We start from the raw sequence: 144,179 nt of genomic DNA on the forward strand, positions 1-144,179 counted from the left end.
CAGCTGCTTTCTCACCTTGGCTTGGGGCCGCTGGGCTGGGGACCGGGTGGCCCTCAGAAAGCACAGCCAGCCACAAGATCTCCCCACCCTAACCCCTGCCCACTGTAGTCTGTGAATTAAGCCCCAGTCTCTGGACCTTTGAAAAGGCACCCTGTGCCTTAGACTGACTGATGCTGACAGGTCTGAGCACCGATGGTTATTTTAAACCCCACCACTCCAAGTCCTTTTACCCCCCAGAGGGAGGCCACCGCCCCCTGGGTGGACTTGATGAGATGAAGGAACAAAGGACTGGGCATGGGCTGTCACCAGGGTCCAGGATGCCTGTCAGGTTCAGAACCGTCCGCCTGAGGCTCGTGAGCTCTGCAAGGGCACCGGCCAGAAGGCTCCATCTTCAGCTGGGGCTGGCTGGGCAGTGTTCCGCCTGGGTGGGCATGGATGACTGGGGCTGTGGGCGAGGCTACTGGGTCCAGGACAGACCGTGTCCAGTGGGAGGGGCTCAGGTTTGCTCCCCAAGGCAACAAGCTTTCTTCCCATGCTGAAGCTGCATATAACTTCTTTCTATAATTCAGCTTCTCGGATAGGCTCATCCTACAGAGTTCACAGTAGGGTGAGAAATGATCATCCTGACATGTCTTTTCTGATTTGAAGACACTCTGCATTCATTCCTTTGCTCTGTTCGCACCACTGCCGCTTGATTCATGGAGGAGTCCTGCACGAGCGCATTGAAGTGTTCTGGAATTCCCATTCTTCCCCAGGCTTTCTGTAGTTTGTTATGGTCCACATTGTTGAATGCCTTGGCATCACACACACACACACACACACACACACACACACACACACACACACTCACGAACATCTTTCAGGTCTTCTCTGCTTTGAGTCCAGATCCCTCTGATCGCAATTCCACGTCCTCTTCTGGATCTGGCCTGAGCCCCTGGCAGCTCCCTGGCAGTGTTCTGCTGCAGCTGTTGCTGGACGGTCTTCAGCAAACATGGACTTGCGTGGGATAGTAATGACCTTGTTCTAGAACTGGAGTGTTCCCTTAGGTCACCTTTCCTTGCACCGGGTGCAAACGTGGATTTCTTCCAGTCGGTGGGCCAATGTGCAGCCTTGAAAATATGCTGGCAAAGAAGCGTGAGTTAATGATATACATTGACTCGCTCAGGACCCTGCAGAAGGACGGACGCCACGCCTGGTAAGGAGAGGGGCAGCGAGAGACAGGAAGGGCCTCACTGGGATGGGTGGACCCCATGGCTGCCGTGTGCACTCAGCACAGCTACAATTGTGAGGATGGCGTAGTGCCAGGCAGGTTTTGTTGTGTGGCCACCTAACCACAACAACTTAGTTGTGTCTGCGTATAAGTAACTATGTTCTATAGTTACTATTTAACTATCTAAACACATGCATGTTTAACTGTGTACAGGCCTGTTAGCTGTTTACGTATCTAATGAACTATATGTGTACATAGTTAGATTTAATATACATGTCTATTTAACCAAAAACACACACATTTAGCTGGATACATGTGTGTATTTGCTGAGGCCTAAGGCAATTTGGGGGGCCCTCCAAGGTTTGAGAATGACTTTGTGTGATGTCTGTCATCAAAGAGGGGGTTCATGGTGGCCTGGGGGCATCGGGCCAGAGCTGAAAGTCCTGCTTAAGCCTGCCACTCCTTGAGGGTCTCAGGGGCATTTCACACATGGTTATAAAGCATCTCTTTGGGTAAAGTGAAGGCTCGCTGACCAGTGTGTCCTTCAATGCGTGTGGAAGTTCAACTTCTACTCTGCACCCTGAGGCCACCTCTTCATCAGCTCCATCTGCTGACAACCCTGGTTCGGGTACAAGCCCACATTTCCCTTGGTCCTCTTCCTTAGCGATGGCCCTGGCTCCACCTTGCTTGGCCCAGCACCCCTCTCTGTCTTCATCAGGAAAAAGGTCACTCTGTCTCTCTTTGGCCAGGAGGTGCTTTCCCATGGCGGTTCTTCACATCCTGGAGAAGACATCCCCAAGCTAGTGGGAAAGACAAAAGCCATCCACTACCCACCGGGGATGGGGATGCCTTTGTCTGTAACTGGGTGAGGCTGCCGGGACAATGCACTCAGAATCATTCCCACCCACTTGCTCTCTCCCCACCCTCACCCTCTGTTGCCAAAGCTTGATTTATAGGCAGAGAATTCTGTGGTCTGAACGAAGCAGAATTCCAGGAGCATTTGCAAGCTGTCGCATTGAAAACACAGCTCAGTAAAACTAGAGTCCAATTTCCCATGGCGACAGAGTTGTTTAGGAGACAGGGACACAGTGTCTGCAACAATGGGCGCGATGGTGAGGATGGCGCAGGGTTGGCTCGGTTGTATTGTCAGGTGGAACAGAATCGATGGTGCCGAATGGCGGTAACAACACAGAGGGCTACTTCTGAAGGCTCCATCCCATTCCCATCAGCAGCACTGAAGCCCACTCTGCTGGCTCCTGCGGAATGCTGGTGTTTCGATCTGATCTTCCAACAGCAATGATGACCAATGCTAAGCCATGCCTATTCTCCTGTCTGCGCCCACTTCTAAATGGAACACACCTGGGCACGCCTGGATGACCTCCATTAGGTACATTGGGTGACGTGGGTACCCAGAGCCATGACCTCACCTTCTTCAAGGGGCTCAGGTTCCAAGTACGGAGCATTTATATGCTAGATTCTCTCCACGGACAACCTCCAACCACAAGGGTTCATGAGCCGGTGTATGTACGGATCCCTGGTCTTCTTTTTCTTCAGGTTCTCACAGGAGTCTCTCAAGTCTTCCAACCATCCTTCTGCGGTCCCACCCCTCTTTTCCTTACTCCAGGCCTTTTCTTGCCCCTTGACTCCCAGCATTCCCAGGCGGTAGGTAGATGAGCCCTGAGTGGCTCTAAGGAGTGGCAGGATTCTGAGGAAGCCACCCCGCCCACAGCGCAGCCAGCTGACCGAGTCAGCATCACCGCCTGTAAGGATTCCTGCTTCCCTTCTCCGCCTGCCCCAGCCCAATGTTTGCTGTTTTGTCTGGAAATGTCGGGTGGAATCACATGAAAGTCAAGCCTTCCGCAAGTCCCAGAGTTATTCCAGGCGGAACGAGTTCCCCTTCTCATTTCTCTCGAGAGCAGGCTGTGTGACTCACCCACGGCACCTGGACAGTTAGAAGGGTCAAGCTGTCCCCAGCATGCCCACACCTCTCTGTGTGGGCCATGGGTGCTCATGTGCATCCTTGTGGGCTAGAAGCAAAGCCACCACACGCAGTGTTTCTGCCCCACGCCCGTGGTCCCCTGCCAGGGGCTGTCTGGGGAGGGTCACCAGAGCGGCTCCTTTCTTAGGGAGCATCGTGTTCCAAGTGTGTGCATGGGGGCTTGCTAGTCTAGGAAGACAAACCAGGAAAGCTTCCAGAGCAGTTTGTGCTGCGTGTGTTTCTTTAGCACTTCTTCTGGGATCTTGTTTGGGGGGTGGGCGGGGTAAGTAGAGGTGCACACGCTGCCTCACAGCCCATTGTAAAGGGCCTGCAGCAGGAGTGGAAAAATAAGAGGTGAAAAACAGAAGCGTGTGCTTTGCTTAGGCGGGAGGGGGGAAATCAAAGCGTGGTCATAAGGCTGAACCAGGAGATAGGGCGGTGGGTGCAAGCTCAGGGCAGGGGCAGACCTTTATGGGGGGGGGGTTGGCAAAGGGCCAGGCCCTCCTACAGCCAAGGGCAGGGACCCACTCACAGAGCTGTGCCTTCGCGAGCCAAAGACACGGGAGACAGGCTTGTCTTAGAGGGCATCGGTGATAACTCGGCACCCCTGTGTGCTATGGCCCAGACTTGGCGTAGTCAGCAGGATCTTCCAAGAGCACGTCCTTTTCTTTGCATCCTCCAAGTTCTCAGCAGTTCACAGAATCCTGGGTTCTGTGGTGCCCCCGATCCCCAGCCCAGGGTTTCGTGGACTGTAACCTTTATGGTAGCGGGCCACCTTTTCTCCTCTGCCAGTGGTTCTCAACCTTCCTAGTGCCGCAACCCTCTCATACAGTTCCTCCTGTTGTAGTGACCCCCCAACCATAACATTATTTCCGTTGCTACTTCATCACTGTCATTTTGCTACTGTTATGAATCGGGCGATCCCTGTGCAAGGGTCTCGACACACAGGTTGAGAACCGCGGTCTATGCAGTGGCTGGTGGGTTCAAACGGCGGCGTTTCTGGTGAGCAGCTGACTGTGTAACCACTGCGCCCTCGGAGCGGCTCCGTGGGCTCACAGAGCTGCAGCAACAAGAGGAATAAACTCCAGATGGGCTGGCAAAGGGGCAGCAATGATGGGCCTGGCGACCACAATGGTGATCGTTCTGATCACGTGTTTCATTCTGTTGTCCACTGAGTCGTTGCGAGTGGGAGTCAATGAACAACAACAACAACAACAAAGACTTGGAGGAGGTGACTACCATGTGGGTCAGGCGCCCTGCCGAGCACCTCATACACAGGAGCTGATCCAGTCATCACGAGGCTCCTGGGAAGGGATCAGCCTGCTCAGAGCCAAGGGGAGGGATCCAGAGGACAGAAAGGCCTGTAACGGGCCCGGAGTCACCCAGCTTGTCCGTGATGGCGCTGGTGCCTGACCCCGGGCGGAAGCCTCCGAGTAACTACTATCAGGGGGCAGAGTAGGCCTCAGTGACAGAGATCACCCCCGAGACAGTCTGGTTCAGACTTCTTATCTGAAAACAAAGATGGGGGCCCCCAGAAGCTGTGACTTGCTCAGGGTCACACAGATGCTTGCTGCCTCGTGGGAATCAAGGATGGACAACCCTTATTTGGAAGCTCTGGCTTTCCGTCCCATCATCTGGTAGGAAGACAAGCACAGACATAGATGGCTGCAGGAGAATGGGCTTCTGGGGGCCCCACCCCCCTAGCTCAGTCATGGTTTGAATGTTTCAGCCTGCAGCTGCTGCTGTCCCCACTCTACCTCCGGCCTCACGGCCTGCGCCTCCATGGTGCCATTCAGGGAGTGCCGTGCCTGTGTCGTGCAAGCCAGGTGCCGTGCCGGCTCCACGAACAGGGCTGTGGCCCCCAGGAAGGCCATGGTGCAGACAAAGTACCCAGACCAGGACCTGCAGCAGCGCCTCCACTCCCTGGCAGGGGCCCATTTGTCACATAGTGTCCCCCTCTTCTCCGTGGGCTCCACAGGAGTTGGAACGGAGACGATGCCAAGGGGTCTTGGATTTGGCATTTTACATTTCCCTTTTTTTTTGCAATCCTCACTTTTTAGTAGTCAGAGATTAATCAAAATACGCATTGGTAAATGCAACGCTTTCAAAGTTTCCCGTTTCCCAGGGATACTTTATTTTGAGCTGTCAAATTTAATAAGCTTGTGGGTCAAGGTCTTCAGGAAAAAATACAAGCCTATAAAATCCAAGGTTATTTTTGCTCAGACCCTCCGTATAGAACTGTCGTGTGAGTGGGGACGCTGAGGAAGTCTGCCTTCTTGTTCAGAATGTGTGTCGACCGTCTTTGGGCGGCACCCTGGCAGAGTGGCATTCGTGGGCAGGCAAGGGGCTTGATTTCATGCTTTGGGGGACAGAGAACTTCGGTTCATGACTATTACCTTCCCGGACACAATTTCTACAACATATTCCTCATCTGAGACAAAACCCCACCGTTGGAGCCTACTGACTGCTCATTCTGGAAACATCTTAAAATTCAGGGCACTATTTACCCAAATATGTTGACCTAAGGGAATTGGAATTTTCTTCTGATGATGCTTTCTTTCTTTACTTTATATGTTTTTTCAAGTCCCCTCCTAGTTTATTTTTTATGAGGGAAGGAAAACCAGGTACTAAGGATCAGCAGGCTCGACACTGCAAGGTAAATCGGAAAAAACGATGTGTCTTTAAAATCCCCTCTCTAGGCAGAGTGATGGGGGATGTTTCTGGCTACCGTAATGGCATAATCGATCAAGAGAACATTGGATTTATGAAGCCTTTCCTTAAGCCTCTCAGAAATGCGCGTGGAGAAGCAGGCACCGCAGGCGAGAGAAACGGGCTTGTCAGATGTGAGAGGGTGCTCCACCCAAAGTATCTGTGGGCTCGGGGGTACTCTGCTTTGCTTTATGTTTCCAGTTTCTTTCTGGAGAACATAGATTTGCTCCCTAATTGTGAGAAGAGACTGTAACCCAGCCATCTGTCGGCGTACGTCCTTTCTGGACCAGGAGAGCTCTGACTAGCTCCTTGTCGCCAGGTCCAGGACTGTGGCTGTGAAGGAGCCTCTTGGACTTGTGCACAACACAGCTGTGTCCTGGCCATTCCTCCTGCTCCTGGATCGTTCTCTGTGGCCCTGTTCTCTAATGCTTCCAGGGACTGTAACCTTCCCACAGTGGGACCATCAGGGTGGGGCTCGCTGCAGAGCAGGAAGCACCACGTTGTGCTTGGGAAGCTCAGCGTGGGGGAGGGAGGATTTTTCTACTCAAGGTCAAAGGTGCAGCTCTCAGAAGGCAGCTAGCTGTTCCTGCTCTGCTTCCAAGGATCCACGTGGGCTCGCAGTGAATTCCCAAGTGGATCTTACTGGAACACGCAGGTCTGAGAATCCTGAATACCGTATATACTCTAGCATAAGTTGAACTGACTATCAGCCGAGGCACCTAATTTTACCACCAAAATTGCATTAGAAATGTGCTGAAAGACTCAGCTTAGACACAAATATATACGGTAACCTGCCAAGATGGCCATCTCTTGTACAGTGTCCTCTAGCAGCTGGGCCTGGACATTAAAATAGGAGGTCCATTTTGAACTAAGGAACAGCCAGAAAGGTTGGGTTCCTCTTCTATGCAAGTAGGTGGGATGTGCTAGGTTTGGAGAGAGACGCTGTCATCTCAGCTCTCGACCATCAATCTGCCTTGTAAGATGGATTTGTTCGTTCTTTTGGCAGTTTGTGGTAGATTCAATATTCTTCACCAACCTCAAAGTTCAAAAACATTGATTCTCTTTCTGCCTTCCCTTTCCATGGTTTCATGAGCCAGCTTTTGCATGCATGTGAAATTACTGAACGAATAAATCAGTTTTAAAGGAAACAGACCCAGAATGACGGCTGGTGAGGCTCTGGCCCACTAACTTTGAACATGTCCCCAGGAAACACCAGTCATGAGAAAAGGACGCGCTGACGGGTAAAGCCGGCAATGAAAATGAGGAAACCCCTCAATGAGGTGGAAGGACAGAAAAGCTTCCACTGTGGACTCAAAGATTAATGGTGGACATGGCGGAGGACCGACAGCACTTCAACTTGTTACGTGAGGTCAGCATGAGCTGAAGCCAGCTCACTGGCAAGCAACAAGAACAAATACTCTCATCTGTCCATCCATCCATCCATCCATCCATCCATCCATCCATCCATCCATCCATCCATCCATCCATCCGTCTCTGTTCAAGAGTATTTCCTTAAAGAGGAAACAGCTTGCACGAGAGGCAACTTGCTACCATTTGGAATAAACGCTAAGCATAAATGACACAGATTAGCCCAGTGCAGTCCCCAGATACGTGCCCACAGAACCAGCTGTCAAGCACGCGGTCAAGCACTCGCGGTCAAGCACTCGCGGTCAAGCACTCGCGGTCAAGCACTCGCGGTCCTGGTGGCTGGGAAAGCAAAGGGTCAGGGAAGAGAAGGAAAGTCCTCCCTCTGGCCTCTCGCTGTCCCAGGCGTCCCCCTGGCGGACGATCGTGGGAATCGTCCTGGTTCTCACAGTTTTCCACCTCCCTCTCCCACCCCAGCTGAGGATGGCATAGTCTGCTGGATCTTTCACACCAGTCGTTTTAAGCTTTCACTAGGGTCTTGGTGAGGTTCAGGAGAGCCCTCTGCTTATGTCTGTAAGCCTAAGGAAGTGGTCTTGATGAGTTTCAACGTGGTGGTGGTGTTGGGGGGTGGGGTGAGGGTGGAGAGATGTACTAACAGCATTGTGGGAAGCCATGAGTTTACACATTATGGGCTTTCCAGGAATGTGTGTATATTCCTCCCCAGGGTTTTAATCTCAGTGAGGATTGAATTTAGAAGGAGTGTGAGTAAAAACGTGCGTGCCTACACTTGATCTTAGCCAAAAGGCTGAGAAGTGCTTGTGTGTGTATGTGACATATGAGAGTATGTGTCTGAGAATGTGTTCTCTTCTCCTATTTGGAAGAACACAAGAGAAGTTGACTTCATACACGGCTAGACGGTTCCTCCAACACCCAAGCTCAGAGTGAAGCTGGGAAGCTCACGTGGGAGCAGGTTCTGCTAGGTAGGAGTGAGGCTCTCCCGCCAGGACGACTTTTGGGGAAAGAGGAGGGTCAGGCTATTTTGAGTGCCTTCCCTCATTGGGAGGCACCACCAAATCGTCTCCAGCACACGGTGGCCCTCTGTACAACAAACAGATCACTGCCCAATCCTGTGCCAGTTCTACAAAGATCCCTGTTTGCGCCTATTTTTCTAGCCACCAAATCCCTCTCTTGTGCTGACCCTCTTCCTGCTCAAGCAGGTTCTTCTCCGGGAGAACTCTCCTTTCTGGCAGCACGTCCAAAGCACCTGAGAGGAAGATGCGCCAGCTCGTTTCCAAGGAGCATTCTGGCTGTGCATCCTCCGGGACAGGTGTGCTTGTTCTTCTGGCAGCTGTTTTTCACACTATGATGTCAATGTGTCCGTTCTCCTTTGGTCTTTCTTCATCATTGTCCAACTTTTGGTATGCATATGAAGTTATCAAAAACACCACGGCTTGGGTCAGGTGCACCTTGGTCCTGGAGATGATAGCTATCATCTATCTATCTATCTAACTATCTATCTATCTATCTATCTATCTATCTATCTATCTATCTATCTATCTATCTCTACTTTGACGATGGGTTTTACAAGCAATCTTCCAGTGTATGTAATCCATCATTTGAGTTCCTGGCTTGCTTCCATGGGGGTTGAGTGTGGGCTCAAGTCAGGTGAAATCCCTGACAGCATCAACATTTCCTCCACTTATCATGATGCTGCTTCCTGGCCTAGCTGTGAGGGTTTTTGTTTTAGGCTGAGGTGTAATCCATACAGAAGGGTGTTGCCTTTGGATCCTCATCAGGAAGCACTTCGTTTCTCTTAGAAAGCAAGGTTGTGTCATTTACTTATCGCGGGGTGCTAGTGATTGTTCCAGTCAATCCTGATGAGCTCTTGGCCAAGCAGAAAGAAGGGAAAGGGGCCCCGGAGGCCCTCTCACTCCCTGAGTGAGGTCCTGTAGCAGAATCGGCTTCAGCTTGCGTGGTGTTGCGGAGAATGAGGAGCGGGGGCATAAAAAGAAGAGTGCGTCAGTAGGACCAAATCCGACCCACAGACTGTGTTCCAGGTTCTAGGGAGTTCACTGGCAAGTGCAAGAAGCCACTGGTTCCTTAATGAAAGGTTAAGGTCACCGGCGCTTCAGGGGAGGGTGGGGCAAACTTAAAACCTGTGTGGTCAAGTAAGAAGGGACCCTGATGGATCATGGAGTGACTGAGTGTGGTGGTTAGGGATGAGGTCAATTGGCTAGGGGTGGAGTCCAACCTATCAGGTCGCAGCCTGATGCTACTTCCTTGATGTCATAAGCCTTTTGCAGAAGAGCAAGATGAACAGAGAGGATCTCTCTCTTTCCCTGCCCCTCTGTGTTCCTGCTTAGTAGAAGTCCGCCTGCCTCAGAGGGTGCTTGCCTGACCCTGTGTGCGGCCAACACCCAGCTTGTTCCCACCAACCTTGGACCCGCAGACTCTGCACCCACTGACCCGTAATCTTCCTGCTTCCAATTCACTGCTCTGCATCATTGGCACGTGGTCACATGAGTCTGAAGAGGGGCTTACAAGCTGGCTTCAGACTTAGGAACTTGAGTTGAGCTGGGCTGGAATGCCTTCTTCATACGTCAATAGTTCCTGAGATAAGGTCTTTTTTCTACCCATGCGAGTGACACCGGATTTGTTTCTCCAGACAACCCAGCCTAACACAGTCAGTAATTTATGGTGCTGGGCAAATTGCTGGAACACCAGCAAAGCAGTCCGTTTGGAATCACTTCAAGGAAGATGAGGTGGCTGCCAGTGCTCAGTTGGAAGAGCAAGTCATCTGGGTGACTCTCGCCCAGTGGATCTAATTTCTTGGTGATATGATCATAAGATTTGTGGTGATGGGAATACAGTGATCTTAATAGTATCTTCCTGCTTCTTTTGGCTTTGTGGCCACGCCAGGAGACCACACTGACTTTATTTATATCCATGTGTTGTTGTTCTCCTGGCCCCTGTGTTGTCTTGCCCAGTGAAACCACACACCACATCATAATTCATACTCAGCATCAAGTCAGGAAGAAGTATTGATCTGAAGAAAGCACTTTTCCCAATTGCTACCAGTTTTGGAAATTGAAATTGACATTATGCCTCCTAATTCCTTGGAAGGAATAAATGGATATCAATAAGAGAAGGCTCATTGGAGCTTGAACCAAGAAACTGCTTTGGAAAGGAAGAACTGAAAACTGGTGGCGGCACCTGTCTGGCTGGGCAAGAGTGTGCCTGCCAGAGGAAGGACCAGCAACAGGGCACGGTGCCTGCTGTGACCCCAAGGGGCTTCCAATGGAAAGGTTGGTGGTCTGAACTCACCCGCTGCTTCAAGGGAGAGCAAGACATGGCAGTTCACTCCCAGAAAGATGACAGCTTTGGGAACCCAAGGGGTAGCGATCCACTGTCCTATCAGCTCTCTCTGACTCAGAATTGACTGGATAGAGATGGAGATATATCTGTATATTGAAAATGCATGTCATGGACCACCAATAGAACCAACAAATCCATCTCGGAAGGACGACAAGTGGAATGGCCCTTCAAGGGAAGCATGGCAAGCCTTCGTCTCGTGCACTCGGGCATGCCGTCAGGAGAGGCAGTCCCTGGAGACGGGCATTGTGCTTGGTGAAGTGGAGGGGCGGGCAAAGAGAGTAAGGCCCTTGACAAGTTGAATGGACACCGTGGCTACAGCGGACTCGGACCTAAGAGCTACTGTGAGCATGGCCCAGGGCCAGGCAGCGGTTTGCTTTGTCGCACACAGGGTTGCTATGGGCGGGAAGCGCCTGGATGGTCTGGAAACTCTGCGGGGCAGTTGGGCTCTGTCCTGTGAGCTTGCCGAGCCAGAATGGACTTGCTCTGGTCCACAGCCGGAGCCTCTGGGCCTGGCACATGTAAACATTGGTGTTCACAGACTTCGAGTGTGGACAAACCTGGACTGAGGAGCCTGGCCGAGGGTTTCTTCCCGGATGGTTACCAGGCTCTGGGATTGATTATGGAATTCCTGTCTTGGGAGGTAAGTACATTTCAATGAACATTTCTTGAGTGCTTCCTTCAGAAGCCAATCAAATGCAGTCTCTTGAGTACTGCGGGAGCCCGGGAAGAGGCAGGCAAACAATTATATATATGTCAGCACTTCTCAACCTGAGTCGTGACTCCTTTGGGCAGGCAGCGGGGGGTGGTGGTGGTGTCGAACGACTCTTTCACAGGGGTCGCTTGATTCATAACAGTAGCAAAATGACAGCAGCAATGAAAATCGTGTTCTGGTTGTGGGGGGCGGTCACCATCACACGAGGAACTGTATGAAAGGGTGGTGGTGAGAGGAAGGTTGGGAACCACTGATCTATGCAAACAGAGCGAGGTGATTCCCAAGAGAGGAGAATGCTTTCCTTGGAGGTGTGGGGGAGCAGTTTCCCCAAACTGGCTTAGCAGGGGCCTTCGTGAGGGGGCCTTGTAAAAACACAGTGTGCAGGCTGCAGCCCAAACCCCCTCAATCCGGGGCTGGGGTGTCTCTGGAATCTGCTTCCCATGCGAACCTGATGACAGCTGGGTGGGCTTGCGGAATGCGAGTTCAGGAAAGTCAGCAAGAGCTTTACAAACAGGTTAACCTTAACCCAGTCAAGGGACTTTGTGGTCACTCTCCCCAGGGGTCGGGGCCACCTGCAGCAGGGTGTGTGCTGGAAGCGGAGGGGGGCGGAGCTCATGCTGAGCATTCCCAAACAGCCCCACACCACAGTGTCATTCCAGAGCAAGGCTTCCCTGCTCTCTGTGTGTCCTGGCGATTCAGGGGCTCGGGCTTTGGAACACCGCCAGGAGGTCTTGGGCAGCATGACGCGATCTGCGTCCTTGACGTGGCATCTTGCTCCAGTTGTGGCACCTTTGTACTCGTGATGGTGAACTGTAATCCGTAGGGCAGGCGGCAGTCTTTGACCTTCAGCAAGCCAGCTGTGTCACCTGTCCATCACAGCCTGCTGATGAGCCATCCTCCAGTCCTGACGCCCACTCTTCTTCCCAGAGCGCAGCCCCTCGGGTTATGTGCTCTGCACAGAGACTGAGTCAGTGTGGGAGAGGATACACACCGCTCCTGAGTCTAACGACAACAGTTTGATGCTGGACTGGAGCACAAGGACTGGAGCAGGGGAGGGGGGAGGGCGGGCAACCTCCCGTTCAGTCTAAGATCCCGGCATAACTTGGTGGAACAACATGGGTTGGAACTTGGTAGACACGGGATCTCTTCCCTCACTGCTGTGCCCTGGGCTCCAGGTGTCCGGGAAGGGCTCAGGCAGAAGAGGTAAACCCTACGGGGTCTTTGAAGCAGCTCAAACCCATGCTGTGCAAGACACAGCTGTACTGTCAAACACAGCCCCAGGGTCACCGGCACCCAGCTGGGACTTAAAACAACACAAACATCTCAAATTCCTGCAGGTAAGAAGTCCCTTCTGAGTCTTACATGGTGACCACCAGGGTGCCAGTTGGGTTGGCACCTTCCGGAGGCACCAGGGCCCACCTGCTCATCAGGTTCACATGGGAACCTGGTCTTTGGTTTGTCATCCCTGCTTTTAGAACTGCTGATCAATGGCCAAAGGGCACTGCACGCCACCATGAGCCCCAGTCCAGGACTCAGCAAACCTAGCTCACGCATCAGTTGTCTGGAGGCACCCCTCTCTGGAGGTAAGTCTCCCCCTTGACAGCTCCCAACATTACTTTCTCTGGGGATTGGTGGGGCAGCCCATGGCTCCTGCTCCTCCGGTGTCATGGCGCTCTGTCCCTGGAGCACCGCTCTGTCCCTGGACCGAGGCAGTTCAATGTGCAGGAATCTCCTGGCCCAAAGGATATCCTCGGCTCCGGGCTCTTCTTCCTTACTGGTAGTGACAGTCCCCACCCCAGCCTCCAAAGCTGCAATGGCTCATTGTAAAGCCGGTGGGGTGGCGAAACCAACCAATCGCCTCTTTAGATTCCCTAAACCTGTCGAACAATCCGATTGCTCTCAACAGACTCCTGTCTTGTCAGCCTCTTCCACACCTTCTCTTCTGCAGACCTATGGGGAGAGGTGGTTGGGAGGCAGTTACACAGACTGTGACAGAAAGAGCCACTTCCAGTAAATGATGGCCCGACACATGGGCTCCTCTTTCGACCATGCCCCCTCAGCCCCGTCTTACAAGGACACTGGGGTTGTATTGAGGGTCACCTCTCCACTCAAGGAGCCTTAATATCGCACCCCCCCCCCCTAAGCCCTTTCCCTAGTAAGGCCATGTTCTCAGCCGTCAGTATGAGGGTGAGGCATCTTTGGGGACATGCCGTGGTCTCTTACATCACCTTAGGAGTGAACAAACGCAGGCACTTCACAGGCCCCTGTCATCGTGTTGCTGAAACAGTAATTCACGAGGGCATGGCTTCAGCAAACGGAAATCCATTCTCTCACGTTAGGAGATTTTCCACCACAAACATTAAGACGGAGGCTCACAGGCCACACATCACCCAGTGCCTTGGAAAAGGCCTTTCTGGTGAGGCTGATGGGAAGAGAATTCAGAGAAAAAAACCAAACCAAACAAACCCAAGCTCACACAAAACAACACCCATCCCTCACCCGGAACATGAACAGAGAGTTGCTGAGCTTAAATAGCTGTGTGTGTGAAAGGGAGACATTCTTCTCTGGAAGCTGTGCTGAATGGCCCGGTGGTTAACCCTGAGGGGGGGGGGGGCGCTGGCTCACAAGGCAGCCTTTGTGGGCACGGTGGGAAGCAGCTCATGGGAAGCAGCTCGCTCCTGGCCGGCTCTCAAGGCGGGGTGGGGTGGAGGGATGCTTGGGAAAGGCAGTCAGCTCAGGAGGGGTGGTGATGGTCTGAGGAGGTGCCAATGGGGCCCCTGGGGTTGCCAGGGTGTCTCCAGAAACATTGTGTTTGTATCCTGGGGGGTGGGGGGGTGGGGAGTGGGGGAGGTGGTATTTGTCCCTGGAAGGCACTTCCAGTGGGTGTCTGCTGCCTGCCCTGCACTCCTGGCTTATGCCCTGAATGACTCTGGGGGCTTGGGTTCCCCCAACCTGAACTGATGCTCACAGCCAGAGACAGGGGCCCCAGACGCAGACTCTGTGAGGCCAAACCTGAACCTTTGTGAGCTCTGTTCTTGGTCTGTCTCTTGTTCTGCTTTATACAGCAGGGACTAAGGTCCCCACCTCACCCCAGAAGTCACCCTGGTGGCACAGTGGTTAAGTGCTCAGCTGCAAACCCACCAACCACCATCCCGGAGAAAGAGGAGGCCATTGGCTGACAGATGAGGACCTCAGAAGCCCTGCTCTGTCCTCCAGGGTCGCTAAGCAGCAGGATGGACCACATGGTGCTGGACTTGGTTATTTAAACTCACCTTTGTCTCTCTTCCCTTGGCCTCCCAGGATGGGCCAACAGTTCAGCGTCCAGCCGCTCACTGGAAGGCTGGAGGTGCAAGCTCACCTACAGGCCCCGCAGGAGAAAGGTCTGACAGTCGATTTCTGAGATGGTTGCAGCCTCATCGAGTGGATGGCCACCGTGTGGGTGTCCATGGCAGAGGTGTCCAGTGCAACTTCTCTGGTCACCATGGACTACCCGAGTGCCTCAGTTTCCCCACCTATAAAACAGGGCAGTTTGGATTCATGCTGTCATCTAGGAGGGCACCTAGCATGGAGCCTATATTTCCATCCAGGTTGGGCCGGTGCCTGTTTACTTCTTGTCCCCCAGCCCCGCCCACAGTGCTGGGCACGTGGTGGAAATCAGAACTCACCAGTGGCTGAGGGCAGCACTGTCCCTGACGAAGCGCTCTGGATAGAAGGTAGCAGGGACGCTGACTCGGCTGCAGGCTGTTCAGGCTCTGAAGGATGAGGAAGAAAGGAGCCCTGGAGGCCTGGCTGTCGGTGATTCCTGGGACACCGCAAGCCCTGGCAGAGGGAGAAAGCCCTGCCCTGCAAAGTGCTCTGTAAGGATGGCGGCCTGAGGACACGGGCAGTTCCGCCCTGTCATGGGGTCACTGTGCCTCTTTGATGGTTAAGTAATGATCGGATGTGGCAGTGATGTCACGCTCCCCCATCAGGTGACCTGACACAAGGAACCAGGTTTCTAGGGAGTGAATCAGTGTCTCGGTGTGCTCTGCCGCTAGGTGCCATCAAGCCAGTTCCAACTCGGAGGGCCCTCCACACAGCAGGACGGCGGCCCTGCCGCTCCTGACTCATCTCCCAAGTGCTCTGGGGCGCCTGCTGTAGCCGTCGCTGTGTCCACCCTTTCATTAAGGGGCTGCCTCTTTTTCGACGCCCTTCTACTTTACCACGAAGTATGTCCTTCCCCGGGGACTGCTCTCCCCGATCGATCTCTCGTCCAAAGTACACGAGAGAAGGCTTGCCGTGCTCGTTCTGAGGAGCACGCGCCGTGTCTGCTGCAGGCCAGGTCGGACTGCTCTCCCGGCTGTCCTGGGACTTGCTGCACTCTCCTCGCCAGCAGGCCATCCTCAGGTGTCAGTCCTTCTGCAGGCTTCCTCATTCCCTGTCCTCCTCCCACCTGTCCCACAGACGTAGGAGGTGATCGAAAGTGACATGGCCTGGATCAGGTGCACCTCGGTCCTCAAGGAACGCCTTTGTAGCTCCTCAACACTGTAAAGACACCTTGTGCTGCTCTCGTGCCAAATGCGACCTGCCCTTTGGTTTCCCAGCTGCTGCCTCCATGAGCACGGGTTGTGGACACAGGTAGGATGAAATCTTGGACAAGGGCGATCTTTCTTGGTTTGTTGTGATGTGACCTGTTGGGCTCATTGTGACGATGTTGGCTTTCTTTATATCGAGCTGCAATCTGTCCTGAGGCTGCTGTCCTGGATCTACATCAGCAAGTGTGTTGAGTCCTCCTCGTTTTCAGCAAGCGAGCTTGTCATCTGCTTCTTGCGGGCTTATAATGAGCCTTCTTCCAGTCTGGTTGTCATGTTCTTCTTCATGCAGTCAAGCATCCCAATTTTTTTTGCTTATTCCAGATGAATAAGTATGGGAAAGGAGACAACCCTGATACACACCTTTTCTGATTTTAAACCAGTCATGGTTCCTTGTTCTGTTTGAATGGCTGCCTCCTGGTGATACACAGGTTCTACATGAACACAGAGAAGCCTTCTGGAATTCCCATTCTTCGCAGTGTTGTTTGTACACAGTTGGTTACAATCCACACAGTTAAATGCTTTTGCGAAGTCAGTGTGATAGCTGCACAATCTGTTGTCAATTTGAGCATTAAGAGTGAAGGGGTGGAGTCCAGCCTGTAAATCAGGATATAGCCAATGAAGCCTCTGTGTGGCCATGGCCTTCTGAGATTTGGGGAACTCCTGAATTTCCTCCTTGAAGGTGGGAGACACATTCTCTCTCTGCTGACTTCCTGTGGGACATCCCTGAGGAGAAGGCACATGGGCTTACCCTGAAGCAGCCCTGGGAGCTGGAGAAACCACGTGGAGACCTCTGCCAGCACTGAGATGCTTACAACACCACTGAATCCACAAGACTTCCCACCAACTGGCCTGTGATCTTCCTGCATTCGGCGTCATTGCATGCATTTCATGAGTCTGAAGAGGACTTTGTAGATTGGTATCATATCAGACATATGGGCTAATATCAGACTTAGGGACTTGATCTGGATTGGGCTGGGATGTTTTCTTCATGTACATTGCTCTTGTATATGAAGCTCTTTCTTATACCCATAAGTGTCGATGAATTTGTTTCTCTAGTCAACCTGGATTAACATAGTCAGTGAAGCACTAGTAGACATTTCTTTCAGCCAAGATCTAGGTGACATCAGCAATGGCATCCTTCATTGCATGGCTTCCTCTGGATCGGGCTTGAATTCCCGGCTGCTCCCGGTCAATATACTACTGTGACATTGTTGGATCATCTTTGGCAAAATTTTCCTTGGATGTGATATGAATGATATTTTTCTTAATCAGAGGAAGAAGCAAGATCAAGGAGTACAGCTCTGAGGCTGGGTGCCAGCTCAATATAAAGAGAACTCAAATCCACCCAATGAGACCAACAGGTCACATCATGACAAACAGAGAAAAGTTGATGTGGACCATATCAAAGATGTCACCCTACCTGGATTCACAGACAGCTGTAGGATGACAAGGGGTCTTTCCTCTGTGTCCCTGTCTCTGTGCCCTACTCTGTTATAGGGACAGCAGTCATATAGTATCAGCACCTCCTCTGCTATAGGGATACCAGTCATATAGGATCAGTACCTCCTCTGTTATAGGGACAGTGGTAATATAGGATCAGGACCTCCTCTGCTTTAGGGATAGTGGTCATATAGGACCAGGACCTCCTGTGCTATAGGGACAGTGGTCATATAGGACCAGGACCTCCTCTGCTACAGGGACAGCGGTCATATAGGACCAGGACCTCCTCTGCTATAGGGACAACAGTCGTATAGGATCAGGACCTCCTCTGCTATAGGGACAGCAGCCATATAGGATCAGTACCTCCTCTGTTATAGGAACAGCGGTTATATAGGATCAGGACCTCCTCTGCTATAGGGACACCAGTCATATAGAATCAGGGCCTCCTCTGCTATAGGGACAGCGGCCATATAGGATCAGGGCCTCCTCTGCTATAGGGACAACTGTCATATAGGATCAGCACCTCCTCTGCTATAGGGACAACTGTTAGCTGGTAACTTCTTCAAAGACCCTATTCCCAAACAAGGTCACACCCACCGAATGTTAGGACTGCAACATGTTTGGGGAAACATCATTCAAACCTGGAGGACCTCAAGGACCTCATGGTGTAGCGAGGGGAGCTGAGTCTTCTCTTTCAGGAAAAGCTGTGGCTCCCGAATGGCATCCCCTCCACCGGTCTGGCCTAGCTCCGGAGCAGAGGCTCTCCTTTGGTTGTGCACTAGCAGGACGATGAGGAGGATGGGGTCACTGTTCTCTTCCTTCTCCCCCAAACCAGAGGGCCCAACCTGAGCCTGCGAGAGGGGCCCCTCACGCTGAGGCCAAGTGCTAGCACATTCCTCTTGTGCACCCTCTTGGTCTGCTCTGCGTGGGGCATTGCGGGTCACAGAGCAGGCAGGCTGTCTCCAGCGGGAGCTGTCAGCCAGCAGGAACAGGACGTGTTAGATATTCTAGCCGTCCTGCCCAAGGCCTGGGACCCTGCCAGACATCTGATTGAGTCCGGTTGCGGAAGGAGTTTACTTAGCACTTCAAACCCTTTCTGATGTTTCTCCGGGGGCTGCTCTTGGGGGGAGAGCCACGAACCAGCTCACTGTGTCCCTTCTGCACCAACAGCACGCAGCTCTTGGTGAACAACGCAAGTCTGTGCCAGCCAGGGGCAGCAGGGACCGCCCCCTAGCCCAGCCCCTCAGCCCTCGCCGAAACCCTGCTTTGTCACCCATGCTATCCCGAGGGTCTAAGGGATAGGACAGGTGCTTGCCAACTGTCCACAGGGAGGAGTGTATTCTAGAAAAACCATAGAGACAAAAGAAATTCCAGCTCCTCATTGATAGACCTCGGTCTCCAGGCAGGTGCCAGCCCCAGACACTGGAGTCTCTGGAAGCCCTCTGGGCCCCATCTGTCCTCTGGGGTGGCTTTTGTTTGCAATACACCATCTCAGGGGCAGGATGCCCAATACTCCAGATGAGCATGGGCTTTCTTTCTCTTTAAACAGTTTTGCTGGCATATAACCGATTACAAGATCTCCATGTAACCCCCTCCCCGGGGGACGGACAACAGAAAAGTGGGTGAAGAGAGACATCAGCAAGTGTAAGACATGACCAAACAATAATAATTTATAAAATTATCAAGGGTTCATGAGGGAGTGGGGACCAGGGAGGGAGGGGGAAAATGAGGGGCTGATACCAAGGGCTCAAGTAGAAAGAAAATGTTTTTAGCATGATGATGGCAACAAATGTATGAATGTGCTTGACACAATGGATGTATGTATGGATTGTGATAGAAGTTGTACGTGTCCCCAATAAAATGATTTTTTAAAATTAGGGGAAAAAAAATTAAAAACCTGAAAGAAACTAAAAAATAAAATTTACAAATCATACAATCTTAATTGTTCAATCGCATTGAGTTATTGAGTCCATTTTAGGATGTTTCCTCCTTTCTTGTACCCATTGTTGTTGTTGCCTCCCTCCTTCCCTCGGTCTCTCCTGCAGGCCCCTAGGAAATGATTAATCCACTTCTTGTCTCTATAGAGTTACTTGTCCTGGTAACATACCCCCTAAAAGACAACCCTCTCCCCCTACAACAGTAAGAAAAGGAAGCAGAAAAACAATATTCAAAAGAAGAAAATATTAAAAACTAGTGCAAATTTAAAATGGGTCAAAAGGGAGCTCAAATAATCAGGTGTTACATTTGGGCCTAACTGCAATGATCTCTGTCCGATAACAAGGCTCTCTCATCCCTGGACTGTGGACAGAGGGGTGACTGGAGTCTTCAGCCCACCAATCCACGTGGGGACCCTGCGAGTGGATCTGGGTCTTCCACTGTCATCCATAGTCTTCTGCAAAACAGGTGTTCAGAATGTAAGTTCTAATACCATTCCCTCCTCCGGAACCGGATTTTGTTATTTGAAATTCTTGGATCACATAGGCTGGTGGGCTTCTTTGTCTGAACTTAGCTGACACCTTACTTAGATGTCCCCTTGTTTTAAGATAAGCCTTTAAGACCCCAGCCACAATTCTTTCTGATAGGCAGGCACCGTCTGATTTCTTCACCACGCCCATATCATCAGTCGCTGCTTTCAGAGGGTGAGTGTCCAGTAGGGCCATGTCCCAAGAACTCACTGTTTTTATATTAGGATCACGATTAAGTTAGAGCTCAAAGTCCATTCCCTACAAGACTGGTCCAGGCCGGGCTCCTCTTGGCTTGCCCTTGGGGTGTGTAACTTTGGGATTCCTTCTCAACAGGGTACAGGACCAGGAGGGTCACTCTACGTGGCTCTGTCCGCTGCACGCGTGGCAGCAGCACAGGAGCCTCTGGTCTTGCCTTGTGCTCTCCTGGTGCTGCCCAGGCCTCCCGGGGAGCTGGCTCAGGCTTTGAATCTCCTCCTCTGCTCCAAGAGCTCTGTGGTCTGACTGACCCGTGTGCCGTGGCTGGGAATACCCCTAGTCTGTCGGTCCCATGGTGGTGGGTGCAGGAAGACCCCTCACATGGTCCCTTCATGGAGAGGGAGAACCTGTAAAAGATGTCATTAGACTTTCACCCCCACTCCTACAGCCTCCTGCAGGGTCCCTGAAGGTTTGTGGAGAACCATGCACCAAGATGGGACCTCGCCACAGAGCTGGGGACAGGCCTCGGCTCTCCTGAGCACAGGGTGAGGGAGCTCCGAGTCTGCACTTTCTCTCTGTATGAGTTTCCTGCAGCTTCAGGGACCTGTCACCACACACACTGGCTTCAAGCAACACGCTTTTATTACCTGAGGGTGAGCGGGTCAGGAATCTGAAGGGGGCTGGGGCCTGCATTCCTGCGGCCGGCTCCACAGCAGGATCTAGTTCCCTGTCTTCTCTCTTTTCCCCATTTTTAACTTATTAAAACAATTTGCCCCTCTAAATTCTCAATTCCTGCCTACCTATTCCAGGTAAAGGAGGGTTAATTCAACCCTGACATCCTTAAATAAAGCAAAACATGCTATAAGTGAGCCCGTCCTTTCCCAGTTTCTCAGCGGCGTTCCTGGCAACTTGAAAGGACAGCAGTACCCTCCGGATGTGCCACAGAAAGTCGTTCGTCTGCAAGGTCACAGGACAAGGAGCAGCCTGGGCGCTCGCTCCTTTGTGTTGATCTGGGCCCCTTAGCAAAGTAAGCCTTTATTCATTTCTTTCTTTTGATGAAATTTCAAATTGTGAATTACATTTGCAATGATCAACTTGTTCTTTTTATATTTTGTCTTACTTGTCGTTGACAACATATACAACTCAGTAGCTTCAGCCGGTATCATGCAGAGCCAACGAGTCCGTTCTTCAAGCTGCTGGTGTGATGTGAGCCTACAAGGAGGGCTCTTGAAAGAGCACAAGGGGCAAAGCAGACAGTCTTTGGTTAAACTCCCCAGCTGTGTAAGTCTGAGAACACTCTGAAGAATACTTGAGGTTGAAGATGATCCCAGAGCAATCATTTCCAGGGTTCACCCAGTCATGGTGGTTTCTGAAATATGGACACCATAAGAGTTTGATTTTTTTCCGCACGCTATCCCCCTTTTGATAAGAATTCTGTAGAGTCTTTGATCAGAATATTCAGTAATTATAGCCAGGCCCCATTCGGTTCCTCTCGTCTACAAGCAAATGAGGTGTTCCCTTGGCTTTGACTGTTGGCTCTTCCAAGATCTGCCTGCGTTCCTTGGCTCGTGGCCCCTTCCTCCATCTTCAGTGCCACATGTGTACCGCCTTCAAATCATTCTTACCTCGGTTCTCTTGTTACACTTTAATCATCTGCCATGTTTTCTGTATAAAGACCTTTGTACATTGGACCCACTGGCATATTCCAGGATGGTGTCCTGGCCGCCTCAAGGTCCTTAACTCAGTCCCCTCCTGGATTTCTCATTGTCATGGAAGGCGCCATTGTCACAGGTCCTGGGCTATAAGGCATGGACACTAGAATGCCCACCAGTCTGTGCAATACCATTCCCTGTGCACTGTGAGCACCCCCCACCCACCTGAAGGTAAGGTAAGACCTGTGCTGCCCCTTCTTGTCTGCGTGCCACCTAACTGTCCCCAGGAGGCAGGTGGGGCCATTGTTATGAGCTGAGCTGATAACCACAAGGTCTGGTGGTGGTGTTACCTGCTGAGCTGATAAGCACAAGGCCTGCAGTTTTAAGCCCCCAGGTGCTGCCAGGGAGAAAGAGGTGGCTTTCTAGTCCTGTGAAGAGTGGCTGAAACCTGCCAAGGGGCTGTCCTAGCCTGGTCTGGAGTGTCCCTATGAGTTGGAATTGACTGCATGGTCATGAGTTTGATTTTTTGGTTTTGAACTGTGTTCGATTCTACGATGATGATGATGACCATTATTACTACCCGATCCCGTGGAGTCCATTCTGACCCACAGCAAGCCCATGCCCCACAGAAACGCCCACTGCCCAGTCGGCAGCCTCCTCTACCCTGCTCCCGCACTGGAGGCTGCTGTGCCAATCCATCACTTTGAAGACCCCCCTCTTTTTCGCTGTCCCTCCGCTTCCCCAAGCATGACGTCCTTCTCCAGGGACTGGGGTCTCCTGTGTTCAAGGGCCGGCCAGTATTCCATTGGATGCACCTGCAGGAAAAGCCCCTATGGATCGCACTGTTCATTTTTCCCATTTTCCCACAAAATGGAAGTTCCACTGTTCTCCGAGATCCCCTTGGGCCTCAGCCCTTCTTTTTTTTACTCATGTATCTTCTTTGCTTCTTTCACCTTCCGGTCTCCTCCTGATTCCTTTTTGGGGTCTTTGGTTGCCTGGGAAACCTTCGGACTGATGGGAGGGAAGGGCAGAGAGAACCCCAGACTCAGGGCAAAGTTTCTTCTTGCCCACTTCCCACATCAGCCCTGTGGATGTCGGCAGTCAGCAGCGAGGGAGTGGCACAGGGGCAGTCTGGAACCAGCTTATTTTAAGCACAGCTGTGTGCTAGAACTTTCCATCATGCTTACAGCTGTTGGTGCTTCCTCTTTTGGATTGGCCTCTTTACTAGTACTCCGAACAGCCCTCTGGGGCTGCAGAGACAAGACAAGCTCAGTGGTCGCTCTGAAAACGAGAGTTTTCAGATTGGGAAGGCAGAAAGAAAATAGCGCTGGCCCTTGGCAGCTAGGGCTTTGCCACCAGACTGTGTGGGCACCGTTCTCCTGGAAAGCTGGCGGCTTCCAAGCTATGAGCTCTTCGGAAACAAAACCAAGAGCTGTCCCTAGTCTCTCTCACTTTAAAAGAAACGATTTTGCTTATTCATAAAAGACAGTTAACAGGAAATAAGACAGTCGGAGGGAAGCAGCCCCCGCCATAGCTGAAGCCCAGTCACTGAGCCCTGGCAATCTTTAGTGGCCTTCAAGGGCAGAGGGGTGCAGTCTGCTCCAGTTCCCACAGCTGTGATCCTCACAGGAACAGACTGGCACTTTCTCCCAGGGAGGGGCTGAGGGCTCAAACCGCTGACCTTCTGAGCAGCAACCGAGTACTTAGCCACTGTGCCACCAGGGCTCCTTCCTTGCCAAGGCTCCTTCTCAACTACAGAGGAGCTGTCTGCACTGGCAGCTGCCAGGCGATGCCAGCCCCTAACACATCATTACGGGTCCGGTAGGTGCGATTGTACAGCGATAATAAGTAAAGATTATAGTAGTCATAGAGAGCATGAGAGAAAGAAGAGAAATATTGAAATAAATGGAGTCAGACACAGTTCATGGTAACATGCTCACACAGTCCTGCTTGTTGGTCCACGTGGAGGGAGAGAGAAACTTTAATGCTGACCAAAGTGTTTATATTCTCTGGGGACATGCAAGTCCCCTAATTGCAGGTGAGGACCTACGTCACAGGAAGGGGTTGTGCTATAGGTAATGCAGTAATGGGACGGGGTGATCTAGGGGTATCCACGCAATAGGAAGAGGAGGGATTGGGGTATACATGTGGCAAGATGAGGGATCCATCCTAGATATAGGATGGCAGCCTAACGTTGGATGTCACAGACCAGTTTGGCCTGTTCCCTGGCTCAACTGATAGAGGCCATTAACAGTAGGGTGTGAACTCCACCCACAGGAACCAAGCTAATGGTCCAAGCCTTAGAATATCATTGACTGCACACCTCCATGAAAGGATCGCTGAAGAAAAATGGGTGCATAAGCAAATATGGTGAAGAAAGCTGATGGTGCCCGGCTATCAAAAGAGATAGTGTCTGGGGTCTTAAAGGCTTGAAGGCGAGCAAGCGGCCATCTAGCTCAGAAGCAAAAAAGCCCACATGGAAGAAGCACACCGGCCAGTGCGATCATGAGGTGCCAAGGGACCAGGTATAAGGCATCATGCAAAAAAAAAAAAAGATATATGTGTGTGTATGTATGTGTACATGTGTGTATACATGTATATGTATATGTATATATGTATATATATACCATATTAAATGAAGGGGGAAGTGCAGAGTGGAGACCCAAGGCCCAAGTGTCGGCCAATGGAGATTCCCTCATGGAGGGGTTTAGGAGAGGAGATGGGTTAATTAGGGTGCGAGGTAGTACTGATGAAGCACACAGCTTTCCCCCAGATCCTGGATGCTTCCTCCCCCCAACTACCATGATCCGAATTCTACCTTGCAGGGCTGGATAGGGCAGAGGCTGTACACTGGTACATATGAGGGCTGGAGGTACAGGGAATCCAGGGTGGATGATACCTTCAGGACCAAGGGTGTGAGGGACGATGCTGGGAGAGTGGAGGGTGAGTGGATTGGAAAGGGGGAACTGATTACAAGGATCCACATGTGACCTCTTCCCTGGGAGAGGGACGGCAGAGAAGGGGGGGGGAGGGGAGACTCCGGATAGGGCAAGATATGACAAAATAATGATGTATAAATTACCAAGGGCACATGAGGGAGGGGTTAAAGGGGAGGGAGGGGGAAAAAAAGAGGACCTGATGCAAGGGGCTTAAGTGGAGAGCAAATGCTTTGAGAATGATTGGGGCAGGGAATGTATGGAGGTGCTTTATACAATTGATGTATGTATATGTATGGATTGTGATAAGAGTTGTATGAGTCCCTAATAAAATGTAAAAAAAGAAAAGAGGAGAAAAAAATGATTAGGGCAAAGACTGTACAGATGTGCTTTATACAATTGATGTATGTACATGTATGAACTGTGATAAGAATTGTTTGAGCCCCAATAAATTGTTAAAAAAAAGAGAGAGAAATTAGGGAGAAGTAATCCATTGTCTCCAGCAGCAGGGAGCAGGCCCACCCCTGTGGTGGGGGGAGACAGCAGTCTGACAGCTTTGCCTTCAGGGATGTTTGTAAACATCTGACCTCTCCCCACAGGCAGAGGCAGCACGAGACAGGTGAGTTCTCAGGCCCAGCCCCAGACCTGAGTCCATTCTGGTGCACACCAAGGGGTGAGAGCCTCCATCCTGGGTACTGAGGATCTGGAGTGGCCACTGTGACATTCACCAGCACGGCTGCAGGCGGGTGTACAGAACCTGGAGGCAGGCCATGATTGGCATGCATATACAACTGCAGATTAAAAAACTGTACATATTGGTTTGGGGCCTTCAGAGCACCTTGGCTTGGGGATGACCTAGGACTATGGGTAGGGATTTGGCCCCTCAGTTCCCATCCAGGCCACACCCAGGCACGTCCCTGAACCAGGGAGTGGTAGCAAAATACTCTGCCGAGGTCCAGTTTTTTCTAGTGCTGGTCAATGGTTAGCAAGAACCCATTGAAGGCTGAAGACTCAGGATGGATGCGGCACTCCCACCGTAAGCCGTGACCTGCCGTAGACCCTGTGAACAGAATTTTAGCTCGGATGCAATCCTCCCATCTTTAAAAGCAGTGTCATGTTCCAGTTCACAGTTATGTCCCTTGGCTCTTTGCACAGAATGGTACCAGTGGGCTTCCTCTTTGCACAGTTGCTGTTGACCGTCCCCTGTAAACGCCACGGTTTTCTTTGTCACAAGCATCCCTAGGCCCTCAGTGGGCCTCCTGTTGGAGAATCGGGGCGGAGAAGCGGACTGGACGCCCACAGCCCAGGGGGCCTGCTCACTTGCTCCCAGTATTTCAACAGAGGCAACATTTTCCCTTTAGAAGCCTCGCGACCACCCCATTCCTTCCATCCTCTTATGTCCTCTCTCAGTTCCGAAGAGCCAGGCTGCCGCTTGGTTAGCAGCAGCCAGTGACCGAGGGGCTGAAGACACCCAAGCACGTCAGCCTTTGCGAGGACACGGACTTTTGCTGGGAAACCTAAACTTCACGCTGCCATTTCTCTGCAACTGAAAATCATAATGTGGGAAAAAAGAAAATCATAAAATGGTCTTAAAAAGCTGCCACACCCAACTCACTGCCATGAAGTCGATTCTGATTCACGGTGACTAAAGGCTAAGGTGGTACTGCCCTGGCGAGCTTCCAAGACTGTAAGTCTGTATGGCTTTGGTTCCAGACCATCACAATGGCGCCAGTATCACAATGCCCCTAGCCCTACATGGTGCTTATTGGCTTCCCTGAGTGTGCAAAAGGGATGATGACACTACGTGTGCCTGATGGGCAGGCTCCCACGGTGAGAATGGCCAGACGGACTCAAACGTGATGTGAGCACCTGCTGTTACAGGAGACTTAATATGAGGGGTGCCTGATGTGACCACAGGGCATGGCACAGTTCCCTGCTGGGGACTCCCATTTCTGACAATCTGCTCAAGCTGGTCTGTGTTCATTCCTTCCATCTCCACCAAATCTTCCTTTTCAGTGGCTGCAGGGAACTCTGTGTGTGTGTGTGTGCGCGTGCGCATGCATGAGCATGTGTGTGTTGGGTTGAGGGAGACTCAAAATACACGGCATCCTCTTTTCTTCATCATTTACCTAAATATGAACCAAATGCCCTCTGATGGTGACAGACTTGACACGTTTAAAGCCCAATAAGGGAGAAAGGTGGAGCTTAGTTCTCCCCTAGAGAGTTACAGCCTCAGAAAACCACAGGGCACTTCTACCCTGTCCTACAGGGTCCCTATGAACCAGCCTTGATGCCAAGGCAGTGAGTTTGGTTTGCTGTCTTTTCAATGGTATAAAAAAGGAGCCCTGGTGGCACTGCTGGGTAAATGTGGAACTGCTCACCATAAGGCTGTAAGTTCAAACCCACCAGCCACTCCACAGGAGAAAAACGAGACTGTCTGCTCTCATAAAGCTTTACAGCTTTGGCTCCCACAGGAGCAGTTCTATTCTGTCCCCTAGTGTAAGAGTTGGAATTGACTCGATGGCAGTGAACTTGGTTTGGTGGTGTGGGTTTAGTATGAACAATAAACTCTGGTGTTGCTGTCAGGTAAAGTGTTGAACTGCCAACATTGGTGGTTCAAATCTGCTAGCTTCCCTATGGAAGGGAGATGAGGCTCCCTGCTCATATATTTTCAAAGCCTTAGAAACGCTAGAGAGGGTTGCTGGGAGTCATAGTTGACAGTGGTGGATTTTGATATTGATAATATCACCGACTGCCAGAACTAAGAGGTCCGTCTTGGAAGAAGTATGGCCAGAATGCTCTAAGGATGCTGAGACACTGTCTCATTCTTGGGATGCTGTGTTTGGTTGGTTTCTCTAGAGAAGCTCGACCAGTGATGTTCATATGTGTATGTGCAGAGAAGGAGGTTTGTATCAAGAAATGGCATTCACAGTTATAGAAGTAAGTAAGTCCAGTTGGGTTTAAGTCTGTAGGTCAGATGTAAGCTAGAGGCTTCTCCTGACTTGTGCAGCTGTAGAAGCAGATGAATAGGAAGGAGGAAGATTGAGTAGGAGGGCCACAGGCTGGTAAGTGCAGAGCCGAATGAATCTGGGGCCAGAAGACAGAATCCAAGGTTGGCAGTTCACTGATGACTCTTGGGATTGGCAGGCGACATAGCAAGAGATTGATGAATGGACATAGGATCAAGATTAAAGTAGAAGGCGAGCGGTAAGAAAAGGCTTGGTTCTGCTCAAAGTCTTTCTTCTACAAAGGGCCACACCCCCAAGTAAGTGTCATGAAGCTGTGGCATCACTGAAAGCTTGGGTTCCAGCCCGACCTTCACCCAGGTACATTTGAGTTGACACAAAATCTAACCATCACATCACAATGATCTACATTTAAACTCCACCCAGGGGGATGGACAACAGAAAAGTGGGTGAAGGGAGACATCGGTCAGTGTAAGACATGAAAAAAATATTAATTTATTAATTGTCAATTGTTCATGAGGGAGGGAGGGAGAAGGAAGGAGGGATAAAAATGAGAAGCTGATATCAAGGACTCAAGTGGAAAGACAATGATGGCAACAAATGTACAAATGTGCATGACACAATGGATAGATGCATGGATTGTGATTAAATGAGTTTAAATGATTTTTAATGAAATCTTACCATCACAGACATGTTATTGGTAGGGCCAGGTCATGGATAACAACACCATGCTCGGTAAAATAGAGGATCATCAAGAGAGGAAGACCTTTGAGATGGACTGACACAGGGCCTGCAACTCTGGACTCCAACACAGTAACATTGTGAGGATGGTGTAGGGCTGAGTAGTGTTTTTGGTTTTGGTTCCTTCTGTTGTGCATATCGTCATATGATTTAGCTATGTCTCCTAGTGAGTTCCTGATTGTCATAAGCAATAACCACAGAGGAGGGACACAGGCTGGTGATACACAGATGAACGAACGCAAGGCCAGCAGAAAGAATCCAAATTGGCAGTTCACTGACAGAAGAGGATAAAACAGATAAGGGGTAACCACAAGCGCCACCAGCGGCTCTGGGGGAGAAAGAGGAGACTACGTACCTCTGTAAAGAGCTGACGTTGCAGAAACCCACAGGGCAGTTCTAGTTTGTCCTATAGGGTTGCTATGAGGCAGACTACTCGATGGCAATGAGGGGTTTTTGTGTTGTTTTTGAACATGAAACTTTAACCCCTACAATGTCTCATCCCCAACCCTCTGCTCCAGTCAAATATGTCTGTTCACTGCCCCCCACCATCTGTGCCTTTCCAGTATTGAAGTCTGCAAGGGTCCTCTTTCTGCTGCTTCTCCAGGATACCCTCAAGTCTGCAGCTCACGGAGAAATCACCTCCCTCTGCCCATCCCCGGGAGAAGGCAAGAGCTCGGAGGTGCACCTGTGTTCCTCTTCTTGATGTCCTTCCGGGGAAGAGGACAGACACTGTGTGAAGAACCTGTGCCCTGCCCTGGCGACCAATTGGCAGGTGGAGGCTTTCGGGACTCATTAGAATCTAAGGACTCACATGAGCTCCCTCATCAGGTCGGTTCACTCGAAACTTGGGGAATTCACAACTGGAGCTCGGTGGAGAAATCAAATAAAGCCCAGAATGACTGTTCTCAAAGAATTTCCTAACAGCAACTTGGATGGGATCTCAAATGTGGTACAGATGTGGCTAAAAATGTGCAGCCATGGAGTGGGGGTAGGGATCGTGGTTTTCAGTAACAGAGGAAGGAATGGCCTTCAAAAGAGACTAAAAAGGGCCCTTGAGCTGGTTTACATTACAGTTGCCACAAGCGACCACATGACTTCTTAACCTGCTTTACAGCCTTTCTTTATCCCACTTCCTCTTTCAAAGTAAGGAATTTGAGTGACAGGAGAAAAATAGTGAGTTCCGTGTTTTTTTTACATCCAACCAGACTCCCTAAAATGAGCGAACGTGTTTATCTCTTATCTTCCAGGAGTCCTGGTGGCAATGTGGGTTACTTAGTGCAGGGCTGCTAATCCACAGGTCAGTTGTTTAGACACCAGGAGAGGCTAGCGGCTCCATAAAGAGCTGCAGTCTCGGAAATGCCAGGGAAGTTTTATTCTGTCCTATAAGGTTACTATGAGTTGGAATAGACTTGAGGGTAGTGGGTTGCTTTTTTTTCTATACTCTTTAACTTCTTCCCAGCTTTGGACCTACTGTGCCTTTGATTGTGCTGTGTTTCTGCCCAACTATATTTAAAAAATATTTTATTATGTTTTCAGTGAAAGTTTATCTTGTAGATGAGGTTTCCATTTGACAATTTCTATACAAATTATTCAGTGGCATTAATTGCATTTTCCATCATGGCTACCATTCTCTTTCATTGTGTCTGCCTGTCCCAGTTCTAGCACTCTAATTTATCTACTTCCTCGTGATCTTTTCATCTTTTATATAGATTAATTACATTGGGTCCTTGAGGGTACCTACAATCTCGTTAAGGTGCCCTGGTGGTGCCATCGGTCAGTGTTAGGCTGCCAATCACAAAGCTGGCATGTCAACCCCACCAACTGCTCCTCAGGAGATAGGTGAGGCTGTTTGCTCTCATAGAGGAGAGAATTTGTGCTCCTGGATAGGAAGACTAAATGTAGTGAAAATGTCAGCGTATTAGTCTGGGTTGACTAGAGAAACAAATTCATAGACACTCATATATGTGTAAAAAAGAGCTTTATATGCAAGAACAGCTGAATATTGAGGAAACATCCCAGCCCAGTCCAGATCAAATCCAGAAGTCCGATATTAGCCCATATGTCCGATCTACAAAATCCTCTTCAGACTCATGAAACACACGCAATGACGCTGAATGCAGAAGATCACAGGCCAGTGCATCCAGTGGTGGTAGAGGCATCTCAGAGCTGGCAGGGGTCTCCACGTGGCTCCTTCAGCTTCAGGGATGCAGCTAGTGGCCTTGAAGTGTTGACCTTGGGAATCACAGACCAGTGTGCAACCATTATGCCATCAAGGCTCCTATAGAAAACAACAACCGCATAATAAGAAAAATACAAATAACCCAATCAAAAATGGCACGAGACATGAATAGACAATTTACTAAAGAAGACATGCGGGTGGCCAACAAACATATGAAGACATGTTCACATTCACTAGCGATAAGAGAAACACAAATTAAAACACAATGAGATATCACCTACACTGACACACTTAGCAAAATTCAAAAGCACAGAAAATAATAAATGCTGAAGAGATTGGAATGCTCATACATTACTGGTGGGATTTTAGAATTGTACAACCACTATGGAATCAGTATGGCAGGCACTTCCTTAAACAAATGCAAATACCAGACAATCCTGCAATCTCTCTACTTGGCATATACCCCAAAGAAATATAGGGCAAAGCACAAATGGACATATACACACTTATGTTTATTGCAGCAATTTCTATAATAACAAAATGATGTAAACAACAAAATACCCTGACTACAGAAGAATGGATAAACAAATCCCATTTTAGTCATACAATGGAATATTATGCATCCTTAAAAAACAGTGATGAGCCTGTCAAGAGAATATTATTCCCAGCATAGTTAGTCAATCTCATAAAGAGAAATATTCTATGTCACCCTAGTTATAAAGGAAAAAGAAAAATACTTTTTACACCACCTAACCCTAGCCTTATCGTAATCTTTAAAGTCTTAACCTTTAGTATAAAAACCATTTTAATTGGTTACTATGATAGTTCAGCTTGGCTAGAGAAACAAATCCAAACACTCATATATGTGTAAGAGGAGCTTTATATCAAAGAGAAATTTCATATTGAGAAAGCAACCCAGCCCAAACCAGATCAAGTCCTTAAGTCCAACCTTAGCACATGTCTTAATACTAGTCTATAAATTCATCTTCAGACTCACGCAGCACATGAAATTATGCTGATGTCAGGCAGATCACAGGCTGGTGGATCCAATGGTGATGGAGGCATCTCAGCACGTGTGAGGGTCTGCACGTGGCTCCTCAACAGGGAGGTGAAGCAGAGAGAGAGCATGTGTGGGGCCCACTTCCTGGGAGTAAGAGAGGAAGTTCCCAGAATCCTCATGAGAAGGCTATGCCTACAAAGAGTCATCATCTGACTGTCTCCCAATTGACAAGCTAGACTCCACCCTTCACCCTTAGTTATCAAGTTGACATGAAATTTGGTAACTATCACTGTTTGTCTGATTTGATGAATGGGCTGTGCAGCTCTCTAGACTGTGTTTCTTTGTATGTATTATATTCCACACACAAAGGGGGGAAAATAAAGATATAAATAATAAATAAAAACAAATAAATACATAAAGTTAGAGAGAGTCACCCATCAGTTGTAACCGCTGGTCTGAGTGGCTATAAAAGGAGGAAAAGGAACAATGTAGCTGAGTCCTGATCTCCGGCAGTGGAGCTGCAAGGGTTTAGTCCCTGCTCCGAGGTGGCAGCCACAAGCTGTGGCTGTGTTGAGAAAAAGCCCCTGCACAGCCCTCCAGGACCCAGGAGGGGACAGAGAGAAAAGATAGAAACAAGAGCAACAGTGTAGCTGATCCCGGATACCTGCCCATAGAACTGCAAGGGAACTGCGGGTGGTGGCAAACTGTGGCTGTGTTGAGACCAAGCCGCCCTACAGGCTCCAAATGGTCCCGGTTCTGGCAGAGACGGTGGCAGGGCCAAGGTCAAACCCCAGCCTGCCTCCACTGAGTTTGGACAAGCTATCCAGAGGGACCAGTTTCTGGAGCACATCATGCTTGTGAGGAGTATTGAAAGTGCCATGAGCTGCCAGAAGCACAGCTTCGAGGCTCCTTAGAAGCAAGGATGCTGAGACTGTGTCTCATGATCTGGTCTCTGCAAAAGGACAGTGTGCTCGGTAAAGTAGAAGTGAACAAGCCATGTGGAGCTATGCTGAGACCTGAGTGAGCCATGTAATGGAGACCTGTGGAGACAGCCCTATGATGCTTCCACTGCCACTGGATCCACAAGAGGTTTCACCCACCAGCCTGTGATCTTCCTGCACTCAGCATCATTACATGTGTGTGTGAGTCTGAAGAGGAATTTATAGACTAGTATTGGACATATGGACTTGATCTGGACTTGGCTGTGATATTTTCTCAATATGTAATTGCTCTTTGATATAAAGCTCTTTCTTTTACAAATAAGAAAAAGAGGAAAAGCCAAACTGAGACGGACCTGGGTTCCCTTGCGACACACACGTTGGTTCCAAACAAAGATGATAGTCGTGGGAACCCTACACCGGGCAGCGATGAGTCAGAATCGACTAGGTGACAGTGGGGGATAGCCAGGCTAAGGAGCCCTGGTGGCGCAAAGGTTAAGCACTAAGCTGCTACCTGAAAGGTTGGCAGTTTGTAATGGGTTTTTTTTTCTTCGTAATCTTCCATAAAGATTGCAGCCAATGTGCAACTGTGTTTTGTTATGTTTCCCCGTGCGTGTTTACTCCACAAATAAAGGGGAAAAGAGTGAGGCAGAGAGAGACAAAGAGCCTAAAAGGTCATAGCCTTGACCGCCCTCCGAGTTCCTTCCCCGTCAGCTCTGAACACTGATCTGAGTGGTGACTCCTGGAGGAGAAGTAACCCTGACATGGACCGTAATGCTTTTGTGGTACATGGGCTCGTTTCCAAAAGTTAAAAATATGTAATATAGACTTGTAAGAGCCCCCCAATAAAATGACCATTTAATAATAATTTTAAAAGTTAAAAATAAAAATTGAAAAAGATCATGGTCAAGAAAACCTAAGGGGCTGGTTCTTCTGTGACACACAGGTCGCCATGTGTTGGAACTAACTCAGTGCTCCAAGGGCAGGCCCATAACGGTGGTCAGCTAAGGCTCCGGCCAGCACCAGCACGAAGAATGGCCACACGTTCTCAAAAGGGACAGGGTTCTAGTATGACGTGCCAAGTTAAACAGTGGTTTGCCAGATGCTATTCAAACTAGGACTAGGGCAGCAGGAGAGGGGCTAGTAGTTGGCATTGGACACCAACAGGCCCCATGGGACTCCGAGGTTATTTATAGGTTCTAACTGCTCAGAAAAGCAGAGTGGGACCCAGAGCTCCCCACTGCCCTTCTCTGCATAGAGGATGCCCTTCTTCAGTGGGCAGGAGCAGTCATGCCAGAACAGGTCTCAACACTTTTATCTTTCTGATTTATTTGAGCCTTGCAGAGGAGAGGGCAGGATAAAATGGGGTAATCTAAAAGTCCCCACAATTTCTTGCCTCATAGGAGAGAGGAGCTTGGCTTTCTCTCTGGGTCAGACTGCCTTTCTTCGGGTGGCAGGCCACCCCAGTGAGGAATTCCCACCCCTCTGAGGAAGACCCTCTTCTGGGAAGGATATCTTCCAGACACAGTGGCTCCCAGGAGCTAAGCTCCTTTGCATAATAATATAAAGGTTGTAATTATCATGGTCAGAGTTGCATTTCTGCAGACTACAGCTTTTTAGAGCAAGTCTTCAGAGTTGTGTTCTTTCCCAAATAAGGGCTACACCACAATGTGCCAATATTCTATTGCTTATTTTTGTGGAGTTGTGCATAGTTTCTCACCAAAGATTCCCCCAAGGATTCATGCAGCCTGACCGGGGCTTATCTCCTCCGGAGAAGAGGCCATTGAGGGAAAGAAAAAGACAGAAAAGATTAGGTGAGGTCAGGAGAAGTCAAATGAGGCTGAGAGAGGGGGGGTGAGGCCAGCTGAGGTAGATCAGGCCAGGTAAGAAGGGGAAGGAATGAGCTGGACTTGGCATCTCAGAGCCTGGGCTAGATTTGGGGTGTTTCATTTGTTGTATTTTAAAGGCATAATTCAGACTGTAAGACATGTGCTTGTTTGGCCACACAATGTAATATTTGGGGGAACCACATGACAAGAATACCCCATCTCTCTACAGGGTCACATAGCCTCTCTCATGACAGCACATTGCATCTGGCTTTGGCTCACAGGTGAGCCACCTGTGCATGCCTTTCCATGTTCTGGCTCCTCACTTTCTCTCGTGGGTTAGTTCTGTTCTAACACATGGGCCTCCGGCTCTTCCTCCAACACCCTGCCTCCATTCTCTATTGCTGATTTAATGGAAATACCACCATCAAGAGAAGTTTCTCTCTCCCAGCATAGGAGGTCAGAAGTCCAACACCAGAGCATCTGCTTTAAGGACAGGAAGCCGCATGGTGTAGTGGGTTACAAATTGTGCTGCTAACTGCAAGGTCAGCAGTTTGAAACCACCAGCTTGCTCCTCAGGAGAAAGATGGTTTCTGCTGTGTATAGTTACAGACTCAGACATCCACAGGGGCAATTCTACGCTCTCTCTCTCTCTCTCTCTCTTTTTTCTTTCTACTCTCTCTTATAGGTGCAATGAGTTGGAATTGACTTGATGGCAGAGAGGGGGTGGGGATTTTAGCTCTTGGGGAAGTCTCTCTCTCTCTCTCTCTCTCTCTCTGGGCTCTTGCTTCCCTGTTGGTCTTCCTGTGCTGTGGCATCTATCTCCCTCATCTCTGCTTTCTCCTCCTTGACTGATCAGCTTGGTTTACATCCTAAGAGTGATCAGTTTAAGGTACAAGTCACCCTGACATGGCCTCCTTAATGTAACAAGTGGGATGACATCCACAAGCAGAAAAACGCAGACAGCCAAACCCATTGGGTCATGTGGGTTCCGACTCGAGCCCTGGGTGATGTGTCCACCCCTCACCCTAGCCGATTCCAAGGATTCTACCTCCTGCGGAGAATGTGCGCTCCCACCCTGGCTGTACTAGAACAAAAAAGCCAAACTCACTGCCATGGAGTCAATGCAGACTCACCGTGACTCTGGGGACAGGGCAGAACTGGCCCTGTGAGTTTCCGAGACTGTAACTCTCTGCAAGAGTAGAAAGCCTAATATTTTGAACTGCTGACCTTGTTTTGACCTAGTTTTAGACTGCTGACCTTGTGAATTAGTCCACTGCATAACCACTATGCCACCAGGGCTCTAAGATAGGAGAACAGAACCTACATTTTAGCTAGCTCCCCAGGAAAGTCTGATAGATCCTTAGGTGACTCTTAGGTATATTTAGGGATCTTATTCAAATACAGATCTGATTCAGTATATCTGGATTGGAAATGTAAATTTTTAGCAGGGGTTCAAACTAGAACCAAAACAGTTAAAGTCCTTGATTTCAATTCACACAGGGCACTGCCCCCTCAGATTTCAAAGGTCATCCATCTTTACAGGGGAGACAGCCACATTTCCTCCTTTGAACCACCAACCTTAAGCAGCCAGGGAAATGCTTGGCCACTCTGCCACCAGGTCGCCCCAGCAGCACAGGGATAAGGAATTACAAGATGTATTTTGGGGGAGCACAACTCAAAACCATTGCACACCCCAAGCCTTTTTATTGTGAGAGCCCTCATACTGTGCTACCTTCTGCTTGAGAGCCTCTGCCCTGTCGTCACTTTAGTGCCTTCCTCCAGCCCTTCCATTTGACCATCAACTCTAGAGTCGGGGGTTCCAGTTCACACAGGCACAGGTCTGCTCCAAACAAAAATGCCTACACATGCCTCTGCAATTGGTGGGTGGCTGCAGACCTGCTCATTTAGTAATACACTCGTCTTAGTCTTATTTAAAACAAACTTACTGCCGTTGAGTTGATACTGATTCACAGAGTCCCTACATGACAAGGTACACTGCCCCCATGGGTTTCTGAGACTAACTATTTTTTTCCTCCAACAGTTTTATTGGCATAGAATTCACATAGCATACACTTCAATAGGTCAACCATATAAGGAAGAATGGCTCAATCCTCACCAGTCAGTTTTAGAACTTTTTTCATTTTTCTATTCATCATTAGTAGCTCATTTCCTCCCAACCTCCCCTGCCAGACCCACAAGAAAACATTAACCAGTTACTATTTCTACATATTTACCTATCCAGCATTTCAGAAGACTTAACTCTTCATGGGATTAGAAAGCCTCATCTTTCTTCCATGGAGCGGCTGATGGTTTCAAACTGCTGACCTTTTACTTAGCAGCCCCTGAGTTTTGTTAAGATCCATTTAAAAAAAAAAGTCCCAATGAAAGCAGAGGCTTCTAAGAGAAGGATGTGCTGGGCCAGTTATATTCCAGACAGAGAAGCCGACATCATGGTCACTGCTTTCTGTGGTCCTGTGATCCAAGGGGCTTGATAGATTTTCTTAAAGGGCACAAAACAATCATGGAGGCTTATTAGGAAGAAGTTTCAAGAAAATTTAAAGCGGCATTGGTTAAAAGAAAGGCCAGGATAATTTGTCAATGAATATTTTCCCACCATGCCAATGCACCAATCGTCCAGGGAAGTGTGGTAGATAGGTTTTGTGTCAACCTGGCTGCACGAGGGTCCTCAGGTGTTTGGCAGTTGAGGACTCCCCCATGAAAGGACTTATCATATATAAACAACTACACGATGGAATCTGTCATGAGCAGCCAAGCCATCGTGTAAAGGTTAGGGTGAAGTGCAACCGCTTCCTCGGCTTATAGACTACTTTGTATAAATACGTAGAGGCTATGGAGAAATCCTCCCTTGGGCTGGGCTGGATCCTGCATCTGGCTCAACCACCTCTGATTCTTGAGATCTGAGCCAATGGCCCATCATATTGTCTACTGATGTTGGGAGTGATCAGTCTACTATCTGACCTACTGACGTTGTCTTCCTCTGTCTCTGCATCCGCCAGCCATGGTCTTACTGCTTTGTCTCTTTGCTTCCTGGTTCATGAGCCAAGTGGGTCAGGAAAAGCCTCCAGTTTAACACTTGACCTATGGAATTGAACCAGACATTTCAAGAACTGCGTGAGACACTTCCTTGCGAATATATATATATATATATATATAACACTTTATATATCTGTCACTTTAATATATGTGCATATATGTCACTTTTATATGCACATATAAATGTCACTTTACTGAGTTTTACTTCTCTAGAAAACCCAGCCTAACAAAGGTAGGGCGGGCTATCCTATGAGAATTTTGCTGAGAAACCTTTCCCTATCGATCCTACAATCCTACTCTTTCCCTTCCAGCCTTCCTTTTGATCCCCAAACTGAACATTGAAAAGGAGCATGATCTGAAGCGCTTGAAGACTGCAAACCAGAGACTGCAGAGTTCTCTGGGGGAAAGGTTAGAGAGACAGAAGTAGTACCTTCAGAAGTGCAGAGACTACAAAGAAGATCTGCTGAAGAACAATAATGACACACTTTGAAATTTTTTTCTGTGACTTTGTAGCGATATATTTTTTACTTATCCTCATATATAAAAACAAAGCTTTAAAGAGATTGTTACTGTGAAATTTAAGGTGGTACTTAGGGTGGGCACGGGGAGTTTATGAGCTCAGGAAGGGACTCTTAGGCTGTGTCCAAGGTACTTGTGTTTGTGTCTTAACCTGGATGGCAGTATGAGGTCTTTGTTTCCTTAGTATTCCATGTTATTCGTGACACTGCACAAATACACATCACAGCCTCTTAGGAATCTACGCTGTTTTTCAGGACGATCTTTTCTGTTTTGTTAAGAGCAAAATGGGACCATGAAGCAACAGCACATCTCTCATTGCTTGGCTGACAGTGCAGGCTGCTCAGTCCCTCGTTAAGTAGAGGAACAGGCTCCATGTCGACCGGATCCTCTTACTGTTCTAACCTTCTGCCAGTCTGTAAATAACAGGCTCAAAAGGCCCTCAGAAGGTCCTGGTCTGTCTCCATCCTTTTCTGCAGAATTAGCCACTGATTGAAACCAGTCCAGGCAAAACGGATCTGATTTGATTTGGAGCCGTCCTCCATCCAGTGCCAGGAAGAGGCGACCCAGTCCTGCCATAGGATCAACTTTAAAAGTCACGAAAACCTTGCTCTGACTTTTCTGGGTCCTCCCTGCTTTGGGCTTTTCAAGTAGGCGGGCACGTCGTACAAGGTTGGCAACTTTTTTGAGAATTAAGCCTCCTTGGAGTTGCTGGTCGGAATGTCTCTGTTCCTGAGAAAAGAGGGACACCCTGCTCTTTCCTGGAGCTCTGAAGGCAGTTAGCACTGGGGTGGGGGTAGGATGTGTGTGTAGGGTGGGGTGTTGGTGAGTGCTCTCCTTGGCCACATAAACCCTGTCATGTTGACAGTGCCAATGTCACAGGGAGCCCTCGCTGGAAGCCAAGCTGCCTCCTGTATGTGAACCTCCCTTAATGCCAGGGAAACTCAAGACCCTATGTCTCCACATGATTATTTTCTGATAAATGTGGACTTGGGTGTTTTAGTTTCTCCAACCCCCAGGACTGAACGGCACTTGACAATCAGCTTAACGAGAGCTAAATCGAATCCTTGTGTGACCTGATCGGGTAGCTGCAGCCTGGTGTATTGGATATCCTATTTTCTGTTGCTTTTATTCTCAATTTCATCTAGCTATTTCCTTAGGGCCCACAGGGCAATGGTAGGCAGCACAGTAATGAAATGTGGTAAATCTGGTTAGAGAGCAATCGGATGAAAAATGCTTTCCTTTGCTCCATCTCAGGAGCCCCTTTCGCATGTGGTGTGCTCACTGCAGCTGAGAAAGTCCAAACACTGGTGCTTAGGAGGAAAAGGGAGGCTGGATTTATGGCTCCAGGAAACAAGGGTCTAGCTCACTTTTACAACATAAAAAAGTTCTTTGCTTAATAGATAGACTATAAAAATCTTGGTCATAATCATTAACTGCCATTTCTACTGGGACCACAGCAAGTGTGTGGAATTTCACAGTGGTCTCCTGAGATGCTGACCACATGGGCTAGTGTGCCCTGATGGCCTACAGCATGGGCTGGGGAAGACTGCCAGGTTGGCAGGAACCTCGAACCACACAGACTCTGGAGGTCAGGCCTTTCCCTGACAACGGAGACTGAGGTTAGACTTGCTTTTCCAGAAGGTCTTTGAACTGTATGCTGGGAAGGGATCTTGGGAGGTGCCCCACTCTAATTCAGAACAAAATATCAGGGAAGCAGAGGAGAGTCAACAAGTTCCCAGGGACCACTTCCAAGTCATACCATTGAGAGAGTCCCTGAGAAATGAGGGATGTTACTACCAGAAAGAGTGAAGGAGAGGAAAGATGGGAGCACAACTAATTTGAAAATAGATCATGAGAGACCATTGACACCAATAGAAATGTTGACTAGCTTTTGGAGGATGAGGTTGTGTACATTTTTCTTAGCAATTTGAAAGAATGCTTTACCTATTGTAGTGACAAGTACTTTGTCAATTATCTGTTACAATTATTTTCTCCCACTGTGGCTTGTCTTCTCTATCTCTTTTTGGGTTTCAGACCTATGCAAGGTATTTTTCTTGTGGATTGCAACCCAGTGCGTAACCACTACACCAACAGGGCTCCTTGCAAGATATTTTTCTTAATGTTGAATTGATGCCTTTTATGCTTAAGAAATACTCCTCATCTTGAAGTCATAAAGCCAATCTCTTCAAATATATTTATACTTTTTCATTTAATATTTACATCATTTATCCATCTGTTATCCAGGTTCTATTTATTGATGTTTATCCTGTCATTTCTATATTAATGTTCCCTAACAAAAGCTGTGGTAGTTACATAATCTCCTGTCAACTTGAGGGTAGTAAGAGTGAAGAGGTGGAGTTTAGCCTGTCAATCAGTTTGATGACCTCATTTGAAGGTACAACAGAGATAAATAGTACACTGGAGGACAGACCCACTCTCTCTGCATTCCCTTTCCTGCTCGGGAGACACACGCAGGAGCTGGAGGAGACACATGAAGATGCTGCCACCACCACTGGATCCACAAGGCTTTCTACCCAGTGACCAGTGATCTTCCTGCATTCTTATCATTGCATGTGCTAGGTGAGTCTCAAGAGGAATTCCTGGGCTAATATCGGACTTATGGGCTAATATCAAACTTATGGACTGGGCTGGGATATTTTATTGATGCATAATTGCTTTTTGATATAAAGTTCTCTTTTACATATATAGGAATGACTCTGGATTTGTTTCTATCGTCAGCCTGTACTAACATATATGCCAAACATCCATATATGCATGATTCTCTTTCTGGGCTCTATTCTGTTCCAATAGCTTGTCCTTCTGCAAAGCTACATGAGTCATGGTCATCATAGCTTCATATAAATCTCCATGTCTGAAAGAGAAAAGTCTTCCTTCTGGTTGTTCTTAAGAGCTCTGTATAAAAAAATTTTCTTAAAAAAGAGCTCTGTATTTGTTATTGACTTTGGCCTTTCCCTATTAATTTTAGGAAAAATGTATCAAGTTCCAAATACAAATCTTTAAGTTGAATAAAAATGCATGGAAGCATTATCAGAAACATGAACTTCAACCAGACAGCTAGATTCTGAATCCTGATTAAAACCAGAACAAGAGATAAGCAGACCCAGGATGCAAAAAGAGAACAGTCAGGCTTTCTTTGCTGAAGAGGAGTCTTGTGTGTACAGATATAAATATTTGTATTTCAAGATGGCACTGTTGGCAAGGTACAGAACTAGGAATGAATTTTTAAAAGGCAATTCATATAAAACTCATTCTCAAAGAGAAAATCCTATAGTGGCTTAAAACACAATATTTCTAAAATTCCAAATATTCCTAGTTTCCACTAAGTGATCATACTGACATATGATGCTTGTATGTTCCATCTAAGTGCAGGTCAGAGGTTTTAATTTCAGGCAGCTTAACTCATGCTCTTCCAAGATATAATGATTTTACTCTAAATTTTTTTAAGTGGTGCAACAGTAAACACATAATCAACCAAGCACCAATCTGCCTTGCCAGATTTCCCCTAGAATGTGACTGTGGACTTTATACAGGAATACAAGCACCATCATAGGAGTGATTCATATTGATGCTCTTGGAACAAAATAAAAATAATTATGCATGTATCATACAAAATTTCATTCAATATCTAATAAGATATTCCTTGGATATTTAAATTCTGAAGTCTCATGAATGAATTGTGGTAGTCGAGATGATCTTTGTGAAATACAACCAAACAGTAAGACATGTATTTTAGGTGGGAATTAGGAAAACTGTTAACTGGTAGGAAACATAATTATGGAATAGACAAAAATCAAGCACACATTTGTTAGAAAACCAAACTAAGATGATATACTGTTTCTACATTGCTATTTTCTTCCTGTTAACATGTGATGCTAGCATGTTCCAGAAAGTTTCTTTTTAATCATAGAGGGAAAGCTTTAAATTGGCTCTAGTGGCAAAGTGGTTACATGTTGGCTGGCTAACTGCAAGGGCAACAGTTCAAAGCCACCAGTCATTGCAAGGGAGAAAGAAGAGCTATTTCTCTCCCATAAACAGTTATAATCTTGGAAACCCTCAGGGGCACGTCTGCCTGGTCCTGTAGTGTTGTTATGAGTCAGAACCACTCAATGGAATGAAGTTAGTTATTTTTTGTTGTTGTTATTAATTTGGTAGTCTCACCTAGGGGTTGTTTTTCCTGGCTTTATTTACGTGCTTCTTGCTTTTATTTCCAATTACAAAAGCTCCTTTGTCTTACCATCCCTTCTAGAGTTCAACGGTCCTTCCCCGCACAGGGTTACTTCTGGTAGTGCTGCCTAATCTTGTTCCTTCTACCACTTGGTCTTCCTGTTGGACTCATAGTGTCCACTTCTTAGGCAGTGTCTATTGTTTCTTCTGAGTCTGCTTTCTACTGGACTATGCGTGGGCATTTGTTACCGTGAGCAGAAGGCAGGGTTCCTGTCTCCATCCTGGCTGCGCTGCTTCTCCTCTCCGGGTCCGCAGCATCGTCCGCGGTGTTCTTCTCTTCAGTCCCAACACCCGTAGGCGCGTCTGCAAGTCCTGTCCCTGAGTGGGTAGTCCCCAGCCATGTGACCTCTGGAGGCTCAGTCCAATCTTGTACCAACTTTCCTTACCTGGATCCTTCTTCAACTAGTCATGGGATTCAAATAATGTACCAACTGGTTTAAGTAGAACCATCACTTCATGAGTTACTATTTAAATGAGAAAAAGAAAAGTGTTACACAAAACTAGATTATAAGGCTTTTAAAATATAATAAAAATATCAACAAAATCTGACCCCAAACCAATACAACTGTTAAGATATTTCCATAATGTTTCTTGGTTGGTATCCTCACTTGCAATATCCTTTGCTTTTATCTGAACTTCTTTGGCTGTGTGGTATATCCTTAACCATCTTTTCATGCAGAAGGATCCCATTCCTTTAGAGGTAGGCCAATTAGACAAGAGTCATTGTGCTTGATATATTAGAAACAGGCAAATTTTCTTCTGTGAACATGATCATGTTCACCTAGGAAAAGCCCTTTCTGCTTCTGTGGAGCTCACAGCAATTGTTCTGACAATGCTTTGGCTCTTTGAGCAGTTTCAGGAATTTCATGACTCACTCATAACATCTCCTGGGAATTGGTGCGTAACACAAAGCTGAAACAAATGACAGCGTGTCACCCTCTGGTCGTATGGCACATTTTATATGTTTTTATATGTTTGTTTACTGAACAACAAATGCAAGGGAATAAAAGAAGTTTCATCAAACGTATAATGATTTTAATGAAATGAATAAATACATATTACAAGCATAGTTCCGTCTAATTTTGCGCACCTCTGGATGTAGTGAACATTATTGGGGTGCTTAGAATATGCTGTTGCACAGATGCACATTGAAAAGGAATAAGGAATGCAAGCTTGTGATTCCACATTGGATGGCTGCTCAGCTGCTCACCTTAGAGAGAACCCTGATTCTCTGGTTGCCATTTTCACAACCAGTTCACGGAACTCAACAGAAAATATAACTATCAGTTCTGCCAAACCAGTGCGGACTGGCTGACTCCCACCACTGCCTTCGAATCAGGTTGTGGCAGATAAAACCAAGCATCTTCCTGTTATATAAAAGAGTTTCCCAAACCTCCTGGTATAAACTTTTTGAAGCCCCTTTATATTTTTCCCCTCACTTCCCCATTTTTTTGTATTTTCAAGAGGCTGCACATATTCCTTCTACAAGTTCAAGCTTGAAAATGTAATTTCATATCTGGTCCTGCCTCTCCAGTCTGATCACCTGCAGCCAGTTTCCATGACCGGCCATTTCTAGGGCTGTCAGCACTCTTGTTTTTCCATTGTCAGCTCCCTGGATTATGCTTCTTTCTGCCTTCAGGGGATTCGCTCCCTAATTAAAATGCTCCCTTGCCACTGAACTCCAGGATCACCTTTCATCTCCAGCTATTGTGATCCTGGATGAAGCACACATGAACCACACCAGGACGAGTAGCACATGTGTTTTCCAACACAGTTCTATCTTCTTGCCTTTCTCCCTCTGTTCTAGTTTCTCTACTGAGAATCCCTCCTTTCTATCCCCTCCAGTACCTCAGTTGTGTCTGGCATAACTGCTGGTCCCCCTTCCAGGCTCTTAAAGTACTCGATGCTAGTCTGTAAGAGAGACCGAAAATATAGCCGAGACATACAGGGTTACAGAGACTGTGGGTAGACATGTGCAAGAAGGAAATAACCAGGTGTCAAACCTGTTTTCCCTAGTCCAGTCATGGCTGATGAAGTGAAAATAAAATGAACCCAAATGTGTAAATGTGGATATACAAGAACGGAAAACATATGGGTGGATGTCCCACTAGAACCTTAAGTTACCGAGGGAGGGAGGATTAAAAAAATAAGAAGCTGATACCAAGGGCTCAAGTACAAAGAGAATGCTTTGAAAATGATGATGGTAACAAATGTGCTTGACACAATGGATGCATGTATGGATTGTGGTAAGAGTTGTACGAGCCCCCAATAAAATGATTTTAAAAAAGAAAAAAAGAAGCAGGAAAAAGAAAAAAAGGGAAGAAATGATAATAGCAACATATGTACAAATGTGCTTGACACAATGGATGAATGTATGGATTGTGATAAGAGTTGTAAGAGACCCAATAAAAGTATTTCATAAAAAACCCAAAAAAGTTCATTTCCCTTTTAGAAAATGGGCGGTACATATGTTGCATAGCAACCAAATATCCTGATCAGCAGAGTCAGAAACAACTGTGCCAGGCTCAAACCTCACCAAATTGAATGTGTGTGATGCTTCACAGCCCTGGCAAGAACCCAGTCTTCCAAATCCAGCTCCTCAAAGGTTTCATTGTGCCTCCCTCTGCTGAATCTCCAATTTCAGACCTTCAACCCATAATTTTCCCCGTCAAGTTACTGTTCCACTTTAAAATCTAGGTCTATTCTAATTTTGCAACATCAGCAATGACTGAACCACTCTGAAACCCTGGAAGCCACCAAGAAGCAATGCTGTTAAGAGGTAAATGAAAGTAAGGATGCAGGAAGGTGAAGATCTTCTCACAGGAGTCATCTTCAGTCATGACTCATTTCCTCCTCTTCTCTTCCCTCTGAAACCCAGTCAAGTTTGGATGGTACCCTCATCACTATAGAGAACTGCCCTTCGTTAATGACCTTCACATTGTTATCAAGTCATGGGCTATCACCTACTCTAAAACCTGCTCTTTGAATATCAGGTTACATAGTGATGAAGCCAATGTCCTTGTGGTCATCTTCCAATGCCCCTTTCTCTCCAATTCCTCATCCAGTGAATTCTACCTTTCAAAATAGCTTCTGAGCCAGTACTTTTCCTCTCCTTTGTCACTTCCACAAAGGTGCCATCAATTAGTCTTAACTGGTCTCCCTGGTTCTTCTCTTGCACTCCCCTAGACCCCCACTTTATGCCCAATGCAGCAGCCAAATTGACCCTGTAAAAACCTAAGCCCGGTCATGTCACTCCTTGTCCCACTGTCATCTCTTTTGGTGTTAAAGTCTGATGTGACCAGATCTTACTCCAGAATGCCCCATTTTGGCTCCACTCATTATACCCCTTTGGGGGCCCCTGAGGTTCCTGATCACATAAAGCACAATCCACATTAAGGCCTGTGTGTCCAGTGCCAGGAAAGTCTATCGTTTAGATCTCTGTGGGGCTCGTTTTTCACCTCCAAGTCTTTGCCAATGAGCCTATCCCAAGCATCTCTTTGACTTGTTCTACTTTTTATTTCTGAATCTCTTTTTGCTATTGTTAATTGTTATGTATATTGTCTGTCTCTCACAGCTAGAATATAAACTCACTGTTCAGTGATGTATCCCAATCATCCACAACAGCGCTTGGTACACGTTGCTGGTGCTGCTGTTGGGTCGGTTCTGACTCATAAGCATCCTAGGTGCAAAAAGAATGAAGACTGCTTCTTCCGCACATCTGCTGCCAGGCTTTAACCCATTGTTGCAGCCACTGTGTCAGCCTATCTTCCTTTTTGGGTGACCTTTACCAAATATGCTGTCATTTCCCTGTTAACATGGCCAAAGTATGTCAGATAACGTCTTAAGAGTACTTCCCCCCCCCCCCCGGCTGTACCTCGTTCAAGAAAGATCTGTTTGTTCTTCTGGAAGTTCATAGTATATTCAATATTCTTCTAAAGCACCATCATGCAAAGACACCCATTCTTCCCTGGTCATCCTTATTCATTGTCCAGCTTTCACCTGCAGATGAGGCTACTGAAACTACCATAGCTTGGGTCAGGCTAACCTGAGTCCTCAAGGTGACATCTTTGTCCTTTATTACTTTAAAGAGGTCTTGGGAACATATCTACCAAATGCAATGCATGGTTTGATTTCTGGACTGCAGCTTCCACAGGCATTAATTGGAGAGCCAAGTCAAATGAAACCACTGGCAGCTTCAATCTTCTCTGCTTATCATGATGCTGCTACTGCCCCAGCACCCCCTGAATCTGCAGATGACTGATTGGGGGAGTTCTGTGAGGGAAAGGACTTGCTGCAGCAGTGCACATGGGCCGCCAGCCGTGGGTGTGGAGAAAATGGAACAAGTAAAGGAACATCCAATTTATCTGAACTTTCCCAATACTTTATAGTCACTCTCACCTAAAACACACACACCTACACACACCTTTGAAACACCTTTATTAGTTTATGATAAAATAAGCTACAATATGAAAATTTCTGAGCATTAAGAAATAATGACCTTAACATCCTTAAATATCTATTAAATAGGGACCATTTGTGCAGTATCTGTCAATATCCAATTGTCAGTTTCAGCATTCTACAATGGGAAGAGTGAAATTTGCATACTCAAACAAAAGAGATCTCTGACAAGCCCGCACTTTCACCTAAGTGCAACCGTTAGGGTTAAGATTATTTATGTAAAATATGTACTTATTCTGATAAAGCAAGACTATAAAGAAGTGAAAATATAGCAAGCAATAAATACTGTGAAACTTGAAAGTATTAAAGCAGAGAACATGAGCGGTATTTCTACATTCCTATAACTAAGATTCTTGGCATTGATTGAGGTTCATTGCCACGTGTGTTAAGTGCAATTACTGGTTCTTTCCGGCCTCTGGATAGACACAAACATAAAGTCATTTAGTTATGGTTTTAAACTTGTAATGGCTCTAAAACAAACATAGAGCTAATAAGCAAGCCCATTTGGACTGTAAGAATGATATTTTTGGAACCCACACTGCATATGAATCACCGCACATTTAAACAAAGAAGTACAACTTAGCTTTCCCTCGTTAGGTTTGGAATGACGCTGCTTTTCAAAAATTGTGATCCTTAAAATGAACAAAACTCTCCATTGATTTCTCCAGCGACTTTGAGAGCGGCACTATGGAACACCATCTCTGGCCCTGGAATGTCAAATAAGCAGTCAGTCAGTCTGTCTACAGCAACTTTTAAACACACACACAGATGAGGCACTTCAAAAATATGTGGAAAATTTTCATTATCTTTTCATTCCTTTTTCTCCATGAACATTTTGAGGCTTCTTGGTACTGTCTACTTTCAGCAAAGTAAGTATAAAACAAACAAAAACAATGCACCTTCTTTACACAAGGCAAAAGAGTGGTCTTAACCTCAGCAGGTTTTGCCATGGAGGATAACATTTATTTAAATAGAATACTTTAAATTCTAAATCGTAGACACTAATGGAGTGGAGCAGGGGCTATCAAGATTACTTATATAAAGAACTGGCATATACGATACAATCACTTCCACAGTAGATTTATCTTTTTAATTAGTTTGCTTAGTCTAATAATAAAGTCGGTTTCCATTCCCTAAGGCACAATGACTGGGCAACAGTGGGGAGGGCTGGCTTTCAGGATGACTCTGGGGCCAGGATGGCTGAGCTGACCAAACGTGCGCACTTACTCATACATACTGCTTTCCTTAACCGTATTTCACCACAGCCTTGCTAACAGAACGGTCTGCTGCTCGGGGCTGCAGGCGACAGGTCATCTATAATACACATTTTAGATTAGCAAAGCACACTCACTGTGGGTTTTAAACCAAATGTTCCCTATGAAAATGGTAAAATAATTTGAAAGCAATTATGGAAAGCAAATGCTGACAGTCAAAATATAGAGCAGGTTGATTAACTGGGAATCATTTCAGCACCAGACGTTCTGTTTAGTGTTGAAGTAGAGTTCGTGCTCACGTTGGCTTCTAATTGCAGTGCTTTTGTGATGTGGTAAAGGTAGTGAATCACATTAAAAACTCAGCCCTCCACTCCTACTTGGCTCACTGCTGACTCTTTTTCACTGAATGAAGGATTGTTCACTAGAATATTCCATGAACATTTGTGGAGTCTCTTAAATATAGTGCCACAACAATGACATCACACTTTGTAAAACAGACATCTAAAAGTTTGGGAAAAAAGAGTATTTCTTGGGTATGAAGTTCTTCTCTCTTTTAAAACATCAGATAATATATCTGTAGCAGGATGCAAAGGAAATTTGTGACAGTTGCTTTAGTACATATATATCACCAAGTCTTTTCTAGGAACCAAAGTGCACGTGGTAAGAGTCTAGACTATAAACTCGCAGGCACACGGCTGTGTCGCTCTTGTCTGGCCCAGTAACTGAGGGCGCCTGCCTCGCTGATGCCGACGTGCAATGCGCACTGTTGCAGCCAGTGCCTCCCCCAGGGTTTTGGTGATGTGAATATGGCCACAGTTCTGCGGTGAATGAGGTTTTACATGTTAAACCCATGGGAAATGTAGTGTAAGGATACAAGCAAATGTAAGGATACAAGCAAATACCCTAAAGTTTACTTTTTATGATATGTATTAAAAACCCAAGAGTCAGAATTGGCTCGACGGCAGTAGCTGTTTTATGTGTATACACAAGGAGGCTTTAAAAAGTTCGTGGAATAATAGAAAGAAAAGATAATGGAATTTTCTCAAGAGTTTTTGAAGCTTCCCTTGTATGTATGTATGATATGTACATATATGTGTGTTTGATATATAGTGAGAGACTGATTAGTTTATTTTTTCCTTTAAAGACACTGTTAGAAATACATACCGAAGCATTTATTATTTATGCACATATTCGTATTTATTGAAAATATAAGACAGCTCAAATTGATTTTAAATAATATAACAAAAAACCATGCTATGAGGAATCGATGAAACAGAATAACAGAATATTAACAATTATAGACATTGGGTGATAGGTCCCTGGAGGTGCTTTATACTATTATCTGTACTTTGTGAGGGTTAAAATTTTCAGCAAGAAATTAGTGCAAGTTAATGTCAATAATCAAAAATCTGAGAGAAAAATAAGTATATTTTCTGCTGTCAAAACAACTACATAGGGAAACAAGACTATTTACTCCCAACATTCTTAAAAAACAGCCAGCTGCCATGAATCAGTCTGACTCATACCGATCTGCAAACCTTTACAGGAGCAGATAGCCTCAACTTTCTCCCTTGAGCACTGGTGGGTTTTTACCACTGACCCTGCAGTTAGCAACCCAACACCTAACCATATCTTTTTGTATTTTTTAATTTTTAAAATCATTTTATTGGGGCTCATACAACTCTTATCACAATCCACACATACATCAATAATGTAAAGCACACTTATACATTCATTGCCCTCATCTTTCTCAAAACTTGCTTTCCATTTGGGCTCCTGGAATCAGCTCATTTTCCTTCCCCCCACCCCCACCCCCCCTTCATGAACCCATGATAATTTATAAATTATTATTTTATCTTATGTAACACTACCCTGCGTCTCCTTCCACCCACTTTTCTGTTGCCCATCCCCCAGGGAGGAGGTTATATGTAGACCCTTGTGATCAGTTCCCCCTTTTTACCCCCCTTCCCTCCAGATATGGCCACTCTCAGCACTGGTCTTGAGGAGTTCATCTGTCCTGGATTCCCTGTGTTTCCAGTTCCCATCTGTACCGCTGTGCATCCTCTGGTCTAACCAGGTTTGCAAGGTAGAATTGGGATCATGACAGTGGGAGGGTTGGGGTGGAGGAAGCGTTTCAGAACTAGAGAAAGGTTGTGAGTTTCATTATTGCTACACTGAACCCCTAACCCATCTCTTACCACAAGGGCCCCTTCCCAATGTTCTTGTAATAGTTAAATTTGCAATGCGGGTACACTGAATGCTAAATGGTTTGATTCCTCAGGCAAGCAGAATTACAGGTGATTTTTCACTTTCCTCTTTAAGCTGTTTCATATTATGTCAGTCATATTATGTTTACAATACACTGATTTTAAATTTGGGGAGAACTTTTTTCCAAAACAACATGTAATTTTTCTCCTTGCGTTATTCCTCTTAGACAATGGAGTGATTTTAAGTGGGAAAGAGATCAACTTTTAGACATGAGATCTGGGATTGATTTCATTCTGTTTTTTAAGATGCTAATGAAATGTCTCATGAGAGGCCAGCATATCATTTTGTTCTTGGCCACCCACCGAGTGCATTAAACTGAAGAGCACAGCAAGTCTGTGAGAAGATATGCAAGATCAGATCTAAGTAGCTCTCTGTTGCCTCAAAGCAGGCTGAAAACACTTTTAGTCTCAGGAGGCAGCAGCCTGAATATCAGGTGTCAGAATGGGCAGCATTGGGCAGTCGGAGTGGCCAGCGCATTTGTGGGCCTGTGAGCAATGGCCATCCTGGGAACCAAGCAGATGGCAGCAGGAAGACACAGCTCCAGGGCCTACACTGTCAGCTCAGCCTCAAGTCCCTAGGCATGCCCTAGCAGCACATGGAGGAGGGCATTTTGATGTAAGGGCTGATCTCTGAAACATCAGTTAAGGAGTAGTATCTTCGGCAAGAGTCCGCAAAGTAAATGCTGTAGAGGCAGTCAAATCTACCTGCCACCCCTTCCTGTCTGCCTGCCCTCTCTGGGCGCCTGGTAACACACAATGGCCTCCTGGTTGACGCTCTTCAAGGGTCTCTATTCCTTTTAGCCTGCTCTTTTGTGAACTGATTTGAAGGCTTCAAGGCACCTGAAGTTTCTCCCTCTGACAGAGAGGTGGGGAATCCCTCTCTATGGCATCTCAGTTTGGATACTGTACCAAAAAAACCCTTACAGACACCATCTAAGTTACCTGGTGAGCAGTTTCTTCTTCTAAATCCATTTTCTAAGCTTTAGAAAGGACAATCAATTTCTTATGTTTTGGGTTTTCCAAATCATGTACCTGTAATAAGATTAAAGAATGACATTTTATTATACGAAATTGTCTCATAATTTTACTCACTCACAGCCATGGAGCGGAGTCTGCCTCATAGTGACCCTAGTAGGACAAAGTAAAACTGCCCCCGTGGGTTTCTGAGACTGTCAATCTTTTTTTTAAAAAAACGTTTTATTAGGGGCTCATACAACTCTTATCACAGTCCATACATATACATACATCAATTGTATAAAGCATATCTGTACATTCTTTGCCCTTATCATTTTCTTTTCTTTCTTTTTATCCCCCTTTTCTTTTTTTTTTACATTTTATTAGGGACTCATAGAACTCTTATCACAATCCATACATATACATACATCAATTGTATAAAGCACATCCATACATTCCCCGCCCCAATCATTCTCAAAGCATTTGCTCTCCACTTAAGCCCTTTGCATCAGGTCCTCTTTTTTTTCCCCTCCCTCCCCACTCCCCCCTCCCGAGACTGTCAATCTTTACAGGAGTAGAAAGCCTCCCTTTTCTCCCATGGATCTGCTGGTGATTTTGAACCACTGACCTTGTGGTTAGCAGTCCAACATATAACCCACTATGCTACCAGGGCTCCTAGTACAATTTTACTATAGTGGAAATTTCATTTCTTAATTTTTGTGCTTCTCAGATGATCATGGGAAAAGCATGTAGATCCTTATTTAGTTTTGGATTATATGAATTTAGGGAATGATGACGACAGGAGTTCTGGTGGAGCTGCCAGGTAAGAACTGGACTGCTAATCTCGAGGTCAGTAATTGGAAGCCGCCAGTTGCTCCCTGGGAGAAAGATGAGGCTGTCTGTTCCCATAATGAGTTATAGCCCCGGAAACCCTATATATAGGGAGGCTGTGAGTCAGAATGGGCTCATGGCAATGTGTGGTGTTAAGCATTTGATGACTCTTTCCAGTACATCCTCAGATGGACAAAGACTATTTTTACCTGGTTCCTAATACAATTGGGTGGCTCAGAGAGGTCAGCATTGGAGTGATGCTTGTTTGAAGTTCTTGACGTTTCTTGACATAACTTTCTTTTAGATTTGTGGACCATTTGGCTCAGTATTGATTGGTGGACACTGGCATCAACTTCTTTCATCTTACTTACTGAGCGTTGCTGATGCAGCTGCTGGTTTTCCATGTCTATGTCTGATTCAAAAATGTACAGCTTTCTCTTCATTTTTCCTGGCCTGTGGCCTTGCCCTAAAACTTGTGGCTTAGAGGTACCTGTGACATTTTCTTTCCCATTCACTTGTAGGGTGGCGACACTTCCTACTGCCTGAGAACCAGTGCCTGGCTTTTGGAATGCCCAGTTCTCAGATCCTTGCTTCCTTTCTTTCCCATCCTCAGCCTGTACATTTCTTCTAGGAAGAGGATGCTTGATCCTATTTACACAGGCCTCAGGGTCTCTTTCTGGAGGAGGTCTGGAAATCTGACTGAAGTGGCCAGCATGCATCTGGTTGTGACTATGAGGTCTTTTCTTTGCAGTCGAACTTAAATTCGGCCTGTCACCCAGCCTCGCACTAGTTTTTGGTGGGAATGACTTCATTTCGGTAGTGACTAGCTGCTTTCTTTTCAGATGGTTAGGTTCAGAGATCTGTTTGTTCATCTGAACCAACCGAGCTTTGAAAACTGGCCTGAATGTAGGGGCCCTTTCACTTTGGGAGGCAGGATGTGTGTCTTGACCATGAGTGCTGCTTCTGCTGGGCTTTGCAACATCCAGGTGTGCTTGTGGTGCCCCTGGAACAGAGGATCTTGGCTGCAGGTGTGGAGTTGGGAGGCTGTGTGGCTTGGGCTGGCTGGCAGAGGTCGCCACCTTGTGGTCAGCTGCTACTGAATGGGCAGGGAGGTTTTGTGTCAAGGTAGGGTTTGCAGAAGTAGCCCTTGTCAGAAGAGCCCAGGGGGGCTTTTTAATGCTTAGATTGGATGTCTTGATTTTGTTTTCCTGAAAGGGAAGAGATGAAGGGGAAAAATTAAATGTAGCAAGCCTTTATATTATTAATATCATCTTATTTCTTTTCCATTAATGTAACACTACCAGAGCACAGGATCAGACAGGGTTTCATTCTTGTGTGGCCAGGGCCGCTAGGAGTCAAGACTGACAGGACAACATCAAACAGCAATAATGATGACGACAAAATACAAGACAAGTGGAGCAAAACAACAAATAAATGCACCTTCTTGAGGCAATAGGGACATTTCTTTGGGGTCTTGTTTTTCTTCATACACCACCCTTTCGAGGAGGCAGTCTAAGATGAGGGCTGCTCTCTGTTTTGTTAAACGCTGGAGGGAGCTGGTACACACAGTACCCACTGCCCATGGCACGTGCCAGCTGCCCACCACTGACTGCTCTGCAGCTCCCTCCCGCTTTGTAGCCACATCCGCCAAGCATCCCCTCAACTGCCGAGCAATCTGGGCTACTGCTGACCTGGCACCAAGGTGAGGCCAGAGGTGCTGTTGTCTTTGGCACACCTGTCTCAGCTCCCTGCGCAGGAAGCACAACCATTCAGGGGTCGCTGTTCAGGTTTCAAACCACCGCAATAAAGCAGATACTCTGGGAAAGCGAGTCATAGGAGCATTTTTAATTTCCCTGTTAATATAAAAGCTATGTTGGCACTATACTGTAGTCTCTTCAGCGTGTAATATAGCACTATAAAAATATGAAATACTGTGAGAATGAAAATGCAACACAATGAAAAAAGAGACTTGCTCAGTATAGGGCTACCACAAACCTTCAACTTTGCAAATCTTGCAAAATGTGCACCATCCGCAGAGCACAACAAAACCAGTGAAGTGTGAGGATGTGCAGCCTGCCTGCACCTGTGCTATGTAACCTTCTCAGTCTTAAGCCATCAGAAACACTGACCAGGTCACGTGAACCATGGAGTCAGCAGCAGCGGGACTGAGTGGCAGGAGGGGCTGTGCTTTAGGCATCTTTGTGACCGCAGTGCAGACCACAGAGCCATGTCAGACCAAAATGCTGAACAGAAAACCCATGGTGCTGCGGCACCCATACCAATGCATGGGGTTAGAATTCAGCACTTCTTTGTCAAGTTGACATGTCAGATCCATCTAAGAGACCAACTGCTTACAGTCTTTAGACAACCTTCTCTTAGGGTTCTTATACCTGCACAAACACGGTTTAGGGATTCTCTGGAACCCTGGGTAAGAGACTCTTCCCTGCCCCCACCCCATACATGCACCAAATACACATAGATGCACAGCTTGAAATGACAGTTTAGCAATGTGGTGGCAATGGGGATTGAATCTGGGACTATCTGCCAGGTTTGTGGCTCCAACCCATCAGCCACTCATGGGGACAAGAATGAGGCTGACTGTCCCCATAACGATTTAGTCTCTGAAACCCTACAGAGGGTGGCTATCAGTTGGAATCCACTTGATGGCAATGGTTGCAGGTAATATGAGGAGCCCCAGTGATGCAGTGGGTTAAGGATCAGTGTGACCTGACAGTCTGCCTCCATAAAGACAGTGGTCTTGGAAACCCACAGGGGCAGTTCTGCTCTGTCCTACAAGCTCCCTGTGAGTAGGAATAGACATGATGGCAGTGGGCTGCATGTTTTATGACTAATATAGGGACCAGCTGGAACCCGGGTCATTAGTGGTTATACTTTGAGCTGTGTTCCACAAGGTCATCAGTTCAAAACTACCAGCAACTCAGCTGGAGAAAGACTGGGCTTTCTACTCCTGTAGAACAGTTACAGTGTCAGAAACCCCCAGAAGTGGCTATGAGCGAGCATAGACTCAATGGCAGTGAGTGAGGGAATGATAGAGGAACCAGACAGCGGCAGTCTTTGCCACTTTGAAGGGAAGTGCTGAAGAAACTTTTGGATGAGGTCTGGAGGTGAGTAGGGCTCCCTTCCTATCTGAAGATCTCTCAAGCTGGAGCTGACCCAAGTCAGTAGGGAAAGATGGTGCCCCTCTTCAGTTTCCCACAACTTTTCGGGGTGCCAAAGGGCACCCCACAGGTCACCTGAGGAACAGAAGCTGGCTGGTGACCTCTGGGGAAGCTCAGCTGAGTGCAAAGATGCACCAAGAAGGATGTGGCACACACCTCTGGAGACAGGGAACAGGCAGCTGCACCGAGGTGCCATGGTACAGGGAAATTCTGAGAAAGTCTCACAAACCACTCTGCCAACAGGACTCAGTGCCCACAACCACAGACCAGTTCACAGCAGTATCCAAATGGGTCCTTACACCCTCCACTGCCTGGCTGAAGCATGCAGAGCCATGGTGAACTGGCATTTCAGTTAGTCAAACTGTCTTTGTCTGACCCCCGTTAGTACCTGGGGTGATCTGACTGGAAAGAGAGGTCTGAATAGTGCAGGATCTCAAGATGAGGTCATCCTGATTGCAAGGAGCTCTAATGACCAGTGCCCGTATAAGAGAAAGAAGAGGAAGACAGATGTGCAGAAGGAAGGCCAGGACAAGATGGAAGCAAGGCTGAGTGATGTTGCCGCAAGCCCAGCACCACCAGACACTGGCGGAGGCAAAGAAGGGTCTCCCCTAGAGCTCCGGAGGAAATGTGGCTCTGCATGCAGACTTCGGATCTCCAGATCATGTGAGGATGGGTCCAGTTGGTTTAAGCTGTGGGTAGTTTGGTGTGGTAACCTAGGAGCCTGAGCCACCTCCACACGCACCCCACCAGTCTCCTGATCTAGAGCCTGGACACCATGCACGGACATTTTCTTCACAGCTAGGTTCAGAATGTGACTGAAGGTCAGCTAACTAGACACACGCCTATCGTAACTGAAAAAAGGGAATGAGGTAAAGCCTCACTTGTGTTGCTTTTGCTGAAAGGTCCACTGTTGATATCTTCAGTACAAGCCCACCTGTGCACTCATTCACTGTGCCGATGTCCAGAGCCGAGTGTGGGGCTGCTCTGGTGATATGCATGGACCGTGGGGAGCACAAGAAACCATGCGCACTGCCTGCTGCCTCCCCACCATTCAGAGGAAGGCACTCCCCACCACTAGATGCTCCCCTGGGGAGAGGGGCAACTAGTAAACCCTAGAGAAATTTGACCTTAGAGATGCTTCATCAGAATGATGGAACAACCATGAGGTGGCCAATGACAGAGTTCCTCCCACTCATTGATGAAAGGGCTCAAGGATGCTGCTGCAATCAATGACAGGAAAGCAAAGAGGAGCTCCTTATTTTGGACCCCAGGGTTTCCTGTGCTAGAAGAAGACGTTTGATACGACAGTCCCACTCCCTGAGACACCAACAGAAATGTTCATTCGAGAGATTCATAAAGTATCATTTGACATAAAATGTCTTTAAGTCTGAGGTGTGTGACTACTGCACCTGTTCCTTGCTCCCTGGACTTTCAGAAATAAACAGAAGAAGATGTCAGTCATGCCTTGGAGTCAGAGTCTGCTAGCCTGGCAGCACATTATTTACTCAATCTTTCCATTTCTAAGCGTAAACAGCCCAAAGGGGGGAACCTCTAGGCTTATTCAAAATGTACTAACAGTTGACAAAAAGGGCCCACGTAAACAGCAGGTGAGATCATAAATAATTCACAGACCCTAATAGGAATAAAAAACCCAAAGCGTTATGAAGTCAGAGCCTAGAAGTTAACATGTTTTCTGACCTCATTTTATTTGCTAGATGTCACTGGTAAATGTAGCTTGGTTGACTTTTAATTTCTAGACTTTACATACGATTTATATAACTCTCAACATTGACATAGAACTAGAGAGGAAAACCACAGGCTTTGATTTGTATTTAGAGATAAAAGGGCAATTAATGGAGGCCTGGAACTAAGGTAATGATTACATAAAACCTGAAGAGTGACCAAAATGATGGATCAAATGTGTCTTTAGCAATTGCAATTGTGACTCTGTGCTTCTCACCACCTTGGAGATCTTCCTTAAAAATCAAACCAGAATTCAATTAAGCTAAGCTCTAGCTTCAGGTTGACATGGAATATGGGCTTCAGAAGTCTATGTTAAGTTTAAGACATAATGCCACAAGGAAACAGTCAGTCAAATGCAGAATACTGGATATTTTCAGAGTAAATAATCCAGTTATTCCAGCATAAAGCTGGAATAAATAAAAGCGGAGGATAGACTGTAACAGAATAAAAGAGGCTTTCTTTTGTGTTCTTATGACAATGAAACCTCATTCTACTGAGTGTGAAGCTAGGGCACTCTATTTTTATCCTCAGCTTTGCTTTGTTACATGGGTTCTCTTTTGAAAACTAGATTTCACATCTCAACAAACCTCATTACCATCTATTTGATTCATAGTGGGCCTACCTAAAGGCAGAGTTGAATTGCCCTTTCAGGGTTTCAAGGCTGTAACCCTTAAGGGGAGCAGAAAGCCTCATCTTTCCCCCTTGCTTGTGGTGAGCAGACCAATGCATTAGCCACCATGCCATCATCAGAGATGCCTGGATTTCATTTGACATCTTCAAATGAACACATCACAGAAGCAACTCCATTGCTAGAAAAGCAAATATTAACGGCCCTTCTAACCAATCAGACACATACGAAGAGGCAGACATCCCAGGCTAGCTTGGATCTGTACGGGCAAAGAGTTCCCACTGAGAAAATAGTCAGGGGACTTTGGTAAGGTGCAAAGCACGAAGTAGCACCCAATAAATTAGAAAAGACAGACCACCACTATGATCGCACCATATTAACCCTAGTAATAATAAATAGCAATGGCAAATGGTGAAATAGAGACTAAATCCAAAAGTATTGTTACAAGATCATACAAACCTTTACTGAACAAAATTATAAAAATATGAACCTGTTGTTACTCAATCAGTCCTCCACCTGGGTCTGTACACTTCTGACTGTGGTGCTTCCATCTCGCCAGCCCTTTCCTACATTGGAATAAGTATGGCCAGAATGCTCCTTAGAGGCAAAGAGGGCAAGACTTCCTCCCATGTACTTGGGGCATAGACCATGTCAGGAGAGACTAATACTGGCCCCTGGAAAAGGGCATCAGGCTTGGTAAAGTAGGGGAGCAGCCATAGAGAGGAAGGCCTTCAACGAGATTGACAGTGGCTGCAACAATAGGCTCAGGCATAGAACAATTGTAAGGAGGGCAGAGGACCAGGAACTGTTTTGTTCTATTGTGTCCAGGGATCACTATGGGTGGGGACATACTCAATGGCACCTAACAACAATGACAACTCTTCCCTGAAGTATTCTGCCTTCTTTGATTTACATCATGTCAGAACAGGTAGTTTTGTGGGGATTCAAATGGCCCCTTTTAAATGTTCTTTGAGCTGTGAGAGAGGACAAGGCTAAAGGGAAAGGATCAGGGACACAGCGTGACTAGGGTAAGATTTATTGATGGAGGCGTCAGAGGATAGTCCTTGCTGTTCTTGAGGAGTGAAGAGGTGAAATGCTGTGAGAGAGAAAAATTCCTCTTCAGCTTTTCTGGCCTTTTACTCACCAATGCAATTTTCAACCTTCTTCAAACATTTTCCCAATAAGCTCCTGTGATCATCCTATGTCCTTCAAGAAACATCTATCAAGGTTAACCCTTGGGAATAATCCCAAGAAACAGTTGCCATAACCCTCTGAGTTGACACCTTGAACTGAACTAGCCCAGCAGATGCTCTTTTGGAGGCACTGTTCTGCTTGGATCTTTTCTTGAAGGTACCCTAATGAGAGTAATACCATTGCTTGTAGCCAGCCACCAATTGCAGAGAAACACACATGTTTTCTTTGGAAAAAGCAAATTGTTGTGCATGAATGGGAACCCTAGTAGCAATACTTATGGTCTCACCCTCCTGTTATGACAACAACAAATAGCCTTAGGGAAGTACTCTAAAAAACAAACATCAGAGGGACTCCGCAGAATTCAGCCCAGGAGAGGTGCTTAGAGGGAAATTCAACACTGCTGAACGCAGGAGCAGCAACATAGAGATAAGTAGGCACAGACCCACAAGGTTGTGAGGGGCTGGGGGCTTTTGGCTTACCACAGTGGAGGCCGGATAGGGCTTGACCTTAGCCCTGCCACTGTCTCTGCCGGAACCAGGACCACTATTACAAGAAACCAAGAGCGACCTCAACAAATGGAAGAATATCCCATGCTCACGGACTGGCAGACTCAATATAGTTAAGATGTCATTTATGCCAAAGACACTATATAAGTTTAATGCAATCCTGATACAATTACCCTCATGTTTCTTCAATGAAATGGAAAAATGATTACTAACTTCATATGGAGAGGGAAGAAGCCCAGAATGAGCAGAGAACTCCTCAAGAAGAAGGACACAGTGGGAAGGCTTCCTTTACCTGACTTTAGCACATACTATACAGCCACAGTTGTCAAAACCGCATGGTACTGGTACAATGATAGATACTCAGACCAATGGAAAAGAACTGAAAACCCAGAAATAAAATCATCAACATACAGACAACTGATCTTTGGTAATGGGCAAAAAAATAACCAATGGGAAGCAGAGGCTCTCTTTAACAAGTGGTGCTGGAAAAAAATGGATATTTACCTGCAGAAAAATGAAGCAAGACACTTATCTCACTCCATGCACAAGAATAAACTCAAGGTGGATCACAGACCTTGAAGTTAATCCCAAAACTATTAGGGCCATCAACGAGGGAAGTGGCACCAACTTGAGAACTTTGGCACAGGGAAACACACAGGCTATCAGAAATAGGGAAGGACACAAACACAGAGGAGGCATAAATTGACAAATGGGATATACTGAAGATAAAACACCTGTGTACAATGAAAGAATTCACCAAGAGAGTAATAAGACAGTCCATGGACTGGGAAACATCTTTAGCAATGACACATCAGACAAAGGTCTTATTACTAAAATCTACAATACTCTGCTAGTTTCCAAAAAGAAAAAAACTAATTTCCACTGAGGAGGTGGACAAAGGACCTTGAACAGAAGTTTCACAGGGGCAGAAATCCGAATGGCCAACAAACATAGGAGAAAATGTTCCCGATCTTTAGCCATAAGAGAAATGCAAATTAAAACAACAATGAGGTACCACCTAACACTCTCAAAGATAGCCCAATTTAAAAAAATCAGAAAGCAACAAGTGTTGGAGGGAGACAGGAACTCTCATCCACTGCTGGTGGGCCTGTAAGTATGTACAGCCACTATGGAAATCAATCTGGTGATATCTAAAACAGATGGAAATTGAGTTACCATATGGGCCAGCAATCCCCTTACTGGGCATATATCCAGAAGAGACAAGAAATAAACCAAGGCCAGACATCTGTGCTCCAATGTTCATTGCAGCACAGTTCACAATTACAAGGAGTTGGAAGCAACCCAAATTTCCATCAACTGACGAGTGGATTAAGAAGCTGTGGTATATACATACAATGGAGTACTACACATCGCTAAAAAGCAGTGATGAACATATGAAGCACATTGCTGCATGGGAAGAACTGGAGGAAATCATGCTAAGTGAAGTTAGCCAAGCACAAAAGTACAAGTACAACATGAGTCCACTATGGTAAGCTTTTAAAAAAAAATACAAAAGGGGCATAGGGATAAAGCTACTATATACAAACATTCTTGGGGTGAAGACCAGATAACATGGCAGGGAGCAGACCAAAAAGGGATACATAAGGTAAACAACTAAAAAGGAGGTGGGGAAAGAAAAAAAAATAATAAAAAAGAAATGCGTAGCGGGGGCACAGGGCACTAACCCATCCAAGTGGAGGGTACTGTTTATATCTCCCCAGGGAAAGAGGGACCAGACGTCAACCCAGTCCTCCAAGATGTGAATGCAACATGCCGGTGTGGAGTAGGGAACCAGTGGAGAGGTCTGAGGGGCTGGCCCCAATTCCAACTACTTGTGGACACCTGCTCCTCCCCACAGAAGAATTTATTTCAAACGACGGCATTGAATCTGCAGCTCCGGGAGCAGATGAAGGGGGAGGAGGAGAGAGTGGAGAACATCCTGACCCACCAGGCCTTGAGGATGATGTTCCCGATTAGAGTAGCCAGTCCACAGAGAGGACCACATGGCCAGCCCCACTATGAGACATGACGTCCCTCACTGATCCATAACCCTACAAGGGACAGCACTGGAGACACAGTGTGGGACTTGCGCCCAATCTGAACCCGCCACACTGAGGCAAAACACTTAAGGGGGTGCAACAGAACAGTAAGGGAATGGAGCGGTGAGGTCCCCAGGGAATGCTGAAGGTGGACTTTGGGGCCAGGGCTTGGTGTCCCAACAGACTGGATTGGAAAACACTCCTAAAGGCCAACAAACAGTCCTTGAACTAAACTACAAGCTTTTCTTTCTTGTTGTGTTTTTTCCCTTCATTGGTTTGTTCTTGTTTTGTTGTATATTGTTGTTTGGTTTTGCGCTGTCTTGTTTTTATGCATGTTATTATCTCCACAGGTCTGTCTAAATAAGATAGGCTGCATGAACAATCTGGAGGAGAAAACAATGGGACCAACAGTTCTGGGGGGACATGGGAGAGGAGGAGGTGGGGGGAAAGGTAGTGGTAATAACAAACCTAGGGACAAGGGAACAGCAAATGATCCAAATATGTGGTTAGGAGGATATAGGATGCCTGTTAGGGCGTGATCAAGGGTAATTTAACCAAGAAGAATTAATGAAACCCAAATGAAGACTGAGCATGATAGTAGGACAAAAGGAAAGTCAAAAGAAATAGAGAAAAGAGCTAAGAGGCAAAGGGCATTTATAGAGGTCTAAATAAAGGCATGTACATATGCAAATATATTTATATGAGGATGGGGAAATAAATCTATGTGCATATATTTATAGGTTTAGTATTAAGGTAGCAGAAGGACATTGGGCCTCCACTCAAGTACTCCCTCAATGCAAGAATACTTTCTTCTATTAAATTGGCATTCTATGATGCTCACCTTCCTGACACAACCACTGAAGACAAAGAGGGTGCATAAGTAAATGTGGTGAAAAGCTGATGGTGCCCGGCTATCAAAAGATATAGCGTCTGGGGCCTTAAAGGCTTGAAGGTAAACAAACGGCCATCTAGCTCAGAAGCAACAAAGTCCATATGGAAGAAGCACACCAGTCTGTGTGACCACGAGGTGCCTAAACGCTCAGTTATCAGGCATCAAAGAACAAAAAATCATATCATCTTGTGCTCACCTCCATGATACGCTCGCTGAAGACAAATGGATGAATATGCAAATGTAGTGAAGAAAGATGATGGTGCCCGGCTATCAAAAGATATAGTGTCTGGGTTCTCAAAGGCTTGAAGGTAAACAAGCGGCCATCTAGCTCAGAAGCAACAAAGCCCCCAGGGAAGAAACACACCAGCCTGTGTGATCAGGCATCATCAGAAAAAAAATCTCATCATAGTGAATGAGGGGGGGTGTGTGCGGAGTTGAGACCCACAGCCCATTTGTAGGCCCCTGGACATCCCCTTACAGAAGGGTCTTGGGGAGGAGACCAGCTACTCAGGCGCAATGTAGCAATGATAAAACATACAACTTTCCTTTAGTTCCTAAATGCTTCCACCTCTCCCACTATCATAATCCCAATTCTACCTTACAAATCTGGCTAGACCAGAGGATGTACCCTGGTACAGATAGGAACTGGAATCGCAGGGAATCCAGGAAGGATTATCCCTTCAGGACCAGTGGTGTGAGTGGCGATACTGGGAGGGGAGGTTGGAAAGGGGGAACCGATTACAAGGATCTACATGTGACCTCCCTGGGGGATGGACAACAGAAAAGTGGGTGAAGAGAGATGTTGGACAGGCTAAGAGAGGACAAAATAATAATTTATAAATTATCAAGGGTTCAGGAGGGAGTGGGGAGTGAGGGTAAAAAATGAGGAGCCAGGGGCTTAGGTGGGAGCAAATGTTTTGAGAATGATGTGGGCAATGAATGTACAAATATGCTTTACACAACTGATGTATGACTGTGATAAGAGTTGTATGAGCCCCTAATAAAATGATTTTTTAAAAACTATTAGGGGCTCATACAACTCATCACAGTCCATACATATACATACATCAATTGTATAAAGCACATCTGTACATTCTTTTCCCTAATCATTTTTTTCTTCTCTTTTCTTTTTTTACATTTTATTAGGGACTCATAGAACTCTTATCACAATCCATACATATACATACATCAATTGTATAAAGCACATCCATACATTCCCTGCCCCAATCATTCTCAAAGCATTTGCTCTCCACTTAAGCCCCTTGCATCAGGTCCTCTTTTTTTTCCCCCTCCCTCCCCTCTCCCCCCTCCCTCATGTGCCCTTGGTAATTTATACATCATTATTTTGTCATATCTTGCCCTATCCGGAGTCTCCCCTCCCCCCCTTCTCTGCTGTCCCTCTCCCAGGGAAGAGGTCACATGTGAATCCTTGTAATCAGTTCCCCCTTTCCAACCCACTCACCCTCCACTCTCCCAGCATCGTCCCTCATCCCCTTGGTCCTGAAGGTATCATCCACCCTAGATTCCCTGTGTCTCCAGCCCTCATATGTACCAGTGTACAGCCTCTGCCCTATCCAGCCCTGCAAGGTAGAATTCGGATCATGGTAGTTGGGGGGAGGAAGCATCCAGGATCTGGGGGAAAGCTGTGTGCTTCATCAGTATTACCTCGCACCCTAATTAACCCATCTCCTCTCCTAAACCCCTCTATGAGGGGATCTCCATTGGCCGACACTTGGGCCTTGGGTCTCCACTCTGCACTTCCCCCTTCATTTAATATGGTATATATATATATACACACACACACACACCTTTTTTTTTTTTTTTTGCATGATGCCTTATACCTGGTCCCTTGGCACCTCGTGATCGCACTGGCCGGTGTGCTTCTTCCATGTGGGCTTCTTTGCTTCTGAGCTAGATGGCCGCTTGTTCACCTTCAAGCCTAAAGACCCCAGACACTATCTCTTTTGATAGCCGGGCACCATCAGCTTTCTTCACATTTGCTTATGCACCCATTTGTCTTCAGCGATCCTATCATGGAGATGTGTAGTCAATGATATGATTTTTTGTTCTTTGATGCCTGGTAACTGATCCCTTCGGGACCACTCGATCACACAGGCTGGTGTGTTCTTCCATGTGGACTTTGTTGCTTCTGAGCTAGATGGCCGCTTGTTTATCTTCAAGCCTTTAAGACCCCAGTCACTATCTCTTTTGATAGCCGGGCACCATCAGCTTTCTTCACCACATTTACTTGTTCACCCACTTTGGCTCCAGCCGTTGTGTCGGGAGAGTGAGCATCATAGAGTTCCAATTTAATAAAAGAAAGTATTCATACATTGAGGGAGTGTTTGAGTAGAGGCCCAAGGTCCTTCCGCCACGTTAATGCTTAACCTATAAAGATAGACACATCGATCTATTTCCCCATCCTCCTATATATATTTGCATGTACATGTCTTTGTCTAGACCTTCATAAATGCCCTTTGACTCCTAGCTCTTTCCTCCATCTCCCTTGACTTTCCTCCTGCCCCACTACCATGCTTCATTGCCACCTGAGCTAGAGTATACCTCTTCTCTACGCAACCTTACCCTTGATCATTCCCCACCAGGCCTGCCACTCCCCCCTTCTACCATTTTGGGTCCCATGTTTTTCCCTTGTCCCTGTGTTTGTTAACACCACTTCCTTACCCCCCTACCCCCCCACCCCAAGTCCCCCCGGAACTGTCAGTCCCGTTGTTTTTCCTCCAGATAGTTCATCCAGCCTGTCCTATTCAGACAGACCTGTGGAGACACTAACATGCACGAAAACAAGACAGAGGAAAACAAAGCAACAGTATACAACCAGACAATAAAACAACAAAAACAAACCACTGACAAAGAACAGAACAAAACAGTTCACAAGAGAAAAGCTTGTAGTTAGTACAGGGATTGTTTGCTAGCCCTTCGGAGCGTTTTCCAGTCCAGTCTGTTGGGGCATCACGCCCTGGCCCCAAAGTCCACTTTCAGCATTCCCTGGGGACCTTGCCACTCCATTCCCTTCCTGTTCTGCTGCACTCCCCCAGTGATTTGCCTCGGTGTGTTGGGATCAGGTCAGGTGCAATTCCCACACTGTGTCTCCGGTGCAGTCCCCTGTATCACCCTTAGTCACTGATTGGCATCATTTCTCATAGTGGGGCCAGCCATGTTGTTCTCTCTGTGGACTGGCTGCTCTACTCAGGAACATCATCCTCACGGCCTGGTGGGCCAGGCTGTGCTCCACTCTCTCTTCCTGCCCCTTCATCTGCTCCTGTGTGCTCTGATCAGATATGTTCATCTCCCGGAGCTGCAAAGTCAATGTCGTCCTTTGGAACAAATTCTTTTTGGGGGAGGGGCAGGAATCCACTTAATTTATGGTGCTGGGGCCAGCCTCCCAGACCTCTCCACTGGTTCCCTACTCCACGCCGGGATATTGCATTCACACCTTGCGGCACTGGGTTGAAGTCTGGTCCCACTTTCCCTGTGGAGATATAAACAATACCCTCCCCTTGGGTGGATTAATGCCCCATGCTCCCGCTCCCCTTTTCTTCCTTATATTCATCCTTTTGTTTTCCTTAGAGCCCCCAATAAAATGATCTTTTAATTAAAAAAGAGGAACTGAAAAAAAAAACAAACCATCAGCAGTCTGGGGTCGGGTACTCTTACCATAAAAGGCAAGAAGTGGATACAGGAGAGTGTAGTCCCTTACCTGGATAGGAGCTCTCACTAGTTCATATGTGTAGTAGCATGGCTTATTTGTCATCTTTATGGAAAATCCACAAATATGAGGGAGGCTGTACTTCAAATCTGTAACGAAACTTTTCAGCACACCTTCCAAATCCACCCTGGGAAAGAACTGGAAGGGCTGGCTTCTGATGCAGCTGAGAGGATACCTAGCAACGTTAAAGAACAAAGCAGCATCTTTTTTTTTTAACGTAAGGGAAACTTTAATGTTAAAGATACATAAAGAAAATCTTCTTAATTTTTTTATTCCAGAGCTAAAAGGCATTTTTCATGGGAGACTGCATTTCCTTCCACTTTCATACTCACAATCAAGGCTACTCCTGACATACCTATGGTTTTCTAATTGGGCTAGCAATCTAAGATGTGCCCCAAACGGTACAGGTGGCACGATGATCCTTATAACCCACTACTGTTGGGCCAAGCCTGGCCAAGAGTGCCCTTGGAGGGCAGAGGCTGGCCCTGGCGGGTAAGCCTCTTTATGCAGCCAGCTAGTCCCGTCTTGCTCCCATAAAGCAGCTGTTGGGGGTTGGGAGTAACTGCTGGCCTTTTGGCCAACAGTCGAGCACTTAACCACTGGGCCACCAGGGCTGCTACGAGCCTTGGCGACACTATCCTCAGAAGGTTTGCACAATATGCAGGCAGAATCTCCGGCACCAAGCAGCAGCACATCTAGTCAGTGCTTGCTCACACTCCAGAAGCAGTGTTTGGAGAAGAGCAGTTACCTGTTTGGATGGAAACTCTTTTGAAGACTTGGGACAAGGTGTTGGCATTTAATTAAAGAGTGCACTGATACAAGTCAGCCTCACTTTCCTCTCAGTGCCTGTGCTAGACATGCAGCCTGTGGAAAGAGAGGCGGGGCTCCTCTTCCAGGAAGACCGGGGAGAGGGGGTAATGGCTCCGTCAGCATCAGTCAGGGCTTCACCTGAGACTTTGGGCTTTCTTTGTGTGGAGAGATATTTTCTTTCCTTTTTTGGAATGTTTTATATATTTTTTCCCTAACAGTTTTACTGGCAAGGAATGTACATATCATGTAATTTAATAGTTGAATCATTCAACCCCATATGGAGAGATATTTTCTTACCTAAATGAAAAACAAGTGCGATTCCCTAATTCTGCCTATAACATTAAATTACCTTCCAATTTTTTGTTTTGTTTTGTTAACTGGCTATTTCATGAAAAGCTTTCAGTAATATTCACCTTACCACTAGAGGGAGCTCTCACCTAAGGCAACAGCCATGATAAGTTCTCTGCTAGGAAACAGCACTGTACTGTAGCCACACTTTGTTTTGCAGTATGAATTGTTGAAATGATGTTTACAGAAAGAAAAATCCTTATGAAACTCATCCTCAAACTGACCTTGAGCAAAATTTAAAATAAATGAGAAAAAACATTCAGAGAACAGAAAGTCAAGAAATTGCTTGATATAGAACCATGTCTGTCCAGTGGAATCCACCTCCCTGTGACCCTATAGCACAAGCAGAACTGCTCCCTACAGTTTTCAAGACTGTAAGTCTTTACCGATGCTGACGGCCTCATCTTCTCCCAAGGACTGATTGGTGGGTTTGAAATGCAACAGCCCAATGCTTAACCCACAGCATCAACACAAGCTGCTTCAGATACCGAGGAGGTTGAAAGTAATAATACAATGGGGGCAGGGAGCCTGGGCAGGGCAGTGAGCAGCACACAGCGGTTCGCGGCTACCACCGGCGTGTGAAGGATACGTGAAGATCTTCTCTCCTATCATTTTGAAGTATACACTGCAGAAGACGTGGCTGTCTCCACGAGGTTCTGGAAGTTTATAGCCATACTGGAAAGGAAGCACAAGGTGGAAACCATCCTAAGAGGAAGGGGTGCACAGGCTAACTTACAAGAAACAAATCTGAATAACATGTGTGATTGATTGCACATGTTTCTGGCTTACCAGGGCATTCCAGTGTATCTGGAAATCTCTGTATGACTGGAAAGGGCAGTCAAGAGGGACAGTGTGAAGGATACTGATTATCTGCCCCATTTTCATACTGTGAACAAAAAAGAGCCAGTCAGTATCACAAGCCACTGCCGAAAAATTGCTTGATCATTCAACTCAGTGGTGTTAACACAGCCTGGTAAAGACATGTCACACCATCAAACCACCCCAATGTGAACAGATCTTTTTCTGAGTGCCAAGGATAAATTTGAGGAAACCTCAACAACATTTAGGGAAATCCAAATTGAGTTAGAAAATGTAAAATGCAGGAAAAAAAACCCTGTAACTATGAAAAGAAACACACAATAACCACAAAGATAATGCCACACAAGGGATTACGTGGTAACTGCCAGACTGTTGATCAAGGCCTATAGGGTTGATTTAATCAGCCAAGTTCATGTTCCCACCCACCTGTTTCAGCTTCAGTACCTAAATCATATGTACCTGCTGCCAGTTAATTAAACTTTTTGCCTAGGCAGTTCAAACTTCTATCCCAATAGTCCCTTTATATTAGTAATAAGTCTGTTCCCCTGAAGACCAGACATACTTAAAACTCAATTAATTTCAAATTATATTGAATCACCAACTCTTAGATTCAGGTTTATGAGGTCTTATTGCCATTAGTACATTAACTGTCTTTTCATAAGGAGAAATCTAGAACTCTGCTTCCCCAAACTAGATCTAAAACAAAATGCAAACATAATGAACTTTTTTAGTAAGTTGATGAAGAGAATGGATAGAGCACCTAAGGATGATACTATCATTTTACTGTTTTTTTCTTTAAGTCATAGTTTAGTTTTAGAACTTCATTGATGATCGGTACTGTCGCCCAAGCCCCTTTCAGGAGGCTCATGAGAAGAGTGGCTGTGGCGTGCACTTGCCCAGTGCACTGCAGATCAAAACGCTACCTTGGCAACACGTAGCACCAGTTGCTTATAATGGACTGACTCTCAATGATGGCACTCTCGTTGGCTTCAAAGTCCTTTATAACCCTCTCAGGAATGTTGAATTCTTGCAGCTTTCAATAGTAATAGAGATGTTAATTCAAATGTCTTCAAAAGAATGTGGTCAAGAAAATCAACATTAACATGTGGCTTTGTTTTACATATTTGTATTACATATATATTGATAGACACAACACAAATCAGTCAGAATGCAATTTAAAATAGAGTGATCCCCGTGGAACCACTGTACAATGCCATCAATGTTCCAGACCATCTGGGGCCCCTCCAGTGCACCTAGGTCTTGCGCTCTTCCTCTTAGTTGCCCATCTCAAAGGCCTACACTGAGCTGAGGTGGACCATTGGTCAGTTTCTGTGAGTGTGTTCACATGCAGGAAAGAGAGTTCAACCGACAGTGGTTGGCATGGATCCTACAGATCAATTTCCCTACAGAAGAGGGAGTGGGGAGCTCTCCTTGACCTGTGTCTTTTGGTGGGGAGAGCCCCCGACCCACCTCCTGAGGTCCTTCCCTTCTCCCCAAGTGTCTTCAACGCAAACCTGTGGGATCCTGGGTTCCAAAGACAGATGACTGTTTATTGTTGCCTGGGAGTCTCCTGGAGGCAGATCAGTAAGTCGGAGATACAGAGACACCCCCCCCCCCCCCGCAGCTATTGGCATGGAGTCCATTCTGATTCACAGTGACCTTAACAGGGTTTCTAAGACTACATCTATAGGGGACAAAGCAGACTTATCTTTTCAGCAACTGGGGAGCAACCGCTGGATTTGGGTGCCTGACCTTGTGGTTAGCAGTCGGACCCAGCAGCATCCCCAGGGCTCCTTACTGTAAATACTGCAAACACTGTATAAGGAAAGTACAGTCCATATAGTACACAATAGGTAGTACTGTGTATCATAAATATAGTAAATTTAGTATATGGAAGTATACTGGTACTCAGGAACTCCCATCGGGTCCACTCCAACCCTAGAGGATATAGGTTGGAACTGCCCCTGTGAGTTCTGAGGCTATAAATCCCTACTAGATAGAAAACTCCATCTTTCTCCCATGGAGCAGCTGGTAGTTTCTAAGTGCTGATCGTAAGGTTAGCAGCTTAACTCATAAGCACCATGCCACCAGGGCTCCATCAGTATACAGTAAAAAGAGTAAACACAGTGCACAGTAAGTACAGCAAAGACAGTGTATAGTATTAAGTATAGCATATACAATAAATTGTAGTAAACAAACTATCTGGTACCTTTGGTGGTGGCAGTCTAATTGTGCAGGCCTCTATACTTAGACAAACTTGCGTTTCCGTTACATTAATGTCTAATACTGAAAATAAAAGAGTTAATTGTGAATTATTAGTCCATCTTATCTAATTATTTTAATCACAAAAGTATTATTAATGCCATTTATTCAAATCAGAAACTAAGAGTATATTATTTTCTCTACATGTTAAAATTCCACTTATCACCATATACCATATTGGCAGTCTGCAGCCGAGACATTGCAAAGACAACAAAGGTACAAATAGCAGGTGTGTGTGTGTGTGTGTGTGTGTGTGTGTGTGTGTGTGTGTGTGTGTGTGTCTTGAAAGTGGGACTCACAGGGCAGGGTTAAAATAAGAAAAAGGAGACAGCCCACAGCTATGACGGAAAACCTAGCGAACATTTTCTACAAGTTTGGCATCTTACATGTGGACATGTACAGATGGCCCTTTTCGAAACTCCTGGGTCTTGACTCGAGTAGTCCTTTAACTGGCACACGTCCTCAAATACTCTGGCAGACACAGTCCTGACGTATTACAATACCGCACTCTACATAATTAAGAGAGACTTGTAATAAGTCAGAAACATGGTTTTCTTGGTAAGGGGCCTTACTGGGAAGAAAGCTTGAGGGGATTCTGGGTACAATGAGGATCTCTTTATTTTTCTGAGAACTGATTGCCAGAACATGTTCAGTGAAAATCCAGTGATCCATACTCTTATGAATTGCATGTATTTCTAAAGTACAATAATAAATTCAAACCAAGAGTGAGTAATTCTGCTCTCAAGCTATTATCTTCCATCTCAGACGGCTATAGTCTAAAGTCACTGCTGGGGAATGAGACTGAGTTAGGCGCCTCTGGGCCAGAGCAGGGTACAGCGATGGCCACTGCACTAAACCAATCCAGGGTGAGGATGGTGACCAGGTCTCCATCTCCAAGGTCAGTGGTGTATCTGCATCCACACAGGCTAGTTCCTGAGTTAGGCTACCCTTAAAGGGTGAAGGAAATAACCCTTACTGTGAGCTCAAGATTTCCCTACACCCATTATCTCTGGGCTTTTGTTCAGAAAAACTGTTGGACTTCAACACAGGCTACCATGCACATCAATGAAAGTAGACTAGGCCAAACCAGAAAGGGTAAAATGAGATTTTCTCTGTTCCTTGAGGTAAACATTGTGAGGCAGGTAGTTTATTGTGTCAACCTGGCCGATAAACACATGTGAGATTAATTGAAGGGCAGAGAGCTAAATGGCTTGGTGAGCCTCGCCCTTCTTGTCTCTTGCTCTTTGATCATCAGACCAGTGTGCAGCTGCCTTGCTTGTTCTGTGCCTAAATTTGCAAGCTACACTACCTGTGGGACACCTAGCCCATTGACTGTGACGCTGTAATTTGAGATTCCTTCAAGACCTGTTTCACCACACCACTGGAATTTACATCTCTTGGGCAGGGTACTGTTGGACCCTGTCATCTAGCTGACTGTTGGTGACTTGCCTTGATGTTTGCTGCGTGTGCCTGGATAGCCTGAATTGCTCTACAGAGGACTACCTGGTGGCCCTCAAGACTTGATGGACTGCCAGCGTCTCACTACTGTCTTACAGGAGTGAGTTGTACTGAGCCATTTGTACTGCTTTATAATTTAATTAACTGTTTATTTCTTAAGCTATACATCTATCCATCTGCATAAATATGTATAATTATTAGCATTCTGGTTTTGTTTCTCTAGAGAACCCTATCTAACACACATTGTTTCTTTCTTTTTTAAGAAGAAAAAGAGTCATGTTCTTTTTATAAGAAATAAAGTTTTGGTGCATATGGGAGCTGGAGGCACAGGGAATCCAGGGATGATGTTCCTGATTAGAGCAGCCAGTCCACAGAGAGGACACATGGCTGGCCCCACTATGGGACATTATGCCCCTCACTGACCCATGGCGCTACAGGGGACAGCACCGGAGACACAGTGTGGGAATTGCACCTGACCTGATCCCACCACACCGAGGCGAAGCGCTGGGGGAGTGCAGTGGAACAGCAAGGGAATGGAGCAGCAAGGTTCCCAGGGAATGCTGAAAGTGGACTTTGGGGCCAGGGCGTGGTGCCCCAACAGACTGGACTGGAAAACACTCCTAAAGGCCAACAAACGATCCTTGAACTACAAGCTTTTCTTTCTTGATGTGTTTTGTTTTGTTCTTTGTCAGTGGTTTGTTGTTGTTGTTTTGTTGTATATTGTTGCTTTGTTTTCCTCTGTCTTGTTTTTTTGCATGTTATTATCTCCACAGGTCTGTCTAAATAAGACAGGCTGGATGAACTATCTGGAGGAAAAACAACAGGACGCACAGTTCGGGGGGACTTGGGATAGGGGGTAGTGGGGGGTGTTAACTAACCCAGGGACAAGGGAACAACATGGGATCCAAATTGATGGTGAGGGAGGAGTGGCAGGCCTGGTAGGGAATGATCAAGGATAAGGTAACATAATGAAGAGGTATAGCTGTAACCCAGGTGGGGACGGAGCATGGTAGTAGGGCAGGAGGAAAGTCAAGGGAGATGGAGGAAAGAGCTAGGAGGCAAAGGGCATTTATAGAGGTCTAGACAAAGACATGTATATGCAAATATATGCATGAGGATGGGGAAATAGATCTATGTGCCTATATTTATAGGTTTAGTATTAAGGTGGCCGAAGGACCTTGGGCCTCTACTCAAGCACTCCCTCAATGCATAAACACTTTCTTCTATTAAATTGGCATTCTATGATGCTCACCCTCCCGACACAACTGCTGAAGTCAAAGCGGGTGAACAAGTAAATGTGGTGAAGAAAGCTGATGGTGCCCGGCTATCAAAAGAGATAGCATCTGGGGTCTTAAAGGCTTGAAGATAAACAAGCGGCCATCTAGCTCAGAAGCAACAAAAGCCACATGGAAGAACACACCAGCCTGTGTGATCACGTGGTTCCGAAGGGATCAGTTATCAGGCATCAAAGAACAAAAAATCATATCATTGGCTGCACACCTCCATGATATGATCGCTGAGGACAAATGGGTGCATAAGCAAATGTGGCGAAGAAAGCTGATGGTGTCCCGCTATCAAAAGAGATAGTGTCTGGGGTCTTAAAGGCTTGAAGCTGAACAAGCGGCTATCTAGCTCAGAAACAACAAAGCCCACATGGAAGAAGCACACCAGCCTGTGCAATCAGGAGGTGTCGAAGGGATCAGGTATAAGGCATCATCAAAAAAAATATCTTACCATAGTGAATGAAGGGGGAAGTGCAGAGTGGAGGCCCAAAGCCCATTTGTTGGCCACTGGAGATCCCCTTGCAGAGGGGTCTAGGGGAGGAGATGAGTCAGTCAGGGTGCGACGTAGCACCGATGAAGAATACAGCTTTCCTCCAGTTCCTAAATGCTTCCTCCCCGCCCACTACCATAATCCAAATTCTACCTTGCAAGTCTGGATAGAGCAGAGGATGTACACTGGTGCAGATAGGAGCTGGAGGCACAGGGAATCCAGGGTGAATGATACCTTCAGGACCAGGGGTGTGAGGGGTGATACTGGGAGAGTAGAGGGTGAGTGGGTTGGAAAGGGAGAATCGATTACAAGGATCTACATGTGACCTCCTCTCTGGGGGACGGACAACAGAAAAAGGGTGAAGGGAGACAGGAGACAGGGCAAGATATGACAAAACGATAATTTATAAATTATCAAGGGCTCATGAGGGAGGGGGGAGCGGGAAGGGAGGGGAAAAAAAGAGGACCTGATGCAAAGGACTTAAGTGGAGAGCAAATGCTTCGAAAATGATTATGGCAAAGAATGTACAGATGTGCTTTATACAATTGATGTATGTATATGTATGGATTGTGATAAGAGTTGTATGAGTCCTTAATAAAATGTTAAAAAAAAGAAATAAAGTTTTTACTTACAGGAATACATTATAGAATTTTAATGATAGGGCTCTGTAAATGTTGCAAATGCTTACAGAATTAAACTCTTCTATGTGCATACTTCTCTTTAAGCAGAAAAAAATGAAATATCATGTGCTTCCCCAATAATATGAGCACTATTTTTCCTTGGTGAGATAGAATACACATTTTGAAGTACATGTGATTTCCCAATAACAATTGAGTAATATCCAATAATTCTGCTGTAACCTCAAAATCATAACACTCCAATAACCTTATAGTGTTTTTAAGTGATTGTTAATTTATATTAATATTTCATCTATTGACATATATGTACATTTACTTACCAATAGCACTTTGCTTTCCCATCTGAGAAAGAAAATCTTGCCCTTAAAAATTAATAGAAAGGGGGAACTGATTATGACGATCTACATATAACCCCCTCCCTGGGAACAAACAACAGAAAAGTGGGTGAAGGGAGACTTCGGACAGTGTAAGACATGACAAAATAATAGTAATTTATAAATTATCAGGGGCTCATGAAGGAGGGGGGTGGGGAGGAAGGGGACAAAATGAGGTGCTGATGACACTAAGGGCTCAAATAGAAAGCAAATGTTTTGAGAATGGTGATGGCAACAAATGTACAAATATGCTTCACACAGTAGATGGATGAATGGATTGTGCTAAGAGTTGTACGAGCCCCAAATGAAATGATTTTTTATAAATTTATAGGATATACCAGATTATTATAATTTGTAAATTGCGCTTAAAATATACCATATATACTAGAGTATAAGCTGACCCAAATAACAGCTGAGGCACCCAAATTTTCCACAAAACGGCATTAAAAATGTGCTGAAAAACTCAGCTTATACTCAAGTATATACGGTAATTATTGCTTTGGACTTATCAAAGCTAATGTAAAATGTTAAAATGTAGTTGTACACGAGGTTTATCTGGTGATAGTGCAGAGAATAGGTATGATCACGCAGCAAGTATCCCTTCAATTGAAAGGACAGAAATACTTAACGCCTCTCTTAAATGCTTACTGAAGGCTGCAAGATTCTTAAATGATGCTATATAAAATATTTAAACAGCTATCAAAAGAAAATTCAGGATATCCTTTAGGATCCAACAATATTGCAACTGGAATTAGTTGTAATAGTTTCACTCTGACACTTCGGACCTTCATTCCTTTCTTCCTAACAATCACATAATAAACTATTAGAAATACAAAGGAACATCTACATTACAGCTGAATGTAATTAATCCCTTAATCAGGAGAGGGTATTGACATTGTTGTGGGCTTGCTTGAGAATACTTGGTTGGGGCTATGCTTAAATACCAACTCAAAAAAACCTAAATCCATTGACATGGAGTTGTTTCCGACCCATAGCAACCCTGTATAGAGTTTCCAAGGCTGTGCATCTTTTACAGAACAGATAGCCCATGGAGTCTAATGCTTACTTGAGAGCATAGCGGCCCCGCTGGCACTATGCTCTCTAACATTGTGCATGTTGAAATTAAGAGTGTCGGCCATAATTGAAGCAGTCTAGGGCATAAGGCCTTGATGACAGGGAGTGAGAGTTACCTTGTACCAGAAGGTGGCCGGTTTGATTCCAGGTGGGGGCAAGTCTCACCATGAGTGAATAGGAGAGGCAGTTTTGAAGAATTACAGGGATTACTCTTTCTGGAGCCTCCATCTAAAAACATCAAAGGGCAAAAACACTGGGAAATTGTAGTGATTGGTGTGTCCCTAGAATAATAACAAAAATGTCCACAAACTTAGATCGCTATCTAACCAGCTAGGTTACTCAGGATATAAATTAGTCATCACTCATACAGACTCACCACCAGCAAACCCCTGTAAATTCTAAAGTTAAAGAAGCTGACAGACACTTACATGTGGACCCATGAGTACTGTCATGCCCTCGTGCCATGACAGTACTTGGCCAGTAAGCCGTCTCCCCTGATACTCTGTGCTGAGCACACAGCTTTACTTCGTGCTCTGCATTACACAGAGGGAATCAGAGCAGAGCCTCTTAGATTATTTTTATGGTGACATAATTCAACATTAGATAACCATTAAATACAAATTCACTTCTGAACAATAAAAATAGGGTTACCCAAAGTGATTTATAAATATAATGTAACCCTGATCTAGAATCCCACGCAATTCTTTTAAAAGATGGATAAACTACTCATAAACCTTATATGGAAAGGAAAGAGACCCAAGATAAGAAAATACTAATAAAGAAAAAGTAGGAGGTCTCATAGTTCCAGATCTCAAAACATATTATACAGTCTTCGTCATCAAAACAGTCTGATCCTGGTACAAAGGCTGACATGGAGAGTAATGGAATGAAATCGTGAACCCTGAGGAATCCATCCACCTATGGCCAGCTGATCCTTGACAAAGGGATGAAATGCACTAAAAAGGGCCAAGGTCATCTCTAACAAATGGTGCTGGCAAAACATTTTCTACAAAGAGCCATTTTTGGAAAAGCAGAACAAGACTTGTATCTTGCACCACATACAAAAATGCAGTCAAGATGGATCAACAACTTGAATGTGTTGTTGTTGTTGTTGGGTGCCATCAAGTTGGCTCTAACCCATAGGGACCCTATGCAGAACAGAATGAAGCACCACAATGTCCGGTGTCATCCTCACAAATGTTCCTATGCCCGAGCCCACTGACCAGCCACTCTTATCAATCCATTTTACTGAGGGCCTTCCTCTTCTGAAACACCTAAGTGTAAAATCTAGAATTAAAGAATTCATCACTGGAAAATTAGGAACAAACTTAGGAGCCTTAATACCTGGCACAAATACACTACCAAATGGAAAACACACAAGCAGCACCGGACAAACTAGCTGCTGAGGACTTCCTAAATGTAGACACTTACCTGGATCTAAAGATTTCACCAAAAGAGTTCTGAGAGAATCTACAGAATTGGGGAGCATTTCTAGCAATGGCAGACTATGTAAATTACTAATCTCTGATATTTATATATAATTCCAATAGCTAAACCAGAAAAAGGCAAATAATACAATCTGAAAATGGGTAGAGGACATGAACAGACACCTCACCAAAGAAGACATTTAGGTTGCCTCAAAATGTGAGAAAAAATGTTTCCAATGGTTCTCTGGTCTCTTGTTCTCTGACGGTTGGACCAGTGTGCGGCTGCCTTAGCTGGCAAGGCTCACTTCCTACAAGACATCCCTGAGGAGAAGCCTCATGGACTTACCCTGATGCAACCCTGGGAGCTGGAGACGCCACGTGGAGACCCCTGCCAAGTGTCAAGATGCTTACACTGCCACTGGATTCAAAGACTTTCTGCTCACTGGTCTGTGATCTGCCTGCATTCGGTGTCATTGTGTGTGTTTCATGAGTTTGAGGAGGACTTTGTAGATCGGTGTTGGACATATGGGCTAAGTCAGACTTATGTGCTTGGACTGGATTGGGTTGGGATGCTTTCTGAATGTACACTTACCCTATAAATAAAAGTCTCTCATACATATATGAATTTCTGTGGATTTGTTTCTCTAGTTTACCCAGACTAACACAAATAGCAAAATGACGGAAGCAACCTAAATGCCAATAACAGATGAATAAACAAGCTATGGTACACACAATGGAATACTACAAACATTAAAGAATAACAATAATCTATCACGCACTTCATAATATGGATGAACCTGGAGGACATTGTGCTAAATGGTCTGACCATTTCAGTGATTCAAGCAGAAACCACAAGATTCCTGGGCCAGAGATGAAGACTTTGTTAATGGTCATTACACAGCAGAAAGCACGTGTTTCATGTTTGAACCAGTTGTCTTTGATCCCTTAATCGCACAGGAGTGATGCGAAGTAGATACAGGTGGAAAAAGAAGTTACTAAGATAAGCCATATCTGTGCTTTTACCTGAAGAACCCCAAGCAAGTGGGCAACTCTAAAACGAACATCCCAGAGAGAGTCATTATCTTTATTGTCTTGGATGGGGAACTCACCTGCTTGCCCCTTTGTTGGCAGACACTGTATCTTCCAAGACTGTTCCCTGTACAAACATCCTTGAAAATACAGTCTAGAAAAAAAGGCTGCAGTTGCTTCTGCTCACTTCTATTAGCAGACAAGGGAGCAATCTATGGAGAATTGTCATCAACATTACCCACCCTCACTTTTGTACTGTTATGGCTTCTGGTGAGTCTTCTCAGGACATACCATCCTTCACACTGATTACTCTGTCCAGCAGAAGTTGAATCCAAATCTATGCAATCCACCGCATATGGAATTTAATTACGGCTACTATCAATAAGACTTCCAAGTGGCAATATGAGGTCAACCTGCAGTGTTGACCTCAAACACACCTCCCAGGTCTCAGACCCAACCAGTGGAGCCTCTCCTCTAAATCGGGGGTGTCAAACTGGTGTGCCACATGTGACCCCTGAAATATTTTTTTGTGGTCCACAATGCTCTGAAATAAAATGCAATGAGGGAATTGTGTGTACAGTATTGCCTCAATCTCCCCTAAGTGCTATTTTATTCATAACATGTTTTATTCTATTTTCATTTTATTTCAGAGCATTGTGGGCCACAAAAAAATCACCTTGGGGGTTGCATGGGGCCCACGGGCCGCCAGTTTGACACACCTGCCCTAAATTATCAAGGTCTATCTTATAAAACTGGGTGGCTTTTACTTTCAGTCTCTGCACTGACTTTCCCTCATGGCCAGGTCATTAGATAATGTAGCACAGACTCGGTCATGCAAACAATGAAGCAGTCTGGGGGAATCTATCATCCTTCACAATACTGACCACTACTAGCCCGAGTGCTTTGAGGGCCAAGGTGGTATCAATGACCACTTCAGTTAAATCAGATACAAATTCCGCACCACTTCTTTTTATATCTGGATGGCTCCCACTATTGGAAGAACTTCCTGCAAGGTGTGCATAGAAAACAAATCAGGCATTCCTGCAGGAAACTCCCCAAGGAACCAAGGGCAGCTTGGAGATCTCTTTGCAGTCCTCTGAGGGCTACTGATAAGACTACAAGGAGAAACAAGCAAGTCCAGATTCTAGGTTGATAGCGTAATACCCTGCTCTCAAGAATTGATACAAGTAGAAAGTGAGACTTCATTTAACATCTGTACAACATTCAACCCAACAATATCAGATTACATATTTTTCAAGTGAATGAAGAACAGTTACTACAACCATATTGGGGGCATGAAGCACATCTTAATAAATTTTAATAGATTCAAATTATATAAAACATAGTCTTTAACCACATGGAATTAAAAATTAATAACAGGAAAAAAACAAACAAACTCACTGCCATTGAGTCCATTCTGACTCACAGTGACCCCATAGGACAGTGTACAAACTGCCCCTATGAGTTTCTGAGACTGTAACTCTTTACAGGAATAGAAAGCTCCATCTTTCTCCCACGAGTGGCTGGTGGATTCGAACAGGTGACCTTGCTGATCTCAGCTCAACTTGTAACCACTATGCCACCAGGGTTCCTTCAATCCCAAAGAAAAGATCCTAGAAAGAAAGATCCCTAGAAAATTCCCAAATATTAAAAAACTGAAACATACTAGTTCTAGCTAATTGACCAAAAGGGAATTGAGCCAGACTCCTTTCTTGTTGCTCCTGAAGAATACTGTTTCACCACCGATTCTGACCCATGGAAACAACGCAAGTTATTCAAAGATTTCTCAGGGAACGACAAAGTACCTCTAGTTATTACTGAAACCCAACATCTCCTCCAGCCCCCCAAAAGGTATCTCTCTTGTAAATGAGTAGAAACCTTATTGCCTTGCACAGTGAGAACTAGGACAGGTTAGCAGGGATGCCTGGCGATGGTTGAAATGAGAGACACAGAGCCTCAAAGCTACATGCATTACTCAAAACTCCATGGCTTGTTCAACAGAGAAGAGATATGCCACATTTTTGTCCTTGTAAAGACACAGATGCTTATTACTAAACAGAATACAATCTATGATGTTTTATTCTTTTACTTGTAACTATATGATTGTACACCATAATTGCACCTCTCTGGATTCACTTTCTTCTCTGAAAATGGGGAGAGTCACATAGTTGAAGAAGTCTATCATAAACAATGCTGACAAACTAAGTTCAAGCCTTTTTCCTTTACAAAATGTGTATAAAATGACTGGGGGAAAATGTTGGGTTATTTTCTTTCACATGTCCATCAATAAGTTAGGAGACACATACTCCCATTTTCAGTTCATGACAATCTAAGATGAACACAAACACAAAACAAGCACCATCTAAAGCAAGTATCCTTTAAAAAAACTTACCTTAGCGCCACACTTTTCGATATAACCATTCAGTTTTCCAGTCTTATAAAATGGTATCTGTAACAAAAACACTTATAAATGAAAGGTTATAAAAATCACTTAACGTAAATATATGATTAAACAATGCAGTACTAACACAGTTAAACATGATACAGCAGAGAGCACAGCCCGAGGCTCCAGGCCATCTCCCTAAAAGCTTCTGTGCCTTAAAGAAGCAAGTGATGATCATTTCCTTCTTGAAGTGGGTTCCATGGTTCTACTTCAATGGTTCCCACTCTCTATGGTTCCCCAAATCATGTAATGGTAAAAGGTCAATACATAAATAACAGAGGGAATTAACATAGAGGGAATTCTTCACATGAAAAAGGAAAAGCAACATAAATGGAGAGAGCAAAAGGAAGCCCAACAGACCAGCACTAATTAAAGAAATGTGAATGAAAAGCAAGGTATCATTCTCCACCTGACAGACTGCTAAGTATTTCCAGGCTATTAATGCCCAGAGTTTGTGAGGGTGGAAAACCAGATTCTTTCAGACACCATTTGTTAAAATACCATCTAATATGCTGTTCTCAAAGAACAATGGAGTGCTATCTGGATTACCGTTTAAAACACAATGCCATTCCACTTATAAAAATGTGCTCTAGGAGAGTGCTAACTAAATAAATGAAACATTCTGCAGCCTCCAAGTGTGAGTGAGAGAGATGTGTAGGCATGGGAAGCTGTTCAGTAAGGTCAGTAAAGGAGAGACAACAAGCATGTGTCAAGATGGTAGACTCATATAGTAACCCCATTTTCTACTTTCTATATTTCCCTATTTTCAGCCATTATCTTTGTAAAGAAAAACAAAGTTTTAAACAGAGGGCTATTTCCCTTTTCTTCACATTCTTGCTAAGATTAGGATACTTCTGTTTACTAGAATTCTACAGTGATACCCTGTTTTCTCCAAAAGGAATTTTAAGGTGAAACAGGACACAAATAGGAGATATTACATTATAGTGTCTACTTGTTCACCAAAAACTTGTCTTCTAAAAATGTAATAGTAAGGATAAAATAATAAAAGACAGATGAATAGTAAAGACCTAGAAGAAAAATAAAATAACTGAAGGCTGTAGATGGCTTATGATCATGGCTAACAGATGTTGATTTCTCCTTCTGAACCATCTTCAATTTAGGATCGTGTGTTAGCGATTTAGTGTGTTGACATTTCTCCCAATAATCACAGTATTTCATGAAATACTAAAAATAATACTAACCGACATCACCACCCAAAACTGGTTTAGAATTCCAGGCACAGGTGACGTAAGAAGATCTTGATATAAATGCAGCAATTTCCTGTGGAGATAAACAGAAAGTAATGGAGTAACAGAGTGGCATTTATAAAGAATTTTTGCTAACACAGACAAATGTCAAGTGGAAAATGTGTAAAAAAAATCACAAACACTGAGGATGAGGGCAACGAATTTACAAATGTGCTTTACACAATTGATGTATGTATGGACTGTGATAAAAGTTATATGAGCCCCCAATAAAATGATTTTAAATAACTAAAATACTAAAAAAAATCACAAACACAGCAGAACCTCCATTTACATATTTTTTAAACTTCCAGGAACTGATCAAAATTTTAGAAAATGGCTACCTCTTGGTATGGGGGATCAGAAGTGACTTTTTTTAGTGGGCTTTATGATATTTTTGGAATTTGCATATGACCATGTGTTACCTTTGTGATTTTGAAAAAATGATTAATGTAAATTTAATGGACTATTAAGAAGAGAAGGTTCCTCATGAGATAAAGCTTTGAATATTAAGAGATTAAAATAATACCCCAAGTATATGTTTACAATTATGTAAAAATAAAGAACTTAAGAAATTATATTCTAATGCTGTTATTGTGTTAAATCATGGTGTGTCCTCCATGATAGGATCGCTGAAGACAAATGGGTGCATAAGCAAATGTGGTGAAGAAAGCTGATGGTGCCCGGCTATCAAAAGAGATAGTGTCTGGGGTCTTAAAGGCTTGAAGGTGAACAAGCGGCCATCTCGCTCAGAAACAAATAAGCCCACATGGAAGAAGCACACCGGCAAGTGCGATCACGAGGTGCCCAAGGGACCAGATATAAGGCATCATGCAAAAAAAAAAAAAGATATAAGTGTGTGTATGTATGTGTATTTATGTGTATATGTATATATGTATGTGTATATATATATTATATTAAATGAAGGGGGAAGTGCAGAGTGGAGACCCAAGGCCCAAGTGTCAGCCAATGGAGATCCCCTCATAGAGGGGCTTAGGAGAGGAGATGGGTTAATTAGGGTGTGAGGTAGTATCGATGAAGAACACAGCTTTCCCCCAGATCCTGGATGCTTCCTCCCCCCAACTACCATGATCCGAATTCTACCTTGCAGGGCTGGATAGGACAGAGGCTGTACACTGGTACATAGGAGGGTTGGAGATACAGGGAATCCAGGGTGGATGATACCTCCAGGACCAAGGGAGTGAGGGACGATGCTGGGAGAGTGGAGGGTGAGTGGGTTGGAAAGGGGAAACTGATTACAAGGAGCCACATGTGACCTCTTCCCTGGGAGAGGGACAGCAGAGAAGGGGGGAAGGGAGATCCCGAATAGGGCAAGATATGACAAAATAACGAGGTATAAATTACCAAGGGCATATGAGGGAGGGGGGAAAAGGGAGGGATGGGGGGAAAAAAAGGAGGACCTGATGCAAGGGGCTTAGGTGAAGAGCAAATGCCTTGAGAGTGATTGGGACAGGGAGTGTATGGGTGTGCTTTGTACAATTGATGTATGTATATGTATGGATTGTGGTAAGAGTTGTTGGAGTCCCTAATAAAATGTAAAAGAAGAAAAAAAAAAAATGATTAGGGCAAAATATGTACAGATGTGCTTTATACAATTGATGTATGTCTATGTATGGATTGTGATAAGTGTTGTATGAGCCCCTAATAAAATGTTTAAAAAAAAAAAATCATGGTGTGTTGATTTTTTTCTCTGCCTTGAAAATATCCTAAGTTTTCATTAAAATTTTTTTAAGTGAGAGGAAAGAAGGGATCCAGGGCAAGGAATAGAAAACAATGCTACAGACCGCTGAGAATGATTTTTAAAGATCCAACCATGATGTGACTTAAAAGGTATAAATAAGATCAGGAATAATAAAATTCACTACTTATCATTCTGTTGTCTGTGGGGCCATTGCTATTTCTTAACTATTTGACTATTTCCAAAGCAGTGTAAAGTTAAATCTTCACAATTATACAAATTATACCTTAGTAGAAAGGGTGAACTCCTGAATAAAGTGTTGGACTTGGCTGCCACCCATACAATGAGAAGAAAGGTGTCTTAAGAAAATGGAGGACACTTTAATAATGTATCTGTTCCCTTTCAGACCCCTAGCATTCTTTTGTTCTCCAAGAAATTCAGTCAGATTTAACCTTTCCTGTATTCTAGTAGAGCACTTCCCTGAGTGCCTCAAACAATTTAAGGGTAATATAAAGGCATTCCACATCAATCATAGTTACATTTTAGGCTTCAATTAGCAATCTTTCAAATTAATTCAGGAAAGTTATTTTGAGATAGTTCTTGGAGACCCACTCTCCAGTAAGTCATATGGACTGAAGATTAAAAAATATTTGAGCATACTAATCTAAAATGTTTCTGCTGTTAAGATTGCATCCAGCTAGTTCTGGATCACAGAGATGTCAAGAAAAACAGAATGAGGCCCTTTCCAGTCTTGCATCATCCTCATAATCATGTTTGGGCCATGGTTTCAATGGGCTTAGTCTATAGACCCCGTTTTTTCTGGCCCTCTCTTTCACCACACATGATAGCCTGTCACTGGGGATCACACTATCCTGATAAGATTTCTAAAATATGTAAGATGAAGTTTCACTATCCTTTCTCCTAAGGAGCATACTGGCTGTACTTCTTCTTAGACATATTTGTTCATTCTTCTGGCAGTTCACTGTACAGTTAGTATTCATCACCAACACCCTAGTTAAAAGGCAGCAACTCCTTTTTGGTCTTCCTTATTCATTATCCAGCTCTTGTATGGCTGAGGAAATTGAAAGTACCATGACTTAGGTCAGATACATAACTGTCCTCAATATGACATTTTTACTTTTTAATACTTTAGTTTAGAAGTCTTTTGCAGAAAATCTGCTCAATTAAATACATCACTTGATTTTCTGACGGCTGCTTCCATGGGGTTTCATTTGAAAATGAAATGTAAAATGGAATTCTTGACAACTTCAGTATTCCCTTGGTTTATCATAATGTTTATTGGGCCAGTTGTGAAGAGTTTGGTTTTATGTTGGGGCTCAGACTGAAGACTATTGTCTTTGGTCTTCATCAGAAAGTGCTTCAAGTCTCTTTTGGCTTTCAGAAAACACAATTGTGTGATTTTGTGTGTGCATATTGCAGGCTGTTAATGAGCCTTCCTCCAAACCTGATGCTGCATATTTCATGTAGTCTAGCTTCTTGAATTATTTTCTCAGCATATAAATTAAATAAGTATGATGAAATGGTATATCCTTGACAAATATACAGTTCCTGGTTTCAAACCTAAGTTCTTAAGTTTGGTTCTGTTTGAATAATGCCTCTTGGCCTGCGTACAAGTTTCAACACAAAAACCAAATCACTGCCTTTAAGTTGATTCTGACTCAGAGTGATCCTATAGGACAGAGTAGAACCACCTCAACAGACTTCCAAGACTGTAAATCTTTATGGCAGTAGACAGCTTCCTCTTTCTCCTGAGAAGCAGTGGTTGTTTCGAACTGCTGGACTTGCAGTTAGTAGCCTAGGTCATATCCCACAACACCAGGGCTCCCTTGTTCAGGTTCCACATAAGCACTGTTAAATGTTACAGAATTCTCATTTTTCACAATGGTATCCATAGTTCACATAGTCAAATGCCTTGGCACACTCAATAAAATTCTGGGAATTTTTGCGTTCAGCTAAGATCAATCTAACGTAAGCAGCGCTCGCCTTCATTCTACATCCACTTCTGAATCCTGCTTGAATTTCTGGCATTTCTCGTCAATGTACTGTAGCACCCATTTTTTAATAGTTTCAGCAAAATTTTACTTGCATGTGATATTAACATTATCTGGTACTCTTTGCATTCTATTGTATCACCTTCCTTTGGAATGGGCATGAATAGAGATATCTTTAATTAACCAGGTAGCTGCCTTCCAATTCCTTGGAATAGACAAGCAAGCACTTCCAGAATTGTATCCAAGCATCTCAACTGATATTCTGTCAGTTCCTGGAATGTTCCCAATACCTTCCCTGAAGCTTGGTTGGATTTCTTCTGTCAACCCAAGTGTTTCTTGATCGTGTGCTACTTCCTGAAATGACTGAACACTGACCAATTCTCGTAGCTGCAGTGACAGTGTACTTCGCCCTTCTTCCTTTGATGCTTCCAGCATCACTCCATATTTAGCTAATAGATTTTCCCATCACTCTTTCAACTTGAGAAATGCCAAACGTGTTTTTCCCCTTTGGTTTTACAATTCTAGGTCTGTGCATATTCCGTTACTATATTTTTGTCTTTGTGATTTGCCCTTTAAAATCTTGTTTGCTCTTTTTTATTTTTATTAATTTTATTATTTTTTCTTTTTTTTAAACAATTTATTAGGGGCTCATACAACTCTTATCACAGTTCATACATATACATACATCAATTGTATAAAGCACATCTGTACATTCTTTGCCCTAATCATTTTTTTTCTCTTTTCTTTTTTTACATTTTATTAGGGACTCATAGAACTCTTATCCCAATCCATACATATACATACATCAATTGTAAAAAGCACATCCATACATTCCCTGCCCCAATCATTCTCAAAGCATTTGCTCTCCACTCAAGCCCCTTGCATCAGGTCCTCTTTTTTTTTCCCCTCCCTCCCCTCTCCCCCCTCCCTCATGTGCCCCTGGTAATTTATACATCGTTATTTTGTCATATCTTGCCCTATCCGGAGTCTCCCTTCCCCTCCTTCTCTGCTGTCCATCTCCCAGGGAGGAGGTCACATGTGGATCCTTGTAATCAGTTCCCCCTTTCCAACCCACTCACCCTCCACTCTCCCAGCATCGCCCCTCACACCCCTGGTCCTGAAGGTATCATCCACCCTGGATTCCCTGTGCCTCCAGCCCCCATATGCACCAGTGTACAACCTCTGCCCTATCCATCCCTGCAAGGTAGAATTCGGATCATGGTAGTTGGGGGGGGTAGGGGGGGTAAGGAAGTGGTGTTAACAAACACAGGGACAAGGGAAAAACATGGGACCCCAAATGGTAGAGAGGGGGAGTGGCAGGCCTGGTGGGAAATGATCAAGGGTAAGGTTTGCTCTTTCTTAACTTCATCATTCCAACCCCCCCTCCCCCATGCGCTTCAGCTTACTCTGATCAAGAACAAGTTTTAGCGTCTCTTCTGAGAGACATTTTGTTCTTTTTCTTCTGTCCTGTCCTTTTAATGGTCTCTTGCTTTCTTCATGGATGTCCTTGATATTATCCCACAATTCTTCAGGTTTTCACTCATCCATGTTCAATGTGTGAAATCTATTGTCTCTAAATTCAAGTGGAAAATGTTTATAGAATTTCCTGTAGAGTCCCAGAAACAATACTCAATTCAACTCACACTATCAAGTAGTTTCCAATTCATTGTGACTCCAGGTCGAACTGCCCCTATGGATTTCCAAGACTGTACCTCTTTACAATAGTAGAAAGCCTCTTCTTTCTCTGAAGAAGCCACTGGTAGTTTTGACTGGTAGTTTGACTGGTACTAACTGACCTTTCAGTTAGTAGCCCAACACTTAATCAAAACACCACCATAAACAATAGGTACTTAAACACCATTTGTTATTGATAAGTTTTGGGGAAATGGATTTAATTAATCAATATCTGGAGATATTTCTAATTTAAAAATTCACACTAACAGTCACAAATAAAACAACTCAACCCAGAGACATGTGCATCTCAAGCATTTTAAGTTCCTCCCTAGTTTAATAAAATGTACCTGTTAACATCTGGGGTCTTAAAGGCTTGAAGGTAAACAAGCAGCCATCTAGCTCTGAAGCAACAAAGCCCACATTGAAGACACACATCAGCCTGTATGATCACGAGGTGTTGAAGGGATCAGGTATCAGGCATCAAAGAACAAAAAATCATATCATTGTGAATGAGGGCGAGTGTAGATTGGGAACCCAAAGCCCATCTATAGGCAACTGGACATCCCCTTACAGAAGGGCTGCGGGAAGGAGACAAACCAGTCAGGGTGCAGTGTAGCAACGATGAAACATACAACTTTCCTCTAGTTCTTAAATGCTTCCCCCCACCCACTATCATGATCCTAATTCGACTTTACAAATATGGCTACAGAGGATGTACACTGGTGCAGATAGGAACTGGAAACAGGGAACCCAGGACAGATGATCCCTTCAGGACCAGTGGTAAGAGTGGTGATACCGGGAGGGTGGAGGGAAGGTGGGGTAGAAAGGGGGATACAGATTACAAGGATCTACATATAACCTCCTCCTTGGGGAATGGACAACAGAAAAGTGGGTGAAGGGAGACATCAGGCAGTGTAAGGTATGACAAAACAATAATTTATAAATTATCAAGGGTTCATGGGGGTGGTGGGCAGGTAGGTGAAAAATGATCAGAAATTGATTCCAAGGGCTCAAGCAGAAAGCAAATGTTTTGAGAATGATGCTGACAACAAATGTACAGATGTGCTTGACACAATGGATGGATGTATGGATTGTGATGAGTTGTATGAGCCCCCAATAACATGATTTAAAAACATGAATAAAAAATATGAAAAAACCCATTAAGAACAAAATTTAAGAGTGGGTGAACAAGTAAATGTGGTAAAGAAAGCTGATGGTGCCCGGCTATCAAAAGAGACAGTGACTGGGGTCTTAAAGGCTTGAAGATAAACAAGCGGCCATCTAGCTTAGAAGCAACAAAGTCCACATGGAAGAACACACCAGCCTGTGTGATCGAGTGGTCCCAAAGGGATCAGTTATCAGGCATCAAAGAACAAAAAAATCATATCATTGACTGCACACCTCCATGATAGGATCGCTGAAGACAAATGGGTGCATAAGCAAATGTGGTGAAGAAAGCTGATGGTGCCCGGCTATCAAAAGAGATAGTGTCTGGGGTCTTAAAGGCTTGAAGGTGAACAAGCGGCCATCTAGCTCAGAAGCAACTAAGCCCACATGGAAGAAGCACACCGGCCAGTGCGATCACGAGGTGCCCAAGGGACCAGGTATAAGGCATCATGCAAAAAAAAAAGATAAAAGTGTGTGTATGTATGTGTATATATGTGTATATGTATATATGTATGTGTATATATGTATATATATATTATATTAAATGAAGGGGGAAGTGCAGAGTGGAGACCCAAGGCCCAAGTGTCGGCCAATGGAGATCCCCTCATAGAGGGGTTTAGGAGAGGATATGGGTTAATTAGGGTGTGAGGTAGTATCGATGAAGAACACAGCTTTCCCCCAGATCCTGGATGCTTCCTCCCCCCAACTACCATGATCCGAATTCTACCTTGCAGGGCTAGATAGGACAGAGGCTGTACACTGGTACATATGAGGGTTGGAGGTACAGGGAATCCAGGGGGGATGATACCTTCAGGACCAAGGGTGTGAGGGACGATGCTGGGAGAGTGGAGGGTGAGTGGGTTGGAAAGGGGGAACTGATTACAAGGATCCACATGTGACCTCTTCCCTGGGAGAGGGACAGCAGAGAAGGGGGGAAGGGAGACTCCGGATAGGGCAAGATATGACAAAATAATGATGTATAAATTACCAAGGGCATATGAGGGAGGGGGGAATGGGGAGGGAGGGGGAAAAAAAAGAGGACCTGATGCAAGGGGCTTAAGTGGAGAGCAAATGCCTCGAGAATGATTGGGGCAGGGAATGTATGGATGTGCTTTATACAATTGATGTATGTATATGTATGGATTGTGGTAAGAGTTGTTTGAGTCCCTAATAAAATGTAAGAAAAGAGGAGAAAAAAATGATTAGGGCAAAGACTGTACAGATGTGCTTTATACAATTGATGTATGTATATGTATGAACTGTGAAAAGAATTGTATCGGCCCCAATAAATTGTTAAAAAAAAAAAAGTTTTACCAAAAAAGAACAAAATTTAAGTCCTTCAATTTACATTGCTTATACAGATTGAGTAATTTTTAGACAATTTTATTAGCATAATTCACAAATCATATAATTCAATAGTTCAATTATGTTAAGAGTTGCAACAGTTATCAGTATGTTTTAGAACATTTATATTTAGAACATTTATATTCTTCCTTCTTGTACTCATTGCTGTTATCTTTCTATTCCCCCTCCAGCCTCTTCCCACAGGAATCTCTATAGATTTATCTCCTGGAACATATATATAGAAAAAAATATATAGGTACATATAAATATATATGTATATATGTGTCAGCTCTCCCCCCACCCTGGTGAACCCTTGATAAATTATAATGTATTATTTTTCATATTTTACACCACCTGCTGCCTCCCTTCACCACATTTGTTTTTCATCCCCCTTTTGGGGGGGTGTAAATATGTCAATCATTGCCATCAATTCTCCCTCAGAAAAAAATATTTTAAGAAATCAACCAAAAAACTAACAACAAAGTAAACAGAGAACACCCAATAAAGTAAAACTGAGAAAATCTTCAATCAAAAAGAAAGCAGAAAATATTAAAACCTGGAACAAATAAAAAAATGGGTCACAAGGAAGATCAAATGATAAGGTGTTAAATTTTAACCTAACTGCAATAAGCCACTTTTAAATTTTCCTTTAAAAGAGATACTTTTAAAAGCGTTTTTATTGTGTTTAGGATGAAAGTTTATACAACATATTAGATTCCCACTTAACAATTCCCATACAAATCATTTAGTGATATTGGTAACATTTTCCACCATGTGTTATGATTTGTATTGATCACATTCTCCTTGCACCATTTCCAGAACTCTAGCTTCCCCACTGCCTTTCCTTCTCATCTTTGTTTTGGAGTAATTGCTGACCATTGGGTTCCCAGCGATGATTTTTAAAAGAATTCATGTCTTTATTTTATTTTACTGCTGTAAAGTTACCTCTGAGGCTAATTTAGAATTCAGGTGTATGGGAAATCTCAGGGTGACAGTCTTGGTGACTCTCACATCAACTAATCCAGTACTTTTCTAAACATCTGAATTTGGTTCCATATTTCTCTCTCACTCCATCAGGATCCACTAAAGGAGATCTTTCTAAAACAGCTTTTAAGAGGTCTTTCAAAAAACATATGCCATACTATAAAATGTTTTACCTGCATATCTTCATTTGTGTACTCCTAATCTCAGCGTCCGCCCCACTGTTACTCAGTATTACCCTGAGGGCACAGAGTTTTTGTAAGTCTGGGAGAGTGATGAAGAACAGTGACTGATGTCTAGAAGAGCTCATTTTGAGGTTGATGGGTTATCTCAGCAATCAGGCCTTTAAAAACAAACATCAACACCAAATGATAAGTTGTCTTACCAGTAGGGTTTCAACAAGCTGCACACAACATACTGATAGTGTTTCAGAATGACGTATCAATAGTATTTTAGAATAATATAACTCAAAAAATAGCAAATATCAGTAGATTAAAAAACTCCAAACTCAGAGCCATCGAGCCGATTTCAACTCACAGCAACCCTACAAGACAGGGTAGAGTTGCCTCGCGGGCTCCACAGATTGTCACTCTTTATGGGAGTAGAGAGCCTGGTGTTACATAACACTATTTCACCTTTAAGGTTTTCTAATGATAATGGAGAATTTTAAACCAGTTCTTCTACACCCAAAATACAGTAATCTGAGTAAAGTTAATATAAAAGTAGCTATTGTGCTATTGGTGAAGGCAACATAAATAGAGTAGTGGACAAAGCATGCACAAACCCATCTTAGAAGAAATACAACTAAAATACTACTGGGAAGTGAGAATGATGAGACTTTAGCACACTTGCTTTGTATACACCACCAAGAAAGACAAATTATTAGAGAATGACTGCTTTGTTGGCAAAGTGGAGGAATGGAGGAAAATAAAGAGGAACCCTCAACGTGAGGGACACAACTGCCCTAACAATGAAAATACTAGAGCATAAAATGGCATAGGGCTAGTCACCGTAAGTTGGGGACAAACCAATGGTAACTAACAGCAGTACTCTGGCTCTCCAGTCCAACCCAACTTAGTGCCACTGAGTCAATTCTGCCTTATAGCCTTACAGTCCTACAGGACAGGATGGACCTTCACCTTTGGGGTTTGAAACTGCAACTCTTTATGGGAGCAGATAGCCTTCTCTTCTTCCTGCAAAGGGGCTGGTTTACAATCTCGGAACCCTGGGGAGTAGTTCTACTCTGTCCTAGCGAGTCACCATGAGTCAGAATCAACTTGGCAGTGGTGTTATTTTTTGAAGTTCCTGGTGAAGGAGTCCTAGTCTAGCGGTGTTTAAGAACTTGGCTGTTAATCTAAAGGTCTGCCACTCGAACCCATCAGCCACATCACAGGAGAAAGATGAAGTTATGTGTCCTGTAAAGAGTTACAGTTTTGAAAGCCCAATGGAGAAGTTCTATTCTACCCTATAGGTCAAAATGAATTTGATAATTCTCCTGGTTATTTTGAAATTTCATTCTGTACTTAGGAACACAAAGCTATTTCTATGTCAGGAATACATTTTAAAAATCAAACTGCATATGAGGTTTTCTATTGTTTCTGGTTATCTTTGTTAAGCACTTCAAAGTTGATGCATACATGTTACAAGGGAAAAAAGTTCACAGAACTCGCTAACTTGAAACCAGCTTTCACTTTCTGCTAAATTATCTGGTTTTAAAACTCCTATTTGGGGCCCATTTTACAGTTGATAATTCCCAAATGCTTCCCTTTGAAGTCTCTATTTCATATTACAGACAGTGAAACAGGAGTGTGAAAATAGAGCAACTTACTAAGTTCTCCAACATACACAAATACTTCAGGGGATGGTAATAGACTTTAAACCTTTCAACAAGAACACATTTTCACTCTATAAGTAAGCACATGTTAACTCGGGAATCTAAATTGTGATTGGCCTTAAATCTAGTGGGGGTAAACAAATACCAAAGTAATCTAAGTGGAGCCATTTGAGGGATGCCGGCACCATGCTTTGGTGCTCACACAAGGTGTTAATGACTTAATCAAGACCATTTCTAACGTAAAAATTCTGCTGTTCTGCCCTCCATAAATGCTTGCTATGGTGGAAAAGTGGGAAGGGGCTGAAAATCAAGTAGAAAGTTCCACCGTGAAAACTGACTTCACATTTCTGTGTAAAATGTACTTAATCTGTTGGGTTTTTTCCCCCTTTTTGCCAGAAAGTATCAATAATAAACCAGGTAGCATGAGCCAAAGCAAAGATTAAGGCTTAGGTCCAGCAGGACATGGGGCCACATTTTAAGGTCAATTGCTCAGAGACAAGGATACACGCTTACAATCCATTCATTTCATTTTTAAAAAGGAAAGAAAGAAAACACCTTTTCATTAAAGTTCCTTCCTATCTCATTTTCCCTTTAAATATCTCACAGGCGCGGTGGAAAGTCCAGGTCACCAAGCAAATCCTGTGCAGGGCCCTCACCTGTTTGTCAGTCTTCGAAGGCTCAGCGATCTGAAAATGGTGCGTGGGGGAGAGCGAGCTGCAGGAACCGGCAAGAATTCATTGTTACATTTAGAATGACCCGGAAAGGGTCATAAAATAAATATGAATTGGCAACTCCCCCTACAGATTTACAATAAACCATCACCGCCAACAAAAGAAGCTCCCTCCCCGCATGGCCGCAGGGACGGAAGCTGGGCCCAGCCAGCTCACTGGCTGCTGTCCACGGCTCAGGGGACAACAGGCGCCCCGAGCCTTCCGGAGCTTGGTGGCCCGGGGAGGGCATCCGGGGGCCGGCCTCCGACGCACGGCAGCCCCACGGTGAGGGTGAGGGTGTTCGCGGTGGGCCAAGGCCTTTCCTCCGCCCTGCCGCCCTCCGCTTTCACCTGGGGCACCCCGGCTCCCTCCTCACGCCCGACCCCAGGCCGGTCCCATCCACGCCGCCCGCCCCCGGGAGGAACCGGCCCTCAGGCGAGCCGTCCATCATGCCGGGCGGGCCTGAGCACGCCCCCGCAGGCCCCTCGGCTGGGCTACTCCCACCCGGAAACCGCGCACGCGCGACGCCAGGCTGCTCCCGCCGGGCCGAGGGCCGCGTGGACGGCCGCCAGGGTCCCAGTCCCCCTACAGCGCGCGCCCTCGCCGCGGCTGGCCGCTCCGGGACGCGAACCTGCACCGTGTTCCCCTTGGGTTCTCCTCAGAGCGCGGCTCCCGCGACGCGCCTTCCCAGCGTGCCCCGCGCGACTTGCGTGCCCTCGCACGTTCCCAGCGAGCCACGTGCTCCCAGCGAGGCACGTGCTCCCAGCACGGTCCCCAGGTCTCAGGCGCCTGGTACTGCGCGCCCACCCTGCTCAGCTCTGTTCCTCTCAGCCTGCCCTTCCAGCTCCACTCGTCTGTCCGTTGGCACCAGGTTTGGTGGGGGGTGGGAGGCGTACATGCCCCACACCCCCAGTATGCCTGTGGCCCCACATCCCCTCCAGCCAGCATCGCAGCACGTGTCAACCCTGCCTGGCCCCGCCCCCAACTCGCTGACCCGGTGGCCCTGGGAGTGACCCAATTACTGGCCAACCAAGGCGAGGGCGGCGGCTCCGGGCAAAGACTGCCAATGAGGATACGGACATAGTCTCGGTGACAAAACGGCGTCTGGGCTCTTTCAGAGTTTCCATCTTTCTGGAGGTGGGGATGCAGAGAAATAGTCAAGTATTGATGGGAAGACTTAGTCTCAAATCGGGAAGTCTGGTCGCCTTTAAACGGCAATCACAGCAGTCTTCAAAAATACCGGAGTTTCCTTCCCGAATTTGTTTCTCAAGGTTTTGGTAAATCAGCAGTCCTATATGACAGGGTAGAATTGTCCCCGTGGGTTTCTGAGACTGGCGCTCTTTACAGGAGTAGAAAGCCTAGTGTGTCTCCCGTACGGTGGCTGGTGGTTTTGAACTGTTGACCATATTGGTTAGCAGCTCAACTTGTAGCCACCATGCCCTCAGTCTCCTCTTCTAATCGTGGTACTTACTGTCATGAGTATTTACAATGATCTTTATATTTACTAATATAAGTAAACATAAAGCCAAACATTATTGCTACCGGAATCATTTTCATTATTGTATCTTTAACTGAATGGAAAATACTGCTTTTGTTTGACTTTTCATAAACCATAACCAAACCAAACCATTTTAACCAGATCTGTCATTGTTTCCCTTGGTCGGTACATGATACTTCAAATCCATTTCTTTTCTAATATTTAATTCTAGTTTTGTGGCCAAAGCCTCACTGCCATTGACTCAATTCCAACTTGTGCTGACCCTGTAGGACAGTGACCTAGAGGGTCACTACAAGTGACCCTACAATTCTTTTTTTTTTAAATCATTTTATTGGGGCTCGTGCAACTCTTATCACAATCCATACATCCATCCAACATGTCAAGCACATTTGTAGCCATCTTCATTCTCAAAACATTTGCTTTCTACTTGAACCCTTGGTATCAGCTCCTCATTTCCCCTCCCTCCCTGCTCCCCTCTCCCTCATGAACCCTTGATAATTTATAAATTATTATTATTTTGTCATGTCTTACACTGTCCGACATCTCCCTTCACCCACTTTTCTGTTGTCCATCCCCCAGGGAGGAGTTATATGTAGATCCTTGTCATCGGTTCCCCCTTTAACTGGGTTGAGTTTTACAGAAGATTTTTGCCTGAGTCACTTTAGTAGAACTGGCTTTCTAAATGTTTAAGTACAACTCTTTGCTGTAAGGAAACCAGGAAAAAAGGTGTAAATATTTGTGTTCCATTTCTCAGACCCCTTTGTCTCTAAATTTTCTTGTATTTACTAGTTTGCCTTAGGACACCTGCCAGAGAGGATCATTCTCCCTCACACCTGGGCTTTGGAATAAGGAAGCCTGGCTGACCACAAGAATGGTAAGAGCATGTTGACTACACCAGGGACTTAGAACAGTTAGCTGACGAGCTCAGAGTCAGGCATGTGATGTCACAAGACCAGGGTGAGGGTCAAGGATGCTGGCACCCGATTTGATTTTATCCACTCCTGCAGTTGCTTGGCACCGACACGGAAACCTGTGGCCATCTTGCCATTGTGTGTTCGTGGAGGCAGCCCGCCGGGAGGCTGATGCTCTGCCAGGTCTGGGGATGGTTTCAGCACCCTGACAACTGGGAGGGAAGTACCTTCCGGTGGTTGTGTGTTTGTAAGGACAGGACATTTACCGCGCGGGAGTGCAAGCAGAGCCAAGGAGGGTCTTTCGTTTGGACTGGTGTCTCAAGCAGTTCGGGATAAAAAGAGGAACACAAACTCAAAGCAAGCCGGGGGAAGGGAATCAGCAGGACAACAGCAGACATCACTGTGAGGGGAAAAAGTAAACAGCCGGGTATAACAGACCAAAACCTATGAAACAAAAAGCTGGTTCTTTGCAAAGATGGGTAAAACGGACATATCTCTAGCAAGGTAGACCTTGTGGGTCGTCAAAACGGTAATAGGGAATGCTGGCAACAATCCTATACACACGAGGTTGACAAGTTAGATGAAATGGATCAATTCCTTAATAAGTACATACAGCACAGCTCACCCACCATGAAGCACATGGAAGAGCACTTTGAAATGAAGGTGCTGACGTGACTGAGAAATCCCTGACAGAAGTCCTATTTGGATTTTTTTTAATTCCAGACGTATGTGATTCCATTCTGTTAAAATCACTATTTGTCTTTTAATTTACGTTTCCCCCTATCTCCTGCTAAAACTCACTCAGAAGATAAGCCACTTTAAAAGGAACCTCCAGGAGATCATTCAATGTGTTCAGATACAGTGTTAAACATTATTCCAGTGGTTACTCTATATCTTTTAGAAACATGCAATTTAAAGGGTTTTTTTCTTCACTTTCAAAAAATGTATATATAAGCTTTCTGCTTGGGAAATACTTCTCATTCTATGGGAAAAACATGTTCTAAGAAATATGTAATCAATCAGGGACATCTAGTCACCAAAACCCCTCTTTTCCAAGGGTAACCACCAAGATCCGCCACCTGCAACTTTGCAAATGTTATTTGGCCAGAAAAGACCCCACGTGTATGCCATTGAGGATGGTTCTTGGCCTTGGGAACATCTGGGAATTCCGGGCGGCGGGGTTGATGGCACACAGCCAGGCATGCCTCCCTTGTGTTCTTCTGTACTGAATGCTTTCCTACCCTTGTTAACTCTTTGACTAGAAACAGTTTTGCAGCCTATTTTCCCTACAATGAATTTGGAGTCAGAAGTGAGGTCTGCACTCTTCTGCTGGCAACTTGGGAGGCGCAGGAAGCCCTTTGGAAGCTGTTTGGGCTCATTTTTCCATGGGAGCTACCGGGGTGCTGGTCTTCGGGACCCCTGAAATGCTGCCTTGCTGCGTTTGAGGTCTACCAAGCTTTACTACTGGCCAATTTTCATCATTATAACTGACTTTCGCTTTGTTCACCCTGGGTTTGTTTCCCCTTTTCGCCCTGTTTTGAATTTATTGCAGGCGATTTTATTCCTTGGGCCTTGGGGTTACTGATAAGTCTGCTGTCAAATTGCTCAGGGTCAGCATGAGCCACAAAAGTTTGGGGACTAAAAAAAAGCAAAAGATCTTCCAAACAAACTGGATTCTTCCCCTCATTCCAATCCCGACCCCACGGACATTGCTGTGACTGCGGAAATGAGAGGAGGACTCTGATGGTTGGCGAGCTTTGAGCTCCCTTAATTGGGACGCCATCAGGGCAAACTGTCCTAAGGTTTTCTGTTTGCAAATCTAGGTAATAATTTTCACTTGCAAGCTTGGGTTTAAAACGATACTCTTGTAGTCCAAAGAATCTCCAGCCCTTTTGGATTTTGTTCCCCAAACAGTAACAAAGTAGTGTTTTCCATCTGGAGAGTCCATTCTGGGACTCCCACACAGATTCTAAACAAGCACTATAGTCCTGCTTTTGTTTGAGATGACGTCACGGCATGGTCTGACAACAGATAGTCTGAAAAATTAGCAGCTGTTTCAAAATATTTGGCAATCAAAGAAACTAATATGTTTAAAATCTAAATTGGGAGCTAGCAAAATAAATCAAGTTAAAACAATTTAGGCTTTCGCGATCACTTTTTTAAAAGATCATTTTTCTCTTTAAGAATTTTTTCTTTAATATTCAGTTTTAGTCTGAGGGTCTGAATAAAATCCATTTAACAACCTGGGAAAGAATCAAGTTTATCTATGACCTAATTATTTCTGCTAAGAATTACTGATACACTTATGAACTGGGTTGCTTGCTTTCTGTGGTGCTATTTAAGCTTGATGAATTTTCCATGACCGGTTTATGTTTTGAGTTTCTATATTGTTTTTTAAAAATTCGAATGGACATTTGCTGCAATTTTCCTTTGAAGAGACAGCCATGTAAGATAAGAAAGACTCCTTCTTGTATATTAGGAAGCCGGGTGGTGCAGTGGGTTAACCACTGGGCAGCTAACTGCAAGTTCAAACTACCAGTCACTTGCAGTCTTTAAAGCCCTATGAAGCAGTTCTACTCTCTGTCTTAGGTCTCCGAGTCAAAATCAACTTGATACTAGTCGGGGTGGGGGTGGTGGAAATCACCCCAAAATATCCCTACTACCACATGCAAGTAAATTTTGCTGAAGATCATCCCACAATGGTTGCAATCGTACATTGACAGGGAGATGCCAGAGATTCAGGCCAGATGCAGAAGAGGGTGTGGAACAAGGGATGTCATTGCTGACATGGGATGGATCTTGGCCAAATTCAGCAAATACCAGAAAGATGTTTACTTGTATTTTATTGACGATGCAAAGACATTCGATTGTGTGGGTTATAACAACCTCTCGATAGCCTTGAGAAGAATGAGGATACCATATCATGCATATTGTGCTCACACAGACCTGTACATGGATCAAGAGGATTCCTAAGGAAATACTGCATGGTTACCAACAGGAAAGATGTGCGTCAGGGTTGTCTCCTCTCACCATACTTATTCAGTCTGTATGCAGAGCAAATCATCTGAGAAGCTGGACTAGATGCGGGAGAATGTGGCAACAGGATTGGAGGAAAGCTTAAGTACCACCAGCCATATGCAAATGATACAACCTTCTTGCTGACAGTGAGGAGGACTGGAAGCTCTTGCTGCTGAAGATCAAGGACTGCAGCCTTTAGTAGGAATTACAGCTCAATGCAAAGAAAACAAAGGGCCTCTCCACATCATGATTAATGGAAAAAGATTGAAGTTCAAGTTTTCACCTTGCTTGGATCCACAATCAATGCTCTTGGGAGCAGCAGTCAGTCAAGAAATCAAATGGCACATCCCATTGGGAAAGTCTGCTGCACAAGCTCTTTTTATGTTGAAAAGCAAGAATCTTACTTTGAAGACAAAGAGGCACCTGGCCCAAGCCAGGATACTTTCAATGACCTCATATGCATGTAAAAGTTGGGCGTTAAATAGAGCAGAGCGAAGAAGAATCGATCCATTTGAACTGTGCTGGAGAAGTGTATGGGCAGTACCAAGGATTTCCAGAAGAACCAAAAAATCTATGTTGGAGGAAGTACAGCCAGAATGATCCTCAGAGGCAAGGATAGCAAGACTTTGTCTCCCATCCTTTGCACATGTTAAGAGCAACCATGTTATGAGGAGAGACTAGTCCCTAGAGCAGAACATCATGCGTGACAAAGTAGAAGGGCAGTGAAAAAGAGGAAGACCATCAATGAGATGGATTGACATGGTGGCTGCCACAGTGAGTTCAAACATAACGACAGTTGTGAGACTTGCACAGAACTGGGCAGTGTTTTATTCTGATGTACATAGGGTCACTGTGAGTCACGTCGGACTTGTTGGCTCCTAATAACAGCAACAACAACACAAGCAGAGATGGGAGAAGATTGTTGCCAAGCGGAATGGACATCTTGATGAACCAGAAAACAAGTGGAAGACACAAGGATTTTCTCCCAGAGCTGACAGAGAGAAAAGCCCTTCCCTGGAGCCATTGACCTGAATTTCACTGCTAGCCTACTACCTTGTGAGGAAACGAAGTTGTCAAAGACATCTATGTGTATTTCTGCTATAACAGTACTACATAATGAAGACACTGATTTATATAAAGTTCTCAAAATGAGAACATTTCAGAGATGGAAGAGATTAGTGCTTTCAAGGAGTTTGGGATCATGGTGGTGGGAGATTAGTGGTTGCTAAGGGTTAAGGATAATTTTAGGCCAGCATGATTAGAGAAACAAATCCATAGACACACTTAGATGTGTAAGGAAGAGCTTTATATCAAGTAGTGTCAAAGTATCCCAGTCCAGTTCACCTCAAGTTTATGAGTCCCATAGTCCATAAGTCCCTCTTCAGACTCACACAGCCACGCACAATGATGCAGAAGGCAGGAAGACCACAGGCCAGTGGGTGCAACGTTTCTTGGATCCAAGGTTGGTGGAAGCATGGTAGAGCTCAGCGTCAGTAGCAGAGAGATGGAGGTTCCCATTGCCTTCCTTATAAGAAGGTCACCTCCACAAGGGGGCACCATCAGGCTGTGACCCAGTTGACAGGTTGGATACCATCCCCACACTCTACATCTTCAAGTTGACATGAAATTATCTAACCATTGGAGAGATCATGGTGGTGGGCGATGACTAGTTGTCAGAAATTAGGTGGTGGAAGGGTAGTGTTTGTCAGGGATTAGGGATCATGGTGAGGAGACCATGAAGAGGCAGCCGCTCAAGGGAGAGCTATTTGTACAGGGAAGCTCTATATCTTGATTGTGTGAAGTCGCCCAGATCTACATATATAACAAAATGACATCATTACCCTCCCGCCCCCGCACCCCCACTCAGTGGAATGATGTCAGCTTCCTGGTTGCTTAGGATGTGGCTGTTATGTAAGATGTTGTCAGCAGGAAAACTGGCCCTGGTCTGGAAGGAGTGGGATCTGCAATACAATGAGTTCAAAAATTTGAAGTTTTAGCAAGTACAGGACTTCTTAAAAACCATGTCAAACTATTTTCGTAGATTGATGCGTGTTCAGGTATTTGTATAGTACACACGCGCCCGAGCCCACCTGTGATTACAGTACAAAAAACCTCCCACCTTTCGCTGGAAACAGGACTTTGTCCGTGGCCATGGCTCTCAAAGCAGTGCTGCCTCTGAAAATGTGGGTGTGCCATAAAAAAACAGAGGAAATGATATCAAAAAGAAAAAGCTGGAATGCCTGCAAAGCTGCGTTCTTCTGCGTGGCCATTCCTCCCAGGGAGGAAGTAGGCAGGAAGATGGAGGAACTCACACTACCCATGCACCTCACCTGTGCTGGGATTGTGCTGAGTCACCCAGAGGGCGGGACCCATGTGTAACTAACCTGCGGTGCAGGAGTTACATGCTCCTGCTGAACATCCGAACAGTACTGTGTGTAATAGCCTCAGTTTCTTTGTCCTCCAACTTTATTTTATTGACGACAATGTACACAGCAAAGCATACACCCATTCAACATGTACAGTCTCTGCATGTACGGTTTAGAGACACTGACTACGTTCTTCTGACATCTGCAGTGGTTCTTGCCCCCTTTTCTGGGTTGTTCCTCTATCCTTAAAAAGTTTCTGTCTGATCTTCCCAGTAGTGATTGTCAATTTGATCCCACCAAGGGATAATCCTTAAAAGAGCTTAAACTAAGGGCTGATAGAATAAGCTAAATTGCTGCTTGGTTTTAAGAAGACTTCAGGGGACAATTTTGATTTAAGGTCATCTTAGAGGAATAGGTTCTCAACCTGTGGGTCGTGGCCCCTTTGGGGGGGTGTCAAATGACCCTTTCACAGGGGTCACCTGATTTATAACAGTAGCAAAATTACAGTGATGAAGTAGCAACAAAAGTAATATTATGGTTGTTGAGTCACCACAATATGAAGAACTGTATTAAAGGATTGCGGCCTTAGGAAGGTTGAGGACCACTGGCTTAAAGGGTTCACCCAGCCTCCATGGGACCAGAAAGTGTGGGGTCTGATAATTTGAAATTCTGGTCAACATTTCCCCCCTCTTGATCAGTAATCTTATGTGGATCTTTGATCGAAGTGTTCGGTAATGGTAGCCAAGCACTGTCCAGCTCTTTTGATCTCATGGCAAAGAGGCAGTTGTTCATGGAGGTGCTTAGCCTCACATTCCAGCTCCTCCGCTTATTCCTGACCCTTTTTCTTCCTCAGATGCATGAAGACCCATTGAAACTTGGCTGGCCACTAGTGAGCTTTTGAGCTCCCAGGCACAATGCAGGGAACTAAGAAGCAGAACAGAAGCACTAAACACATTATTAGGTCAATTATCTGGGATATTCCACAAATGCATGACCCTAATCCTCCAAACCAAGAAGCCACATTCCATGAGGTGTTCAGATGTCCATAAGTGCTTCTCTGATGTTTTCTTTCTTTGCTTTTTTCCAAGTAGGCTGGCATCTTTCCTGATTTCTCCTAAACATTTGTCATTTGTTATATGTGCTGTTTTATCTTTTGTTTGCAGAGGAGCAGGGTGCCAACAGGAAAGATATCTTCCTGACTCTATCCCAACTGCTATTAACAGAGCAGTGAGAAGATGGAGATAATTAATGATTTACCCTAATTTTAAATTGTTGCCGATAAGGAATAGCTAATAAAGATGCTTGCCTAGGAATTAGTAAACAGTGGAGACCCAAATGTTTTTTAATTAACCTTCTCCCCAAATGTCCTTCTGTTTGTTCTTTTGTTGTGTGTGAGCACTGGGCAGTTGCATCTCGGGTGGGAGGCAGTCAGTTTAGATACTACATTTTTGGGGGGCAGCCCGTTTGATTTGTCGAGTTGGAGTCAGGACGCTTTTTTTCTAGCTCCGGATGCGCTGGGCTTTCCGTGAGTGCCCGGCTCGGGTCCTTGAATGGCACAGTGGCGTGGGCACGTCGCCTCGGGTACACGAGGGGGTCTGCACTGAGCAAATGGTCTGCAGCCCCACGCACGGGGCATACGCAACTCACCCCGCCCTGCTCCTCCGGGTCCGTCAGTGCGCATGCGCGTCCCGGCCCTTAGGGTCGGGTACGCGCTTCGCCCTTTCACCCGCAGCACCCAAGGCGGGGGTGGGAACGCACGCCCCGCCTCCTCCCGCAGCCAATCAAACTCCCGCGCGCTGGGTGGGGATTCTGGGGAGAGGCAGGGCGTGCCGGATGGGCGGGGCTCCCTCGAATGGCAAGCACCACGGCCAATCGAAGCGCGCTCTGCCCCGGCTGCCCCGCCCCTCGCGGCCGCGGCGCCCTACCCTGGCCGGGCGTGAGGTGTGGGCCGCTGCCTCTCGCTGCTCTGTTCGTGCGGGACGCCGGAGTGTGCGGTGAGGTGGGCTGGCGGTTCCGAGATGGCCGAGGCGTCGCAGAAGTCCGTGACGTACTACACCCTAGAGGAGATCCAGAAGCACAACCACAGCAAGAGCACCTGGCTCATCCTGCACCACAAAGTCTACGACCTGACCAAGTTCCTGGAGGAGGTGCGAGCCGGGGAGCCAGCGGGCCCGGGGTCGGGCGCCGGGAAAAAGGGCGGGTTCGCAGGGTCGGCGGTGGGTCCTCCTGGGTCGCACATCCTGGGCTGGACGGGGGCCAGACATCTTCGGGGCGGTGGAGGGAGTCACGGGACGGGGGTGCGGACTTAAGGACTGGGGCGCACGGACTGAAGATCTGGGGCGCACCGCCGGGCTGGGCTAGGGGCGCACGGGCGGGGCGGGGTGGGGTGGGAACGCGGGGCCATGTGGATGGACTAGAGGGCAGATGGGGGTGCACCGCCCGGGCTGGGGCCGGGGGGCGGGTGCTGCGTCCCTTGGGTGGGAAGCAACGTGGTGCCGCAGAAAGACTCTCTGCCCTGGTGCCCCTTGGCCTGAACCCAAGACCCCGGCCTGGAGAAGCTGAGCCGAGCGGCTGGGGGGTCTGGCCGCGGACACAACGCTGGCCCCGTGGGCACGAGGGGCTCTGCGGGCAGTCTAGCCCCTCGGAGCGCGCGGCAAGGGCGCAGACTGGGTCTTCAGCAACTTTGCAGGTGGAAAAGCAAAGTCCCTGGAGGACACTTCTTGGACGGGGGTCTACGCTGTAGTGATCCTTTTTGCTGAGTTCCAAAGGGCTTTTCTAGAAGCGTCTTTGCTGCCTGTAGATGTGTTTTGTCACTTCTGCGACCGGTTTTGAATCATAACCCTTGGTGGACACTCATCCCTGCCCACTACCCCATTGGGAATGTTTGCTGATGGGAATGGTGTGCCTTGTTTTTTTTCTGGGGGTTGGGGAAGCAGAGGTCTGGCCTTAGCCTGGATGGACATCCAGAGACCTGTGTTTGAGACTTTGAGGGACAAAGGTCAGCAACCATTTTTCAGTAAGTCAGAGTTGATGTAAGAGAATTTGCTCTCACATTATCTTTTGATTGAGTGCCAGGAGATAAACCTGTTTTGGTTTGTGGCAGGTGGTTCAAAGTCTGGAAGCAGATTTGCCTTGCGTGCCCACTTTGGCTGTACTGATAATGTCATTTTGTGCGTGTGTGTGTGTGCGCGTGTGCGCGCACGCAAGCACATCCCACTGTCCCATGCCATCAATGAGCTTAATTGTCCTGAAAGATAACTTCTAGCCTAATCAGCTCTAAATATCTACTTACAAACAGCCCCCTCCACTGTAGATGTCATGGGAAACCCTCCTCTGTCCATAAGTCACTGTAAGTCAGAATTGACACCATGGCCTCTGGTAGTGTGTGTGCTGTGTGTGATGGTGGCTATGATAGAAGAGTAACATTTATACTAGAACAGTATTCTTATGAATCCCTTGCCTCCTCTTGTTTTAAACCATCCGAATATGCTTCATAACCACTCCCTACCCCCCAAAATAAGATTAAACCCACTGCCATAGAGTTGATTCCAACTCTGAGTGGCTTACCTCACACCCACTCCTAGACTGGGGTTTCTCACATTGAGCACTGCTGGGATTTGGGATGAATGTGTGCTGAAAGCTGGCCTGGATAACGAGAATGGCCAGCCCCATCGCTGGACCTCTACCTCCCCCTCCCCCTTGTGATAACCAAATTTGCCTCCAAACACTGCCATCAAGTCTATTTCCCTCAAAAATTCTGCTATTGAGACAGTTCTGACTCATCCTGATCCTTAGGACAGAGTAGAGCTACTCTTTGGGGGTTCTGGGGCTTTAAACCTTTGTGAGAGCAAACAGCCTCATCTTTCTCTTTCAGAGCAGCTGGTGGCTTTGAGTCACTGACCTGTGGTTAGCTTACCAGCCACTGCCAAATGCCCCTCCAGAGGGAGTTCCAAAATGGCGCCTGTTTGACAGCCACTGCCCTTTGTGATATAGAAATGGAAGATTATTTTTAAATTCCGTTATAAACCCTGTGCTTTTGCCATTTCTCCTTGATGAGGTTGGAAGGGGTGAGGCGGGACTGTGTAAACGTTTTCTGAGAAGAACTGGGATGGAACAGAGAAGCTGTTCAGTGGGTAGGATTCCCAAAGACGAGGCTTTCTTGCCTGCTGGTTTTCTCCCACGAGGTTTTCCATACCCCTTCTTTGGAGAGAATACCTTTCATTGTCTGAAAGGATACTGAAATGGTACCTAGTTCCATGCCTTTGGACATGTCATCAGGAGGGACCAACACCTGGAGAAAGGACATGCGCCTTGGTAAAGCAGAGGTGCATGGAAAGAGAGGACCCTCAAGGAGGTGGGGTGACATGGTGGCTACGACAGGGGGCTCAGCGGTGTGAGGATGGTGCAGGAGCGGGCAGTGGCTTCCTGTAGGCTGTGGGTCACAACAGTGGCAGCCTGGGGGTGTCTTCAGGAGTGGGGAGAGGTGGTGCTCTCAGAGCTGGTGGACAGTGTGGGGGAGGCAGAGCACCCAGGTGGTATGGTCTCTGCACCTGAACCTCGTTCTGGTCACGCTGCCTTTGCCATTGCCTTTGGCCTTCACTCTGTGTCTATCTCAGGCTCATCCATTACCCACCCCCCAGGCAGGCAGCTCATGTGGCTTCCCCATGGGCGGCCTCCTGCCCAGGTGTGTTGTAGCTTACATAAACACACACCTGATTGAGAGGTCACCAGCAAGGCGTGGTCTGATGTACTTCTTACCCGGCTCCCCGAAGCAAGGTTCCATTGGTTTGTGAAACAGCACAGTTTATCTCACGCCTACTTTTAAAGCGGGGAGAAGTGCCTAGCAGGTACTGTCTATCTGTCTGTCCCCTTGCCTGGCCTGCCATTGTTTATACCTCCCTGGGGACTGAAGCGTTAGCATAAGAAATAAAGAACGGATCTAGGAGTGGGGCTCAGTTCATGGAGGCAGTTTTCCTTGTTCAAATCTCCCAGCTGCTCTGGGAGGGACTGCCTGGTGGTGTTCTCCCATACAGACAACAGCCGTGGTACCGTCCGTGGTGGTGCTGTTCTGCTAAGGGGTCGCTGTGGGTCGTGTTTCTGACAGCGTCAGGCTCTGTGCAGACGCTGACGCACTCTTGCGTGCTGCTTCCCTGGCCTGTTGCTCGTGTGCGTAACTGAAACCTGATTGTGCACACCTGCCTCTCCCACTTTGTGGGCCTGCCTGCTTCTTAGCAGGACAGCGAATGGGATATAATGACTTCCAGCCTTGTTAGCCTGTGAACTCTCATCAGCGTGTAGCTGTTGTGCAGGTAACACCCCCCCCTCGGCCACAACATGGACCCACTCAGGTGTCCAAGGTTTAGAACCTTCAGGAACGTGGCATGGCATAGATGAGACTGTACATTGCAGGGGCAAAGGCTGCTTGCCTGTCACCTTTGCACTCTGTCCTCTTGGGAATGCCCAGTACCGCGGGGCAGTTCTGGGCTACCTGGTCCCTCCTAACATCCCCATGCCAGGGAGAACAGGGCTGCTGTGCATGGGGCGCTTTGAACAGCACGGAAGTCCTGGGAAGGAAAAGGAGCGGAGAGGTGCCACGTTGCTTCCTGGAAACGTTCTCTGCAAGGCCGAGAGAGCATCCTTCCCCGGGGCCTTCAGGCCAGGAGCTATTCCCATACTGTAGAACTGTCTGGCCTGGCCTTGGGAATCCATCCCTGGAGAGATTGTGTACATGTTGCAACTCTGTCTTGAGCCTGCTTGGAAACAAGACTCCGCTGCTGTTTTGGAAAAACCTTCTTTAATATCTGCCTTTGGAGGCATTGGGGAACTGGGGAGGCCACTGTCCTTCTAGTAGCCCCAGTATGGCTTCCACTGACCCCCTAACCTGCCCCCGGCCCAGACCCTACCTTGTTCAGAGGCAAAGTCCGAAGGGACCATACAGCTAAGTATACATGGAAAACCTTTTAAAGGAGGCTGGGGCTAGGTGGAGTTTATGGCAGGCACCACAAGCATGAGCCACGGCAGAAAACAAGGCAGAAGCCAGACCACTGAAAGTACTCCTGCGGCATGGCTACAGGTCTGTCTTACCTGACAAAGGCTACATCCCTACACAGTGGCCTACCAAAGCAAACAGAATGATGGGGTGAAAGCTGGCCAGCTCTGTAGTCTGACAGTGTCCAGGTTTTGATATGCCCGATTGTTAGGTGGAATGCCACCCGAGACATTTGCAACTTGTTGAGTCTATAATTTTCTACTAAGAAGAGTCAAACCACATTGACAATGGTTCCCCATCTTGTTCATGGTCAGTGCCAAAATCTGTTCAGGGGTTCCAAGGTCATGTGTGGTTTGGCCCAGAGAAGAGTCCAGTTAATGCTTATTTAATGCTGAATCACTCCAAGTTTATAAGTAAAATATTAGAAAATGGATACAGCAAGCCTTTTGGACTAGCTGACAACCATGTTATCTCTCCCTCACCCCTTCTGCTTGTTTGAACTGTTGACACTCGACCCGGACATACAACCAATTCTGAGGATGGTGCGGGACTGTGCGATGTTTCATCCTGTTGTACACGGAATCACTATGAGTCAGAGCCGACACAACGGCACCTAACAACCTAAGACCCAAAGGGAATGGGAAGCCCAGAAGGAGCCTTGGGCACTAGCGATGGGGAGTCCAGGTGGAGCTGGTACCACTATTGGCCCTCCATTCAGTCTTGGCCTCAAGGGTGGATGGGTGGGTGGGTCCCTATCAGCTCATTCAATGGCTTGTGGTAGTATATGAAGTTACCACTCCACTAAGGTCATAACTGGCCTGCCACCGGACCCCCCATTTTTTGGTGGCTTGGCCTATTCTGTTGAAGTTCATTGAGTTGAGTTGGGTCACTAGGCACGATGCCTGCCCCACCTGCGCTGTCCTTCAGAAGTGGAGTGGCTCTCGAGTGGCTCTCTCATTTGGTTTGGTGGCTGGTAGGATCAGCTTAGTTGGTTAAAAGGCTGACATTCCCTGAAGATGGATTGGAGGAAGAGGAGAAGTTGTCCCCTTAGGTCTGGTGCTGTGGAATTGGCCTCCACAGTTGACAAGGACCAGGCACGAGCCAGGTGTGATAGGCAGTTCTTGGTGGAGGTGTGAAATGGGAGTAAGAACGAGATGGAGAAATGGAATTGATGTTACAGAAAAACGTGGGACATGCCAGGTGTTTCCTAATTATATCATTTAATCCTCACTGGAATTATGAGGGAGCTAGTTACTGGAGCGGGGTGGGCGGTGGGAATTGAAACCGAAGGATCCCTGCACTCTGCATCCCTCTCTAAGTTCCCGGCAGAGCTGGCGCTGGGATCTGTGTCCCTCTGACTCTGAGCTGGTGTCTTTTTCGTAGCTGGTCACTGCCTACCTGGGCAAAGAGGTTGTGACAATTGGAGAAGAAACTATCGCTGGTAGAATACAAAGTAAGACGGGGACGCCAGGGAGCTCAAAGGAGCCTTACGCTACACGGTGGAGGCTTCCCGAGGGTGAAAGGCCTTGGACTGAATACCTGAGTCAGGTTTCTGATAAGAAATGTAATCTAACACTTAGTAAGTGGTATAGGGGAGAGTTGATGAAGTGGCTCTGCTGCTGTTTGGTACTGTGAGGTCAGTCCTGACTCTTAGTGGTCCTGTGCACGGCGGAACGAAACACGGCCTGGCCCTGCACCAGCCTCAAAATTGTTTCGTCTGCGCCATTGTTGCAGCCACAGTGTCAGTCCTTCTCTTTGAGGGACCAGTCTGTGGATCTGGACATCATACTTGGTAAACGTTGTGGGTCATTGAAAAAAGAGGAAGACCCTCAATGAGATAAAGTGGTTGGGAGGGAATACATGCCTGATCATCCTTTCTAACTGCCTGCCCCTCAAAGCCACAGCCAAGTGAACAAACTGTCACTAGCTGCCCTTGTTCTTTACCAGTGTCATCTGGCCAAGCAGAATCTCAAGGGCAGCCTTGAAGCCCAGAGGCCACTTGCTGCATCTGGGGTGGTGTTGGCTATGGCCTGATACAGCCAGGTGGACTCTGTCCGAGGGACACACATGATGATCTGCATTTGTCCCAGTCAGCAGGTCGAAGGGAAGTGACTCTCCTCATTTGCATGGGGGAGGGGAAGACCATCCGAGTCCACAGCCCACACCTCCCTAACTAGCTGTGCGATATTGGGCCAGCTTTTGGCTTCTCTGGGACACCAGCATTTTTTTTTTTGGTAATAAAAATTATAGGGTTTATTAGGGAAACTAACATAATTACAATTGAGGATCAGAAATGTTCAGGATGTGGTTCTTCCAATCAGGGAAACCTCTTCTCGGCTGTGCACACAAGCACACTTCCCCTCTGCTCAGGCAATGTTACAGAGCGTTGGCAGTGCTGCCAATGCATGCCATAGGACATGCCTTTCCAGAGAGCACCTCGACCTGCAGGAGAGTAGCTCTAGCTTAGAGGGTCAGCACACCTGGCTAAGACTCGGGACACACCCCATCCTGCAAACAGGCCTCCTGCCTGATGGCATGTAGCTTTACTCGTTTTGTGGGACTGGAACCCCACCACTCTGTCTCACACTCTGGCTTTTGGTTCTGCTGGGGGCACCAGCTTTTTATCTTTAAAACAGGAATGCGACAGTCCCTGAGTCTTAAGATTATTGGCCGGCTGACGTGGACTAACTGCTGCCCAGCATCCAGATTGGTTGCTGGTCACAGGCAGCACAAGTTAGGCCTCAGGTGTCATTGTCTCCCTGGACCGTTCCCATCACAGACTGGAAGGGGAGAATCTGCAAGCTAGTCCCCTAAGGTAAGGAGGAAGAATTGGTTACCTTGGACCGTGACTCTGGGCTGAGCGAGTAGAAGTTGGGGACACCCCCTCCGATTGGAGGGACTTGAGGACATTTGTTCTGGTCTGATTGTAAGGTCGTGGAGGCTCATAACTATGTGATTATATGGCTGATATATTCATTAAAATTTTTGCCAGGTGGGACCCCATGTCCAACAGAATGAAACATTGCCAGGTCCTGTGCATGGGGTAAAGTCTGGCAGCCACTCCTGGCTATGCGTGTTCCATGATAAACCTGGTTCTTCTTTGGGCAGTTCGTGGACTGGTGTGCACTCTTTGCTAACACCACGATTCTACAGCACCAGTCTTGGTCTGCACATTCATTTCCCATCCGTTAGTTAGAATAGGCTTGGAAATCCTTGAGCAACCTGTTCAGACAAGATGGAAGTTTGTCTTTCCTAACTATGCCAGCTCTGCAGTGCAGGGCTGCTATGGTTCCTGGGCTCCATCGAGGCCCCCACCTGCCGGGGTCTCTGCTGTGTCCCCAGGCATGGCTCTCCTCTCCATTGCCCTGGCAGCAGGAGGAGCAGAACCCGAAAAGGGGCCAAGAGATCGCACCACTTTTAAAGAAGCCTCTGGAAGGCGCTCCTGACGCTTCCCTTTTATGCCCCATGTGTTTGCCAGCATTTAATCACGTAGCATGCCAGCTGCAAGGACGGCCGTGTTTATGTTTCCCAACAGGCTCCTTCCACCGCAAGTGTAAGCATTAAGGAGGCGCTGACACTGGGCCAGAGAACAGGCTTTGTGCTAGATGTGGTGGGTGGTTCAGCTGAGGACACCTCTTGGTTGAGAAATTCGTGAGGCATTTGATTTGAATACAGGTTCACTGTGGGACGGAACCCCCCCCCCCCCCCGAGGCATCTCCCCACAGTGATGTGTGAAAGATGACAGACAGCCGATGATAGGGTGGAGAGAAGAACTCCAGGCTTTGGCTGGTCAAGGTCATGAGTCAGATAAAAGGACCTCCCTCTTTGTATTTCTAAGAACTGTCACTGTAGGCCTTGACATATTGTAGCTTGTATTTCCAAATCCACCAACCCACAGGGATTTATAGGTGCTGAGGAGCACAACTGAGAAAAACTATGTGCTAGTCCCTATCTCATTGGACACTTAACTCATTGGACCAAGTACAAAGAACATTAGCTGGCAAAGATCATTCCAAAAATAGGTTTTGTGTGTCTTTTTTTTTCTTCTGTTTGGGGCCAAGAGCCTAAGGGCAGAAAAGTGGCCCTGGAACCCAACCTGGGAGTAAGGAAGGGGCCTGGAAAACTGCTTTCTCTGCAGCCCGTGAGCAGCCTGCAGCCACTGGGGTGTTAGGAACAGCCCTTTTCCGTCTCCACATCTGGCCTCCCTGCTAGGGTTTATGCTCCCTGAAATCACCTGTGCCGTGCAACATCGGATGCTGCTATTTCTGCTTCCCAGCGCTTAGAGATTCACGTTGCGTGCACACTAGCCAATAAAAAGTAGATGCTTCCAGGAGAACCCTGGATAAGTGGAATTTCCCAACCCAAGTTTGGCCCTTTGCAGATTGCGTTTCTTTGCTCTGCCTCCAAAAGGCCCGGAGGCAGCGTTCTCATTGTGCGTGTTGCCTAACTCTTGGCCTCTCACAGTCGGCCCACGCCTTTGTGGACAGGACGGACTGTAGCTGGCACTGGGTGTGTTTACATGCGTGTGTGCTGACAAAACACCATCGGCTCTTTCCTTCTGCCCAGGCGTGTGTGTCTTGTGTTTTCGTTTGAAAAGGGTTACATGTGATTTCCATTTTCTTTTTCTGTGCCTCTTTGTGGCTTCTGTATTTTGTACTGGGAACTGTTAATACTTTCTGACCCGGGTTGAAAAGGAAGCTACAAAGAAGGCCAGGTAGGTAGATACCTGTTGAGTAGATAGACAGGTGGGCATCAAACCCACATGCGGCCTTTCCTGAAACTTGATGGCTGTTCATCTAAGGAGGTGGTGTGAGTTTCATTGAAATGATTGCTGTCGTGTGTTTGTTCCTTAAAAACCCACAGCTGTCAAGTCAATTCCAACTCATTTTAATTGTGCACAACCAGCAACACCACGTTTCCGGGAAGACCGCATGGCACTAGCAACAGAGGTGAAGCGGGACTATTTTCCTAGCAACCAAAGGCGAAGCAAGATGATTGTGTGGAGGACTGTGGTTGCCACTGAAGTCATTTTGGAGATGTAGTGCCCCAAGCCCAAACCCACTGTCTGTAAGCTGACTCCGTCTCCCATTCACAGTGACCTCAGCGCACAGGACAGAACTGCGCCTTACATTTTCCCAGGGAGCAGACAGCGGCATCTTCCCTCGGGGTGGTTAATGAGTTCGAACATCCGACCCTGTGGTGAGCAGCCCAGCAACCCTCTGCGCCACCAGGACTCTTCATTTGGTGCTCCCAAACGAAACCCACTGCTGTTCACTGATTGCAGCTCACTGCAAACCTGCAGGACAGCGTAAACACTGCCCCTGAGGGTTTTCAAGACAGTCTTTACAGAAGCAGACAGCCTCACCTCCTCCCTTGGAGGTGCTGGGGTTCACACTGCTGCCCGTGCAGTTGGCAACGGAATGCGGCCTGTACCACCAGGGCGTCTTTATGTGGTGCCCAGCAAAGCTTAATTTACCATGTTCTTTTTAGAGCCCATGCTTTTAAAATTTTTATTTTATTTTATTTCTGTAGAAGGGTAAACACTTCAGAATGTGGCGTTCAGAGCAGACTCAGGAAGTGGGATGGCCAAGGACTGAAGCTTCCTTGCTGGTTATGGTATTGGGGTTCAGACTCGGGGAGGGGGGGTGGCTGAGGACCAAGGCTTCCTTGCTGGTTCATTATGTTAGGGTTCCTCCGGTGCCACTCGGCACTCCCAGAAGGGACTTGTTCCTCCTAGAATTCTGTGACATAATTCATTTGTCATATCTTGTTTGTGTCCCTCTCACTCGGGTGCGCACTCAGTAGACCCATGAGTCCTCAAAGTCACAAGAATCCTAACTCCGAGTCTCTCACATTTCTCACCTGGACTGATGTGGAGCTGTGACCACTTCAGAGCTTTAGTGATTGTAAGACAGTGACTAAAGCCATACAACTATTCATTTATATTAAGTTAATATAAGTGAAATCAAAAGCGACAACAAACTGCTAAGACAAACTGTATTATGCACCCTTCGTTACATTAAGAATTTCCCTTACTGCCTCTGGGTTGACAAGCTGGTAAAACAGGTCTGATCTGATCCTCAAATTTTGGAGGAGAGCCTTGGGTGCTTGGCCATCTCCAACTAGACATTGGGTTCACCTTTTTGAATGAGCCAACTTTTTCTTCCCAAACAATTTGGTTTGTGCTCAACTCTTGTTCTGGCATTGACCGTGAGCCTCCTCAGCCTGGGAGAGACCGGGCATCAGCTGGAGAGTGCCCGGCTATTGATGTTCCATTGCTTACTTACTGAGGCTTCCTTCAGTCATTGCATCAGGGCCTTAAATGACTGTCAGTGTCCCACGTCAGTGTTGTCTTCACAGTCTCTTCAGATTACTGCCCAGAGTGACCTGTCTCTCACTCTCTGGGCACCAGCCTCAAGGGAAGATGGGTTGGGGTGAAGATTAAGAAGAGTTAATTTGAGAGCTTTATGAAAAAGAGAAGGAGCCAGGTGACACAGTGGATACAACGTGCACACCGAGGTGACAATTCCGAGCCATCAGCAGGTCCATGGGGGAACTGGTGGCAGTCTCCTTCCATGTTTAGAATCTACCTGACAGCCGCGGAGTAGAAATAGAGGTGGGGGAATAACAGGTGGGGGTCACCAGCGCCTGGTTATTGGAGAAGGGTGCTCTTGAATTTTTGAGAAAGAAATGGAATACAACGTTTTAGGTTAGTGTTTTTGTCTATGCCAGACTTCATTGGTAAAGAAAACGCACAGGAAAGCATTTGCCACTGTCGTCATTTTCAGCAGTACAGCCCAGTGCCGCTGTCCTGCCTGCCACGCTGGGCAGGCGTCACCGCGGACCGGCCCCCGTTGTTCTCAGACAGAAAGTCACTTATTCTCAAGTTGGCTTTGACTTTTGGCCTCAACCTGCGTAATGGGACAAAACGTGGCCTGGCCCGGTGTCCACGCACGGGTAGTGTGTTTGAGTCCACTGTGGGAGCGCGTGTGTCAGTCGCAGGTTCCCCTCATGGCTCGTTGGCCTCACGTGATGCCCTTGTCAGACATGGGCCTTCCCTGCTGACCTGGCCAAAGGAAGTGGGCTCAGGCCTCGCCATACTTTCTTCTACAGAGCATCCTGCTGGTATTTCTCCTCAGACTGGTCAGTCCATTTCAGATTCTCTGCCAACACCTCGCTTCTTCTGTCTGCCTTTCCCACCCTCCAGCTTGCCCAGGTGCTGGAGACCGTCAGCACCCCCAGGACCACACTCCTCATTTCTCCCTGGGAGCCACGAGCAAAGTGAGCACCTCTGTGTTGGCGATTCTGGCAGTTCTAGATGTATGGGGTCTCGTGGTATTGCGTCCTTCTGCGTCTGGCTTCTCTTACTCAGTGCGCTGTCTGCATGGTTCACTTCCAGCGTGTGTTATGCCAGGGTGGGTTCCTGTTGGCTCTGGGCCAGAGCAGCCCATGCACAGCAGGATGAAGCCCTGCCAGCCTGTTGGTCCCTGCAGCCGTGGCTGTGTTGGAATCCCTTGCCACAGCTTTTGTGTCCATCCATCTCATTGAAGACCACCTTCTTTGTCACTGACCTTTTACTTTACCCAGCACGATGACCTTGTCCAGGTGCTGATCACAAGCCTGAAGTACACATGAGACCAAAGTCCCCGTCGTCTCGCCTCTGAGGGGCGTCCGGCTGTGCTCCCAACACAGATGTCGTTGTTCCTGGCAGCCGATGATGGCACGGGGGTATCTCTGTCAGCGCCATGGTTCAGGGCACCTTCAGTTCTTTGCTCTTCTGTGCCCGTTACCCAGCTTTCCTGTGCATCGAAAGGCAACTGAAAGTTCTCTGTGTCCTCTTAGTTCTGTTTTCCACGAGCTTCACATCCGCAGTATAGACGGTTTGCCTTCACCTGTTGTGTGTGTGGTGCAGGCAGTAGCTGACGTGTTTGGTAAGGAAACTAGCGATTTCCTTGTGACTGCTTTTGCCTCTGAAGCATCATTTTCTGCCCTCCTTCGAGCAGCATCCCGGTGGAGAAGAAGTCTTACGGGAACAAGCTGGTGGTGATGCTACTGAGAATTTCGAGGATGTTGGGCATTCTACCGATGCTAGAGAAATGTCCAAAGAATACATCATTGGTGAGCTGCATCCAGTAAGTATGCTTTTGGGGACCTCTTTTTACTGAATTTTTTTACTTGATTGACTTTTTCCCAAGTCGGTAGATTTTAAAAAGAAGAGTCAAAGTAACTCCTCCTGAAATTGGAGCCCCACTTTTGCATAAATAAAGTGACCAGAAGCTTCTTAGCATGCCTCGCTCCTTGTCTTCTCACTGGCAGGGCGCGCCACAGCTGTGCCGAGGGCAGGCTTTGTGGCAGCAAATTCCCCAAAGCTGGGGATATTGATCTTCATAGCTTTATCCTTCTGACTTTTAACTGATCGTATTTTCCCTAAGCGACCATCTTCCGCTTTCATCAGTTTGAGGATATTTGGATACTAAAACTGATCATAAATTTAAAAAATAACCTTTGTTGGTGAGTGAGCTCTGCTGTGGACAAAACCTAGCACAACAGTTTTCTTCTTCACCTCAGACCTCCGAGAACATCAGCTTCACCCAGCCCCTGAGCCGGCTTTTGGGAAACACCGGCGTAATGTCACTTTTCTGTGAATTCAGAGCTGTACTCCGACCGGAGGCCCATCTGTGGCTCTGTTGAACTTCACTTGTCTGTCACCAGAGTTCATCAGGCCTGTGCCCACTGCCCACATAGCTACATGGTAAAGCTCCACGGACCAAACCACGAGTAAAAATCTGCTTTGTGAAAGTGGAGGATGACTACATCGTTGCATAAACTGCCAGATTGCGTCATCACCCAATTGCTAAGTTACATCATTACATAACTGCCAACCCAGCCAAGTTGACATAGAACCTTGACCTTCACAGCCAGCAGGCCTCTGGCCTTGCAGCTCAGTGTCCTTTATGGCCAGGTGTACGTCCATGTGTAGTCTGGCTGGATAGATTTTTCACTATTGTCATTAAGTGAAGCCCTAGATATTGAGATAGTAGGACAGTAAGTGAGGAGTAGTGTATGACTGACAGTTGGAAGAAAGTAGCCAAGTCCTGCAAGTATGCAGAGTGGAGGGGTGGGCCCTGAGACCAGCTGTCCCTTTCACCTACAAGAGCTTCATTTCTCCTTGGGGCCCCTTTCCCCTCCCCATTATGAGGAACAAGCTCTAGGTCCTGAGGGCCTGCTGGAGAGAAAGCAAGAGAGAAACCCAGGCAGAAAGACTCATCTGAGTGAGCAACCTGAGAGTGTTAGCAAACAAGCCCCAGCAGACTTCTTCCTGCCTGCAACACTGCTGCTTTCAGGGGCCACTAATGAAGGGCAGGCTAGGCTGCCCCCACCTAGAACCCCTCTTAGTGAGAAGGGGTGGGGGCGGGTGTGAGTAGGGATTCTGCAGGATGACTTCCATTGGGAAGAGGGGAGGGGCTGGTGTTTGGAGGCAGGAATCATTTATCTGTAAACTTCATTCCCCCAAACGTTTCTGTTTCCCTCTGTGCTGCAGAAGCGGCTCCAGGGAACCAGAGGCCTACCCTGTAGGATGCTCGGTGCTGTGGCATTTTGCCGGCCTGCTGCCTTCCTGCTGTGCTTACTTGTGCTTCAAACTTTGACTTCTTTGATTGTGGGAAGCCTGAGCTCGAGGGAGGTTTCGGCAGCTCAGGACCTTAAACTTGACTTCCCCAAGGAGATCACAAAAATTAGCCTGGACAGACACATCTCAAAGCGACTGGTGGGTGTGCAGGTCCCCTCCGAGCCCAGCCCTCGTACACTCATGTCATGTGTGTGCAGCGCTCGTGTGCTCCAGCCACCCCACCAGGACCAGGGCTCCGCGTGGACGGTACCTCTCAGCACTCTGGCTGCCATTACTTCTGCAGCTCAGTTAGTTGGACAGATTTTTGGGTTTAGTACCCTAGATAGTTGAACCCCAAGTTGCCTGCTACTGAGTAGTATTTTCATCCTACTTTGACCACAAGTACTTCAGAAGCAACCGGCTCTGTGGGTGGTTTTTGGTTCTTTAATGCACCGTATTTTTCTATTACAGGATGACAGATCAAAGCTAGAGAAGCCTTCGGTGAGTAACCATTTCAGATGCCCCCCCTGGGTGTGGGTGTAGGTGCCATCAGTGGACTGTGTGACTATCCAGCTGAAGGCGAAGGGCTCCGGCCAGCCTACCTGCAGCCCACCCAGTTCCTCCCTGGTAGGGTGACTAGGTTTGCTCTGCTGTCTCAGCATGATCACTGAGTGGGACTGAGCAGCAGGGCACTCTGTTAGGACAGGCAGTGCGCTGCCCTGCGAGGACACCCCAAGGAGGGCTTGTCATTACCCGGGGATAGGAAGTAGGAGACAGCCCTTACTTTGTGTTGACATCTGACTGCTCAGTTCTTCGAGGATACTACCCGGGTCCTCTGCATCTCTTTCTCTGTCTGGAGCATGGCAGATACTCAATAAGTGGCTCTAATGGTGACTAAAAGAAGTTAGAACTTTGGGGTGTGCTCTTCCCTAGGATCAGAACATCAATTGGAAAACCCTGGTTTTCAACTCTGCCTCACCAGCTCGTCTCTGTGCACTGGTCGGCACACCTAGGCTTGAAGGTAAAAGTCCTGGTCTGGATTGACGAGGACGGCATGAGGCGTGGTGAGCCAGAGAGTCGGACAAGGACAAGCAGATGCACCTGCCCCTGGCTGCAATGAAGAGACTGGGCAGGCAGGGGCTGGCTTAGAATGCACAGCAGGAAGAACAGGTGATTTTTATGTTCTGCCTCAAGCCTCCCTGAGCTGGCTGCGCGAGAGCCACCAGTTCAGTGGAGTAGCGGTTGGTCTAAGCAGTTAATCTAGGCATCCCAGCATGAAGGCCACGTAGCCAGACAGTGCGGAGAAAACCTTGCATGCAGCGTTCCCTGTGCAAGAAGGATTGAGGTCAGCACTGGTGCTGTCAGCACTCGAGGGAGAGAGAAAGTGGACTTTATCATGCCATGGCCTCAGCTGCCGCTGCTCGGCATCCTTGCTGATAGGATCTTTCCAAGGCGACTGAGGGAAAGCTGTGAGGGAGGCGGCGTGTTGCTTTCCCCTCAAGTCCGCCCTGCAGGAGGCAGGTGCTGAGTGCAGGAGCAACCGTGGTGCACATCATCCTGCAGTGTCCAGAAGGCAAGGCTCCTGCACAAATTTAGAGCTATTGTCGGTCTGACTTGTCTCATAACTGCAAAGGCCAGCATCGGAGAGCAGCAAGGGCCCTGTGGGTGCGGTCAGCCCACTGGTCTGTTCAGCTGTCTCTGAGCATCGTGGCAGTGTTCCGTGGGCCAGACCCTGCCTCTCTGAGACCGTGTACACCAGGTACTTACTTAACTGTGTTCATACTTGGAGCCTGTGGCGTAGAGCCAGGTCCGTGCTGGGGCTTTAGCTTCCCCTTCAAGGAATGCCGTGTGTGTCCTAAGACGCTGCTGTATCTGCTTCCCTTGTTGCACTAGACACTGGGCCCCCTTGCTGGGGAGGGCAGGCCTCCGTGAACTGTAGGCATCAGACTACCTTTCTAGCGTGGATGGTTTTCGCTCTAGGATGCTGCCGATGGACCGACCTCTGAGTGTTTCGCTCAGATGTGGATCGTCATCCTCTGCTGTGGTGGGCGGAACGTGGGACAGGAGGATGCCAGTAAACTACCACGGGCCAGTAAATGACCCTTTTCTAGATGAGTCTCTCCTGATAGAAATCGCACACCTCGAGGCGCGAGAGACAGCAGGTGATGCAGCCTGTGGGGCAGACCAGCCTTCTTCTCCTTGTTCATGGTTGCAGGTTGGCAACTTAGCTGCATGAAGCCAGCTGAGGCCCCTTCACTGCTAGCCCCTAAGGACCGTGCCCTCTCTCTCTCCTTGAGCAGATTCACACTGGAGCCTAGTGGATAAGCATCTGTGAAAAGTGTGTGCATGCGCATGCGCGTACATGCACTTAAAGCTCAGTTGTTTAGATCATCGGTGTTGGCAGTGATGACAGTAGTGGTGTTAGTGAAGGTGATGGTGATGGTGGCAGTGGTGCTCTTAGTGATGGTGGTCATGCCACTGGTGGTGGTGGTGATGATGTGGGTGACTTCGGTGATGTCAGTAATGGTGTTGGCAATGGCAGTGGTGATACTGGTGGCGTTGGTGATGGCGGTGCGAATGTTGGTGGCAATGGTGCTCTTAGTGATGGTGTTGGTGACAGTGGTGAGGATCGTGGTTGTGCACACTGTGCTGGTGGTCATTGTTGGTGTTGGTGGCATGCCAGCAGTGTTTTAGGTAACTACAAAGAGCAGGGAGGCGAACCCACGGAGTGCCCGTAGGGGGTTGTGACCTGTGTGATGGGGCGTGTGGGCGCCTGCTTCAGCCTGGTAATGGGATGCATGCTTGGTCTGCCCCATTAACTGTTGGAGCTTTATGCCCTGAAACACCAGTTCTGTGGAGCCAACCCCGACCATGCGGCTGCTCGCTCACCTGTCGGAGCAAGTTCTCAGCCTTTAGGGTGGGGAGCGCCAGGCCTTTCTTCTGAGACACAGCTGGTGTCCTCGGACTTCCAACCTTCTGTTAGCACAGTGGTTCCCCACTTTCCTCATGCCGCGACCCTTGAATGCAGTTCCTCATGTTGGGGTACCCTGTATGTGGGTGTATCTGCATGAGGGTGGACCCTCCTGGAGATGGATAGAGGAGCGATGTCTCAGTTCCTAAGACCATCAGAAATATGGTTTTAGGCGACCCCTGTGAGAGGGTCGTTCTACCCCCAGGTTGAGACCCGCTGTGTTAGTGGCTGAGCATGTTCACTGCCTGTCTACCCAGGGCCTTTACCTCTATCTGGCAGTCGTGGTGCCTCACTGAAGGGAGCTGTTTCTCTTCTGTTTCACAACTGACCACACCTCCTAGTAGCTAAATCAAAATTGTGAATATTTTGGTTATTTCTAGTAATTCTTATACTATGCACAGTGCAAAATTTGAAACCACAGTCTTGTAAGTGATGGATTTTTTCTCTAGCCTGTAAGCTTTAACCTCGGTAAAAATGGTACTTACTTTAAACGACCCCTTTCTCTCCCCACCAATCAGGAACCCTAGAGGAACAAGCTCCCAGGTCGGTGGCCTCAGGCTGCTTGGCTGGCTCTTCCCTGAGAGGGGCCGCCCTTCCAGGGGGCTCTGGAATCTGGCTTTGCAGAGTGTAGCTTGGCTCCCACCTAACAGCTGATGGCTTTGCATTTGTAACCTCCCTTTGGATGCAGCAGAGAGGGGGCTGGAAGCCTCTATGCTACCTTCTTCTGGCCTCCTCCGTGTGGGGGGCTGCTAATACTCGGGCTGGTGTGGCACCTCACAAACACGCTTCCTAACATGCTGCACAGACCTTTGCTCAGCTGTGTGTGGAAGTGTGTGTGGTTCCCGAGAAGGGTCTCTCTGAGAAGGCCCTGGAGGTAAAGCGACCTTCTGAAGGGGGCTCTGACAGGTAAGGCATGGGATGAGCCCCCACCAGGACTGCAGCACCTAGTAAAAGGGCAGGGGGCCTGGAGGGTCGCCACTGACCAGCAGCCTTATTTGTCTCTTTTTTGGCTGATGTCTCTGAATACGAGTCCTGCACACTTTTGCTTCTTAGAAGGTTTTTCTAGAACATTCCATCCATGCATTTGAAGAGGATAATGATTTTGTGTGTGTGTTTTAATGCATTTATATTTTCAGTTTCAGTGTTAAAAACCACAGAAACTATTATGCTAGAATATATTAGCGTCTCTGAGACAGAATCAACTCCATGGCTGTGGGTTATATTATATGCAGTATACGTTAGACAGTTTGTTTTCTAACATTTTCTTTCAAATATCAAGGTTAAGTCATGTGGTTAGGTAACTTAAATCTGGGTATTTGAAGAAACGTTTCTTCTAGAAAATGAAGTTGTCAAGTTGGGCATTTTATTGAGAGGAACTTTGCCCAGCCAGGCCCCCTTCTTCAGATGACCTGCCATCGTGGGTGGTGCAGGCCTGTGCTCAGTGGCAGCTGGAGCACCGTCACACTGCCCTTTGACGTGACACTGCCCTGGTTTTGTGTTTCAGGAGAGTCTTATCACCACTATCGACTCCGAATCCAGGTAAGTCCTGTGTACACACCACATAGGGCCACGCCGCAGCCTGGGTGCTGGCCCAGTAGGGGCACCTCACCTCCGTGTGCTGGGCCATCGTGAGCTCAATCCATCTTCCTCCCCCCACACCCTACACAAATGTTCCTTAGGACAAAGCCTGCCTCCTGTCCCATGGTGCCCTTCAGGGGGTCACTCCTTGGCCTGCTCACTCTCTTAATCTCCAGGCCAGCAACCTCCTGCCTCACATGATGTGTGTCTGGTTTCTGTAATTGGCGGGATTGCATTTCCCTCACTGGGCCTATTTTCCTTTGTCCCTTTGTAAATTGATCCTAAATCCGAGCCGGTAATCCCAGTGTTGTGGGTGTTGGGTTTCTCCCATTCTGGCCGCTCCCTGTGTGGGCTTATGTAACAGCCATTGGCCCTTGATGTGGATCTCAGCTCCAAGGTGTGTTCCACGGGTGCCTGTTCTGTGCTGTCTCCCAGACCTCCGTTTGCTGCCTCCCCTGCCTCCAGGCAGGACCAACCCCCTGGACTCCCCATTGCTTTCTGACCCCAGAGGTTTCTCCTAAATAGAGGTTGGAAGGGATTTCCTATAGACTCCCGCTGCCTGGAAAAGATACCTGCAATCCTTGTGAAACTTAAACCTGCAGAGTAAGCTCGACTGTTCACTTGGGATATCACAGGAAGAGTAATAAAGAATAGAAAGTTGGTGGGACTAAATATGTGTGCATATGTGTGCATCTGCCTTTATTCAGATTCTAAAACCTATGCATCGGTTTCTCCTTTGTAAGGCAGTATAGGTTTGCATGTAAACCAGAGGCATTCTATCCCAGCTCTGTCCCTGACGCAGCCACAATTTGTAGGAGATCTCAGTCCCATGCCCAGGGGCTGAGCAGTGTGCACTGAGGGTGGATTGACAGGGACCGTGACAGCCAAGCTTGGGGAAGCTGGTGCTGTGGAATGGAGGACGTGCTTGGAGACACCTGCCTCTGGCTCCTGGATGTACAGCCCGGCACACACACCTCGCCTCTGAGCCCCACTTGACTCCTGAGACTCTCACCCCGTGGTCCTGTTCATTCCTCAGTCCCTGTATGCTACTAGCGTACAATGCGGGATAGTCACGTTTCTTAAATTGTGACTTGGTTTTCCTTTCAGGAACTCAGGCCCTTTTGTTCAGTGACATAGATCGTAGTCACCAGGAGAAAGCAGCACTCTGCCATGCCCTCCCTGGGTTTCCCATTTCCATTCATCATTCTCCCCTCCCCTGCCCTCCCACTGAGCCCCCAGCCCCACCCCAGCAAACACTACCCTTTAGTCTCTCAGGGCTGGTTGTTGTTGATAACACACACCTCCCTGAAGCTGCTGTCTGCTCCTTCAGCTGAACTCTGAACCACTGGGACGAGAGGTCCGTTTCAGGCTTGAAGGGTGTTTAAGGGGCAGTCTTGAGGGCTCACCAGTCTCTCCAACCCGTAAGCCTGGTCTTCTTTCATGATTCTGAGTTTTATTACACATTTCCTCCTACTCTATCAGGACCTTCTGGTACAGTGGTTGGTAGTGGGGCTGGGCAGCATCCAGCCCTTCTGGTCTCGGGTTGGAGGGAAGAAATCTTTGCTTAAGATTTTACCGAGAGTGTGTGATCGTTGGATAAGCCAGTTCTCATAGGTGGTATCGAGAATGACTCGTGGGTTGGTGGAAAGTTGGTGGAACTAGTGGGACTCCTTCAGGACAGACTGGGTAGCTCCTTTGCTTTCTCGTTCTGGCAGCAGGACCGCGCTGTTGCCAGGATAGGAGGGCATGCGCCCGCACAAATGGCTTTTGGAAGCTCAGTGTGGTCTTTTCATCAGGCAAGAGGGAAGCGGTTTTGGGAATGTCCCATCTCAAGTCCTCACTGCCTGCTGTGTCTTTGCAGTTGGTGGACCAACTGGGTGATCCCCGCCATCTCCGCCCTGATGGTGGCCCTGATGTACCGCTATTACACAGCAGAAGACTAGCGACACCCTCGGACGCCCACCAAGGGACAGGCTGAGAAGCCAGCACAACGGTCTCGGGGACCACAGGCCTGTGATGTCTCTGTCTCCCTCCCTCTCCTGCATTAGACAAAAAACAGAGCAAAGCAAAATGCACCGTCCTGTCCCTTCTCCTGAACTTCCCTTCAGAGAGTGCCTTCCATTTGATGTGTCTCACGACAAAACTCAGTCTTAGGATCCTCGGACGGTCCCCACCACACTCTCCTGCAAGCTCGCCATGCCCTGGTCTCTGGCATTCAGAATCCCTGCTTACTGAGCAGCACCCCTTAGGGATCTGGGAAAGATGGCCTACAGGAGAGAAACGTCCTGTCTCTGACAGGGGCCCCAGTGACCTGAACACCTGGGAGGGTGTTGAGGAAGTTCTAACTGCCGTCCACCGGCTTCCCAATGCCCGTCCTCAGAGCCCTAAGTGGTCCAAGTCCCTCCTTCCTCCGGAAAGGGAGCAGCACCTCCCTGATGGGCGAATGCCGAGGTGAAGGAGCCACAGTTCCCTGGGAATCTGATCTTGGAAGACTCGCCTCTGCCACCCCTGGAGTCCCCTGGGCGCGCCCACCTCTCCTGGGGGCAGCTGGATGTGGTCACTGTTCTTGACCCCATCCTGCTACTCTTTGACACGGGGATCCTCGAGGGGGTGAGGTACGTTACTTAGCCTCTCAGTGCCCAGTGCACACCAGCCATGTCAGCCTGGGAGCCCCTTTGGGGCTGGGTTTGTATTATGACAGAGGGTGGATTTTTATCACCAGCGGCAAGCACCCCCTTCCTCTGCCATCTTTGTCACTGAACCCTACTCCCTCAAATGTAATAAAAGGGCGTGGGCACATAGGGGAGATGACCTTGCAGGAGACCCCTTTACTTTTCTTTTAATAAACTTGTGCCTGAACAAAACCGTGCCTCTCCTGGTGGATTTGAAATGGGGTTCTCTGGAGCAGACGTCCACTCATAGGCTTGAAGCATCAGTAGGCTCTGACTATGTGCATACATGCTACTACTCTGACCGGAACTGCAGCTCCACGGAAAGATGACACAGCTTCCCACGGTGGGTGGCTTTCATGGAGGTGAACGTCACCTCCCATAATGGTGTCCTTAGGAACAGCTCAGTTCCTCTTAGTTCCACGTCCAGTGATGTGCAGCTACCATCGCTACCCAGTTCAAAAACCTTTCATCACCCCCAAAGGAACATGCTTGGCTTGGGCTTTTCTTGGAGGGCGGGGCGGGGGCGAGTAAACAACCGTGCGCTTGCGCACTTGCCATTCCAGCGTGTTTGACCCTGGCAGTTCAGTCATCTTTGCCTTCGCCGTGTCGGGCAACCCCACCACTGGCCCAGCCCGGCCTTCTCCCCCTCGGGGGGAGAAGCTCTGCAAGTGGCGCCTGCCCATTAGGTGCAGTGGAGTCAGACAGAGGGGAGAAGGTCCCGTAGGGTTTCCCAGGCCATTCCCGGTCCACGGGATGGCCAGGTCTGGCCACCACGGAATGATGGGTGGGTGGGCCCTCTGGGTGGGTGGGCCCTCTGGGTGGGCCCCCGCAGACTTCCCCATGACCAGCCGTGCCTCTCAACCTACCCCTCCTCCCCAAAGTCAAGTTTAGTCTCTAGCCATGGGCCTGTTGCAGATATTTCATGTGAGTGGATCCTACAAGAGTTGTCCTTTGCCTGACTAGCGTTTCTTCCACTTATGGAGAAGGAGGGCAGCATGCCTTGCCCATTAGGACGTGTAGAATCCCAAAGGGGCGGTTCTCGGCCCTGTAGGGTTGCTGTGAGTCTGAATGGACCCAGGAGCAGTGGGAAGGCTTTCCCAGTTCAGCTATGTGGGAGCACTCATCAGAGCATCAGTTCCTCCTGTTTATGCCCATTCTAAAGAAAGGACTCCACACAATGTGTCACTAACATCTCGCCCAGGCAGTTTTGCTGTGCAGAGATCATGAACAATTGCCAAGAAGACACCGGCAGGGAACTGGGAGGCCTAAGCCAAATCCAGAAGGTTGTGGACTCAAGGGATAGCGTTGCCGGTGTCAGAGGGACCTGGGCTGGAAGCAGAGAATAGCAAGACTGCTGTTTGATTGACATCGCGAGGCCATTAACCGGTGAGGATCATCCGAGTTAGGGAAACCATGGGGAACGGAGGCAACTTGAGAGCCTTTCCTTGTGCTCTTGTGGAGCGGGTCTAAAGTCCAGATGGCAGTTTGAACAAAATGGGCTGTTTCATGGTTTGAAATTAGGCAGTGTGTGCACAAGGGTTGTATCCTTTCCCTCGTTAGCATGCAGATGACAGCACCTTGAGAGACTGGCCTATGTGAAGAACGTGGCGTCAAGGTTGGAGAAAGGCTAACAACCTGCTAAAGGCAGATACAACACAGCTTTGTTTAATGAGCTGAGGACTCGAAACTGTTGAGGATCAAAAGACAGCAGCCTTCAGGGGATCTTAAGGGTTTGATCTCCTACCGCTGTGATTATTGATGGTGGATCCAAGCAAGACGAAATCCCTGACACCGTCACTGTTTTCTCCACTTATCGTGATGTGACCTGTTGGTCCTGTTGCGAGGACTGTGGTCTTTACAGTGAGCTGTCACCATACTCAACGCTGACTCCGGGTATGTCAGGAGGAAACTGCCCAGCCCTGAGCTGCCCTCAAAGTGGGTAGAGCCCACTGTGGCAGTCACTGTGCCTGGCACCTTGTTGAGTGTCTTCCTTATTTTGCCGCCATTCTGCTTTGCCTGCCAAGCATGATGTCCTTCACCAGGGCCTAATCTCCCCTATTAACATGCTTGACGTACTGCCTGTTCTTCCAGGACAGGTCTGTTGGTTCTGGCAGCCAAACGTGTCGACTAGCCTTTGCCAACACCAACATTCAAGTGGTAGGGAACAGGAAATGTTAGGAGATTTCACTGAAAGTATCAAACCCTGGGATTCTGCAGACCCGTCTGCCACCGGCCCTGGCAGGCTGAGCCAGCTTGCATGTTGCTCCTTAAACCACCCTAAGTCCGGAAGCTTGTCCATTCATCAGTGAGTTTCAGTTCTGATAAACGATGGTCCTCTTCCCACAAAGCATCGGGTGTTGCCATCCGGGTGCAAGCATGAGGGGTTTCGGACGGTATGTGGCAAAATAGAATGAAAAGATACTGCCGTTTCCCAAAGACTTTCTGAAGCCCCCTGATCAGAGTTTTTAAAAGCCAACATTCACCCGGTGTTGCACCCCGGTAAAATGGTCTCCAGGATCCCTGGTTTTGTGAGCTTCGCAGCCAATAGAAAGCTCAGTGGTTTTGAGCCCGACAGCCACTCCTCAAGCGGATGCCCTGGCAGCCCGTGCCCGTGAAGACTCAGCCGGGGAACCCTGTGAGGCTGCTGCCCCCTCACATGGGCCTGTCGGTCGGAATTGCTTTGATGGCATATCAAGAAGAGCAACAAAACGGTTTGCCTCCCATTCAGACCGAAACTACACTGTTTCTGAAAGAAAATGGGTCTGATTCTCATGAGTGATGGGACAGGCCCGGCCTTGCCAATAGAAGACATGATTCATACAGTACGTGAGATAATTCTAAATTGTCCCAGTTTCATCACAATGTGTTGAGATAAGGTAAAAACTCCCCAGACAGCCAGGAGGTAAAGTGACTCAAATAGCAGGACAGCCAATTCTCCGAAAGCACAAGTAGCTTCTAGACTTTGCTTCCCACGAAATGAAAGTGGATGTATTGAACAGTCCCTCCAAGAGGCCCGGCCTTTCTGTGCACGGGTGCTGAGCACCTGGAGAGCGCAGTGGTCAGACCGGACACTGCCTTTGTCTAGCCCGTCTGCCTTCTAGCACCACAGAGCTCACCCAGAGTGTTTGGACTACATTTGTAAAAGCTCCATCTCATCGGAGACTGGTGACACGGGAAAGCTAGACTGCTGACCACAAGGTGGACAGTTCAAACCCATGAACCGCTCCGTGTGAAAAGGGCGAGGCTGGCTACTCCCCTAAAGCTTTCTAGCCTGGGAAACCATCCGAAGCAGTTCTCCTCTGCCTATAGGGTCACCGTGAGCTGGAGTCCTCTCGATGAGAGTGGGTTTTCTTTTGTGTTTACATCTCTTCAACAATGCAATTTCCAATAATAGTTTATTTTGGGGTTTAAGAGTCTACCAAAATCTCTACCATATTTATGTATTTTTCTCAGGTATGTACTACTAATGGGAGATAATAATTCAACTCCACCCCTCCTCAAAATACTTTTAACCATCAGAGCCATGTGTCCAGAGTAAGGGTTTTTTAAAATGTTTTACCGACATGCTTCTGCCGCTGAGAAGTGTGGCGGGGATAAATGAGGAGCAGTGATAACTCTGATTAGTGAGAGGTCAACACTGAGACACTGAACGGAGATAGAATTGAGACAACGTGAGGTTAAGAGTGGCTTTCTTAGGGGAGGGAAAGAGCTCCTGGAGGGAAGGGAGAGCAGGAGGAAAGGGACAGGAGCATCTTGAGCTCCTGGGTGGATTCCGAAAGAGTCAGGCCAGGGAAATCGCAGCTTGTCGGTGAGAGATATATAGGGGTCCCGCTAAGGAGGTGTATGTTGACAACAGAAAGGGAGATTTTTTTTTGCTTGCAGCTGCGGGACCTTGAGTCAGGATCCAATCTGTGGGAAGCGCCTTTGTTGTTTGCCAACCTACTCCCTGGAGTGCTGGGACAGGGACTCTACAAACTGACCTGGGAAGAGAAGTTGCTTCCTGGGATCCCGGGGAAGGGGTTGCACAACCTTAGTCTGGGGAGATAAGCTCCTTGGAATGTTGGGGCAGAAGTTGCATACTTCAATAGGTCACTTATCTTCCGGAGAGGCTGGAAGTGGGGGCCTTGAAGTTTTATCTTCCTGAGGGGCTAGAGAGGAGATAGGGGCTGCCTCGTCTGGACCCGCGCCAAACAATTAGGTCGACATCCTGGAGCGAGAACAAGGAGAGAAAGCGGTAACGTAACCTTCCTGTCTGTTTGTGAAGAGTGCTGGAGCGCTTCTGAGAAAATCAAAAGACCCATGGCCATGGGGTCAACGCCGACTCATAATTGCCCTGCAGGGTCTCAGAGGCTGTCACCTACCTTACAGGGGCTGGCTGCCTCAGTCTCCTCCCTCACAGAGGCTCTCAGCCTGAGGCCCTGGATGTAGCTGAGAGCTTAGCCCCTGGGCCATCAAGGATCCTTTAATAACAATAATTAATGGTGACACATTGCTCAGCCATCGGATATGTTCCTCAGTGTTGCTTCCGCTTCATTGTAAAATGTCTGCATATAAAATATGCCCTCTGCAAACACTGAAACGCGTGACAGAGAGTGCAGAAGTTGAGTGGGCATGCTCTGGAAAGCTGCTTTACGGACAGGCAGATGGCCACAGACTCCATGGCAGGACTGGGCTCTGCTCTCCTCCTTCCCCGCCTTCTCTTGTTTCCCTTGTTGAGCTTTCCTTCCCCAACCCTTCGCATCGCGTGGCCACAAGATGAAGTCAGCTTATAATCCAGAACACTGACAGCTCCCTGCCTGGGCTCACAATGACACAGGGCAGTGGGAGGACACACATGGAAGTTGTTTGCTGCTCGGCGCTATGTTCTTGGGACTACAGTTCCCAGAACCCTTTGTACTGGACCCCGTCTTGTGGGAACAAAACGTGCAAGGAACAGAAATTCCCAGAATTCCTCATACACCCTTCTGCCCTGGGGATGGGGGGGTGGGGGTGGGGGGTACTCGCTGCCGTCCAGTTATTTCCGACTCATAGCGACCCTATAGGACTGGGTAGAACTTCGCCTGTGGGTTTCTGAGACTAAATCTTACAATAGAAAGTAGAAAGCTTTGTGGTTTTCCCACAGAACTACAGATGGTTTTGAACTGCTGACCGTTCAGGTAGCCACCCACAGATCACCGCTCCACCAGCAGAGCTCCTTCACATCCCCTAAGATGTCCTTGAGTGCCCTGAGCACCAGTGCTCGGGGAAGCCACCTGCTCAGCCTCACTAACCTTCATGAATCTCCCCAGCGTGGCCTCGACGTCTGACCAGAGGATTTCTTCTCTCGGTAAAAGACGCTGAGAAACTGACCCCTGAAACGAGTCTCTGAGAGGGCTTCAAAAATATCCGTGGAAAATTCCAGGAACTTTTCATTCCCGTTACCCGCCACCATTCTGTAGCTGCTGGAACACGCTGAATCCATGCTGTGCGTGTGCTACAGCGAGGCTGTGTGTCCGGGACAGGGAGCTGGGCCCTGTGTGCCAGATTTTAACAGCAGGACACCTGCCATTTTCTGTTTCTCTCAAGATACAAAATGAAAATGGCTTTTGCTTGGGGGTTTAAACGTGGTAGGCAAAAAGATTCTGCTCCTAAGCTGCACACAGGAAACACTCCCAAGTCTGAGCTGAAGCTAGATTGTGCTGCACCTGATAGGCGGGAACTTGTGAACCCTTGTGGGAAAATGGGGGAAATGAAAAGATCATAGAAGTCTCTCACAACCTTCCTGAAGCATTTCCTGTGCTTGGAGGTCTAACGGTGAGATCTTCGCTCCTGACGGGTAGACAGACCTGTGAGTGGCTACTAAATACCAAAACTGAAACTCAAGCAAACAATACTGCCCCTTGGACACGGCATAATTCAGGAATAAATGGAAACAAACCGCCCGCTCTGCAGGAGCTCTTTGGCTGTGTTAGCATCTTCCAGTGCGATGGGGGTGGCGGGGCACAGCAGAAGTTAGGGTCCCCGTTCTACCCCTTCCTCGATGCCGGACTTGGAGCTCCCTGTCCTTGTTGAATCCCTGCCCTGTGCACATGCCTCCTGAGCAGGGCTGCCCTTGGAGTTCCACAAGAGGGGCCCCCACCTAAACCCTGGTTGTGCCCTCCCCATGTGACCTGAGACCAGCCCCACCCCGCACAAACAGCCCTTGCGTCATTGCCAGCACATTCTTCCAGGGCCTGCCAGGCGGTAGGTCTGGAGGGTGGAGGGGTGGGGGCTTCAGGAAGGACCACCCTTTGGGGGAGCAGACTCAAGACGGCTGTACGTGGGGCCCACCCACAGGTACTTGGTGGTGTTGCAGCGTGGTCCGGGGTCCAGTCTGAGAGCTGATTCACTGGGTCCCACCCCGTCCTGGCAGAGAACTGTGAGGAATCTGACAAGCCTTACTGCAAACGGGGCCTTTAAGGTCATCAGGGAAGCGCGTTTGCCAAGGTCAGAGGCTCGGACATAAGCTATTGCACACACTTGTCATTTCATTCCTCACACTCGAAACACTTAGACCCGGTTGCAAATTGAGCGTCAGGCTTGCCTCTTCACACTCACCCCGCCTCTTGTCACCTGCAGGACTTGGTGGGTGAAATCCGAGCAAAGCAAAATGAGTTCTCAACAAGACCCCGGACCGTGCGTGCAAGACGGGCCGGCATCGTTTGCACAACACTTCTTCCCGCTAGCTCTCTGTTGATTGTTTGGTGTTTACTTTGAAATCAAAGCATAGTTTCACTCTGCTTCAAGTGCTGAGTCATTCCAGAACCAAGTAGGAAGTCCAGCACCTTGAGCCCTGCAGCCCTTCTCTTCTCCCCACGACAACCATTCTCACTGGGTGCCAGTCCTCTCCACTTCGTTTGACCCCTGGTGGGTGGGCGTGGAGAGGTGGAGGCTTGTTGCCTGTGCCTCAGCCCTTTCACATATAATCTTCAAGGCCCTGGGGGCTTCTTTGGGACTTCCTGCTCTCCTTTGGCATAGTCCTTTACGCTGTCACTGTGTGCGAAGGGGCTGTGAGTTGGGTGTGTGCCGGGGAAGGGAACTGGGTTCTTGTGTTTGAGATCAGGGCCCATTCTGCTGTTGTATGTTAAGCAGCCAGCTGACCTCAAAGGCTGCAGGTGGGAGAAGGTTCCTGTTCCCAAGAGAGCCTTGTAAGCGACTGGGAAGGGTGGACAGATAAGCAGGAGGCCGAGGCGGGGCTTCCTATCTGCCATGTTCAGCTGCTCAGGGTCCTGTGGGTCAGGCAGAAGGTCAGAGGAGGAAAGAGCCTTTGTGCTTGCAAGACTGAAGGGTCAATCTCAGGAACAACAGACAAGGGATTGTGGGTAGAGGCCAAAAAATGGGGGCGACCAGCTCAATACAGGTACATGCACACACTGCATCAAGACATAAGTAGATACACAGAATGCTTGAGAATTTGAGGAGAATGCATCTATTGTGTAAACTCTGAGACAAACCACAGTTTGACTTGATTTTTGACTGTTAGAACCTTTCCATCGAGGTGGAAAATAAAACCCAGTCGCCAGTGGGGAGGCGGCATCTGTCAATGAACGTTCTGGAAAATGGAGAGGGAAGCAAAGGTTGTCTTCCTGCTTTCTCTGACTGCAGATCCTTCAGACCAGTGCTTCCTCACTCACTCCTCCCTCGATGGAAGCAGATGACCCAAGGCATCCAGGGCGTCCTGAAGTTCAGCAGGGACCCAAGTCTGAGAGTCCACCCACCATCTGCCTCACGTCAAGGGTAAAGGGCAGTTGTTTTCAGGAGGGTGGGGATGGTGGGAGGATCCCTCATGGCACAGAGGTTAAAGTGCTCACCTTTGGACCCAAAGGTCAGCCATTCCACAGGAGCAAGATGAGGCAGTCTGCTTCCATAAAGATCCTCAGCCGTTGAAACCCTATAGGAGGGCGCTACCCTGTCCTCCAGGCTGCCTATGAGCGGAATCAGGATTGACCAGGCGACCACGGGTCTGTTGGTGATTTGTGTTTTGTGGGCAGCACATAGGCGGTCTCCATGGCCTGCAGCCAGATCCGAGTCTAGTAGTAGTTGGAAACTTCAGAAGCTGCTGAACTCAACCAAAGCCTGTGCCCAGGGTTGGCATAGGACCAGTCAGACACCCACAGGTGGGTTTTGTGTCGTACATCGTCACCTTTCCCTTTGAAGAAGAAAAGCAAACGGAGTACATTTGCTTGTGTGGACAGCTTAGGTCATGCACACAACAGCTGTAACACACACAATGGCAACATTTTCACTTCGGTCCAAATAAGAAACTAGTAAAACTTCTGGTTTCCATGGGACATTTTTATTTGTTTTGATACCCATGATTCCCAGGGCAACTCTGAGAATCACTGAACACGTGAACATTACCGAAGCAAGAGTTTCAAAGTTGCAAAATAACCTTAAGTGACATTCATTCCATGTCAAACATTCACGAACTTTGAAAACTCTTGTTTTCTTACTAGAATCCTGTATTGTGAACTTGATGTTAAAAACAATTTTTGGAGATGCTCATCATATTTTTTTAGTCGTTTTATTAGGGCCTCATACAACTTATCACAATCCATACATACATCAATTGTGTAAAGCACTTTCGTACACTCATTGCCCTCATTATTCTCAAAACATTTGCTCTACACTTAAGCACCTGGAATCAGCTCCTCATTTTTCCCCTCCCTCCCTACTCCTCCCTCATGAACACTTGATAATTTATAAATTATTATTTTGTCATATCTTGCCCTGTCTGACATCTCCCTTCATCCACTTTTCTGTTGTCCATCCCCCAGGGAGGAGGTCACATATAGATTCTTCTAATCGGGTCCCCCTTTCCAGCACCCCCTCCCTCTATGTTCCCAGTATCGCCACTCATACCACTGGTCCTGAAGAGATCATCCACCCTGGATTCCCTATGTTTCTGGTTCCTATCTGTACCAGTGTGCATCCTCTGGTCTAGCCAGACTTGCAAGGTAGAATTGGGATCATGACAGCGGGGAGGGAGGAAGCATTTAGGAACTAGAGGAAAGTTGTATTTTTCATCATTGCTACATCGCACCATGTCTGACTCCTGTCCTCCCCAAGACCCTTCTGCAAGGGGATCTCCAGTGGCCTACAAATGGGCTTTGGGTCTCCACTCCGCACTCCCTCATTCACTATGACAAGATGTTTTGTTCTGATGATGCCTGATACCTGATCCCTTCAACACCTCATGATAGTACTGGTGTGCTTCTTCCATGTGGATGTTGTTGCTTCTGAGCTAGATGACCATTTGTTTACCTTCATGCCTTTAAGACCCCAGACGCTATCTCTTTTGACAGACAGGCACCATCAGCTTTCTTCACCATATTTGCTTATGCACCCGCTTTGTCTACAGCGGTTGTGTCTGGAAGATGAGCATCATAGAGTGCCAATTTAATAGAAGAAAGTATTCTTGCATTGAGGGAGTACTTGAGTGGAGGCCTACCTTAATGCTAAGCCTACAAATACATAAGCTATCAGAAATAGGGAAGGACACAAACACAGAGGAAGCACAAATTGACAAATGGGATATACTGAAGCTAGAACACCTGTGTACATGCAAAGACTTCACCAAGAGAGTAAGATAGCCCATGGACAGGGAAAACATCTTTAGCAATGACACATCAGACAAAGGCCTTATTACTAAAATCTATAATACTCTGCTAGCTTCCAAAAAGAAAAAAAACTAATTGCTCATTTGAGAGGTGGGCAAAGGACCTGAACAGAAGTTTCACAGGGGCAGAAATCCTAAAGGCCAATAAACATGAGAAAATGTTCCTGATCTTTAGACATAAGAGAAATGCAAATTAAAACTACAATGAGGGACCACCTAACACCCTCAAAGTTAGCCTAATAAAAAAATCAGAAGGCAACAAGTGTTGGAGGAGCTGTGGGGAGACAGGAAATCTCATCCAGTGCTGGTGGACTTGTAAGTATGTACAACCACTGTGGAAATCTATCTGGCAATATCTAAAACAGATGGAAATTGAGTTACCATACAACTATTGTGGCACAGTTCACAATTGCAAGGAGTTGGAAGCAACCCAAATTTCCATCGACTGGCGAGTGGATTAAGAAGCTGTGGTACATACATACAATGGAGTACTACATATCGCTAAAAAGCAGTGATGAACGTATGAAGCACATCACTGCATGGGAAGAACTGGAGGAAATCATACTAAGCGAAGTAACTCGAGCACAAAAGGACAAGGACAACATGAGTCCGCTGAGGTAAGCATATAAAAAAAAATGCAAAAGGGGCATAGGGAAAAATCTATATACAAACATTTCTGGGGGTGAGGACCAGGTAATATGGCATGGACCAGATCGAAGACAGGGATACACATGGTACACAACTGAAACAGGAAGTGCGGGAAGGAAAAATAATAATAAAAAAGAAATGGGTAGCGGGGGCACAGGACACTAACCCACCCAAGGGGAGGGTATTGTTTATATCTCCAAGGGAAAAGGGGAACCAGACTCAACCCAGTGCTCCAAGGTGTGAATGCAACATGCCAGCGTGGAGTAAGGAACCAGTGGAGAGGTCTGGGGGGCCTCCCCCAATCCCAACTACTAAGTGAACACCTGCCACCTCCCCTCAGAAGAATTTATTTCAAAAGACTGCATTGAATCTGCAGCTCCAGGAGAGGGACATATATGATCGGAGTACAAGGGTGCTGATGAAGGGGGAGGAGCAGAAAGTGGAGCATATCCTGGCCCACCAGGCCTTGAGGACGATGACCCCAATTAGAGCAGCCAGTTCACAGAGAGGACCACATGGACAGCCCCACTATGAGACAACGCCCCTCACTGACTCATAGCTCTACAGAGGACAACACCGGAGACACAGTATGGGAATTGCACCCGATCTGATCCTGCCACACTGAGGCAAAACACTAAGGGGGTGCAACAGAGCAGCAAGGGAATGGAGCGGCAAGGTCCCCAAGGAATGCTGAAGGTGGACTTTGGGGCCAGGGTGTGGTGCCCCAACAGACTGAATTGGAAAATACTCCTAAAGGCCAACAAACGATCCTTGAACTACAAGCTTTTCTTTCTTGTGGTTTTTTTTAATCATTGGTTTGTTGCTGTTGTAGTATATTGTTGCTTGGTTTTGCTCTGTCTTGTTTTTGTGCATGTTATTATCTCTGCAGGGCTGTCTAAATAATATAGGCTGGATGAATAATCTGGAGGAGAAAACAACGGGATCGACAGTTCCAGGGGGACATGGGAGAGGGGGAGGTGGGGGGAAAGGAAGTGGTGTTATCACACCCAGGGACAAGGGAACAACAAGTGATCCAAATTGGTGGTGAGGAGGGTGTGGGAGGCCTGGTAGGGCATGATCAAGGGTAATGTAACCAAGAGGAATTGCTGAAACCCTGGTGGGGACTGAGCATGATGGTGGGACAGGAGGAAAGTCAAGGGAAATAAAGGAAAGAGGTGGGAGGCAGAGGGCATTTATAGAGGTCTAGACAAAGACATGTATATATGCAAATATATTTATATATGAGGATGGGGAAGTAGATCTATGTGCCTATATTTATAGGCTTGTCATATTTTAAGGTGAACACTTTATATAGAGGGCAATCATTTGAGAAGTTTCAGATGGAAGATTTAAGGCCATCGTAAGGGCCATAGCCTAACCTTCACATTCCTTTGCTTAGCTCATCAATTCAATACCTGATGAAGAAGCAGGACATTTTGTTGGAGGAGGGTGAGCGCAGAAGCAGGAAGGCAGTGATGGACCATGAGGGAGAAGCCTATACGGAGCATCTCTTGTTGACCCAACAGCGTCATGGGTCCTTTCAATCCAAACCACTGAGACCAGCTGGCATCCTGGCGATCCTGTTTGGGGATTGCAGGCTAGAGGTGTCATCCCTGGGGTGTCCAGTGGCTGCTTTCTTCTGAGGTCCTTCTGGTGTCTTCTAAGCTCTAAACTTTTGGTTAGTAACCCTGCACTGAACTGCTTGCTCCACAGTGGGCTCTTATTCCCAAGGTCAGCAGTTCAAACTACTATCCAGCTCTGAGGGGGAGACTGTACTTCCTACTCCTACAAGAGCTGGAGCTCAGAAACTCTCAGGGGCAAGTTCTACCCTATCCTATGGAGCCCCTATGAGTCGACACCAACCCATTGGCAGTGAATTGTTTGTTTTTTGTATTATTTAATAAGGAGCTCTGGTGCTTGATTGGTCGGTTCAGCAGCTGACTTCTAAGTTAATGATGGTGCAAACCCGCTGGCTTTCATAAAGAGTAAAGCCATGGACACCCAATGAGACAGTCCTGCTCTGTCCTACAGGGTCTCGATGAGTTGGAACCAACTTGATGGCAGCGTGTGAATTTTCCATGGCTCTAGCCACAGAAAGGGCCTTGAGACAATGACAGCTGAAAAATAAAATGCAATCCACGAGTCCGTATCATGAACATACCAAAAACAGGGGGGCAGGGAAACTCTTGTCTATAACAGGTTGAAGGTCTGTGAGTTCCTGACCAATGATGACACTGAGCTTGGCAAGGGGCCGAGAGAGATGCTGACCAACACCCACGTCCTGTTTGTTCAGCACACGTAGGTCCTGGTAGTGTGGGAGGACTTGCTGAAGGCTCAGTTTGTGCCTAGAACTGGGAGTCAGCCCAGGGAGGGTGGAACTTTATCAGTAGCAACCACGAGAGAGGGCAGGGCTGCCTTGTCCTAAGAGACTCAGAAAGCCCCTGTGCTCCTGGGCCTGACTGATAGCCCATTCACTGTCTGCAAGGCCCTCTATCTTGGAGGTACAGCATCTCCTAATTGCAGTGAATGCACCCCCAAACACTGGCTTTGTGGACAGCTCCTGTGGGTCAATTCTGTGTTCTTGGCAATAAGCGAATGCCTAAAGCCTTTTGCCTAAATGCCTTGTAATGAGAACTTGCTGTCATTGCATTGACCACAAGCAGTGACCAGAACAAGCCCTGTCTTCTGCCTCACTGCCTTAACCCCGGATGCTGCCTGACTTAGAGGCGTGTTCTCAGGAGGTGCCCCAGATTAAAGCAGCCACATTTTCAGGACTGTCTGTCTGGTAGATTAGAGCTGTCTTCCCTAATTCATCATTTTAACAACACCACTATCAAACGTCATAGATCCCTGTGGGATAAGGATTGGGCTCTGCGGGAGAGAGGTAGTGCCGTCTGCTCCCGTCAAGACGGACAAACTTAGAAAGCATAAGGAGCTGTTTTTCTTGGCCCTATAGGGTCACCCTCAAGGTCCCTTTTCCCTGTAGCAAGTCAGCATTGACTCGGCCAGAGTCGATTATCAAAGCTTTAAAAATCATCCAAGTGAGGCTTTGTGGGGACATCTTTCCTTTCCACTCATCTTTTTTTCAGATCATGTACTATTCTATTCCATGATTAATTGCACGTACACAGATGTGTAATACAGAGATATGTACACATATCTCACGTAAGTAGATTGGGAGCCAGTTAGAGGACCGAGAGGAGGCTAAGTCAAAAGTACTATTACTACGTCATGTTGCTGTTGGGTGGTGTCGAATTGGTTCCAAGTCATAGCCAAGCGACCTGGTCCTGTGCCGGCCTCACAATATTCCTATCTGAGCCCATGGTTGCAAGAAATGTGTCCATCTATTTCCTTGCAGGTCCTCCTCTTTTTCAGTGCCCTTCTACTTTAGGAAGCATGCTATGCTTTTCCAGGGACTGATGTCTCCTGAGAACATGTCCAAAATACATGAGAGGGAATCTCACCACCTACTCTCCTCAGGCTGTCTTTTCTACAAGACAGAGCTGTTTGTTCTTTTGGCGTACATGGTACATCAGTATTTTTCGCCAGCACCATAATTCAAATGCATTGATTCTTCTTTGGTCTTCCTTATGCAATGTCCGATTTTCACCTGCTCATGAGGTGGTTGAAAATATCATGGCTCGTGTCCAACAAACTTTAGTCCTCAAAGAGATATCCTTGCTCTGCAACACTTTAAAGAAGTCTTGTGCAGAAGGTTTACCCAATGTAATGTGTTGTTTGATCTCTTCACTGCTGCTTCCATGAGTATTTGGTTGTGGATGTGCAAGATAAACTACATGGCTGTGGGAAACAAAGATTTCTCCCAAGTTGTCTCCCGAAAATATATCCCAAACTTAGCTGCTTGCTACACGTGGCAAATGACTATACACTTGGAGGCCAACAGAGGTAGGTCAGGGGTTATTCCCCCTAAGGGATAGCCATCCAGAGAAAGCAGACACCATTGTTTATTCCACAATAAGTAGGGCTCACTTGCTTCTGATAAGGATAGTAGTAGATTGTTTCCCTGAAGGAGAGCCCAGGGAGGTCAAGCCCACTCACGGGTGACCAAGGTTGGGCCGCCATCATGAATCTAGGGTCCGCCCTTCCCATCACATGTATACTCCTAGCCCCTCCCCTTCCTATCGTGTGTACACCCCTAGCTCATCCCCTTCTTGTTACACTTTTTTATATCCCCCTCCTATTGCTTGCATTGCCTTTTGTACAATCCCTTCCTGTGACATGTGTGGATACCTGTAAATCACACCCCCTAAGTAGATAAAAGCCTTGGTTAGCAATAAACCACCTCACCTCACTCTCCTGACTTCCGCCCGCCCACGCTGAGCGCGGCCCTGACTGGTAAGATCATGGCCATTCAGGAGGTGAGCATAATGTGTCTGACTTCTTTATTTTACTCTCTCTCCTATCTCTCATTCTCTATGACTGTATTATAATCTTTATCTATATTTTAACTGACAAGTGCGCCTACCGAGCCCACGATTAGTTGGGGCTGGCCTTCCCCTTTTCTCTGCTTATCATGATGTTAAAAGTTGGCCCACTTGGGCGGGTCTTTGTTTTCGCTCCATTGAGCTGTACTCTATACTAAAGACTGCAATCCTTGATCTGCATCAGCAAGGACTGCAAGTCTTCCTCACAAAATCATAGAACCCTTTATCAGACAAAATATCAAAACGTGAAGGCAGACATCACCCTACGTCTATTGCTTCTCTCTCAATAGCCTTTCCCAAAGAATTCTGCAGTTTCCAATTTACACCGAGTCAAAATGGCAGTTTGGGCTTCCCCTCACGATTCAAATCGTGTTCCTTTTCAATGTTTCTTTATTTTGGGTAACCAAAAGAACCACGAAGAGACAAGATCAGGGCCAGAAGGTGGGTGGAATGAGGTTCCCCAGTGAAATTCTCCTAGTACCACCCTTGTGACCTTAAAGAATGAGCAGGTACATTTTCATGATGGAAAAAAATCCTATCAACTTTCAGCACAATTTCCTTCTTTTCTTCACCAATCCAAGTTCTCCATTTCCTCAAGACTTCTTCCTAATACACCTTCCTGCGCATCCATGTCCTTTGAGAGAATGTATCAAGTTGATCCCTTTGGGGTCCCTAAACTCAGTCATCATCACCTTCTGAGCTGATCTCTCTGCAGATCCCCTTGGAAGCCACTTGATTGATGGAACCATTATTTAAGAAGGTACCTGTGTTAGTTACATCATCTCCTGTCATCTTGAGGGTATTAAAAGTGAAGGGGTGGGGTTTAGCCTGTTAATCAGGTCGCAGCTTTATGACCTCATTTGGAGGCACTACAGAGATCAAGAGTTCCCTGGGGGCAGGACACACTCTCGCTATGCATTCCCTTGCTTGCTGTTGAGACCCTCAGAGAGCTGGAGGAGCCACGTGCAGACCCACACCAGCACTGAAGTGCTTCCACTGCCACTGGATCCACAAGATTTTCTATTCACCAGCCTGTGGTGTTCCTGCATTCAGCATCATTGCATGTGACATGTGAGTCTAAAGAGGAATTTATGGACTAGTATCAGACATAAGGGCTAATATTGGGCTCATGGACTTGATCTCGACTGGGCTGGGATGTTTTCTCAATATACAATTGCTCTTTGATATAAAACTTTTTCTTATACACATATGAATGTCCCTGGATTTGTTTCTCTAGTCAACCTGGACTAACACAGCGCCTAACAAGCCAAGTATACTACTGAGAATGCAGAGATTGAGCCACCCACCAAATGGCAGACACGTTTGAGCGTGTTTTGTTCAGGTTAAACCCATGCATGTCTAGGACAATACCAAGAGAAAGATCAGCAGTTCTAATTCACAAGCTGCTCTGAGGGAGAAAGTGAGGTAGTCTGTTTCCATAAAGATTGCAGTCTTGAAAACCTACTGGGCAGTTCTAAAAGAGTCACTAAAATCAGAATCAACTTGATGACAGTCAACTCTTTGGGTCTCCCCTCCCCCATTTATAGCACTCATACACGTGGTAGAAATCGATCATGCCTACACCTCCCTTCTTGACTGTCTGACATTTACATTTATGTAAATAATAGCATTTGTATGTTATATATGTTTTGTCATTTACACATGTAACTTTTAAATGATAAAAAGATAATATTCTTGTTAGCTGACTATTTGGGTGAAGGGGAGTCCCCAACATTGGAATGGGTCCTCCGGAGCAACTTTGTGATTGTAGAAAATAATAGAGATATCACAGACAGACAGACAGTGGGGCACAGGGGCTCCTCGTCTCTGTCTCTATGACTGAGAGAGAGTGAATGTATTTTCCAGTGGGTATATATAATGGGGCTTACCGATCTTTCATAAGGCATGCATGTCATACAGCTAACATATTACATAGTCAATGGGTGATATCATAAATGAATAACATAATAGACAAGCAATGAAGTGAGTTTTGAACTGGTGCTAGTTGACCTCAATCCCCCCTGAGTCCTCCCCAGAGAGCAGCTATCTCTGATCAGTATCAGCAAGAGATGTCAAAACAGAGTTTGCTACATTTTGTGGTGGGTTGGCTCTAGAACCCGATTGCTCTAATCTACAGAGAACCTCCAGACTTTGTGAAGTAGCCAGATGCACTAATGATTAATCTTATATGGTAGCTCCTTTAAGGCAATTCCTCAATGGAGGGCTATTGTGGGAGGCACATTATCCGGCCTGGAGACATTGTGATAGTTAAGGTTTGTTGTGCTAACCTGCTGAAAAACCCATGTGGGATTAATTGAAGGCAGTTTAATTGAAGGGCAGAGAGATAAATGGCTCCGCCAGCCTCTCTTTTCTGTTTCTCTGGTTTCTTCCTCTCTGATGGTTGGGCCTGTGTGCAGCTGCCTTGGCTAGTTCTCTGGCTCAGCTGGCAAGGCTCACTTCCTGTGAGACAACCCTGAAGAGAAGCCACATGGACTTACCCTGATGCAGCCCTGGATGCTGGAGAAGCCGCATGGAGACCCCTGCCATTGCTGAGATGCTTACACTGCCACTGGATCCAAAGACTTTCTACCCACTGATCTGTGATGTCCTGCATTTGGCGTCATTGTGTGCATTTTGTGAGTTTGAGGAGGACTTTGTAGATAGGTGTCGGACATAGGGCTAAGTCAGACTTATGGGCTTGGCCTGGACTGGGTTAGTATGCTTTCTGAATGTACACTTATCCTTTATATAAAACTCTCTCTTACATATATGAGTTTCTGTGGATTTGTTTCTCTAGTCTACCCAGACTAACACAACGTGTATTTGAAAACATTTCTATCTCAGAACAACTGAGATCTTTCTCAAAATGGGGCAAGTTTCCATGCCTGTGTTTGTGAGTGTAAAAATAAGACCAAATACACTCACCCATGCCCTCAGTTTACCACAGCTGACACTTCACATTTATGACTAGAGTGAAAAATCCACTTTCCAGCCACATTGAGCATTATGAACTACACCTGGCATCAGAGAACTCTGAAGTCTGAGGTGAGAGTTCAGAGTATGTGTCAAGGTGGCTGACCCATGATTACCAGTCATTTCATGGAGTTATCCTTCTATTTGTGATCTATTGTCAACCCCCATTTCCTCATAATGCCTTGGAACCAAACCATGCCACTAAGTGAGGAAGGAGTGGCATAGTGGTTACCAGTTGAGCTGTGAGCCATAAGGTCAGCAGTTTGAAACCACCAGCCACTCTATGGGAGACAGATGAGGCTTTCCTCTCCCATAAAGAGTTACAGTCTATAGGCTTCCCCCGCCCCCACTTTTCTTTCTCCTCTCTCTATACAAAATAGGGAGGATAAACAATCCCAAGGAGAAAACAATGGGACCAATGGTTCTAGAGGACATGGGAGAGGGGAAGGTGGGGAAAGGAAGTGGGGAGTCAACAAACTCAAGGAGAAGGGAATAAGTGATCTAAAATCGATGACAAGGAGGGCATAGAATGCCTAGTGGAGTTTGATCAAGTGCAATGTAGCCAAGAGTAATTACTGAAAGCTGATTGAAGGTCGAACATGATAGTGGGACGGGAGGGAAGTAAAAGGAAATAGAGGAAAGAACTAGGAGGCCAAAGACATTCATAGAGATATAAATACAGGCACATACATATGTAAATATATTTGTATATAATGATAGGGACATGGGATCTATGTACATATATTTAATTATGAAGGTAGAAGATGGACATTGGCCTCGACATTAGTACACCCTCAACACAAGAACATTTTGTTCTAATAACGTGGCATTCTGTGATGCTCGCCTTTCTGGCATGATCACTGAAGACAAAATGGGTGCATAAGCAAATGTGGTGAAGAAAGTTGATGGTGCCCAGTTATTACAAGATATAGCATCTGGGTCTTAAAGGCTTGAAATTAAGCAAGCAGGCATTTAGCAGGAATCAACAAAGTCCACATGGAAGAAGCACACCAGCCTGTGTGATCATGAGGTGTCAACGGGATCAGGTATCAGAAGACCCAAAACAAACAATTAGGTTGATGTGAGCAAGAGGGGTTGGAGGGGAAACCCAAAGCCTATTTGTAGACTATTGGACATCCCCTCACAGAAAGGTCACAAGGAAGAGACAAGCCAGTCAGGGTGTAGTATAGCAGTGATGAAACACACAACATTCCTCTAGTTCTTTAATGCTTCCTCCCCATCCACCCCCTACTATCATGACCCCAGTTCTATCTTACAAATCTGGCTAGACTAGAACATGTACACTGGTATAGATGAGAGCGCTTGACACACAGAATCTAGGACAAATAAATCCCTCAGGAACCAGGAGGGAAAGGTGGGAGGAGCAGGGGTAGAAAGGGGGAACAAAATGCAATGATTGATGGATACCACCCCACAGGGTGGGGGAAATAACAGAAACATGGGTGAAGGGACACAGCAGACAGTGTAAAGTATGAAAATAATAATAATTTATAATTTACCTCCCACAGGGGTGGGAGGGTGGGGGAGGGAGGGAGAAAAAAACATTAGGATCCAATACCAAGGGCTCAAGCAGAAAGAAAATGTTTTGAAAAGGGTGATGGCAACATATTACAAATGTGCTTGATACAATTTATGTATGGATTATTATAAGAGCTGTAAGAGCCCCCAATAAAATTATTTTTAAAAAAGAGTTGCAGTCACAGATACCCAAGGAGCAGTTTCACCCTGCCCTACAGGGTCACTAGGAGTCAGAATCGACTCAGTGGTGATGAGTTTGCCCCCTTTGGGAAGCATACTATCTCCATTTTAAAGGGGGGAAATGGAGGCACAGAGGGGCTAGGTGACTCTCACAAGGTCCCCAAACCAGTGAGTGACAGCTGGGATCCAGCTCCTCTGACTCTGTCCTCTCTCCACCAGTATACCGAGATTCAGACTGAATGTGTCCCCCAGACAGAGTCGATGAAAACGTATTGCTTAATTGTTTTGTTTGTAAAATTCACCGAGGAAAATGAATTATTCTATAAAATGAGCCATTTCATAGCACATTAACAATGCTGCCAAACCATCTCCTCTAGTGGGATGCACCAACAGCAGCGATTGGTCAGTTTTGTCCATGGGCTGGGTATAAGAGAGCCATCTCAGAAGCAGGGAGAATATTCCTGCCGGCGTGGAGACAGCAGGGCGACCCTCGGACTGTGTGAGAGTCCTGACTGAAGTGGCGCAAGCTCCAGAGACTGCAGCATCAAGACGATAAGGCAGCGAGGGGAGCTGTGCTGAGCCCACCAGGCAGAGCATCAGGCTTCCTGTCCTGCCGACCAAGACCAAGGCCAAGGGCTCCAGTGGCTGAGGACCAGACAGAGACATGGCTGCTGGCTAAGACTATGCATGGCTTATGGCTAACACTTGTGTGGGCGAAGGACTATATCCTTAAAGCTTTCGGACCCCGACTTATGGTAACCTCCTAAGTTCTCTAATAACCCTACCCCCCCATGACATTGAGTATTGTCTGTGAGCTCTGTGTGGCCATTGTAACTGATTACTGAACCTAGTGGAGAAGAGGAGCACTGTGGGAGGGGCAGTGGGGGTCAGAATAGGGTCACAGAAGCTGGAGGATGGAAGCCTGTCTGACCTCTCTACCTTGGGCAATCGACCTTGGGCTGACGTGGGGTGGGATTCTCCAGGTCTTCCCTCGGGGCAGCAGGAAGCCAGGCCAGCTCCACAGTCCCAGCAGCGTTGACTGAGGGGCCATCACATGGGATTTGCTGCCTCACTTCCCCTCTGCCCACCTCTGCTTCCTGGGACAGATCCCAGAGCGTCTCCTAGTCCCTGTTGCCCTGAGAACCTCCTTCTAGGGGTCAGATTCCTCACCTATGACAGGTGAGCTTGCTATAAGAGCTTAGTTTGCCTCTCTAAAGGAAGGCCTCATGATTTGCTTCCGCAAAGATGGCCGCTGAGGAAACCCTTCGAGGAGATGGGCTTTGTGACCCAGGGCACCAGGAGCTGGCATCACT

At 46.8% G+C, this 144,179-nt stretch overlaps 2 protein-coding genes across 2 annotated transcripts; one reads left to right on the plus strand and one right to left on the minus strand.

Moving 5' to 3' along the window:
- Positions 1 to 17,998: 17,998 nt before the first annotated feature.
- On the minus strand, positions 17,999 to 90,600 carry C15H18orf63 (chromosome 15 C18orf63 homolog). Its single transcript, XM_075533204.1, has 12 exons — positions 90,467 to 90,600; positions 81,372 to 81,450; positions 80,119 to 80,175; positions 75,387 to 75,498; positions 74,143 to 74,184; positions 69,901 to 69,977; positions 68,615 to 68,724; positions 67,662 to 67,758; positions 67,462 to 67,547; positions 65,706 to 65,889; positions 52,817 to 53,014; positions 17,999 to 18,214 (listed from the first exon to the last, which is right to left on the minus strand). The coding sequence occupies exons 1-12, from the start codon at positions 90,598 to 90,600 to the stop codon at positions 17,999 to 18,001; spliced, it is 1,392 nt and encodes a 463-aa protein (XP_075389319.1).
- Positions 90,601 to 102,548: 11,948 nt separating this feature from the next.
- On the plus strand, positions 102,549 to 123,636 carry CYB5A (cytochrome b5 type A). The gene is made up of 5 exons (XM_075532612.1): positions 102,549 to 102,774; positions 114,620 to 114,748; positions 116,695 to 116,724; positions 120,699 to 120,733; positions 122,634 to 123,636. Exons 1-5 carry the CDS (start codon positions 102,646 to 102,648, stop codon positions 122,713 to 122,715), a joined length of 405 nt encoding a protein of 134 aa, XP_075388727.1. The 5' UTR covers positions 102,549 to 102,645; the 3' UTR covers positions 122,716 to 123,636.
- Positions 123,637 to 144,179: the final 20,543 nt, after the last annotated feature.

Source organism: Tenrec ecaudatus, chromosome 15 (assembly GCF_050624435.1).
Source record: "Tenrec ecaudatus isolate mTenEca1 chromosome 15, mTenEca1.hap1, whole genome shotgun sequence".
Lineage (NCBI taxonomy): Eukaryota > Metazoa > Chordata > Mammalia > Afrosoricida > Tenrecidae > Tenrec > Tenrec ecaudatus.

Bases quoted from the DNA above. Each gene is read 5' to 3' on its own strand.
- C15H18orf63 (XM_075533204.1), bottom strand. From the start codon at position 90,600: ATGAGCTCTTCTAGACATCAGTCACTGTTCTTCATCACTCTCCCAGAC. The intron at 80,176-81,371 runs GTTAGTATTATT...TTTTTGTTACAG, and splicing joins AGTTTTGGGTGGTGATGTCG to ATACCATTTTATAAGACTGG. The intron at 74,185-75,386 runs GTAACTCTCACT...TTAATTTTTAAG, and splicing joins CGGCCACCTTCTGGTACAAG to GGCAAGATTTTCTTTCTCAG.
- CYB5A (XM_075532612.1), top strand. From the start codon at position 102,646: ATGGCCGAGGCGTCGCAGAAGTCCGTGACGTACTACACCCTAGAGGAG. The intron at 114,749-116,694 runs GTAAGTATGCTT...TTTCTATTACAG, and splicing joins TCATTGGTGAGCTGCATCCA to GATGACAGATCAAAGCTAGA. The intron at 116,725-120,698 runs GTGAGTAACCAT...TTTGTGTTTCAG, and splicing joins CAAAGCTAGAGAAGCCTTCG to GAGAGTCTTATCACCACTAT.